Source organism: Pyrus communis, chromosome 1, assembly GCF_963583255.1.
Source record: "Pyrus communis chromosome 1, drPyrComm1.1, whole genome shotgun sequence".
Lineage (NCBI taxonomy): Eukaryota > Viridiplantae > Streptophyta > Magnoliopsida > Rosales > Rosaceae > Pyrus > Pyrus communis.
In genome coordinates this window covers 6,623,812-6,735,370 of record NC_084803.1, presented here as the reverse complement: position 1 = coordinate 6,735,370, position 111,559 = coordinate 6,623,812, and the positions used below count along the sequence as shown (strand labels likewise).

The window sequence follows — 111,559 nt, the reverse complement described above, 5'->3', positions numbered from 1 at the left end:
AAGATAAACTGATGCCATTGCATCAACGACCCAACTGCTTTACCAACAGAAAGGAAGAAAAATAAGAACTGATCCAACAGATAAACTGATGCCATTGCATCAACGACCCAACTGCTTTACCAACAGAAAGAAAGAAAAATAAGAACTGATCCAACAGCAGCAAAAAAAAAAAAAAAAAACTAATGAAAAAGACTTGAAAAACTTTGAGTTTTAACAATAAGGACAAAATAAAGGGTAAAGTGAGTAATATCATGATTGACTTTTTAGTGTAAAAATGAGATTTTTCACTAAAGTGAACAGTACCAGAAGCTTTTCATTAAAGTCCAAAAAAAAAAAGAGGCAAGTTTTGCTGTAGCCAAGAAGAGACAAAGAGGAATAGGATAATAATTCAATCTATTGTTCAATTGATTGGAAATGGTAAGGTTTTTTTTAATTGTTATTCTTTTTCATAAAGATTTAATTAAATCAAATGCATCTAAAAGCGAATTTGAACCGTATTATTATTAATTTTTTATGAGGTTAAGCCCACCACCTCACATTATTGTTATTTTTTAATCCTTTATTAGATTAAGTCTACCTTCTTTTTTAGCAATGTTTACATTTTTAGCGAGAATATTAAAAAAGAAATCGGAACCAATAGCGTCTCATAAATAAGAACCACCATGCAAAGTAGCAAATAAACACGTCGCATGATTTTAAAGGAGAGGTAAATAAATTTAGCCATGGTGGTGTCGTCACTTACGTGGTTACACCACATAACATAAGGTATATGGTAATTTTCTCTTAATAACTATATGAATGAAATTTAGGGCTTACGTACTCATCTTGCATTGAGAATTTGAATTGTGCGAATTTGATAATATATTAAAAAGACTCCATGGAGAATTTGAGGGTGCAAGTGCATGTATGGCAAAAGAAAATGAGTTAAAAATAAAAAACTAATGACAGAGCTATAGAGTACTTGAAGAGTCATCTCGCAAAACAAGAAACCCTATTTCGCCTTTGCATTTGACTTGGTAAAAAATATATATAAATAAGTTCTTATGAATAAGTATACATTTTTTCATGCGATTTTTTTAAAGCTCGGTTTCGGCATCACCAGGGGCGGAGCACACAAACTCGGTCTCCCATTCAATTTGGCCGCTCGCTCTCTCCCTCCTCGATGTTGCACCGCTCTGAAGCCAGCAACAAGATTAAAAGGTTGGAGAACGGTGAAAGGATCGATGTCTCAAGGTGAAACCTTCATAATATCCAAATTATCATTTTCTCATTAGGATTTAAAAAAAAAAAAAATAGATTCACACAAAAAAATAAAAACCACGAGACTATGAGTGGTTAGTAAGTTCATTATTTTCAAAATATAATTTAATAAAAAACAATAACAAATAAATAAATAAAATAAAAACAGTAAATAATATATTAAAAAAAATGAAAAATATAAAAGAGTTAATTGCTGCACACGTGTGGCAAGTGGCTGCTATTTTGGTAAAGCAATTTAAGTTCTATACTCATAAACTAGTACCTCAACATCTAATACTATACTTTAAGTTTTAATTTCTTGTACTCTAGCTCTACAACATGTAGATCACTAACATCATATAATAATGTTACACGTGGAAACAAAATTTACTGGTCATCAGAAGAAAAGAAGTCAAAACTACGACTATAAATCGATGTAGACTCGTTGAGGGAAATGCACTATACCATTTAGAGCCACGAGCCCGGACATTACGAGAGTATGTTGAAGTGTATTAAGAATAATGCAATGTTATGCCCTAAATTTGGATTGCTTCTCGTGAGTAAATAAAAAAAAGTTGAGCAAATTTTTTAGGTGCGACTTAGAACTAATCCAAAACGTAATTCGGGTAAATGAGAAATTCACTCCCAACCTTTTGAGTTCTAACATCCTACTTTGTTGTTTGTCTAATTATAGCAATCAAACTCTGTCCCCATATAAATCCCACAAACTCCCTCCCCACAACAAACCAAGCTTTCAACTGAAGCATCGAAGAGAGAAAGAAAAGCAAAGAAGAAAGATGGAACATGGCATCCTCTTCTCCTCCTTCTTCCTTGCCCTCTTCCTCCTCTTCTCCACCTCGTCAGCCTTCAACATCACCAAGATCTTAGAGAAGCAGTCGGACTTCTCCAACTTCAACAGCCTCCTCTCCGAGACAAAGCTAGCTAACGAGATCAACAAACGTAAAACCATCACCGTCCTTGCCGTGGACAATGGCGGCGTTGGAGGCCTCTCCGGAGGATCCTCTGACCTAACCAAGAAAATCCTGAGCGTCCACGTTGTCTTGGATTACTACGACACGGACAAGCTTAAAAAGCTCTTCAAATCAAACAAGTCTGTAACTCTCACCACAATGTTCCAATCAACCGGTCAGGCTCGCCACCAACAAGGTTTCATCACCGTTTCCGTGAAAGACAACCATATCTCATTTGCATCCGCATACAAGGGCAACAATAATGGCGGCAATCACGTCAACCTTGTTAAGTCGGTTGTTTCCCAACCCTACAACATTTCAGTTCTCCAAGTCGGGTCCATCATCGACGTGCCTGACATCGAGAACACCGACTCTTCCCCCGCCCAATCACCAAAGTCTGCCAAGGCTCCCAGCCCCTCGAAGTCCAAGAAAGGAGGTGATGACGGGGCTCCCAGTCCGTCGGAAGACGATGAGTCATCATCTGACAAGGCTCCAGCCCCATCAAAGAAAAAGCATGACAAAGACGACAAAGGCGAAAAATCCTCGCCACCAAAGCCATCTGATGATGACTCGTCGTCAGATAGTGCTCCAGCGCCTGCGCCCTCGTCACCTGCTCCATCTGCTGCCTCACGCACTCGTGGGATCGTGGCTGTTGGTGCCGCGGTTCTGTTCATGGGTTTGGCTTCACTTTTGGCAGCTTAAATTTAAAGGTTGTTGAGAGATAAGCGCTTATTTCTTTGACAAAAATTCATCTCGTTTTAAACATCCAAATCAAATTCAAATTTCAAATAGACGGTCAAAATCCAAATGTTTACAATTGTGACATAACACCTAGTTATGTTAATGAATTTAATTACCCACCATAATTCTGGCAAATAAATGCCTTATTATTACAAAAGTATTCACTTTATACCTCTCTTATGATCACTGTTCTATTTCTTTTATTTGTTTGACAATCATTGTAAGTAAATTATTTTGCATGTATGTATAAGATATATTTTGTTATTACTATACATACGTGTGCGAATAATTTACCTATATTTTTATGTAAAATATAGGTAATTAATTAATTTTGAATCAAATGGCAACATTCCTTTAGTTTGTAGGTAACTTATTATTATATATGTGTGTGTGCATGTAGTTTACTTATATTTTCTTTTTGCAAAATATAGATAATTAATTAATTTTGAACAAACAATATATTTTTTATTGTGTATGTATGTATTATTACATATATTTACTAGGAAATTTTATTGTTATTATATATATGTTGTGCAAAATAATTTACTTATATTTATAGGTAAAATATTTGAAATTTTGAATGAAATAAATTTTTTTATATTTGTAGGATATACTAATTTATTTTTTTTCATCGTTTGAAAAGAAACCAAAAAAATGCTCAATTTTACACAAATATGAAAACAAATATATAAGGAATTAAAACTCTAATATCATGTAATTTTTGTTATTAGTATGCATTGGAATCATGACCTTTAAATATTTTCTTTTGCAAATCCACATAAGCTATTTGAAAACATTTAATTGAATGAAATAATTAAAATAAATGTAGATAACAAGTAACAGACTACCACTTAGTACTACGGTCTAGTGGTATTCATCTTCACAAGTAACAGAGTAAAGCCAATGTTATTAGGGTAATTTAGGCATTCAAAAATATAATTTTGTAAACTTGAACTCAATTACGGGTATTTTAGTTGGAGCCTAGTCATTGAGCTTTTGTTAACTATTGATGATGAGGTACCAATCACAATTCACTAAGCTGTCTACAACGGGAGGATGGGAAAAAACAAAACAAAAAAAAAAAAAAAAAAAAAAAAAAACCCAAATTTTGGGTCCAAATCCTCTCTAAGGATGTATTTTGGGGGTGGGAAAAATAGAATTTCGAGTTTGGGGTGGATATTTGGATAGGAATGGGTTCAGTTCCATTCAATTCGGTTTTTTGCCAAAAACTGAAAACCGAATCGAAATTATTGTTCGGTTTGGTTCGATTCAATTTTCTATTGGTTTATGTTTGGTTCAATTTTTTCCGGTTCAGTTCCGGTCCGGTTCGGTTAAATTCAAAGTCCTATTTCAATATAATCGATAAAATAAGCATTCCAATAGAATTAAAGACAATGAAAATAAAAATTTAAAGTCCCATTTCAAATAAAATAAGCATTCCAAATTTCCAATAGAATCAAGGACAAGGAAAATAAACATTCAAAGTTCAATTACAATCAAGTCTTCTAAAGTCCAAAGTTAAATAAACATAAAGTTCAAATCTTCCAAAAGTCCAAAGTTAAATAAACATCAAAGTTCAAATCTTCGAAAAGTCCAAACTTAAAATAAACATCAAAGTTCAAGTCTTCCACACCCAAAATAAACATTCCAAAGTCCAAACTTTAAATAAATATTCGAATTAAAATAAACATTACAACTAAGATCATAAATTCAAGTAAACATTCAAAGTTCCATGCCTTGCACATACTTCTTCAAGTTCTCAAGATCAATGCTCAACCATTTCAAGTTTTGAATGACAATTTGCTCGCTAATGCATGAGCAAAATACTAAAACCCTCCCAAAAAAATCTAAAATTAGAATATATTGAAATATCTCAAATCTTTCTCTAATTTGTAAAGGGCACTATTTGTTGCAGAAAGAAACCCAAAAAATCATATTAATAGAAAATGCAAAGTATGAATCATTCTCTAATCTTTATTGACAGAAAATGCAAATTAATAATTGAAAATCTGTAAATGCACTATTTGTTCAATCATAACCAATTTGAACAGAACATAAAATAAAGCATAAAGAAGTGAGAGTGTGAGACTAACCTTTTGCTGCCGAGACTTGAAACAGCAAGAAGAAGTTGACAGCAAGATGAGAGACTGACGGTAAGGTGTGAGATATTAAGAGTGAGAAGGGTCGCGGGTCGCCGTTGGGAATGAGAGGCAGAGAGTTTGAGAGAGTGATTGAAAACCGAGAGAAAGAGGAGGCTCAGGCTGTGAGAACTGGGAAAATGTGAGAGAGGCATACGCGTGGAGGCCTTAGGGTTACACTTGGGGTAGAACGATGTCGTTTCTAGAATAGGATTATTAATTAATACAATACTTACAAAACCATGTCGTTTTGAAAAACTTCGATTTAGTTTGGTTTGGTTCAGTTTTTGAACTCCAAAAATCAAAATCGACCTAACTAAATTTGATTCGGTTCGGTTTGATTTTTTAGGCCTCGGTTCGATTTTTGGTCCCTTTTTTTTTGGATTTTTTATTTTTTCAATCCACCCTTATATTTGGATGTCTTATCCCCCCTAGATGGATAAGGTTTCTAGTGGGTCGAGCGCTCCGCACAATTATGCTCCATCACGTGAAACAAGGCTCTACGCAACAGCAACTAGGGGTGGGCATAAAAACCGCCAAACCGCAAAACCGCATCGAACCGTAAGAAAAAAAACCGAAAAAAACCGTGTTGACCGGAAAAGTCAACTTTAAGTGAAAAACCGAACCGAACCGTTCAAACCGGTTCCGGTTCCGGTTTTGAATGACCAAGAACCGGCCGAACCGAACCGAACCGTTTTATTAATAATAAATAAATAAATTATATATACACACACATGTCATGGTATAATAGGTAAATTGTGTACAGGAGCTGCTGCTTCTTGCTTGCTCTCTGAAGTCTGAAAACTTGCAATTTGTTTCATCATTTTTTTGTTTGTTGACTGATTGACCCGTGCATATGTATTTTAGTTGTCTCTTTTTGTTGACTTGGTGCCACTACCAAAGACATTTGCATTAAAAAAGATGTGTTGTATGCAACTTTATGTAATCAGTTTTAGAAGATGTATTTGAATGCATAATGATTTGGTGTTCAAATAATTTATTATTAGGAACCGTAAACCGGCAAGAACCGAATCGAAACCGGTGTAGACCGAACCGTAATGTTCTAGTCATAAATTTAAGTGGAACCGCACCGAATTGAACCGTTAATATATTTCGGTTCCGGTTCCAATTTAGGGGTGGAACCGCACCGTGCCCACCCCTAACAGCAACAAAATGACAAAGGAATTCTCTGCAAGCGAGTGCACGGCAAGCAAGGGTTCTACGACCTAGATTGTCATGCCGTTGAGATCCAATGGCTGTAGTACCTTATGGGGTTTTGATTCGGATGGCGTGCTAGTCATTTCTTTTAAACTCCAACCATTCAAATTCAATTTAATCAATTTTAACGGTAATAACTTTATATGTATAGGTGACAAGTTGAAAATACAGGACTAAAGTTTAGGATCTCCCACATTTGGGCTGGAGATAGCCTTCAATTTAATCAAGTTGGGGGCAGGAATTATAGGTCTCTTACAGTTGAAGCAAAAAATTGCCTAACCCATAACCTTATACGTATAGGTGAAAAGTTGAAAATACAGGACTAAAGTTTGGGATCTCGCACATTTGGGCTGGAGATAGCCTTCAAGGAAAATTATGGGAATAGGGACATTGGGAGGGCACAAATTTTGCAAGAAGTTTTGTTTTGGAAAAGCTGGAAAAACAAAAATGCTATTCTTATTACATTTTCGATACCATAATTGTACCACTTTTCTATTAAAGATGTAACTCACATGTTTTTGGTAGACCCTACCTCTATTAGAGAGGTGGTACAAATGTAGTATAAAAATGTGGTAAGAGTAGCATTACTTTAGAAACAAACACAAAAAGATGCTTCATATATATTTTTTTCATAAATTTTTTTTTTTTTCAAAGAGGGACTTTGTTTCTTAAATGGGAGAGATTTTCAATGCGTTCGGAATATGGGGTAGTACGCCTAGGTTACTATACAATCGGAGGAAAGTTTTTTTTTTTTCAAATGTCCCTTCACTATTATAATGACATATATGGCGTATGTGCCCGTGTTCCAAACACACGTAAAAATCTCTACTTAAATTGGTTGAAGTTGTAAATTAACCCCTATGATGCTGGATTTTTTTTTATTAATCGATCCTTCTTTTAATTAATAACTGTTTCACATATATTGTCATGGTTAATTTCTCACAAGTCGTAAGTCATCACAAAGACATGGTAAATAACTTTCATGACTAGCCACTCGGTACTACGATCTGGTGATATTCCTCTTTGCTTAGAAGTGAGAGGTCTTAGGTTCGAATTTCATGGATGGAGAATTTGCAACCAAATTAAGATGCCCAATGTGTATCATAGCCGAACTCCCCCTCCTCTAGTGTAAAAATATTGATGTATTCAAAAAGAAAACTTTCATGACTCCATATTACTGACTACTCTGGGGTAACTAGGTGGAAGATGTTAAGAATTTGGCTTTTCGAGTGATTTCACTTCATATTCAACACAACGTCATAACCCTAATTTCAGCATGTTAAACACTTTTACATATTATACATTACAAGGCAAAATCAAAGTTAATAAATCCTCACTATATACACATTGGATCATTAGATATTGATTTTTTTTTCCTGATCCGTTTTTGTTCTACACGTTCTTCATGACTAGATTCGTGGTTATAATTATGATTTAGGTTTGTGAATTAAATCTAGGGTTATGGTTATATTGGGCCATTTGGGCCATGTGGATTAATTTAGGGTTATGGACAAAACAACGACCCTTGAGTTTATCGTAGAATTAAACTTGCTAATCCACCAGCATGCATGGAATTGCAAAAGGTACTTGCCATCGTAAGTTCTTGTAAAACAGTTATATACACTCATATACATACGTATGTATGTTAAATTTCTTATATTATACAGTCGATATAATTGCTTTTAATTAAGCATCAACTTAAAGTGATTGGCTATAAATTGAATAAGGATGTTAGTAACTTAGCAACTTTCTCACTCATATCTTCTTGTTTTACCTCTCGACTATCATTTTTATCATGTAATGTTTGATGATGGAACTGTATAATTTCAAGGCCACCCTTTAAAGATCAGCTTTGCCAAAAAGTAACCAAATTAGAAATCGTTTTACCATTTGATTAGCATCAATGTCAAATTTTAATCTTTTTTTTTTTTTTTTTTACAAACAGTAGCGTTAGTGTGTTAGAGTTATGGGAGATAGGTATCGATAGGGATCGAACATGCACCAGAGTGTATAGACATGATTGCTTTTCGCCATTACGGTAAAGCGTCTCAAATCATTAGGTAACATTGTATGATAGAAAAGGGTCAAAGAAGTAGAATAAGAAAATATAAGTGAGAATTAAGTTGCCAGCATTGTTACAAAAATAAAAGTTGCTAGCATTACCCATGTTAAATTAAGGGTGGTGCTACATACACCAAATTTATGTACTAAATGATGTGGTACATTATATACTATAAATTTTTTTTATTACCAAAAAAATCCAACTTGAATTAAAACACAAATTTGATTGGTGCCAAATCGATCATTTGATGTACAAATTTGATACCTAAGTGCCTAGTATTTTCCTTAAATTAGATAATGATCTTGATACGTTCACTTTGGTGACATCGCACTAAATTATCCTCTTCACGTTGGGTTAGTAGGTGCCCTATCCACTATACGAAGTTTTGGCTCATATTCGATTCAATGCGTACCATACACTGTTTCTCTTAAATATTATCATTGGAAGTTTAATTATTATAAATTAAATGCTCTATTACTGTTGAATTAGTATCTAATTTATTCTCATTGCAATCTATTTGCTCTTTTAGATGGGAATTAGTATCTGATTTCTAGAAAAAGACAAGCTTTATTTGAAGATCGCAAACTCGATTATCCTCCTAATTATAATAAGTTTAGCTTTCGAGGTGTGTGTGTGTGTGTCTATATATATATATATATATATATATGTATGTATGTATGTATTATATCACCATTAGGAATATAAGTTCTGCCATTAGGGTTGTGTAAAGTTAGTACTGCTTCGTCAAATATTATTCTAGTTCATGAATTATGTTATAAGCTTGTGGAGTTCAAATCCCGCAAGAAAGGACGAACCAATAAATCCCCATAAGGCAACAAAAATAAAAAATCTTGCGCAACTCATAAATGGTTGATGACAGAAAAAGCAGAACAAAATGGTTATATATAATGAGAGTATTAATTTTACATTAGAGAAAGAACGGACCTTGCATGTGCCTATACATAATTAGACTACTTTCTATATTGTCAATTAGTTTTATAGAGGAACCTTAACATTTTCATGAAATCAGAGCAAGTTGTCCCATATGTGAAGCCCAACATTCACACGTGCTCTACGTCACCCGATTTGTATAGTGTTCACGTGCCAGGCTTGAAAATTTAACAGATGACATGTTGAGAGTATTAAACTCATAATGGGAAAAGAGGAGACTTTACATGTGATAATAAGTAATTGGGTCACTCCCCATACATATTACGAATTAACTTTTATGGTAAAACCTCAACTTTTTTCATTATCAAACATGCCTCGACAAGTTTCTGTTAAGCTAATTAAACCAAACGTCATTCAACACTGTTCTATAGCTTGAACGATTAGACTTTGGCCAATTAAATGTAGATATGGTTTTAAGATTATTACAATCCACAAAATTATTTTGGAGTACTAATTATTCTTGAGTGCATGTATCTTTCTGAATATATTAGCATCCTCCTTTCATAGAAGCAGTATACAAATCTCATCCCTAGCAAACAATGTATTTTCACCATAGAACTTTTATAATCAAAGTTGTTCAATTTTTTAATCATTATTTGAAAATCATCCCAACAACAACAATCATTTGAATTAGAGATCGTTTAGTTTTCAAATAGATCAAACAGATCGACAATTTATCATGAATGTGTTACCTAGTACTCACACCGTCCATTTATTTCATACATTTAGTTGACTAGATGATCTTTGGTTCAAATGATTTTGGTAGGAATGATCTTCAAATGAACATTATGAAATTCAAAGGTTCAGATTATAAAAGTTGTACGGTGAGTATATAAGTAGGATATGTGCATTCCCCTCTCACGGATGCAAGTGTTATCCTATTTTTCTCTTTTATTTGGATATAAAAAGGTAGTGACGAGTGTGGAAGCTACCTTTCCCTTGATTCTCACTTCAAATGAGATATGTATGAAAAGCTAAGCATGTTGCATAAAGTTTGTGGTGTACATATGTTATGGAATCTTCGGCGCCCCCACCAAAAACCTAATATTTGTGCGCAAAGAAATGTGAAAAAATATTATGTATGGAAAAGTCGAAAGAATGACAAAAAGAATATGGAATATATGGAAAATCATGGTGTGCTACTGCTACAGTTGTTCTCCAAGAGCCAAACACTTCTTTGCCAAATCGCTAATGTATGAAAATGACCACTAATTGGCATCCAAAACACCTTTCATATACACGTAGGGCAAGGATTCTCTTTTCTGGTTCCAAATCACTTATTAAAAAGACCTTGAGGTGTCCAAGTGCCATTGGGTTCTTAATTATACTCATGTCCTCATGTATTAGGTAGGCTACCAACTTTGCAATCACATCATTTTATACTGTTACAAAACTATGAAAGAGGTGATTGTCGTTTTTTTATCACCAATTCTTTGTGTTTTTTTTTTCTTTTTTTTTTTTTTTTTTTTTCCGTTAGAATGAGGCAAAGCCAAAAAGAAAACTACACAAGAATCCTCCGGTTTATCATAAAACCAATTGGTAATATGAGGAGTAATTCAACTTCTTATAAGCCCTTGCAAGATTTCACCTTTCACCGATGTGAGACTCATGTGAACAAAACAAGTGGGGAGTGGGGTGAGATGGAGTATGCGTGGTCGTTGGGCTTCACAATTGGGCAAACATACTTTGATTTCATAAAGAAAGTTGAGATTTCACCATAAAGCTAATTGGTGATATGGGAAGTAACCCAACCTCTTATAAGTTCTTGCAAAGTTTCTCGTTTCACTGATGTGAGATTCTTTTACCTTCACATCCTCACTGTGACATCTCACATCGCCCAGGGGAGTGATCCTTATATGTATATTCCCATCCCTACATAGCACGAGGCCTTTTGAAAGCTCACTGGCTTCGAGTTCCATGAGAACTCCGAAGTTAAGCGAGTAGCGCTCGAGAGCAGGTGACCCATCGGGAAGTTCTCGTGTGAGTTCTCAGAAACAAAACCGTGAGGGTGTGGTCGGGGCCCAAAGCGAACAATATCCTGCTACGGTGGTGGAGCGGGCCCGAGAAGTGGTCCCCCCCCCGGGCGGGGATGTGACAATTGGTATCAGAGCCTAACCCTGGCCGTGGTGTGTTGACGAGGACGTCGGGCCCCTAAGGGGGGTGGATTGTGACATCCCACATCGCCCAGAGAAGTGATCCTTATATGTATATTCCCATCCCTACCTAGCACGAGGCCTTTTGGGAGTTCACTGGCTTCGGGTTCCATGGGAACTCCGAAGTTAAGCGAGTAGCACGCGAGAGCACTCCCAAGATGGGTGACCCATTGGGAAGTTCTCGTGTGAGTTCCCAAAAACAAAACCGTGAGGGTGTGGTCGGGGCCCAAAGCGGACAATATTGTGCTACGGTGGTGGAGCGGGCCCGGGAAGTGGTCCCCCCCCCCCCCCCCGCGCCGGGATGTGACACTCACAACTAGAGAATATGTATATAATAAGAGATACCAAAGGTTGAAATTCTACAGACTTTGATATATAACAAATTAGTAAATTCTTGGTTGTATTTTTAGTAATTAAGTTTTAATTGAACACAATTAAACAAGATATAGGGCAGCCTCGTTGAAATGTACATGAAGATTTCCTCAACTTACACATTTTTCACTACTATTTATTGTACGTAGGAGCTAGGATAAAATGAAGTTTAAGGTTGATAATTCAAAGTGTATATATATTATAGAGTGTGGTGACACCAAACAATATAGTTTTGAACTTTTGACAAAAAGCACAACACAAATATTATCTTTGGACAAATGGAAAAAAAATAACTATAATTTTCGGAGCTTAAAATTAATTTCAATATCATTTCATTAATTATGTCCTTTCGTGACTGCATGCCTTTGAAAGAAATAGTAACTGTCGGAGCTTGAAACAAAGAAATTGAAGTAATTAGCAAATACATTATAAAGTCTGCAGGTCGTGCGATACAGCTTAAAGCCCGGATGCAATCCACTTGACATGGGGACGAAATTTCTAGACAAACAAAATTCTGTGTTGAGACCCTGATTTTCGAATAAAAAAAAACAAAAAGAATACATACATATATATATATATATGTATGTATGTATGTATGTATATATTATAAATAGGTCAGGGGAAACTTCAGTGTATCGATAATACGAAAAATGAAATGGTAACAAAGATGTAAATGACCGGAATCGAAAGAATTGGGTACCACTTGAGATTTTTCAGAAGTATTGGGGTTAGGAGGGGTCTATATCACTAGGACCTTGGGGAATGTAAAAAGTGGAACAAAACAGAAGCAAAGGTGACATTGCGCTTGAGGGGCTTGGAGGCCTAAAGGCATGCAAAGGTGACATTGCGCTTGAGGGGCTTGGAGGCCTAAAGGCATACAAAAATCCAGCATGCAATGCTCTCTACATGCACGAGGGGGAACATGAGAATATAAACTTTCAGACTCAAAAGTTGATCGAGGACCACTGTTAATTTGACTTTTGTGATCTAATTATGTGGATGAGTTACATTAAATTTGACATCTTATTAAATATGTTACCGATCAACTGTTAAATAACTTTTTTTTTTAATTTAAAAATTGTCGCTTATGAATGAACTTAATACATACTCCTACAAAATAAAAATTAAGTGTCACTAGATTAAAATTGATCAACTGTTGAATTAAATATACATGCATCTTTAACCAAATGCACACACATAAATTAGGATTGTTTGTGTGTGTATATATAGTAGATCGAGTTTGTCAGATTCGCCATGTATCACGTAATCACGTGAAGTTTTGATCCTAGATTCTTCCTAGATTCAACATCAACCACTTGACAAAGATTTTTGGTTAATTTCAAAGAAAGAAAACAGAATAAGGAAGGAAGCAATAGACAATGACAGCCCTATTCTATGTCTTTTAAGTTACCTAATGAACAAGGAACTCGATATTGACTAATCAAACAAAATTTTCCTTTTTTGCCAATTCGCAAACAGTAAGAAACAGATAACATAAAGTCCATCATTATGATAGCAGATGCCAACATTCGCACTGAAATTGATTTCTTGTCGCCTGGTTCTTGACTTGTTATTGTTAAGTTCACATTGAAGAAGATCAAATTTACTGTGTGGTCGTATTTTTCGCAGGTCCTTTTGAACGTGTCAAGAAAGGAGGTAGATTGTCTGCCCACCCGTGCCCTTCCTATCCCCTCCTATTTGTGCGGTTACGGTTAAGTCACGTTAATATTTTATATTAATTTTTTAATAGAGATAATAAGACAAAAAATAATAGAAAAATAAAATATTGACGTGGCTTAACCGTGATCGCATAAATAAAAAAAGATGAGAAAGATCACGGTAACAGAAGTACAGACAATCTACCTCTGTCAAGAAACTCTACCTCCAAAATATCCTACATATAACAGTAAGCATGGATTTGACAAGACGGCAGCTCAAAGGCCCTCCTTTCTCCTCTCCGGCTACAGGACCATGTAAGCCCATGTGATGACATGTGGGCAACATGGGGGCATTTTTTTTAAGTGTTTGATCATTCAGACATTCTGGAAAAACGATGAATTTTTTACGATGATAATTGAGACTTGGTGAAGTAGTGGTCCTTTTGAATGACAAAGTACATCACCTTAGGGCTCAATTATACATGAATTGACTTCGACGGACATATGTATCTCGAGTCCGTGATTAGATTTGAGTGGTATTTAGAATTTGGGAGAAATCTTAACAATAAAAATGATTAGGGAAAATAATCAACTGTCTAATCTCAATAATAAAAGTACTTAGTATCTCATCATTTGCTTTCGCTTAATGTATGAATAAACCTAAACCTAGTTGGATCGAACTTTGATGTTTTCAGTTACTTATTAACCATTAAGGAATGTTTTTGGATTATGCATTCAAGCTCAGCCTTGGTCCTTTACTTTTGTTTTTAAAATATAGGTCATATCAACAGACTACTAATTTAGAAATTCGGATCCTCTCTATGAGAATTCTGGAGATTCGTAAATTGTATTTGTTCATCATACATCGTGCAGTCAGAAATCATTTAAAATTTTTTTTATTTAAAATTGAACACAAACAGTACCTGACAAAAACTGACTACACGATGTACGATAAATGGACACGATTCACAGATCTCCAGAATCCTCACAAAGAGGATCCGAAGAAGATCCTATTGGCAAATTTAGTACATAATTTTTTAGTACATGAACTCTTTGGTACAAAAGAAGCCAAAGATTGGGGAGGGGGTAGTAAGAGTCAAACCCTAGTGTGAAAGTAAAGGGATATCAGGGAGACTAACTATTTAGATCAAATTTTGTAAACTATATGACGTGGTGGTTGATGATTGGATTATTAAGTGTTGATTAAAATGTTAATTTCCTATTGGTGACACATCACATAATTTGCAAATTTGATCTACCTAGCATTACCAGAAATACATATATATAGGGAATTGTTATTAGCTCTCCAAAAATCTCATTCTACACTCCTCACAACTGTATTTTTCTTTCTAATTATAGAAAGTTTGTAGTACCAAATGAGATTTTTGGAGTGCTAATAACAACTCCCTACATATATATATATATATATGTGTGTGTGTGTGTACACTCTACCAATGTAGTTTCAAGCACCACATGAAGACGCATTTAATAAAATATGCAAGCAATTAGATGTGTGTTTGATCCGTTTAAGAAGAACTCAAGGCGTGCACCTCTACCATCTATAGTCATACCATAAAACAAATAGAAAAAAAAAAATATTTTGATTAAAATTGAAACAGTATTGAGGAAGACCAAATCACATTTGAATTATCATGCACTTCTGGGACCCAATACTCTTGAAGAATCTTTTTCATTCTTCGGTTATGTATAGAAAGATAGAAATAAAATGACTACAATTTTGGGTATTCACTTAATCTATTCAGAGGCTCATTAAAATTGAATATTGATTATATCAACTAATACAGTATACAAACCTCGAGTTGGTGGTCCAGTGGTAAAAGACGAATTGCAAGGCTTCCTTTAAACTAAAAACTGGAGGTTTCAGATTCGAAACCCATTGTTGGTGTGGAAGTCAGACTTGTGATTAGAGGGAGGTTGAAATGCCTCTGTGAGTCTTCCCGACCCCCGGAAGGTGTGGATAACTGTGAGATGTGGATAACCGTGACTTGCCACCAGTTATCTCCCTTAAAAAAAAATTAAAAAAAAAAAAAAAAAACTAATACAGAATACAAAAGACAGTTTCTCACGTAAAAGTTAAAAGGATGACAATGGTAACATTGGTTAACTAATTTCTAATTTGTATCAAACTGTTCAATGATCAATAATTTAATTGTACATCAAAATAAAAACGTAGCTTTTAAGGTTAAAAGCAATTATAAATGACTACGTTTTTCCAACAACAATAATCCCAAACAGGAGCTTTCAGTCGGAAAACCCCCCAACATCCCAAGATCCACACAAGAAATAACAGCCCCTAGTCACTCCCACCCCCTTCACGTGGACATCTCGTGATACAAGTGAGTGCAGCTTCTTTCCATCATTGACTTTCCTTTTTGAATCTTTTCTTAATTAATGAACAGTGGCATGTATTTGTATACAAAGATTCCCCATCACCAAAAAATAAAAAGAGAAAAAGGAGAACAAAAGAAGATATTATTTGCAATTAAGCTACACAAAGATTCTTCCAAACCCCAACCCCACGGAATTGGATGTTGATGGTGATGATTTGTGCCCTAAATCAAAAAACCCTACGCGCATCCATGCACCCTCTTGTTTTTAATCCCATTAGGTCCCACAATCACCATCCTTTTCAGTTTCTCACTCCCACTCATAGAGTATTCCCTCTTGTTTTTATTTGTCCCTTTGACACACATATATATATACCCCCTCCGACCACCTGTTTTCTCACAGCAACCCACTCCATTTCCTTCTCCTCCTCTTTCTCCAAAGAAACAGCAACACATTACAACCAATACTGCCCACCAGAGAAAACCTAGTTCTAGCAACCAGAAAGAAAAAATGTCTGGGGTTTGGGTTTTCAAGAATAATGGGGTGATTCGCCTTGTGGAAAATCCGCAGGCCGAGACATCTTCGAGGAGGAAGGCTTTGGTGCACTTGCCGAGTGGGCAGGTGGTGTCGTCCTACTCGATGCTCGAGCAAATATTGACGGGGTTAGGCTGGGAGAGGTACTATGAAGGTGATCCCGATCTCTTCCAATTCCACAAGCGATCTTCGATCGATCTAATCTCTCTCCCCAGGGACTTCTCCAAGTTCAACTCTGTTTACATGTATGATATTGTCATTAAAAACCCCAACGTCTTCCACGTTCGGGACGTGTAGACATCTGTATGACATCAGTTGGTACCTAACGTTGTGTGTTAGTCTCGTTGATATATTGTTGATTTCTTTTTCTTTTTTCTTCATATCACTAGCTTACTTTGTTCTTTTAGTGATTGATATGCTTTTGGGTTTGCTGGTATACATCGGGTGTAATAAAGAGTACATCTACATGCATGGTGATTGTGTTATTTGGGATATATTGGGTTGCTTTGTAAAATATTTTGGCTTTGTATCATCTGATAATAATAGTATATATCATTGAAAGAAGAAAATGGATGGACTCTATTTACTTTTTGTTAACTACAATACTTAAGCACAGCTCGCAGGTATATATGATCGATGGCAGTTTGGTAACTACGACACTTATATGATTGTGTGAAAAAGAAGGGAATTGAGCTAAATATATAAACGCTGAATTTATAAAAGATGACCGAGTGGTAGTTACTTAAATCAAATCTGAATTCAAGATTAAAGTTCTAGGAAGTTAATTGGTTACAAAGCATGTCACATCTCGCTTCAACGTTTGCTCATCTTCATGCCGACAAAAAGCCCAGGAAAGTTCTAACACCTCTTTCTTTCATTGTTCTTGATTACTTTTGTTTTCTTTGTTTTCAACATCGCAGACAATGTTTGTTTCAAGTTTTGGGACGGGATTATTATTTTGAATGATCAAAAGCTCGGAAAATCAATTAAAAGCAGATATACACAATTTTCTTCATAACATGCAATTATGTTAAGTAAATAACAGGCTAATTGATACTCTAATCCAACCACACAAAGTTGTACTCTAAAAGAAAAGCTATATTTTATTTTCACATTATCCAAAATCCAATCCAATCATAAAACACGAGCACTTTTACAATATTTGTTGATTGGGTTTTGATTGGGATTCTATAAAAGTGACTTGGTGAGGTCCCCAACGTGGAGGAAGATCAAAATCTCAACATGTGACGGGCGTCACGTGAACATGGCACAGTAAGATATCACGAGCCAGGTGTCACGTGCCACGTGTCATAACGAGATTGTGGGTTCACTTGAGCTTTTCGTTTGACAGACTGTGTGTGCACGTGGCACAGCCTTTTAATCAAAGAAAACGAAGTTGATGTTTGTGTTGTTTTCTGGGAAATTAAAAGAAAAGAGAATTAAAACCGGTCCAAAGATTTAGCAGCGTGACCACACCGCCTTTTTCAGAGACTATGACTGTAACCAAATAAATTTAAAGAAACAAGATACGACGTTTTCCCAGCACTGTGCACGCAACAACTGATGAGATCAAACTTACTATGTATAGTAAGGTTATTAATTTGTTGAAAAATTATAAAGTAAGATGGATAATGTTTAGGAGATTAAAATTTTAAATCAGATATGCAAATCAAAAGTGTTACTAATAAAAAAATAAGCACGTTAATTAATATTACCATATCATTTAGTTTCCAGATTTTGGTTTAAAAATTGATCTTCCGCATTACTCATTAATTTTCCCAACACAATTTCCTTACAAGGAGGTATTACCAGATACTGAAGTGAATTCTCTTATTTAATTAAGTTAAATATCGGTTGTTAATCAACTAAGTCACAAGCATGGCTAGCTACAAATTAAGCATAATGGATTAACAAAAAACACTAACAAAGTGAAATGCTTACAATTAATTACCAGTGTGTCAGTAAGTATGATATTAATTTAGGAGAGGGGGTGTTTTGTACCCAAGACGCATGGTTAGAAACCTAATATTCTATCTACTAGAATATTAGATCACATGCATAATATTAAGATCATTCCTAGCTTTGGACCCAAAATCAAATTGGCCACCATATTCACTTCCACATTGGTTATTTTCCATCTGCTTTGGCAACACTAAAATATGACCCATTTTATCATAATCCTCAGTATCTATGGCATTGTTCGAACTGTTTACATCAACCCCACTCAGCTTTGCAAAGTCACAGTCCAGAATTTTGCAAAAATCTTCATCGTTGTTAAAATCCCTCGTAAAATGTTGGGAATTTCCTACCTCTTCTGTTTTTGTTGTTGATGGTGAGTCAACTGAAATTAACAGTGTTGACAAAGCTGACATATATGGGCTGTACTCCTACCCCACATTAGGGTTAGGGTTTTGGTCTTTTGCTGTTATAGAGTGACAGTTATGCCCCCGTTGTCCCTTATGCCTGGCCAGAAGTCTGGGGCCTGATCAGGGGTTTTGAGATTGTTGCCATTTGATCTGGAATTATTGAATGGTGGCAGAACTTGCTCGCAGATGTGATATTACTTTTGACACTCTCCTCCCATTACAAAGTGAATGGGATTTTAAAGTTTCTAAAGTATTGAGTTTAATGTTTTTATTTTATTTTAATTTTTACAAACGATAGAAATAAATATTAAATTCTTCTAAACTACCTATAAATTTGTGTGTAAAAGAAACAACAGATTGCTTTAATCAACATTTCTTTCCTCCAATCAGATTGTCATATTTGATTGGGTTTGTTATTGGCTTCTGCACTTTATTTGTTTTTGTATGGATTTTTACATCTGCTTCTGCAGTTGTACTTTCTTTGTTTTTGTAGAACGTCTGAGCGATCGAATTAAGCTTTTCAACCACATTCATTCAAAAGATAATAGTGTTAGTCACCAATTTTTTCATCAAATTTATTCAGTGTGAGCTCAGACTTACAGAAAATGTAAAAAAAGGCCATATTTAATTTTGAAATAGTCTAAACTTCATACGTTAAATTCAAACTTGGGTGCATCTGTGTCGGATGCCAATATATGTTCTAACCAATGTGGCCATCTGCAGATATTGATCCTTTGGCTAGTGATTAAAATTTGTTTTCAACAAACTTGAGAAATCTGATAAAATGGGGATTTTACGACTCTTAATTACTCAAATGATCGATCAAATATTGAGAAAATTCTTCCATGCTATGAGTATTCGATGACCTAAATTGGTTTGAATTATTGCTCCAATCTAGCAATCATTTTCAGCAGAAACAACACATGATTAAGTCACTTTCTTCCTGCTATTTTGCTAATTAGATATAAGATTAATATTGAAAAGAAAGACCTGTCCATTTATATCATGTAGTGCAATCTGCCTCGTAATTTTTCAGCAGCAACAGATGATAAAGGAAAGGAATGAGAGGTAGAAATGGAGAGGGAGAGTGACGAAAACCAAACTACAAGAGAGGAAAAGGAAACATAATATAAAATGACTTTTTTCTTCGGATTTGGGGATGCTCGTTGTTAAAGAGGGATAATGATTGTATGCCCTCTCACTTCTCGTGCCCTCATATTTTGTGTGGTTACGGTTAAACCACGTCAACATTTTATATTATTTTTTTATAAAGATAATAAGACAAAAATGAATAGTTATATAAAATGTTGACGTGACTTAACCGTGACCACACAAACAAAAAGACACGAGAGGGCATCGAAAGTGAGAGGACAGACAATCCTTATCCGTTAAAGAGTGTCATCACGTTAGGTGTCAATTCACGAAGCGCTTGATTTTTTAATCAAGAATGGAGTTCATTTGGCTATAGTATCATCTCAATCTTCAAAGTTTAGGCACGGATGATTTCAATACTTAGATGTGTTCCCTTTAAGAGTGCAAATGGAATGGAGTGTCTGGTAGCCGTATCTGATATGCTACAAACTCAGGAGTGACTCGCCACATCTTGATTGTATGCATGACTTATCACATAAGATGGTATAAGAATGTGGCATCACTGAGCCGCCTCTGCTTCCTCTGCTTCCTGAGGTAGTAGGATTTTGGGACAAGCCCATATTTCGTGCAACTGTATTGGAAGAAAACATGGGTGTATGGTGACCTTTACTTTTCCATGTTTTCCTCACCTTTACTTTTCCATGTTTTATGCTCCATGTTTTCTGCTTGTCCTCCCTTTCTTTCGGCTTCTGTTTTTCTTTTCCTTTCTTCCAAAGCTCATTTATAAGAGCTTCCCTTGTACATTGTTTTTACATAATACAAAATATAGACATTCAAAATTCAATATGGTATCAGAGCAGTGACCCTAACCGGCCTGTCTCTGTGATGTTCTCTTGAGAGATTTGTGAGCTTCTTGTCCTTCAATCATGGCTGAAGAAAGCTTAGTAAATTTGGAAGGAGACGGCTTTCATGCTACTCCACCATCACCACACTCAGATATTGATATCAACCCAAATCAACGTCTTAGTTCTGTCTTGTTAAATGAGTTTAACTATCTTCCATGGGAGAGAGCAGTTTCTCTTGCTCTGGGAGGACGATCAAAGCTTGGTTATGTTAATGGTGCTATTCCAATGCCTGAGACTACCTCACCGGAGTATGATGCTTGGCTATGCAAAGACCAGTTGGTCATGTCGTGGCTACTCAATTCCATGGATCGTAAGATTGCAGAAATTTTTAGCTATGCTGAATCCTCCATGACTCTTTGGAAAAATCTCAAGGAAATGTATGGAAATCAGAACAATGCGGCTAGAGTGTTTCAGTTAAAGAAGGACATTGCTGGTTTGCAACAGGAAGGGAAGCCATTTGTGCAACATCTTGGAAAGCTGACCACTATGTGGAACGAGCTGAATGTGTATCGACCACACACCATCGACGCTGCTGTGCTAACTAAAAGAGCCGAGGAAGACAAAATATTCCAACTCCTAGCAAGTCTGAGTCCTGAATTCGAAGATCTTCGAAGTCATATCTTCATGAATCCCGACCTGCCTTCTTTTTCAAGTGTGTGTGCCACAATTCAAAGAGAAGAGGTTCGAAGGAAAGTCATGACCTTGGACATGAAGGCAAATATACCAGAAGCTAGGGCTTACTTCTCTAACCAAAAACTTGGTGAGGAGAGAGGCTACAAAGGAAAGAAAACTGGCTTAAAATGTAGCCATTGTGATGCTGGTGGGCACTCAAGAGATGGATGCTGGATTCTTCATCCAGAGTTAAAACCAAAGTTTCCTAGGGATAACAAAGGTGTCTCGAAAGGCTCGTGCAACTCTTCTTACAAGGCAAATCATGTTGCCACAACTTCTTCTGATGGAGCACTGAAGTTCACCACTAATCCAGCTGCACTGATCAACGAGTTTGCTATGTTTCTTCACAAGAAACAAGGTCTTGGAGATAGTGAAGGACCACTAAATCAGTGTGACAACAATCAAACTGCACTACTAGGACAGTTTGCTGGCTTCCTGGCTGGAAATGAAGGCGTGGTACAAAGGGACATCTCAGGTATCTTACACTCCTTCTCAACTGCTCTCAACATTGGTAATGTGCATGATTATTGGATTATAGATTCTGGAGCCACTGATCATATGACTAACAAGTCTACAAACTTGCATAAATTTGAAAAATTTTCTATTCCATCCCAAGTGTCAGTTGCCAATGGAAAAAATGCTATGGTTGTGGGAAAAGGAAAAATACATTTGATCTCAAGTGATGTCGAGTCTGAGGCTCTTTATGTTCCCTCATTCCCTTTTCAACTTTTATCTGTTAGCAAGATCACAAACTCATTAAATTGTCTTGCCATTTTCTCTCCCAAAAATGTGATCTTTCTGGATGTAGTCACCAAGAAGACGATTGGTGAAGGATTTTTCTTAAATGGTCTCTACTATCTTTCCAAGCATATTCAAGTTCCCAAGGTTTTTCAAGTCACTTCAAGCTTAGCTCAAGAACAACAACTTTGGCACCAACGCCTAGCACATCCTTCTGAAAAAGTTCTATCCACCTTGTTCCCAAATATGTGCAAAGTTACAAGTCCTTGTGATGTTTGTCATTTTTCTAAGTTTACTAGATTACCATTTACTTCCTCTTTGTCTAGGGCTAGTAAACCTTTTGAAATTGTGCATTCCGATGTTTGGGGACCAACTATAGAGTCTTTTGATGGATACAAATATTTTGTAACTTTTGTGGATGATTTCACAAGGATTACTTGGTTGTATCTTTTGAAATTTAAAAGTGAAGTGATGGAAGTTTTTCAAGATTTTCATAGACTTGTGGCCACCCAATTTGCTTCAAAAATTCATATTTTACGATCAGATAACGGCACAGAATATATGTCTCATAACATCTCACACTACTTGAGCACGCATGGTATATTACACCAAACAAGCTGTGTTGGAACACCTCAACAAAATGGGGTGGCCGAGAGGAAGAATAGAGATCTACTTGAGAAGACTAGAGCTCTTATGTTTCACATGAATGTGCCTAAAAAGTTTTGGTCTCAAGGAGTCCTTACTGCGGCATATCTCATCAATAGATTGCCTAGTAAAGTGTTGAATTTTAAATCACCTTATGAGGTCTTGAAAAATAGAAAGATCAACTTTTCCCATTTGAGAGTCTTTGGGTGTACATGCTTTGTTCACATTCAAACTCAAAATCGTGACAAGCTAGACCCAAGGGCTGCCAAATGTGTCTTTCTAGGTTATTCATCTACCCAAAAAGGTTACAAGTGCTATAATTCAACAACTAGAAAAATGGTTGTTTCAAGGGATGTTAAATTTGAAGAACATGTTCCTTACTTCTCACAATCACTGGATTACTCTAGACAGGGGGAGCATTTGATGGACTTATTTCCTTTTCCATATCCAAACGGAGAAGATGCAACATGCATTCCTAGTGATCATGTGCCGGATGATGTTAACCTTCACTCGGTGGAACATCTTGAAGATGAAAACCCTTCCTCATCAGAGATTCACACTGCACCCTCCAGTGATCCTTCCAACCATGATGTTGTTCAAATACCTGTAGTTCAATCTCCTACAGTTCGTCGCAATCCTGCACAAGAGAGGAAACTTCCATCCAAGTTGCATGATTATGTGACCTACACTGCCAGGTATCCCGTGACTGATGTTATTGATTATAGCAAAGTCTCATCTTCTTTTGCTACATTCTTAAGTGCCATTAATGAAGCTCGAGAACCTCAAAGTTTTCAAGAAGCCAATCTTCACAGTGAGTGGAGAAATGCTATGGCAGAGGAGCTTCAAGCCCTCCATGAAAATAACACATGGACTATAGTGAAACTTCCAAAAGGAAAGAAGGCAGTGGGGAGTCGTTGGGTGTACAAAACTAAGTTTCATTCAGATGGCACAATCGAAAGGAATAAGGCTCGCTTGGTTGCTCGAGGTTTTACACAAACCTATGGCGTCGATTATAAAGAGACATTTGCTCCAGTGGCAAAAATGAACACTGTTAGAGTATTGTTGTCGGTTGCAATTAACAATGCATGGCCTCTCTTTCAAATGGATGTTAAAAATGCTTTCCTGCATGGTGAACTTGAATAAGAGGTTTACATGAAGCTACCCCCAGGTCATCCTCAATCAAACAATCCAGAAATGATGTGCAAACTCCATAAATCCATTTATGGTCTCAAGCAAAGTCCACGTGCATGGTATGCCAAGCTCAGTCATGTTCTGGAAAGGGTTGGTTTTTGTCGAAGTATTGCGAATTCTTCCCTATTTGTTCGTTCCAGCTTAGTGGGTAAACTAGTTGTGCTCATTTATGTTGATGATCTAATTGTGACAGGTGATAATATGTCAGAGATTATTGCTCTTAAACAGTATCTCAACAACAAGTTTGCTATCAAGGATCTTGGCACTCTCAAATACTTTCTGGGCATCGAGATGGCACACTCTCACAAGGGTTTCTTCCTCAACCAACGCAAGTATGTCATGGATCTTCTTCACGAAGCAAAAATGACAGATTGCAAGCCTGCTCGTACCCCCTTGGATAGCAACTTGAAGCTAAAAACTCACGGTGATCCAGTTCCCAATTTAAGTTACTATCAAAGAATGGTTGGCAAACTCATTTATCTGACTATCACACGTCCTGATATATCATATGCTGTCAGCATTGTTAGCCAGTTTATGCACTCTCCAAGCATGGATCATTTGAAGATTGTTCATCGTGTGCTACGTTATCTTAAGGGTTCCATTGGTAGAGGAATTCTTATGCGCAACAATAGTCACACTCAGATCTCAGGCTATACCGATGCTGACTGGGCAGGCAATTCTCTCGATCGCAAGTCTACCACTGGGTTTTGTACGTTTGTGGGAGGCAACCTAGTTACCTGGAAAAGCAAGAAACAAAGTGTTGTTGCACGCTCTAGTGCAGAGGCAGAGTATCGTGCTATGGCGTCCACTGCTTGTGAACTTATTTGGCTCAAAAACCTTCTGTTGACTTTAGGTTTTCCTCATCAACAACCTATGTCCCTACACTGTGATAATCAGGCCGCGATGCACATTGCATCGAATCCTGTATTCCATGAGTGAACTAAACATATTGAAGTTGATTGTCACTACGTCAGAAATCAAGTTCAGTCCAAGGTGATCGACACTCACTACACGCGCAGTCATGATCAACTTGCGGATATTTTCACAAAAGGATTACCCTCTGCTGATTTTCAACGTCTTTTGTTCAAGCTTGGATCAATTAATCCCTTTGATCCAGCTTGAGGGGGAGTATTGGAAGAAAACATGGTGTATGGTGACCTTTACTTTTCCATGTTTTCCTCACCTTTACTTTTCCATGTTTTATGCTCCATGTTTTCTGCTTGTCCTCCCTTTCTTTCGGCTTCTGTTTTTCTTTTCCTTTCTTCCAAAGCTCATTTATAAGAGCTTCCCTTGTACATTGTTTTTACATAATACAAAATATAGACATTCAAAATTCAATAAACTGGTTCATCCATTTAGGCTTTGAAGAGTGTGAAAGACAACAGTCGGATAGAAAGTATTGCTACAGAGTCCACGTCCTGTTTGATTTCAAGACCTTTATCACTATAGTGAACGACTGAACTTGTTATCAGGACAGCTATTTGAAATCAGTGAACGACTGAACTTGTTATCTCACAAGTAACATTTTATGATCAACCAAAATAGCAAGGGCGGTTAATTGAGCTTTAATACTGAGCCCATCCACAAGATCCTGGGATAAATATTAGATATGGAAAGAGAAGTGTACATTACAGCACTCATATATAAGTACTTGCAATCCTAAAGATGGTTAAATTTGTGACGAATATTAACCATATGCTGCTGACTTGTAGTGAAACTCATCGATCGTGGAATATATTAAGCCTTCCTCCTCAAGAGACCTGATAGCTTCCCTGGAATAGCAAAGCGAAATTCAGTGTAAGAACAAAAAGATAAAAGTAAATCCGGGAGAGAGAGAGAGAGAGAGAGAGAGAGAGAGAGAGAGAGTACAAGATCTTTCCCACAGGAACTTTCAGGTGCTGGGAAAGTTCATCTCTGTGTATCCCCTTTTCTTTTCCGCTGCAATAAAAAATTAAGTCCCAAAATTGAACAGAGTAAAAAGTTGAAATTAAGCACCCGCAGCCAATGCATCTTACACGAAAAGAGGTGACACTAAGAAAACCAAAATGAGTAAAGAAGTTCCTAGTGAAATTGTGACTTACATGCTTGAAGGCTGCTGCAGATAATCAAGAACCAACTGATCACAGCTCTTTAGTCCATCAACACTAACTTGCCCGGAGAACTACAAAATTGAACATTAATTGCTTGCTAAACAAGTGAAGACAGTTTGAGATGTAATTGTTCATAATCAGAGACAATACTTGGTTTGATGGGGCTGTCTGATATCCAGTTGACCCACTCCGCACAGGAGTGTTCAGAGATGAGTCCATAGGCTGCGCTTGAGTGGCAGCATTCCCTTGCAGCTTTAATGAATGTAAATACACCGTAAGTAAATTAACAAATTATGAGGTACAGTCTATCCAAATTCCTCTTCAAGCTAATGAATGCACAAAACCAAGTAATTCTTCCATCAATTCAAAATAGTAATGATACCTGTAACTTGGATGTCAGCAGGTGGGTATGTATGCACTCAATGAAGTGGAAAGCAACTTCATCAAAGTTTCTCACAGGCCTGGAACAAATTCAAGGCATATACTATTGATTTTAGTATGAGTGGTCATTAGGCAGTATGAACAAAGCATCATACACAACAATCATACATTCATCAAAAAAATGATAAACAAAAGCATCCAAAAAGAGTACTACTAGTCTGCATCAATCATGCAGTAAATCAACAATAACAGAATGCTTGCCTTACAGAAAAATTACAACCAAAACTGATGAATGAAAAAACATTTGACAAAAACTTTTACTCAGTTATCCAAAATTAAATTCAATACATTTTCCTGGAACAGTTGTCCAAAATCTAGCATCTTTGATTACGCACAAAGGCCTCGTGTGTTAAATTGGGCATGGATAGGACTATTCACTACATTGAAGGCATTATGAAGGAAGAAATGGATGACAACTTCCATATTTTGTTCAAGTTACACATGAAGAAAAGTTCTCCCTTTTAATCCCACCATTTTTGTGGGAATAAGTAGGGATATCTTTTCTTCATGAGTAACCTTCAACTTAGATAAAAATATGAAAGTTGTCATCCATTTCTTCCTTCAGATTAGTGAACCTCACTTACAAACGCGGCCAAAGACTTCAACATAACTTAGAGGACAAGGGGAATCTCCCAAAAAGTTAAGAAATTTTAGAGCCAGATCAAAATCTCTGTAGTTACAAGACATCTCCACTATTACAAATCCATCATTATCTTGCTTCAAACATATAAGATGCAATGTTTGTGTGTGTTCACATGCACAGTGCACCTGTGTGTATACGATGTACAAATACTAATATGTGACAAGTCCTCCCGTCATCATACTACTACAATTGAAAATCCAAAATTAGCCATATGATGCATTAGCGCAATGAGATCTACATGCACTCAGAGTTACACAAAAAAGAAAGTTTTCTATAACCATACCTCACAGAGAAGGCAACTATCTGTCGAACACCTTGAAAGACTTTCAAGTGTCCATTAACACGAACATACATTCCATCTCTGTTGCAAAATAAATCAAGACATAATATTATAAGAACGTCACACTGTTTTGGTCACTCAACAATCCCGATATCTATATAAGGTGTCAAAATTTCAATTAAGAACTCACTGATGATAGGGAGAGAAACTTACTCTATTTCCTGCATTTCTCTGGAGTCAAAATTCTCATTCACCCTGTTAAGAAACAGAGAGATCCAAAACTTAAAACATTTCGGGTCTATCTATATATTCATTTTTAGCTTAAGTTGCCAGATTGTGCATTGCATTGAACGCCAAAACGCAATAATCTCTTCAAAACAGCTAACAATGTGATAATATAAACTCAATCAAACAGGGCAACGCAAAAATTACCATCTTCGGCACTTGATTCGCCCTGTTCCGTCATCCACAGTGAAATCAACATCAGTGTTCCTTTCGGCTTTGTCAAAAACCATCCCAACCACCGACACCTAAACCAACCAAATATCATATTAACTGAAACATTCCGAAAATCTCTCCTTTTCCATTCAATTGATTGCTATGAGCAACAAACAATAAAATCCTGATAAAACTAAAAAAGGTGCGTACATACGTTAGCAACATCTGCACCGCTGATCACAAAGTTCGATTTTTCATCACCGGACTGATGGGCTTCGCTGATCTGCTTCACCGTAACCGGAACCAATCCGTGAGTTTCGCGTCTCTGAAACAACAAATACAACAAAAATACTTCCAAAATCAATCAAACAACAAAAATCAACGGGCGACAATTGAGAGGAAAGTGAGCAAACACCTACCTTGCCGAAACCCTAAATCGGATTTTAACAAAAATCAAGCAAAATAACCTACAAACATCAAATTAATTAAATATATATTCTTATTTTTTCATTTTTTCACAGTTACTGAAGGGAAGCGTTACCTTGGCCGGAGAGGGAGTGGAATCGCCGAATTGAGTGGACTGAGAAGCCATGAAACCGCCGCCGGAGAAGGCGTTCGTGGCATCGAATTGGGAGCCTGAGAACATCTTTGAAACCTTTGGAGAGAGAAACCGATCAGGGAAATGAAAGAGAGAGGAAGTGGAAGTGGGCGGTATGAGATGAACTGATGCTTTTATATGAGAACTTTAGGAAGGCAAGTATTCTTCCCGCCAATCTTGTTTAACTTTTTTATTTTCCCGCTAAATCTTCATCTTCTTCGTATGGGAAAAAAGACCCAGCTTTCACGGGCCAAATCGAATCTGTCTTTATTCAATGATAGGTAACACTGAAAAAATTGATTATTTACATATAGTATGTCATTATACACTCATCAATTGTTTATATTCTACCCTAGCAAAAAATGTATAAAATTTTCTCCAAAGCCATATAATCGATTTTTAAGATAATTATCAACGCTATTGTTTGTCAAAAAGTAAAAAAATCATCCATAAGTGTAAATTTATACAAAAAAAAATCAGTCAATCTAAAAAAAAATGCTAATAAAATGTAACCCTATGTCATGTGAAATGGAGAAACAAATTCATGCGGATATCTGTTATTCAGATTGGTCATGGTAAGTGGTAGGAAATCCTAATAAACATCTCATTTCTTCAACTTTCAAGTCTTTCATGTAATTTGTTGTTTGTCATTTAGATTTAGAAGAAATGGTATATGAATTAGAAATTTGAGTTTCACATGGAGAAATGTCCTTACTTAGACATGTCACTCACTCAGAGTTCGAAAACATGATTCCATGCCCATAGTTGCGTGAAGTCGTTAGTCTCTAATTAATCCACATAATTTTGATAAGCAATCGTCTTATTTATCAGAAAAACCAAGAAACATGTCATAAAGATGATTGACGTAACATACTTACAATCAGAGTTCACATGAAGCTAAGAACGAATCGCGCCTATTCAACAAAGTGAACACATCAACTCATTAGAGCGAGACAAACCTGATAAACGGATAATACACATTGTATATATTTTCTAACAAAGCGAAAATGTTAGTGGGTTAGATAGTTAGTTGTTGGAGAAGAGAATCAATGAAAATTGTATAAAAAATGCACAAATATAATTATTTTCTGCAGCTATAGTAAAAAAGTATTTTCCATTAAAGTGCTAAGATAATTCCCCTTATGGTGTAATTACTGAAAATATATAAGATAATTATAAAAGGGAAGAAAGAAAAATGACCACAAGTTCATAACCGATGGAAGAAGAGAGGATTTGCAGAGTTGCCTATCACTTTCAGAGAGCCACTTTCCCACACGTTTGCACTTAATCCATAACATTTCCTGTACAAAATTGTATGTGGATTCCCATCCATCACACAAAAGATAAATATGTTAATATCTTTTCAGTTTTCCAACTAATTTTTGAATTCGTTATTACTCGCTCTCTTCTTCCTCCTCCCCATAACCATCGAAGTTCATCCCATTCCCATTTCACTCTCTGAATCTCTCAGCCTCCACTCCCAGAGTAGAATCCATGAATTTGCTCTGCGTAAATTGCGTAACCGCAGCTCCGTTCCCTGCCAATCAGCATCTGAGCTCGCGAGCTTACACTGTGCCGAGCCGTAGAAATGCGCCGTCCAAGGCTCCGGCGTCGTTTGATTACAGGCTCCGAATGCGAGGAGGCAAGAAACCGTTGCGATTCCGAGTTTCTAATGCCGCAATCGAAACGCGGAGGAGCTTGGCGGCGTCTGCGGGCGAAGGGCAATTGACCAAACCTAGCGCCGCCATGGAGCAGCTCGACTTCGAACGCGGCGTTTGCGTGCCGTTTCGCAAGTACAGTCCAGAAACTGTATGAAACTGAACTCTAGCTCAGTGAACTTATCTCTCATATTTTATTAATTTCTTGTAAATTTTAGTGAAGTTTTATGTTAATCTTGTGATAATATGCAAATGATCAAGCCGGGTTGGAATTCAATTTATCCGTTAGGTTTCTGAACTGAATTCGAGTTTGATTTCGGATGATCCTCTAGTTAAAAATTGGATGTGTGAATTTGTTAGGCACCTGTACTCAATTTGGCATGAATTTCTTGATGTTATTTATAATTAGGTGAGAAATACGGTGTTGAAATCCAGAGGAGCAATTGTGTCGTTACTTTCGAGGGGTGTGGAGATTGTGTGGAGTTTGGGATTGTACTGGTCTACCTTGGCGTATGACTACTTCGTAGGAAGGGACGAAGAAGTTGTTTCAGATCGTGCTCGGCAGCTTAGAAACCTCCTATGTGATTTGGGGCCTTCTTTCATTAAAGCCGGCCAGGTTTGAACCTCACTCATATGAGTTATATCCTTCTGTCTTTGCTTAAATATGTCAGTTTACTTTCATTGGATTAACTGCAAAACTGAACTTTGTCATAGCAAAGCAAAATAACAGAAAATAATGCATCAACTGTAGGTTTACTATCAAGTTTTAATAAGAATAAGATGGATTATGCAATGAAGATGTACTATGTTGAGATCTAAAAATTTAGATGTAACGCTACATATATTAAAAAGATTGAAAGACTAGAATTCATTGTGGTCGATTTTATGCATTTGGGATTACGATTTTTAGGTTAATTCTAATATTTAGGTAATAATTCTTGATGAACAGATCTTTAAATTCAAATTCTTGTGCAATTAAACACATGCCTGATTTCACCCATGTATTGAAAGGTTCTTGCAAACAGACCTGATATTATCAGAGAAGATTATATGAACGAACTGTGCATTCTTCAAGATGACGTTCCTCCCTTCCCCAATCAGGTAAAATCTCAATTTACCAAAAAGTTATTGGTTCCAGTTGCTTGCATTTGTGATGAGACACTTCTACTGTGTGGGGTTTGCTTAACTTATTCTAGCATATGGCATGCATTGCTTCAGGTTGCCTTCAACATAATAGAAGAAGAAATGGGGCGACCCCTTGAAGCTGTTTTCAGTAAAATTTCTTCTCAGACGATAGCAGCTGCTAGTTTAGGTCAAGTATACCGAGCTACGTTACGTGACTCTGGCAAGGAAGTTGCTATTAAGGTTTACCAAGGGGCCTTTTCTTAGGTCATTAACAGCTCTACAGTTAATGTGTTGTGACAATGCTGAAAACATTACTGCGGCAAAAATGTTGAAAAAAAAAAATCTAATTTATGTTTTTTTCACTTACAGGTTCAAAGGCCGCAGATAGAACCTATAATATATCGGGATCTTTTTCTGTTCCGAACTCTTGCTTCATTCTTAAATGGCATCAGTCTGCAGAAACTGGGGTGCAATGCTGAGCTGATTGTTGATGAATTTGGTGAGAAGCTTTTGGAGGAGCTTGATTACACTTTGGTACCTTTCAGACCTGTGCTATAGGAGGACAAAAATTAGACTTTGGCGCCATTATATTATGCCTATGGCCTCATTAACATTGTCATTTCAATGCAATTTAAACCGCTTTTTTTCTTTCGACCTTTCTAATTAGTACTCCAACCCTCTTTCCTCTAAACAGGAAGCCCGTAATATTGAAGATTTTCTTCTGAACTTTGAAGGTGATCCTACTGTCAAAATTCCTCTAGTTTACAAAGAGCTTTGTAGTTCACGTGTTCTAGTGATGGAGTGGATTGATGGCATTCGGTGCACTAACCCACGGGTATGATTGTCAAGATAAAAGACGGTATTTTAGAGCAATGAGATATCATATCTATATCAATAATAACCTGCCCTGCATTTCAGGCTGTTAAAGAAGCTGGTATTGATGTGAATGGGTTCTTAACGGTTGGAGTCAGTGCTGCATTGCGGCAATTACTGGAATTTGGGTTGTTCCATGGGGATCCACATCCTGGAAATGTTTTTGCCATGCGTGATGGGCGTATTGCATATGTGGACTTTGGGAATGTTGCTGTGCTTAGTCAGGTGAAATATGCACTTCCATGGTATTCAGTAATTAATGAATGAGAGAGTAGTAAAGCCCCTTTTTTTTTTTTTATCTTTAGTACATCGGCATCTGACACTTTGTTGATTATTGAGGTCAATGAGAGAAATCAATGTAAAAGGGTATCTCTTTCCATCGCATCCACGGCCAAGATGCAAAGATGTATCACTTTCCCTTAGTTCAGAGTCTTGTAATATACTCTTTTAAAATTTGAAATCTTCAATTCTCCTTATGGCCACGAGGGTTAACATAACATTTTAACTATGCATACATGGACCATGACAGCCCAGCCACCAAAACTATTGCATTTCTATTGTCTTTATGAAAATAGAATGTTTTATATTTGCTATTTTTTTATTATGGGTTAGTAACGTTAGTTTATTTTAATTTACATGTCCTACATGTTGATCTATATTTTAATTTTTTTCAGCAAAATAAACAAATTTTGATTGACGCTGTTGTCCATGCTGTAAACGAGGACTATGTTGAGATGGCAAATGATTTCACCAGACTTGGCTTCTTGGCTCCTGGGACCGATGTCTCTCCTATTGTTCCAGCTTTAGAATCGATATGGCAGAACTCTGTTGGAAAAGGACTGTCTGACTTTAATTTTCGAAGCGTTACCGGTAATTTCATGTCCTAAAGTCTTTACTTTTACTTCCGTTTTTTGTTTTCTTTCCATGGAAAATCTACGTTGTTTTAGAACTCTTGGAACTTGGGAATGCATCTCCCTTGTCTACATTATATAATATACATTGTGGTTTAGAATCATTAGATGTTCATTTGGGACACTCATAATATTTGAAGCACATTTGCTCGGGGATGTAAGAATTATAACTGTATAAAGATGACATTTAGCATAATTTGTAAAGTTCCTTGGCATTATACTACATCAGTCCGGCTTCACCACGATTAAGGGTTTATAGATTTACAGAGAGCTACCTCTTACTATGTTTTGTAATAAAAGAATACAAAGTATTATTGCTGTTATAATATTTTCACTGTCAAAAAATTGACAAGAGTATCCTATAGAACACCTCACTGTTGTCAGCTAACAGTAAGTGTGTCTACTGAAAGCGAGAGTTAGGCAAGGTTGATTTTAGTTCTCTAATATTAAGATTTTAACTGGAAATTGTATGATGCCTTCGCTCTAGCTTACTTGTCAAATTTATAAATTTTATGTCGGGGTACCTGGTAATGTTGGGAGTTACCTCATTCTTATAATAGAACATTACATTCAAATTCATTGTGCATGTGTGTGCATGTGCGTGTGCGTATGCAGACTGCTGATATGTTTTCTATTACGATTTAGTTGCCTGCAGGGTTTTCTGATGCTTTGAGGGAAATGAATAATTGTGTTTTGTTAGTTCCTTTTATTTATCTTTTCTAGTGTAGTTTTTGACATGCACTATGCTTTTTGCTGGCTCTGCTGCAGGGAAGTTTAACCAATTAGTCTACAACTATCCCATCCGTATCCCGGAGAGGTTTTCCCTTGTCATCCGTTCTTTATTGACTCAAGAGGGCATCTGTTTTACTTTGCAGCCAGACTTCAAGTTTCTTGAGGTAAGGGCAGATCTTTTTTGGTACTTTTTGTGGGTATCATATCTTTTAATTGATGTTATTCGGCATGTAAAAGTTTTCTGTAATGGATTCAACCCAGTGGTATATGTTGTTGAATTTTTTATTTAAACATTACTTTGAGTTATTTATATGCTATTTATATGCTACGACAGAGTGCCTGCCATGTTTTACATTTAGAAACCTCATATCTCATATGCAAATTTTGTTATTGCGATGATAGCCATCTGTGTTGTACATGCTTTCCTTCCCCATACTATTATTGACATTATTCAGTCAAACAGGTTGCCTATCCATATGTGGCAAAGCGCCTCCTGACAGATCCAAACCCAGCTCTCCGTGAACGCCTCATACAGGTGTGTTTAAAGCTAGCTATTATGTATGTGATGTACTTGGAAGCCTGTTAGTTGAATAACTTGAATTTAAATCACATCCAATCCAAATACATTCAAGAACCCTTTGTACTCCTTAACTTGCTCTGCAGTTGAAAAAATGAAGAAAAATAAAAAGTTGCTGCGAATGAAACATGCAGTATTGCCCACAGGAACAGCTATATTGATTTAGAGGAATTTTCTGATTAACTAGTTTAAAGCTATTTTTGCTGAAATAGAGATCCTTTGACAATAATCTGCTTCTGGTTTTAGGTACTTTTTAAAGATGGTGTTTTCCAATGGAAGCGGCTAGAAAACCTTATTGTTCTGGCCAAAGAAAACGTAACCAAGATGAACAGCAATCCTGCATTTCAAGCTGTAGACACGTCAGTATCTGCTCATGGGCATGCTTGCCTATTTGTTTGTTCTTCTGCTTAGGAGTTTAAAACCCTATATTTTCTTGGGCTGTTTTTTGCAGGCAACGGTCAAGAGAATTGCAAGTTAGTAGGAAACTGGACCTCACTGACACCATCAAAGATGGAGCTCGCCTTTTCATTTTTGATGAAGGAATTCGTAGAAAGCTTATTCTTGCTTTGACGGAAGATTCAAGGCTTCACATTGAAGAGGTACGAAAATCTGACAAAACTATTATTTTCATAAAAAATAAAAGATAACGACCCAAGAATTGAGTTTTGATAAGATATGTTGTCAATGTGTCTTCTCTCTAGCTTGTGGATGTGTATAGACTCGTTGAAGATCAGATAGACATACCGTCAGTCGCTATGGAAGTAGCACGAGGTAAAAAACTTCATCTTGCCCTTTGTAAACTCAAGTTTTAGTCTACGAATTAGAGTATTTGCAACCGTATGTTTTACAAAAGCCGAATCCCAAGTAGATTCACTTATATCAATGGGTTCCATTTTTGCGAGAGATGCGGTAAGCAATGTGGTACAAACCTACAAGTAGCATTACTTGCCAGATTGTTTATAACGTGACGCAAGGAAACCGGTTATTTATTTTCCGAACTTTTGTGTTTATATCTCAAAATCCTGTGCTCGGACTTGCAGATTTCCCAACCGTTATACGAGATCTGATGCTTTCGTGGAGTGATTCGGTGTTATCTGATAGATAGACCAAGTTTTGGAGTTGAGCTTCAAAAACGTAATCCAACTTACGAGTATTATACGACACAGAATGTTTACACTCTTATCGGATGAGAACCTGCTACCTCAAAGTTGTAAATTGCCTTGCAAATGTTGTAAATGATAAACCTTCACTGTATATGTATACGAAGGGTCATATGGTATATAGCAAAAAGTATCTGCAAACCAATTGCAGTTTTTGGGGCAAATCACAAAATATTATCCCTTTTGGGGCAAATTGAAGTAGTAGTGATATTATTACCAAATATTTGTAATTAATTCTTGTTTAATTCTAGAACCAATGAGAGAGATACTTATAGAGTCGTTGAAGGTCAAGGTAATCTTGTGGGTGCTATTTATTACTTGGACCTTTTTTTTGGGTTATAAGTTATAACATCATTCATATCATCCTTGAAAAAAATTAGACAAATCCAAAATCATTAAGAGATTCATTTGTAGTGAAGAAAATTGACGAATATGTTTTTACAAAGAAACCATAAACTCTTAATCTAACAGTCATATGATTTCAGATTTGGATGATTTTTTATAGACATGACCTTTGAGAGAAGGCATAAAAGATAAAAAGTTCGGATCATTGAATTATATTATGAAGTGAACGCCATAATTTCCAAGTTTTTTCTTTCTCTCCCTCTCTTTCCTTCTCATTTTAAAAATAAGAAGAAAAAAAATTAGGCACATACACAAGAGTGCATTTTTGCTCACCAAAGTGGCAATAATATTCACCATCTTATTTATTACCGTTAAATGAGTTTGAATTTAAAGCAAAATATGTGGACATATGCTAGTTACATTGAATACATGTAGGTATTATATCCAATTTCAATTTCTTTTCCCCAAAATTCCGGTTTTCTCAATTCATCCAACCAAAAGAAAAGAAAAAAGGTTTTTTATTTTATTGGAAAGATTTTTATTTATTTTTGGTCGAAAATTTTAGTAGTAGGAGCCTAGAAGGTGTTCGGGAAACCTCTTTCCTTCAGTTTCCTCCATAATATCCAGTCCCAGTATTAACCCCACAGGAAACGAACAAGAAGAAGAAGAAAGGGAACAAGAAGAAGAAGAAGAAAAGGAAAAAGTACCATCTTCTCCCTTTGCTCCTCACTACTCCTGCTGCACCAGGTAAACCCTAATTCTCCTCTTCAAGCATTCCAATTCATCCAATTTCAATGTGCGCCACTGCGTCTCTTGGAATTTCTTCATCGGATTTTACTTTTCATCGAATTTTACTGAATTTTCCCCCAAATTTCTCATTCGGCATAAATGCGTAATTAACAAGCTGTTCTAAACTTGTTTGGTTGCTGAGAAAGCTGTTGATTTGAATTTGCTTTTCTATTTTCTCCCAGTTGCTTCAAGTTTTGATTTTTCAGATCTTCTTCTTTTTAGAAAGCAGAGCATTTCAATTTTGTAATAGGCAACTGATTGTTTTCGGGTTTTCGTGTGATTGGGTGCAGCTTCATTCATGTGGCAGAGAGATAGAGCAATTCATTGCGCAGCTGGAATTCAAACTCTTACGATAGTTTTCGGCATTGAATAAGCATTGTTCTGGTTTTGATTAAGTCACGCTTAGTAAATCAACCCGTCTTAAGGGCTGCGGCGGTGTATGCACTGGGTATGTTGCTCATTTTGTTTTGTGGTTACTGACTTTTTATATGTATGTATATTTGTATCTAATTGAGCCAGTTCTTTCCATAGGACCATGCCTCATAAAGTAAACTACGGAATTGATTATGATGATGAGTACGATGCTTACGAAGATTATGATTATGATTATGATGATGATGATGATGAGTCTGGAATAGAAAAGAATGGTTAGTGATCGTTTTACTTGAATTTATTTTCATTCTTCACCCAAAGTTGTCCTTGAATCTGCATGGTCGTTTACAGCTTTGAAGTAATTCTTAGTTTGCTTCCTTCCATTTTTGGTAGTGTATATTTGGTTTGATGGATCTATTTTGTTGGTTCACTCTTCAAAAATGCAAAGATTTAATTCACTTTCATCTTGGAATATACTTTTGCAATCTAGAAGTAGAAAATGTTTGTTTGTCCAGTATTTGAGATTTCACATAATGACATACTACCTTGCAATCTGAAAAATGCTAAGTTTGTCAATGCCAAGTCTTTGTCAAAAAATTCCTTATTTATCTCTTTACCTTGTTCATCTACTAATTACAGCCATTACATATATACATCTTAACTGTTGTATCTGCTGCTGAATGTGTAATAGCAGTAACAGGCAAAGCAGTTGAGTCAAAGCGGGAAACTGAAAGGCCTAAGGTCTGGAGTTGTTCCATTTGCACGTATGATAATGAAGAGAATATGTCTGCATGTGACATTTGTGGGGTTCTTCGCAACCCTTTGTCTAAAAGCATTAGAGATAATAAAACAGGTATTGAGTGTATCCTAAACCTTTGTGAGCTACTCTGTGAGTTTCTTACTTTTTATTTCCTGGGAGTTCTGTGTGGCAAGGACATTCCATTGCCTAAACCCTCCTCTTGTATTTTTTTATATAAGAAGATTTTGCATGTATTTGTTGGTTTGGGAAAGGATACCGTGCTTAATCTTATATTATATGACATCGCCCTTTGGGTAGATCTCATCTTTTTTAAGGAACAGTTTGTATGTTAGTCTTTGTTACTCAGGTTTCATTTCAATTTAATGCCTTTTAAAAAACAAAATAAAAGTCAAGTTCATTGCCCTTTTTAGAAATCTCTTTCATGCAGTTGAAGGCAGATGCAAAGATTCTGGAGTATCTATAATGGCCAAGTCTATTTTTGCATCATTGCCGCACCAGAAGCCAAAACAGGCTGTACTATTTCATCAGCAGAAAGATGATTCTATGATAGAAGAGGGCAATAACTTCCACAGGCTTGGGGATTTCAAAGGACCTATTCATGAATTCCATAACACTTTTAATGTTCATAACAAACACCGTATTGATATAGGTCTGCACTCTTTTTCCTAAAGATGATTTAGAGTAGAGTTAGAACATCACCATTTTCACAGTTGAGAGATACTTTTTAATCCAAGCATCTACCATCTTTTACCACTTAAAGAATGTCATTATATATATTTGTGGCATATATGTTCTGAGTTCTAACTTTGCTTGCTTTGATGATACAGCTCCTTTCAAGTTTGATGTTCCATCCCCAGATGACGTGGTTTCTAATGGATTGTGGTCCTCCAAAACAGGTTCAAAAGGTATGCTTTTCTTATATTATTAAAATTCCATTGTGGGTATTGTTTTGTCACAACTTACAGTCCACACAGAAAGGTTCCCGTATTATTATATAGTAACCTATGGACTAGAAGAAAGCTATCTTAATATTTGAGATTTTTGATAGCATAATATATGTAATCCAGACTTTCAATATAAGTGATCTAAAAGTCCTTGCCAAAACCTGGACAGAACTTTTCATTGTTTGAATTTGTTTGGGGGTCTTCAACAATGGGTTTCCTTCAGACTCTTAATGTTTTTTTCTTTGATTGGTTTTGGACTGAGAAGAAGTCTGCTACGGTAACTGACATATAATGCCTTCCTAGTGCATTAAGTGATTAGAAGTATCTATTTTTCAGAAAACAAGCTATATTGGTGAGTTTTCTAAATATACTTTTATTAGTCTTTTTGTGAGATAAAATTGTTTGATATGGTTCTCTAATATGTTTTATTTGCAGCTGGTGTTATTGACTTGAAATCTTCAAAAGCTTACTCAAATGTTGCGAAGAAGAGTAGTGTAGTTAGCACACAATCAAGTGCTGAATGGTCAGGTAGCTCATCTACAATGGCACAAAAAAGAGAACAAGGTAGATTAGATAAGCAAAATAAGTTGGAGAATCGGACAGTTAGTTATCACCATGGAAGTAGTGGTGCGATTACTATACAAGAAAATGGTAAATTTTCAGAGAGTTCATCTGCTTCGCAGCCAACAAGCAGACGTGACAGTGGGGTTGAGAGCACTTCTGAAATTAGGGGCAAGTCACAGAGTGTTACCAGTGGCTTGAAAAACATGACTTTGGATGCTCGATCTGGATATTCTAATAGTGTTAGTGTTGGAGAATCTCGTTCACAAGCGGACTATAAACCCGAGAAGTGGATGCTTCCTGACCAAGCTGTAGATACACTGACTCAACTGAATCTTGCAATAGTAAGCCCCACTAGATTATGGTCTTACAATCCTACTCGTTGTCCTCCTCCTACTGTCAGTTGATAGGAAATGGAGCCAATTTTTGTTTCACTTGTTATTGTAGGTTGGTCATGTTGATTCTGGAAAATCAACACTCTCAGGTAGGTTGCTTCACCTTTTGGGAAGGATATCTCAGAAAGAAATGCACAAATATGAGAAAGAGGCAAACTTGCAGGTAATCTAATTGCGATTTTTTATTTGAGTACTTTTGAAGCTTGAATCTCGTGTTCAAGTTGGGTTCATGATTTAATCAGGGAAAGGGGTCCTTCGCGTATGCTTGGGCATTGGATGAGAGTACCGAAGAGAGGGAAAGAGGAATAACTATGACAGTGGCTGTTGCATACTTTGATTCCAGAAAATATCATGTTGTTGTGCTTGACTCACCTGGCCATAAAGATTTTGTTCCTAACATGATATCTGGGGCAACACAAGCTGATGCTGCGATACTTCTCATAGATGCGTCTGTTGGTGCATTCGAAGCTGGTATGGATGTTGGCAAGGGACAGACAAGGGAGCATGCACAACTTATTAGAAGTTTTGGTGTTGATCAAATTATAGTTGCTATTAACAAGATGGATATTGTTGAGTATTCCAAGGATCGATTTGATTTGATCAGACAGACACTTGGAACATTTCTCCGTTCCTGTGGTTTCAGAGATTCTTGGGTGTCTTGGATTCCATTGAGTGCCATGGAAAATCAGAATTTGGTGGCAGCTCCTTCTGATGTCCGTTTATTGTCTTGGTGAGTGCACTTGTTTTTCATCTCTTTAAAATCACTGCTGATGATGGATAAAAGATGAAATGTTGTCTTTATTCGAAATGTAGGTGCGAACTCATTTTTATTTTACATATTAGGATTAGAATTTTGTGTATTAGCTAAATTCTGGGCTTCATTAAGAAGTTTTTGGTCTACTTGTTTCTCTTCATGTTACTCACCCTCCTCCCTCACTCTCCTATTCTATCTCAAACTCCGCCTCTCAAAGCAAGCTTTGCTCTGCATCAAATACATTTTCACCCTCTTGAAGGATCTTCATCTTTTTATTTATGAAAACTTTTCATATCATTCAGAAGCCACTGTAAGGAGAATACCGGGATAGTAACTTGTTTTATGTGAGGTTCATTTTCAGTAGGGCCTCATGTAATAAAATCAAAAGTTCATGTTGATAGTAGCTCGCCTTAAGAAGTAGACAATCGTGGCATTCTTAATGAAAACTTTGGAGAACTTTTCCTTATTGCTGCTGATATTGTGAGTGAAAATAGTTTGAGGTAACTGAATTGCAGGTACCGTGGACCTTACCTGTTGGATGCAATTGATTCCCTCAAACCTCCTACAAGAGAGTTTTCAAAGCCATTGCTGATGCCTATATGTGATGTCATCAAATCTTCTTCACAAGGACAGGTGTCTGCTTGTGGTAAATTGGAAGCAGGAGCTCTTCGAAGTGGATTCAAGGTATGTTGGTGGATAGTATTAGAAGTTTCCATAAGTAATCTGACTACACGTCTGTCATTTCTCATATGAAAAGTTCATTGAATCGGTTAAGATCATAGATATTTCCTCTGTTCGAGAATTTTCACACACATGTACAGCTCACATGCATGCATATGGAAAATTGTCCTTTTATCAGACTGGTCTATATTAGTATTCTGAAAAGTGACATTGTCATACAACTTTTACACGTGAACACAGTTAACGAAAGTCTTGATGTAGTTCAAGATTAAGTGATACATTCACACGATTGGATTGCTTTGGAATTTTTATACTTATATACCACAATTTGTAGTTCAAGATTAAGTGATACATTCACGCAATTGGTTGCATCGGAATTTATTGTATTTATATACCACAGTTTGTTGCTCATTGGGTTTGGTGGACATGAGCTATTGAACTGGCTGTCTGTTTCTCTTTTAATGTTACCTGGAGAAAGTTGTCCTTATGATTAGATGGCAGGCTCATGCATATTCTAATGCAAGTAATCACTTTAATTAAATTCAAGTACATCTAATATGAGTCAGCAGTTCGTTTGCTTTACCACTCCTGTATCTTTCCTTGTACCATAGCCATAATCTGGTGAATTGTGTAGGTTCTGGTTATGCCTTCGGGAGAATCAGGGACTGTACGCTCGTTAGAACGTGACTCTCAGGCTTGTGCAATTGCAAGGGCTGGAGACAATGTGGCTGTTACTCTGCAAGGCATTGATGGAGGTCGTGTGATGGCAGGAGGTGTGCTCTGTCACCCAAGTTTTCCAGTTGCAGTTGCAAAACATTTGGAATTGAAGGTGCTTGTTTTGGATGTTACAACCCCGATTTTAATTGGCTCTCAGGTGTGTATTTCATTTGCATGAAAATTTTACTTTTCTTTTTGCGCCACTCTTTTTGTGGAAATCAAATATATAATACATCTGGAATGAGCAGTTGGAATTCCACATACACCACGCGAAGGAGGCTGCGAGAGTGGTAAAGATTTCATCATTGCTTGATCCAAAGACTGGAAAAGTGACAAGAAAGGCTCCTCGCTGTCTTACTGCAAAGCAGAGCGCGGTCATAGAGGTGAATAAAATCAAAACCATTGCTGCTCTTTCAGTTTACAGTTTACAGGTTAACCTCACTGTACTTTTGGTAGTAACAGTAACATTATTCCGATCCTTTCCTGCCCGTATTTCAGGTAATTCTTCATGCACCGGTTTGTGTTGAAGAGTTCTCCAACTCCAGAGCCCTTGGGAGGGCCTTTTTGAGGGCGTCAGGAAGCACTATTGCTGTCGGTGTTGTAACCCGGATTATAGAGGAGCAGAAGTAGTTCGCGCGCAGTTACGATTGTGTGCTACGAGAATTGGATCGACTGGTCATACACTCTACCAACCCGCAATGGGGTTCCGGGGATTAGGTCAGTTTTTGGTAGTGGCGGATAATTTTGGGGTTTGATAGGAATTTCGAGGTTCGGTTGTTGTATGTGCATTCAGTAGTCTCGGCTCATAAACTATATATACACATGCACGCACCAAGTGGTTTGTACCTTGTTGAGGACCTATATAGGTAATTTGCAAAATTTTTTGGTTCTTTCAAATATTTACGTGAAATGAAAATTAATCAGGGTTTCGTGTATAATTTTTTTCTTAACTGCATTTATCCCTGCATCCGACGTCATTTCAAATCCTCCGTTCTTACAGTAATTTTTCTTAACTGCAGTCGTAGGAGGATTGGTTTCTGGATTTTGGCCTAATTATTGGTCTCCGAGTTAGAAGTCCGGGAGTATTGGTTCTTAATCTTGTCACAGCCTAAACTTAGTTAAAAGAATCATTTCTCTACATTGCGATAAATTAATTAATAATATCTGCTAATTATCGTTTGCTCCTCGTAAAACATTTTTAATTAATTGATTATATAAATTTTCTCAACTCTTTCGTTTGCACGAGATGAAATCCATGATACCGTAGGATCTTCTATAAAATTCTTCTGATGTCATATTAATGAAAAAGAAAATTAAATAATTGAGCAAATAAATAAATAAAATCGACTTGGTTTCTTCTTTCACATTCGTTTATTGTAATTAAAATATTAGATATTGGAACCAGCCACTTGCCGTGTTATTTGAATTGATCTCTAATTAAACAATGGGACTAAAATCATGAAAATCATTATCATGTAACACTTGCACGTCTAATTCCGCCAAACATGACTAAAAACCAGCAATCTCACTTTCTTATATGCATATTTTTTTGAGGTTGTTGTGGGTATGAACAATTCTCACACAATAACTTAACACTAAGAGCTGACAAGAGTACACTGTCATTGTGACTGAACTGTAAAAGAGGTTTATCACATCTGATTCGACAGTATTTGTCCGCTATTAAGACGCCACGTGTTCTCATATAATGTCATGTGAATAAAGTTTACACATGCGTCTCATTGATATACGATATCAAGATTGTGTGCACGTATTGTGAAAGTTTTTTTTATATCCTTCATGTCACGCACGTAAATTTTCTCGACCTAAAATTTAAATTTAAAAGTCATATCCTGCATTTTTTAATTTTTCTTTCGCGATGAGTGATCTATAAAATTAATAATTAGGTTTTACATTTGAAAATTTAATAAATTTTTATAACAGTTAAATCTTGTATAATACTCGTACTATTAAATGTTACGCACCATCATGAGAGTGTCATTTTAACGTAAATATTTTAGTCGTTCTTTTACGCCAAAGAAATGAAGGACAAAATAGTAGCTTTTGACTTTGGGGAAGCTGCGACTGTGCGAGGAGGAGGCTTGACTTTCCAGGCATGCAATGCAAATGCAGTACCGCCAACCGTGTGGGCACAACCCGTCGCCTCACAAATCACAATTTCACACGCCAACCTTTTGAAAGTCAAATCCATTCTTTTCGTTTTTTGTCAACTTCAGTTAATGTTTTTTCTTTTTGAGTATATTGATATAGTTTTACATTAAAAAGAGTGAGAATTGGACTAAACCATATATAATGGAAAATTTAATTTGGTATTAAATTCGTGATTCACGAAATTCGAACCTAAAACCTCTTATTTTCAAATAAAGAAGAATATCACCAGATTATAGCGCTGTGTGATAGCTCCAATTCATGTTTGATCAACCATATAAAATAATTTTATTTTTTCAAAATACGATCTTTTACGTTTCTTTTTAACCTGAAAAAGAAAAACGTTATTAAAACAAATCATGTCGTATATTAAATTCACACATACCAAATTGTAATAAAGAATAACAAAAAGAAAAAAAAATTAAAATAAATGCAAAACTGATTATAAGTATGTCTCAGTCCAAAATAAAACTATCTTTTACTTAGTCGTCGAGGACTGTTAACTCCTTCTGCTCTCCTCTCTTCGTGCTTCTTCTCGTAACCTTGAAAAAAATATATATAAACCACCATACTATGGAGGTGTCGGCGTCGACATATCCATATTAAACTACTGTGAAATTCTAGTAACAAATTGTCCATAATTTTGCTGAATTAAGTACAACTCCCCACTGTCCACTCCACTCCCCACATCACAAAGTGTGAACGCTAATGGATTCTGTCACTCTTACATGAGCTTTGGTCAAAGAAAAAGGGCACAACAGTCATTTACTCGAAAAATTGATGTGTGACTTTACCTTGTATATATGAATATTTATGATATACGTAAACGTTTTCTTGATCACCTGATTAATTAAAAATGTGTGGTCACTCATTGTTAAATTGATATCAAAAGTGGAGTGAACGTCTTTTGAATGTTTGTATCTTACCACCTAACAAATTTAAGAAGGAATGATCATGAATTTTTTGACAACCAGGTGATAAAAAGAATGGAACTCATGCAATAGTGGTATATATATCCATCTTTTGGAAAAGATGAAAACCGAGAAAAAAAAGTAGAAAAGAGAAAGAGAGACCCTACCAACCTACTCCTCCCAAAGCTGACCTCTCCCAATCACACACAAAACATAAACAAAAGAGAGAGACCAAGAAAGAATGCTCTCTTTACTCTCATAGAACTTTGAACAAAGACCAAAAAAATAAAATAAAATCTCTCTCATTCCTGAGGCCCTCTGTCTCCTCCTCTTTGGTCTCCATCGCCACTTTGGGTTTTCCCCCATTTTTCAATCGAAGATTCTCATATAATAGGTGAGACCCAGGTTCCCAATTCTCTCTCTATTTTCTGGGTTTCTTTTGCCCTTTCAGATTGATACTTTGGTTGTGAATTTGGGTTGATTTTATTGGTTTTTGTTGATTTTACTGGATACCCATTAGAGTAAAGTTTTCATCTTTTAACTTTTCACCAACGATTTTGCTGCCTTGGGTTGTTGGGATCATTTCTCAGTTGACTGATTAACCCATGTTTTGGTTTGATCAGTTTTTGTGATTACTTGCCGGTTCTGATTCATATTTTGTCAGAACAACTGTGATTCTTTGTTGTTTATGCTGGATGTTAATCAATTTGTTTAATTTGAATGATTTTGAGCTGATTAATTTATTTTTAATATCCATACAGCTTAATCGATGTTTTCTAATTCGACATAGTTACTTGGGTTTGCCTGTTCTAATGTGTCAAGATATTTGGTTGTTGAATTTGATTGGATGATATATATTGACTGAGTAGGCTGAAGGAATCGCTTGTGGAAATTGATTTTCTGCGATGGCTGTTTGCTTCTGTTGACTTTTCTTAAGGGTTGAACTAATCAACATTCAACCCGGAGAATTTGACAAGCAGACAGTGTAACCTAATGGCTACTGAAACCAACTCAGAAGAAGGAAACAAACGAATTGAGATTATATATATTGTTTTCTATGTTGTTTGGTTACTGTGCTTGGCTAAATCCATACAGTTGACCTGGTTCCTTTCGATTCAAAGGATACTGAACATACTTTACTTTCCTTAGTGACCTTGCTGCGCATTTGGATCATAATTTTTTTTGGTAATATGCTAATTTAACAGAAAGTGTTTTTGATGGGTTGTACTGGTTTCAGTATATTTGTTTGAAAACTGGTCTTACTTGGCTCATTACAACTGATCCTTGTTAGAGTAATGTCTACAAACTCATCCTTCTCATAACCCCCCGTGCGTGGTCCCTCTTTCTCAATATATGTCATTTATATGGTTCCTCTAATGTGCTTTAATAGCCATAGTCATTGGAAATTTTGTTTTTAATTCTAGGTTATTGAAGGTTTTTTTTTTTCCAAAGAGTGTAGAATATGGTGAACAATTTTGCATTTCTTCATCTTCCTAGCTTTGCCGTACTCTATTCATTCATACTTATGTGATCCTTTACTGTGCAGAGCCTCATGTAGGATGCTATCATATTGGATCAGTGGCTTTTAACCTGGAAGATTGGTTAGTCTATGCTCAGAGTTTCCATTGTTTAAGTGGTGCTTCTGATCCGGCGCATGCCATGTGCTTGTGTTAATTCTAAGCAATATCCCCTGTCATGGCCCTTGAAGCTAATCAAAGAGGGCTTCAACCCTGTTTAATCAATATGGATGATATTGAGTTAAATGTAAACTGGGAAGACGTGAATTGTCCTATATGTTTGGACTTTCCTCACAACGGTGTACTACTTCAGTGCTCATCTTATGAGAAAGGGTGCCGTCCTTTTGTTTGTGACACAGACCACTTACACTCCAATTGTTTAGACCGCTTCAAAAGTGCATATGGTATGTCATCTCCTTCAAAACCAGTTGTGAATCCTGTGGAAAATACTGAGCCAAAGGCATCAGAAGACGATTGCAAGCCTACTTGTCCTTTGTGTAGGGGGGAAGTTACTGGGTGGGTTGTTGTTGATAAGGCTCGTGCACATCTCGATGTGAAGAAGCGTTGTTGTGAGGAGCATCGATGTACATTTATGGGTTCGTATTTGGAATTACAAAAACATGCTCAGCTGGAGCACCCTCATTCTCGTCCTTCAAAGATTGATCCTGCTCGGCAGCTTGATTGGGAAAATTTCCAGCAGTCCTCCGAGATCATAGATGTTTTGAGCACTATACATTCAGAAGTCCCTCGTGGGGTGGTTTTAGGAGACTATGTGATTGAATATGGTGATGATGAGACTGGAGATGAATTTGAGGACTTCCATGGGGATGAACGCAACTGGTGGACCTCCTGCATCTTATATCAGGTTTTCGATAACTTAAGGAATTCTAGAAACAGAAGAAGGTCAAGAGTTGGTGACACAAGAAGAGGAAGTCGCCGAGCAAGCTCTGATAATTCAAATTCTGATGAAGGTTCTGTGACATCTGTTGAATTCCCTGAGTATAGGGCAGATGAGATGGATGATGAGTTTATGAGTACAACTGGCCCCTCCAGAGGTGGCTCTAGTTATCGCAGGTCTGTAATGTTTCTTTTTCATTTCCTGTATGGCATTTCTTTAGATTTTAATTGTTGACATCATTTATCTGTATGATGGTATCTTTTTGTTTCGACATCATTTTTTAAAAATCAAAACGGAATCTGTAACTTATCATGTTATGCTATGTATCCCCGAGCAATCATCGTTAATGACTATTACACGAGTGCGAGATATCTAATCCACCATCTTTTCTGAAATTCCCTTAAACAAATGCACCATTTGATTCATTTCCTTGTTGGACTGATTGTGCCAGTAGGAATCTCTTTAAGTGCAGCTTTTGGAGAGCTCAATACTGGCACATACATGTACATACCGCTGAGCATACGGCTCTTGTTTAACTTCCGTATAAGATTGTAGAATTCATTTGTTTCATGTCTTTTCCTAACATTTATGCATATTTCTCTTTTATTTGCAGTTCCCGTAGACGTCGTTCTCGCTTCTATGACAATTAGGTAAGCTTATACATTCGTTCGCTCTCAAGTTTTCACAGAATTAGAAAGTTGTTTAACAAACTAATCTGGGCCTTAATATCTAAAAGACCGACTCATTTTCTGTGTGGCGTTAGGTTTCGTAGCCCTCAAGCTCTCGTCTTTCATATAATAAACCGAAGTTACGGTACATCTATCAATTTCATACGACGTATTGTATCCTCTGGCAGGGCGTAACTAGAATAGAAGAAGTGAAGGAAGGAAGGAAAGAAAGAACGAGATCCATGGGAAGACAGAGGAAGTGGATTGGCACTGGGATGGGATGCTAGCTGTGGATCTCATCTCTTGAGTGGTTTTACATGTAAAAGAAAAGCTACATCTGGATTGTACATTGTTGAATCTGTTATGAGATGTGCTGATTGCTTCAAATCTTATTAGTTTTTCATTCGACCTTCGCTACATAATCCCCATGGCCTTCATTCTTTCTTGCCTAGGTAGACGAGGACATGATTATTATTTTTCCCTCTATGTTCCTTGTTTGCAATCTTGATCAATTTCTCACTAATGATGTTTGTGGACAGTAATTTAGTATGTAATTACTTTTTGTTTTTTGGCAACTTGGTGCAAAGGCACAACGTACTTACCAAACAAAGACACTGTTTGACTCCTTACATATGAAGAACTGCTTCGTCTGCAAAGAAATGAAACACTAGTAGAAGTCTCGTGATAAATGTAATCCGATAAAAGATTCATAAGCGGTTGTTAATGGAGTTGAAACTACCAAATTTTGAGGAGTCGGTATCAGTTTATGCTTAATTTACAAATCATTTTTCAAATGATTAATATCATCGCGGTAGCCATTCCAAATTTTATTCCGATCAAAACAGGAGGTTCTCCAATCGGAGATCTCTGGATCGCTGGCCGTTCGCCTCCGAAAGCAGGCGAGGAGAGTCGATATTTGAGTCACATCTTCGAATTCGAGATGTGGCCTTTTCTCATCTCTCAAATTAGACATTGAATTTCAACTACACATCAAATTTAAAAGAAATGAATGCTGCAAAGGGAAGCAGCAGGAGGACTTCCAATAAAATACGCATATCCATTTCTCACGCCATAATAAATTGCATAACATTGCTATTTGGTAAAATTGTAGTTATGCAAACAAAATATTGCCACTTGCTAGCTATGAATACTCAAACGAATACCCATGATACTACTTCATCAAAAACTTACAGGCTCACATATCGATACCTGTTCAACTCCAGAGATATGAGGTGTTGAGGACTAATATGTGCAGTTCTTGGGTAGGTTCCGGATGACGTTGCTTTTCATTCCCATCTTACTGCGCATTGCCTCCACTCCCGATCTTCTCATTTCCTTCAGTACCTTCATCCTGACCATTCGTTCTTTTGACTGCACCGTTGCCAACCCCATGCTCCTGTACCTGAAAATAAGAAAACAATTCTGCTGTCAAATGATTTGTTCTCTTTGTATATTGTTTATGCTGAATACAGGGGAAGCATCAATCGACTCAAAATTCTTTTGTAAAAACAACAGACAAGACCCACAAACCTGGAGGCTAATGCAGCCGTAATAGCGGCACCATTCGCAAGTGATGGGCGCAGTTTTTGGCGATAATAGCGCAAATACTCCCGGGAACCAAGTGTTTTGGATGATATACCATCATTGGATCTTCTAGTAATGATGAGCTCAGAGCCACCGCTCCCAAGTTCTACGCTGTTGGCCATATCACCGGATACAACCAGTTGTTTGCCAGCATCATCCACATAACTGAAAACCGAGAGAGAAGCAGTTCAGCTAAGACATACCAACATGTATAGAGCAAAGTAATACCTAGAACAAATTAACGTGACCAAATAACCATAAACAGAATTAAATAAACGCAACATATGGGGAAGGAAAAAACCTGCTGCTGTAATCATAGAACTCTTCCAACTCAGCTTCTTCTTCATCGTCGTCATCGCCATAATGTACCTTGCAGTGGCTTTTGGCCACCATATGCTTCCTAACTGCTTCCAAACTGTTGAAAGGATGGCGCCTATCATTGCAGTACAGACACATGAAATCCCTTTTAACCTGAAATGTAAGACAGGAACAGCCAACGAATTACCAAAGAGTCCAAAACAGGAAAACGTTTATCCAGGAAAGGAATGTTTTCGGTACCTTAAGACCAAGATAAGTAAGGAGGCCTTTTGGATCCTTTAGATACTCAATATCAGGAATGAAGAATCCATGGTGTTTGTGCATGTGAACCATGCAGCTCTCTAGGGTATCGTGCTTTAGATCACACATAAAGCAACAAGTTGGATCCAACTCCTCAAAGTCATCATCTTCATCCATATCCTCTTCAGATGCATGCTCATCCACATTCATACCAGTCAAAGATTTTGCCAAATCTTCGTCAGGATCAACCTCCACCCACTCATCTTCGCTTTCATCAGTTTCCTCATCATTTGCCTCTGTTTTCAGGGGAGCTTTGTTAACAACACGAGGCGGAAGCGGCCTAATTATTGCCTTCTCTTCTTGTTCGCTGGCCCCCTGGGAGGCCCGCAGAATGTGACTTCGTGACTTGAGATGCTCAGCATGAGCCTTAGAACTTCTATACCCTTTGCCACAAAGACCACAACTGTAGAGCATCGGGGTTTCACTCAAATTGTTTTTCTCCTGAGCAAGTGCAGCTTGTCTCGCTATAAATAACGCTTCTGTCACTCCAGGAACCCCGGCTACCTGATTGTTTTCAAGAAAATTTCATAACGTATTAAAGCTCATCAAAACATGTCCGTCATTGAATAGGACGGTAAACCACAAAGCAACAACAACACGTCACAACATATCAAGCGAAAACATTTCGTCAACCGAGTACCGCCAAGACAGCATAATGCATAGGCATTTAAAATTTAACTCAATAAAAACTCAAAATACAAGCATATTGGTACAAACTTAGTGGCAAGAATCGAGACCAAGAAACGACTAATTACGCAGAATCTCTCATCCTATATGAACATGATAATAACAGCTCAGTTTCATCAGAAATGCATACATAAACTAATAACTGCTCATAAAACAACATATTACAACATCAGCAGGTCTAAAATTCAATCAGCAATCAAAATTTTCAAACATCTGTTTGGAATCAAGGATACAAACAAACAAACACGAACTTTATATTTGTCCAGAAGATTGGATTCGTTTCCTCAATCCAGCGCTGGGGAATTTCCAATCCTTCGGATTTCCCATCTCAAAAAGGCAATAAATCGAATAAAAAACATCAAAAGCAAAGAAAAACCCTAGAAAAAACATCAAAAGCAAAGCAAAACCCTAGAAATTAAGCTGTAAGGAGAGAATAAAAAGAGAGGGGACCTTGCGCTTGAGATTGTAGCGGTGCCATTCTGACTTGTAATGGAGCTTCTGCTCTGAGTCGTCCAGAAACTCCTTGTTGCAAGAGTTGCATGTTAGCCCTGACATTCTCTCTCTCTCTCTCTCTCTCTCTCTCTCTCTCTCTGGTTTGGGATACCACGGGGGAGGAAGGAGGCGGCGGGTGGGTTTTATGGGATCAAAGAAAAACGTGCGACGGCTCGCAGTTGGTGAAAATTGAAACGGTGTATGAAAGAGAAGAGCGTCGTCTGCCAGCCACCAGGTGTTCGATTGCGCAAGCTTCAGGGAAAGCGTATCCCAAACCCAATCCCCATGGGCCTGAGTTTTGGCCCATTAGTCATATTTGGGCTCATGTGTTTGGGGATCAATATCTTAAATGCGATAAATGTTTCTTTTCGTTATTTTTCTAATAATGAAAATAAAAAATTCGAACTTGAGAAATTTTTCAATGTGAAACGGAGTATCTAGTCACTCAATAACTAGTTCATAGCTGGATTCCCGTTATTCAAGAATACACTTGTAGATGCTGGAGGGAGGAGTTGAGTTTCATATAACATTAAACACAACCTGAGTTGCACTTGAGTTTCAGATAACATTAAACATAATCTGAAACAGTCTTATCTTATTGAATATTGTTGCTTTAATAAGAACAATTTGGACATTTGAATCATAGAATGTCTAAAGCATGACTAGATTTGTATGTCACACTCATGCAGCACAAATTCTCCAAACTATCAAGATTACTCATTTTATAAATTTCAAGTCGAACTCGTTTTCAGATTCTCCAAACCATCAAGACTACTCATTTTATGAATTTCAAGTCGAACTCGCTTCCGGCTGAATGATACACTGTTATGACCAATTAACCTAATTTGTATATATCGTATGTCATTTTAACTCAAAATCCAAAATGATACCCGAATTTATATTTATTGTTCTTTAAAAATTCTTCAATAATCTAAAAAACTTCACATTTACAAATCACTGACAGACCAACTTGCAGAACAGTCATTACCCCACATGTCATAACGAAAACGACGTCTCCAACTCCTCTATGTAACAACCAAATTCCCCCAATTCTTTGCCCAAAAAACAAAAACAAAAAAATCTCCGAATTCAAATGAAAAACGACACGGGAATCCAAAGAACGACGACATTCATCATCACGAATCTATCCGAGAAGCACTCCTCCAAAATCCGGCACCGTGAAACCGGTCCCATATCTCCTTCTCCAACAAATCAGCGGCATCCGATTCATCCTCGCTCCCCTTCCCGTCGTCAACGTCGCTGCAACTGCTCGCTCTCCTGAAGAATTCGTCGTCGTCGCTATAAAGCCCGCCGCCGGCGAGCCCATTGGGCCTGGGCTGCAACAATGCCTTCTTCTGGGCCACCAAGCACCGCCGCTTATTCTTCCTGTGGGCCAAGGCCTTCCTGCAAATCCCTTTCGGGACCTTGTACACCGTCAGTATCAGCAAATTCATGACGCTGCATGGGCAACAGCAGCACACCGCCGCACACTCAGCCGCGGCGCCGCCTGCTACCTCGCCGACCCTGCGCCTCTCGCGAGGTGGAGGCCGGGTTAGAGGTGGCGATTGAAGCAAAGCATCCCGCGTCATCCCCGAGTCGAATCGAAGAGGATGTTCTAGATTGATCGGGAATTGAATGGAAGAAGGGGTCAATGGAGAAGTGGAGGCGACTGGGAATTTTGCGGATTCATTGAGGGAAAGATAAATTTCCCCAGAAAGCTAGAGAATCCAAAACCCAAAATTCAGAGAGAGAGAGGGGACGACAAATGCGAATGGATGGAGAGAGAGGGAGAGAGCGAAACGGACGGGAGACAGATCAGGAGAAGAGAGCGAAACGAATGGGATCCAGGGAGCGAATCTTTAGGCAAAATCGTAATTTTCTTGAAGAATCACTAGTATAACTTTTATTTTTAATTTAATTTTTTCACCCTTTTATTGATGGAAAAAATGTTACCTTTTAAAAACTTATCCTAACATTTTAAAAACTTATCCGAAACCAATAAAAAAACTGAAACCCATCAAAGTGTTATAATATATCTAAACTACATATTAATATAATTTTTGTTATTTAATTTTTTATCACACAAAAAAAATGATAGATAATAATGTAATTTCATAAATCTAAATTTTATTATTTTTAATAACATTAGCCACTCAAGCTTTTGATGTTAATATATATTTAATATTAAAAAAATACACACACGAAAAGAAAAAAAAAAGACAAAGGCCTCCGACTCTCACCACAAAAATATAAAATGTTCATACATACAAAATAGGTAGGCATATGCTAATGTGGTCTTAGTTAAAGTGTTAGGCTGTTTTTATAAAAAAAATAAAGTTAAAGTGCTAGACTAATATACTTTTTTTTTACAGTCAAGTTTGAATTTTAATAAATAGATAAAAAAAACTGATATGGTTGATATATTCTATTAGACTATAGTACCTATAGTACATATTATAATTTGAGTTAATTAATAAACACATATCTTTCAAAAATCGAAGAACAACACCTAGGTACACCCCCTTATCCACGTCAATTATGATTAATAAATCTTGACCATATACATGCCATAATCATTATTGAGGTATACCTCCCTCCTTATCCACCTCAATTGTTATTATATGCCGATGATGTTTTACCACAATGCTAGAAAGTGGTGTATTGGTGCTAAAACACAAGTCTTTTATTATTCAAATATCAATCTCCTATAATAACTAAAAACTAAAAACATGAAGGTATTGGATTCGAAACACGCTGCTGATGTGGAAGCTAGATTTGTGGGCAGGAAAAAGTTGAAATGCCTCTGTGAATCTTCTCACCCTCCGAAATGAATGGATAATTATAGTTTGTCACCAATTATCCTCATTTTTAAAAAAATATAATAATAATAATAATAATAACTAACTAATCCGCTAATACTATTCTTTTGCTTAAAGACAAATGATTTATTTGAGATATATGAATGAGCAAACAAAGTAAAAAAATAAACGGTTCTGATTGGTTAATTGGTTGATTGGTTGAGTACACCAACAATTACCTCAAGTAAAGGGTTCGAAATTGAAAATCCAAAAGAATAAAAAAAGTAGGTCCGAATAAAAAAATAGTAACAACGGTCACAAACCTCAACGAATAGAATTTTCTGAAGAGACAGGGATTTTGCCAAAAACGCACACAAACTCCCAACTCCCATTTTTAACCTCACAAGTCACAACGGACTTCTATCTATTTTCCATTCCCTCCCTTTTTGCCTCCCCGCACATCAGAGAGCGACAATGGACGCCACCGCTACCACTTCCAGATCTCGCCGAGCCCTAGACTCCCGATCTGGCGGGAAAATTGTCCGTCCTCGACGGTCCGCCGGTGCCAGGACTCCCTACGACCGCCCTAGGTTGGTCAATCCCGCACCACCCGAAAACCCTAATTGGTTCTCCAGGCTCATCTACTCGCCTACTCGTAAGATTGCCAGCGGTGCCGGGAAGATTATTTCCTCCGTCTTTGGTCCTGACTCTTCCTCATCTTCTTCTTCCTCCTCAGGTAATCTAATTTTGCATTTGTATGTGTTTACAGTGATTGCATGAAGCTTAATTTGTTTATGTTTTCGTAATTTCAGAGTAGGAATGTCTGAAATCGATAGTGTACTCAGTTCCGATAGTTACAATGTGGCAGGTGTAGGTGTATTAGGTTTTGGTGCTAAGAAAATTAGAGATTGTTTACTGCTCCAATTGTGTGCTACGTGCTTCGAATTTTGGAGCACATTAAAATACAGTGGCAATTTTTTTTTCGAATTCATAATCATTATAATTTGTACATAGCAAAGTTTTTGCAGATTTCGGTTTATTTTATATATGAAGTGTATGGAAGTTTTGTGCTTTATTGAAGAAAAAAGAATGCTGGACTGTTTTTTGTGCTTTATTGAAGAAAAAAGAATGCTGGACTGTTGGTTTCGTGGCCTTTTACAAGAGTTCTTGTCTATTTTCAGAGGATGGGGCTGATGATGATGATGAAGATATCTCAACTAAGGAAGATGATGGATTGAATAAGGTAATGGTTCTACATGTTGTATTGTTCTGTTGTGTTGAAGGCATCATTATGCTTATAATTGTGCAATTCTTTTCAGCACTTGAAAGAACTTGTACGGTTGTACTAGATGTTTTAAACAGTAAATTCATGCCCATGGATAAATGCATGAATTTAGGAAGCATGCGAATTGAGTACTTGGGAATTAGTGTACTTTCACTCGTTTAGTGGGATCTAGGTGACTAGATCATGAATTATTCAAAACAGAGGTTGTAGAAAATTGGTTTAGGATTTGGATACTTGGGGTGCAAAAGTTTAGGGTTGTGGGGCAGATAAAGAATATAAAGGTGGTTGTGGTAATTTCTTATAGCAGTGCAGGCGGAACTTTAAGGATGCTTCCAATAGGTTAATTAAAGTTATGGAAAAGATTGTGGTAAGCACTTTAGTTGTGTAAGAAAAGGGTATGATAATGATATGGGCCTACCAAGAATTTTGAGAGGGATAAATTTCAGGGCTGTCCTGGGACTATGAACTGTAACAAAGTACCTGTAGTTAAACCGCTTTTTCTTAGATTTGGGAGTTTCATTTTGTTGTATTAGACACGCAATATTGATTTTTGTTGTTGAATTAGAGGAATGGGACATCAGAAGAGATCAAGTTCCTTGGAAAGGAGCCCCCATCAACACTAGGGAAGAGCGACAACAAGCATGTAATTGAACAACTGCTTATCCGGGAGACCTTCTCGAGGTAATGCTGCAGCTCCTTGATATTCAAGATGAAACGTTATACTTTTATATTTCACATTTGGATTTTCCTTGGTTATTGCTCGCTTCATTCTTCTTCCACTTCTTATACTAGACTTGTAATGTTTGTTAGACATTTGTTTGTGTCTTTATAATATCCTAATTTATTTACTGCATTGAGCTCTATAAGTTCTTATTCTACTTCAATGAATCTCAGGTTATTGAACCTTGATGTCTAGAATATTTTCTTAAGGATTTATGCTTAGCTGTGGTTGTTCACACTTTAAGTGTAGGACTTGCATTGAGTCATTGACCTTGTCATCAATTTAAGCACCTTACCTATAATGTTTGTAGGAGTAATGTACTGTTTTGGTTTGAAATCTGTGTACAAGAGAGGTTTCCATAAAATGTTGTGTATCATGCAACCTTTCTGCTGATTATTCTTTATTCTTATTAATCAGTTATTTGACTTCAATGTTGCCTTTGACCAGGGAAGAATGTGATAGATTAATAAAGATTATTAAATCAAGAGTCGTAGGTTTTACAAATGCTGAAGATGCAGAGAATACGAGACCAGGTGAGACACCTAACAAAACAGTTGCCAGTGAAAGTGGTTACAGTTACAGGTCTAGAAATTTTAGCAATTTTTGACATTTGAATTTTGGTGTTAATTGCATTGCAGATGTAGAGCCTCCTGCTATGGAGGCAAAAAAATGGTTGAGCGAGAAGAGATTGGGATCAACTTCAAAGCCAGTTTTGGATCATGGGACCCACACCTTGAGCTCTCTCATGTTTCCTCAAGTTAGTGCTCCTTCCTCTGGTATTAAATCATGGCTATCAGTGCTCCTTCCTCTGGTATTATATCATGGTTGTCATGAGTCTCTTCCTCATGTCTGGCATTTTGTTTTTGGGATGAAATCTTCTATAAGTTGTCGTTTTATGTCAAATAAGAAATTGTAAGCTTTCTAATCTTTTGATGAAAGAAAACTACACCGAAGATATATGATATACCTTCTCCTTGAGCTTATGTTAGCAATTTGTTGAGATACCAAAGTCTGATGTATTACAATTTAGTACTTTCAGTATACCAGTATGTTTTCTAAGAAAGAAAAGGATAATACTACCTTGTTCACATTTTCAATTTGTTTCTGTTGGTGCAGGGTGGTGAACACAAAGGTGGTTCACCAGTGGATGTGGCCAAAGTGTATATGCGGGCACGTCCTTCATGGGCATCTCCTTCTATTAAGCATGGAGAACTGAGATCTCCGTCATCAATAGGGATGCAACATTTCGACGAAGAAACCCCGTATTCAACTGGTGGCAATTCTGCGCCTACATCCAAGGTACCATTTGGAAATTTTCTCGGCATATCTGTTTCGCTTTTGGGTTTGTGACAGGTAGGATTTAGATTCTAGACTCGGAACATTATTGAAAAAGTTAAAATAACTTGTTTTGTAATTAAGGATAGCTTGTAAAGTTGTAAAATGCAGAGAAACCCTTGAAAAAATTAGTGATTTAATATTTTGGCAAACAAGCCAAACATTAACCTTGAAAGATGGAGTAGAGTGGGTATCCACATGTCAAGACAACTGGTTGGGTCCAATGACGGCATTGTCACTCAAATCTGGGAACATGTTGAAGCATGACAGAATTTTTTTCTCATTTATTTTTTTAAGAAACTACAGAATTTTACTAAAACAATAGAAGGAATTACAACAAGTGATAAGAAATCCACCAACTAAAAAAACTAGCTAAGACCTTTCAAGTAGGACCACTTTACTACTAACTAAGCTGAACCAAATTCATTTTACGGCTGCTAACACATCCATCACTATATAAGAAAGAGAATAATCCCTGAAATCATTTGAAACTGATGCCCAGTATCTAACTCTACCCCATAGTTCCTCTACTTCCACTCCCTTATAATCCTTAAAAATTCTTCTATTACTCTCTCTCCAACCAAATGTTCCAAAAAACTGCCAACGCCAAACAGCTCCACAAAGCTTTAGCGGTCTTCCCTTTTCCTAAAAGCCTCGAACTTGGTGTTTAGAAGCTCAAAACATCCCCTTGGAATAACCCTCTTGCTCTAACTTCCTTGAACAATTTCCACCACAGCTGTATCGAGTGAGAACATTGGAGAAAAACATGATTAACACTCTTCTCCTCTGATTTAACAAACTGCACCGCTGAGGAGAAATGCAAATGAAATGCCTTCGCTTTTGAACTTGTTCACAGGTGTTGACCTTCCCAATAGCCACTAACCACGCAAGCACTTTGACTTTTGGAGGGGCTTTTGATTTCCAAATCTGAGTAGGGTGGAAAATGTTGAACAGTTCCATGTTGTACAATAGGGAGCTATAGGATTTGCATGTGAACGATCCTGACCCGTAAATGTGTAGTGGCCATTTATTAAGAAAAATGCAACTTAAATAAGTAAAACCTTGGATGTTGATGTTGAACCTCACATGTTGAACTTTAAGTGAGTGAAACAGAAATTAGGGAATGCCTCTGGTTATTGATATGATTGTGCTAATTGATTTTAATGCACAGCTGAAAAGGGACGCCCCGGCTAGTGGGTCGTGGAATATTCAGGAGGAAATACGAAGAGTGCGATCTAAGGCAACTGAAGAATTGCTGAGGTCCCTACCTTCTACCAGAATTGATTGGTCCGCATCTGCTTTAGAAAAAAGAAGTGTCTTGGGCTCTTTGCCAGGTGGCCAACGAGAAGATGATGTGGGAGATGAACTTCACATTTGTAAAAATGCCGTAGGTTCGAATTTGAACTTGTCCTTAGGAATAACTGCATCCAATGGCTCTGACGGTATCTTTTCTTTACTGGCATAAAGTAAATTTGTTGGTTTAGTCCAATAATCTTGTCCTCAGTAGATGAATAAATTGCATCATTCTATAGTTTATGGGAGCCTTTATTGGCTTTCCAAAATAGTCTTCATACGCTTCTCCCTTATATGTTCTTTAATTATTTTAATCTCAAAATTTATTGATACAATTATTAGTAACACTTCTATGAAACTGATATTATCAAGAAAGGAGAAAAATTGTGGAGAACAGTTGTGCAAAATGAATATTTTGGAGTGCCAATAACACTCTCCTGTAACTTTTCGAATATAAGGAAATTAACATTTAGGAATCTAACATGTGGGACCTCTGTTTCATTTTTGGCGAAGACACTAGGGGTTCTCATTCTCTTAGGTCAACCAATAAAAAAGTTGTCTTAACAATTTCCAAATACACTTTAACCAAAATGAGTTTAGAGAAAAATGAACAAAAAAGTAGTGCAAGGTGACCATTTTGGAGAGCCAATAACATCCCCTTTAATTTTTAGAGTATAAGGAAATTAAATGATTGGAAATCTAAAATGCAGAACTCATCTTCTGCTCTTTCAGTTTCGGAGAAGACACAGTATGGATTGCAGAAAGAAGATTTGCCACTTCCGGTAATTATCAGTTCTGAAGAAATTCACCAGAACTGTTTATGCATATATATCATTTTGTTGCAATTTGACTACTAACATATGGTTTGTTTAATTTTCTTTAAACTCAATTTAAGTCTGATGAAGATTGAGCTAGTAGATATCTTTTTATAACCTTCTCTTTTCTTTTTGTGAAGGATTCAGATGCCGCTTCTATGGATGGCAAGGGTGATGCTTCTTGTAATTTTCACTTTTATCTTCTTCCGATGGATAACGATCATGCTTATTGTGCATATTACTGCATATGTATGGGTATTTTATACCATCTAATTCATCTTTTACTCACTAAGTTTATCCATCGAATAGGTACTCAGAATGCCTTAGAGGAGATGTTTAGCTCTGGACAACGACTCGAGGCATCTGAATATATCAAGACTGCTCCATGGTTAGCTTCTTCACACAATTGTAGCTTAATTAGCCAAGTAAAACTTCCGTCAACTAATTCTTATAACTTCTTCACAAATCATTTAATGCATACAAAAATCGTTATTAGAATACAGGTTCCATTTTAAACATAAGCTTGTAGTTAACCTAAAGTTGTTGGTTATGCATGTCAACTTGTAGTTTAATTAAAGGTGTCATCTGAACAAAACATGATAAGACATGGCAATACTTATCGGGTAACATCTACTCTGTCTCCAAATAACACGACTTCTGTGTTTGAGGAGCAGTTCTAAATAAAACTTAAAAATGAGCAAGTAATAGTTGATATTTCATTTTCTAGTGTCCACATATATTTGTAGTAACTCAGTAACTACTATTATTGAGCATGTCTCATACAAGGGCCAAGCTGTGCCTAACTCCCATTCTGTACTGTGACTAGTTTGGGTTGGTTATTTTGATCTTTCCCTGGGGCCCCCTCCTCTTTTATTTTGCCTTTTTGTACCCGATAAGGCCGATAGTTGTTTTGGCTTATAATATTCAAATCCCCTTATCCGTCACAGTGATGCTGGTGGTGGTGATTTTGATGGACACAAGGACACAAGTTGGTCTGAACAACAAAATCCAGTGGTCGGAGGAACCATACAAGGTGAACTTTTTCGACCCTGTAGTTGTTTGGGTTATCTAAGCACTAGACACATTTGTGTTGTTATTGTACAGGTTATACGTTTCATGCTGTGCTGGCCATTTGGGCATTCACATGTATTGTATTAATATGTTATGCTGCAAAGGAATTTCGTTTGTCTGGCTAAATAACTAGCGTGAACTGTGTATTTACTGTTCGGTGGTATATCATCGCTAAATATGTGCTTTAAAATCAGAATGTAAACACTTTATTCAAGTAGGACTTATTCAAAAAACTTGATACTATGGGAGGACAAGTTAAAGTACTGGTTTGGTACTGAGGTGCTTTTATAAAAAGTGACTACAAAAAAAACTGAGCTCAAAAAGGTGTTTGGTAAACACTTAAAAACAGCTTATTTTCACAGTTTTGGATGGAAAAAAGCTGAAAACGTGAAGCTACAAAAATGAGCTTATTCTCACAGCACAGCAGAAGCAGTTTTTTTTTCAAAGCACAACAATACCAAACGGTCTTCATTTCCAAAGGAATAATATGAGCTATTACCTAAAACTATTTTACTTGACGTGCCATGCATGATATTCTCACCATTTTGTGTCAGCAAGTAATATAATTCCAGATTGTCATTGTTTTATTGGGATGGAGGACTATGTATGTAGCTTGGGTGACGTAGTTCTATTTTGTACTGAATAATTTATCCTGTCTGAAAGTTGGCATTCATAAATCTTTGAACTTCGGTTGTTAAATAGTAGTTGATATTTGACTAGGCATTTGGTTGTGCATCAGGCGTTTGTATTTATATTCAATTTACTTTTCAGTTCCAGATTCAAAATTACACAATGCAACATGCTCGATGACAGAAGTGACTGCATCAAGAAGTGCTTATACCGCAAATGGTTTCCCTTCTTCAGTAGCTGGGTAAGCAGTCGTTGACGTCATTGTTTTGGTGCTGCATTATCTGTGTAATCTTATTGCATTGGCTTTTCCTTGTTTCAGTTTGTCTGCACAGTTGAATACAGCAGAAAACTCCGTGCTCAACGGGGAAAGTAATCCAGTCAGCTCAAGTCATGAGATCGCTGCTACAGATCTCACTTTAGATGACATCCGTGAGTTTTTGAATGAACCTACTGTCGAGGTCACCAACAAAAACGAAAATGATATTGGTGGCACAAAGGAAAACGATGGCGCGTATTTGAATGAAGCTACTGTTGAGGTCCATGAACTGATTGAAAATTATATCGATGTCACAAAGGACAATGATTTTGTTGCCAGTGGCTCCCAAAACAGCTATAGCATGCCCGATGACTTATCACAGGAGCTGACCCAGCCAAGCCCGGTAGCCAAGACTGATGCTGTTGTGGAGAAGCAGAAGGGAAAGAGACTGACCAGATACAACAGGAGAGGCCGGTCGCGGGGCAAATAACACTGAATTGTGGCTTCTGTACCTTACAGTGTAATTTATTTTGTACTAACCCATGTAATTTTGCAAGTGTGTTTCGTTTTGTTCGGGTTCCAGGTCAATAGGGTAGGAATCACGCCACGGGTTTTAGCCCACGTTTAGCTAGACTTAAGAGTTAGAGTGTTCCTGGTTGATTGTAAGTGTGAAAACCACCTGTTTGAGTATGCAAAATGTGTTGTAACAGCTCTCCTAATTTTTTCATGTCGGCTGAACCTTGCAATTGTAATGATTTTCCTGTTTATGAACTGACTAATTCGAGCTTATTGTTCGATCTCGGTTGGATCTCTTCCGAGCATCATCCTCCTTGTAGGCAATTGTTAAGTGTCTGAAACTGCTGGGACCTCTCGACGTTCGTATGATTTACACTAATTGGCTTTGAGCCCCTTTGTTAACCAAAAAGGCGATTGCAAGTGCAAAGAATTAATTAAAAGTTCTAGGCTAGTATTCTACATTGAATTGTAATAAACAAAACAACTCATAACAATCGTTTGCTCCAACAAACATAGGCGTAGCTGCATTGGTTGGAACGGAAGTGCAACTCCTTGAACACCCAAGTCCAAATCTCTACTTTGTAAATTAGTATAAACTTTTAAAGTAACATATCATTCTTTAGAAGTAATATATATATATATATATATATATATATATATTTTTATCACAAATAGTTTGAAAGTGGTCTAATAAATCACTTTATGATGCGGATTCGATTCCACCGATCCCTTCTCTTTAACAATTTTTTTTTTTTTTAACAAATACAAAAAATATTATCTCAACTAAAGGACGTGACGTATTTCTCTTTAGCAATTTGAACCCTTTTGTTAAAAAAAAAACAAAAAAATTTAAACCCTTCAAACTTGCCCAAAAAATTACAGAGTCACTGTCGTATACACATCAAAGATCAAAGAGAGAAACGCGGTAGAGTCTCTCAGATACATTTTCACAAACACCGTGGATGCGCAATTAGCCCAGCAGACATGGGAGCTCGAGAACAACATAAACCCCATGGACACGCCGCCGAGCGTTGCGAAGCCGAAGGTGGACACGACGGCCGACGCCGTATTCTACTACGACGAGGCAGCGCAGGCCAAGTTCCAACAGGAGAAGCCCTGGGCCAACGACCCCCACTACTTCAAGCGCGTTAAGATCTCCGCCCTTGCGCTCTTGAAGATGGTGGTGCACGCCCGTTCTGGCGGGACCATCGAGGTCATGGGCCTCATGCAGGGCAAGACCGACGGCGACGCCATTATCGTCATGGATGCTTTTGCTTTGCCGGTTGAAGGGACTGAGACTAGGGTTAATGCTCAGGCCGATGCGTATGAGTATATGGTGGAGTTCTCCCAGACCAACAAGCAGGTCTGTGATTTTTTTAGATTATTTTTTCGAATTTATTAGTATTTTTCAATGTTTAGAGCTTGAACTTTTGGGCTTTCAGAAACCCTAGTTGCTGTTTTTGTTGGGCTATTGCGTCATTGAATTGCTGCTTTGGTGGAAATTGTTCAATGTGGTATCGAAAAACCCTAGTGCCACTCTAAAACCCTAAATTCTAGGGCTGGCTTGCTGAGCGTTTTATTGTGTAGGCAGGGCGGTTGGAGAATGTGGTTGGGTGGTACCATTCTCATCCGGGTTATGGATGCTGGCTTTCGGGTATTGATGTTTCAACACAGATGCTGAGCCAGCAATATCAGGAGCCCTTTTTGGCCGTTGTTATTGATCCAACTCGGACAGTGTCTGCTGGAAAGGTTGACATTGGTGCATTCAGGACATACCCAAAAGGATATATCCCTCCAGATGAACCCGTCTGAGTATCAGACCATTCCACTGAACAAAATTGAGGACTTTGGTGTTCACTGTAAACAGGTTATAATGTTATTATTCTACAGTTCTTATGCGGAACTTTGGTTTGTAGTGGGTCTAAAACTTAATTTGTATTATTCTCTGGATATCACTTATTTCAAGTCTTCTCTTGACACCCACCTCTTGGACCTGCTTTGGAACAAGTATTGGGTGAATACTCTTTCTTCCTCACCTTTATTGGGTAATGGAGACTATGTCGCTGGACAAATTTCTGATCTAGGTACTTTCTTACCCGTCTCAGATTACCTATTCAAGTATTTTCCATACATGTTTGATAGATTATTTACTGAATATTAAGTTGTGTCCTTTGCATCATGCCAGCTGAAAAGCTAGAGCAAGCAGAGAATCATTTGGCTCATTCTCGCTTAGGGCCATTAATTACACCCCCACAAAGAAAGAGAGAGGTAACTATCTCTTCCCATTTCCTTGTATCTCGCTCATTTGATTTAGAAGAACCGTCTTTTATATGGATTTTGACCGATACAGCTATAACTGTTACTCACACGCGCACACACACTCTTACTTAGAAGGTTAGGGAAGGAAGATGGTCTGGATTCAGCGCCACTCCTTATATTCATGTAGTCCATACAAATACACACCTTTACTATTTGCATCATTTTATATGACTATGCTTGTAGATGTACATGCAAATGTGATGTGCGAACATGATGTCATTATCCCGTTTAGTAAGTTTTATTTATTTATTATATTTCAAAAAGAAACCAGGAAACAGAAATACAGCTCTTTTGAATCTTCTCTGCAACATTGATTTCTGTTTTAAAACTTAGCAGCCATGGATTTCTGTTTGCTTCCCACTCACTAAAAAGGAAAACTTTTTTGTTCAACAAATTCAACTGTTTAGAATTATAGCATCCATAGTTCTTCTGCTATCCTCTTTATGTGGGTCCCGCTTGCCCCCATATAGAGGCCTTTTGGATCCAGATAATGTAACAATGCATGCCTGGGTGACTTCATTCCTGTGCAGGACAGATTTGGGATTGAGAGAAGAATGTTACATAATGAGAATCTTGTTACTGTTTAACCACCATTCGAGTTGCAGATTACCTATGTAGCCGGTAATTGAATTTGAATGGCTTCATGAATTTGCAGGAAGAATCCAACTTGCCAAAATTACTCGTGACAGCGCAAAGATAACTGTCGAGCAGGTGCATGGTCTGATGTCACAGGTAACCCCTGGCCGTGCCAATCTTCATATATCCTCTGTTTGCTTTGTGCAGTGGGTAGCGTTCATTTTGTCCTTAATTAACAGAGTTGCTCTTATGTCTTTTTGCTCAGGTTATCAAGGACATTCTATTCAATTCTGTACGTCAATCCAACAGATCTCTCCTATTCACAGAACCATCATCCAACCCCGAACCAATGGTTGAAAGTTGATTTTGGCATTCGGGCGGCAAAACTGATGGCGGAGATGCTTCACTGCCTGAAGGAAAACTCGATGGAGTCCGGATCACTGTTTATGATCCCGATATTTTGAGTCCATTGTCGCTGAAATTCTTTTCCTTGCTACACAATTGTAAATCCTCGAGGGGTTGACGCGTAATTTTTTAAATTTTTTCCTCCGGAATTCCCATTTTGCTAATCCTAGTATCTATATTCTGTATTTCGTGGATGGTTTGACAGAATTAATCATTATACTGGAAGTAGCCTTTGGGGCTCAAATGGTGAATCATGTTACCTTTAGTATTTGCTTTGGTTTTGTTCAACTCTTACTCGGGCAACAAGTCAATAACCGACAGCTAGTCTTGCAATTTGAAATTGCCAACATTTTTCTGAGCCCCCAACTGCCTCGTGGAAATATATGAATTTAAGAAATGGTTTGGTGTTGTAAGCTCAATTTTTATTCAAAATCTTTGCATAACCAAAATTTCCCCCTTTTTTTTCGGGTTAGATTAACTCATATAACATAGCTTGGCGGCGTTTTCCTTTTTAACATTGTTTGACTCCTTACATGTAATGAGTCGCTCAAACTCTGAAGTCTGTAAGGAAGAATGATTACTTACATTTTTTAACACTGTTTGACTTCTTACATGCAACGAGTCACTCAAATTCTGATTTCCTACAATTTCAAACTAATACGCCATATTCTAACTTGGTCACAAATCATCAAACAAAAACAAAACTAGGTCACAAACAAAAAAAGTTATAAAACTCTTATTGGGTTAAATTGGGTATCATCTTTTGACATCAACGTACACAAAAAATGCCCCTCGCGTACAAATTTTGACCTGAGATGGTCAAGTGCATCACTATTTGGTCTGGTCCACCGCTAATTGTGAAGGAAATTCCGAAATTCGAACAGATGGAGCACCATAACATCAGCATGCATGCTACAAAAGATTTAAGGAAGAAAGTTCCAAAAAATACCAAAAATTATAGGTACAAAAGAAATGGGCGGTGGGCAAGAAAATAGGAAGGATGAGGAAGGCAAAGGCAAATGCAATTGCTATTTATACAAGTATCAAATAAGATTGGAGGAAATAAATTAAACGACTCTTGAGGGAAATAACAGACACCCCTCTTTATGTATATATACATATGCACACACACACAATTATATATATATATATATATATATATATATATATATATATATATATATGAATATGTATACACTAGTGGCTTTCACATGCAAAGAAAACAGAAGGCTCGTGGGTCTTTTTCCCACTTTGTATAGGTTTAGTTGCAGGAGATTATAATTATGCAGACGATGCTGCTGCTGCAAAGTTGGGACCTCAAAACCATCTTATTCACAATCACCATTCCACTATGGAGAGAGAGAGAAAAGCTCCAAGAGCTAAAAGCCTAAACAAATCCTCTACTTTTTATCTCTTTAGTGGGTTTCTTTTGTGGACTCTCCCCAAGCAAATCATGGATTTCATGACTTTCCCCCCACCTTCCCTCTCTCTCTCTCTCTCTCTCTCTCTCTCTCTCTCTCTCTCCCCACCATTTTTTGGGTAGGATTAGATTCTTACAAGATAACAAAAAGGTCGGTTCACAGGCAATGGTCCTAAATCTTTCGATGTAGCCAGCCTTGTGTTTTGTGTACAACTTTCTCTGCACTTGTGACAACTTCACATGCCAAAAACCCTCCACCACTAACTTGCTAGGGTTAGGTGTATGCCCTTGTGTGCTCTAATCTTTGTACCCTAATAGTTGGAAACTTTTCATGAGCTTAGGCCTTTTCCAAATACAAAAATCTAATGTTTTACAATTGTACACTTTCCCACCACCAAGTGTGGTTTGCTACCTACATTAGGCTAAGGACATCTTTCACTGGTGTCTCACATTCATCCATGTGATCCCATCAAATATTTGCCCAACTTCTTATCATCTGTACATCTCCTTTCATGTCCCATGATTGAATTGTTCATCTCTCTAGCTACATTCAATTTTCATGGTGTGCAATGTTTTCCATAACCCATATAATAGCATATAGATAGGGAGATGCTTCGGGACCAATCCATTCATTTTCTTGTCCTCTTTTGGCTCCTAGATAAAAAAGTAGCAATGGTTTAATCAAGTGATCTTTTGAAAGTGAAATCTAACATGTTTCAACATCTATATGCACTATATGATTAGGATTTAAGAACATAATTATTAACAAGTGGTCGATTGTCTTGGTGATTAGGAGCTTCTTCTTCAACGCAATGCGTTCCTAATTAATTCTCCTTCCTTTCCTTTAGTGTAGATTAGCGCTGAATATATCGTTTTTACTTTTTAAAAAAATAATTTTAATATAGTTTTAGCAAGTGGTGGATTACCTTAGTGGTTATGACCCTCTTTTTCAACACAGTGCGTTTCAGATTAATTATCCTCTATTCCCCTTAGTGTAGGTTAGTGCTGAATATGGTATGTAATCATGGCAGTTGTGTAAAATTCTCAATTAGATCAAGATCCTATTAGAAAGTCAACTTCAAGAGGGTCACTAAGTCTTCAAAAGAGGACCCCAATTTGGAATTTGCTACATCTTACTCTTCACGTGTCCTAGGAAGAGGGTCACTAAGTCTTCATTGGAACATAAGTTTCCAACCAGACAACCACAGAAAAATTATAATAACCAATGATTAAGCTCAAAATCTATTAGTTTTATACAAAATTTTGAATCACGATAATGTTAGTCATTAGCTATGCTCACTAAATAATATGCTAGTATACGTGTTCAGTATATTATTCATTTGATACAAATAAAGTTTTGAAAACATCAGTTTATTAAAGGTTAGGAACACTAATAAGTCTTAATAACTTAAGTTTGAATCGACCAAAAACATCATTTGATGAATAAATTTAGTGTTTGCTAACCGTACTCATTTCAACTTCATGTGAATTTCCAGGGGAGGGTTGTAACCAAGGAAGCTCCAAATAACTTCTTAAAAGTGGAGGTAGCTAGGGGGAGGTAGTCAGAAGGAATACTCATGAAATGCTAATCCCACTTTGTGAGTGGGTTGCCCAATCCCTATCAACTCCGCAAAATAGTTAATTACACGTAGGGACTTCACAGTTGTCGCACCAAGAACATTTCTGATTTCCTGGTAAAACATTTTGCAGTTTAGGGTAAATTAAAGAGTTTTTACCGAGAGCAACTTACATGGTACATTTACACTTTTATTGTAATGTTCCGTATTAATGGTATACGCTATGTATGAAGAAAAACTCATACATACAATTTTATTATTAATACGGAACGTTACAGTAATAGTGTATTCATATTATAAAAGTTGTTATCTATATGAGCACTTCTGAGAATCATCTTCCTAGTGATGCGGAAAAAAGCACTGTGAAGCCTTCATATCTTGAGCAGGAGCAGCAGAGCCAATTATTCTCATGGCATCTTCGCTCTCTACCTTTCTTTTCTCCAGTGTCGTCTGCTTTTGCATTTACATGTCAATAATCTCTTGTTATTTGGTCGTAAAGGTTTCCATTTGGAGGGACGTAAACGAAGTAGGTGGTGGGCCCTGCAGGAATCAAAACCCTGGACCAGTGTACTACGTTACGTTGATATGCATTTTGCAGAATAATATTGAACTATATATAGAGGTATAGCTAGCTAGGGTTTGAACTTTTGAGTGGCAAAGCAAAGATGCTGCTTAGTAATTATCATTCAATAAAAAACCATGTGTATGTATAGTTTTTCTTGGCATGTGACAGTAGAGAGTGACAAATAACTCCGTAAATTATAAATAAAAAACAAATCATAAACTTTGAACGCATTATGTTTTAGATTTTCAACAATTACCTTTACCATCTGACAAAAACAATTCTACGTTATTTTTTTTTCTCTACAAGACAAGGATGGTTTGAATCATGTGAGTTTTTAGGGCTACAGTAATTTGTAGGTGGTACATATGGCTGGCAACGGGGCTGGGCGGACTGGGGTTGGCAGTAATCGCATCCATTTGTAAACGGGGATTCTCCGCCGTTAAAGACCAAAACCCTATACTTAAAGTGAAACCGCATACCTTTCTGTGTTTATTAATACTAATTCGTAAAATTATATAAATATACATATATAATCAGGTCAGGTTTGAGTTTAAGAATAAAAAAACCATCATCGTTCCATATCTGGTTCAGATTTAAACCAAAAAACTCTAAACCCACCTCATGCTCATTTAATGTATTCCATACCGAACTCCGTGGAGTCTTTTGTCATCTGTCGTGGTACGGACTGCAACTAAATATCCATATATACAATCAAATTAGAGAATTAAAAAAACTAATTAGTCATAATCAATTGACCTGTAAACTGACTTTTGCTGGTGGAAAGTTCATTGCTTTACAGTCCACGTTCTTTCGATGCATCGTACAGCCTTCAAGTACAATGTTCCAATGAATTCTTTTTATTTATTATTATTTTTTGCTTGATTTACGCTCTAATGAAATGACTAATGGCTGGATTGAAAATTAAGCAACGCTAATTGCTAAGATAAATAAGTAAAAATATATTCCATCGATCCAATTGTCCGCAACCACATGTACATTGGGGGATAAAGATTTTGCCAATTAGATACCAACGGAAAAGCAGGTGATGAAAGTCATTTGGAGGCTTCTTCTTGACGAAAAATCAGAGGTTGTTTTTCTTTGTTTTAATAAAGTAAGTCACTCTCAGTTAGCATCATCCATCATCATTTTAAGAGAGATCGCCCCTTTGATTATGGGGTACGGAGGTATCGTACTATTCGAGTCTCTTGTTTTCATGCTTTTCTTGAAAGTTTCAAAGAAGTTGTAATTAATGGGATTTTTTTAAATCTCTGTTCTCGAAGATGGATCAAGAGATTGGATCTAGTCGTAAGAATAATGTTTTGACTAATAAACAACCCACTCATTGGTCTTTGACCCCCTCAATCACTATGAACGTTCCGATCAGTGCGATGTAATGTGTTTATTTAAACTCTCAATTAATCAAGTCAATCAATGAGTTTATAATATTAACCATTTAGCGAGTTTTTAAATTATGAAGATATATAAGTGAAGGAGTATACTTCCTTAAAAAACTTAGCTACACCAAGATCCGCTTAATTTCTTGTTATTAGTGTGAGTGTAAAGTGTTATGTCACTGAACATAAACATATAGAAGCCCTCCCGATAAAATTAAGAGTAATGCTAGAAAAACTAAATTTGTAGACTAAATTTTGTGAACTAAATGATATGAAAGTTGGTGATTGGATTATTACTTAATCATTGATAAACGTGCTCATTTTTTATTGATGATACCTCATTTGATTTGCTAATTTAGTCTCCCTATCATTACTCTAAAATTAAAGTGTTACACTAATTCTTTTTTCAATTAAGTTTGAAGGATTCAACAAGTCCAAAAGCAAAAGAGTTTTCAAGGATGCTTCTCTATGATTAATGTCCGAAGTGTGTGAAATCTATATAGTCAAAACCTCCACAAGTACGGTGGTTGTACAATTTTGACCAAACCCAATATTCTTTGTGCTACTAAATCTAAACCGTTGGATATTACATAAGATCTAATACCCTCTTTCTTCTTTTAAGTATGCTTTTCTTTTTATTATGTTACTGGAAGTGTTCGATTTCATATTGTTTAGACCAATGATTTGTTTTTGGCCATACAAATAGTCGGACAACAAAACCATCACGCCTAGGGATTGTAGACATACGGAACCTTTTATACATCTCTCTTAATTTTTGACTTGCAAATCAAATAATTAATTGAAGAATATCAATGAACAAAAATTAACAAACGTATGGTGGAAGTAAAAAAAGAATGTGTGAATAACACTATTCATATGGAATATGGCTATAAAGTCCGTGATTTTAAAGAAGAACAATTAAATATCAATATCTTTCTTTTGGGTGATAAAATTTTAGGACCCATTTGCTAAGTATTTTGTTTTTAATTTTTACTTCTTTGTGCTTGAGATATGATGAAAATGTATGTGAGAATTGGAGGCTGAAAATGGTGGTGTAGAGAGTAGAAGAACTATAGAAGAATTAATAAAACAAAATCATGAAAGTAAAAAATTTAGTTTTTATTTGTGTCTTGTGTTATACATTTCTTATACATATATCTCACAATTCTTCTATGACCCTCATTTATTTGATGTATTTTTCCTCTATTTTTGACACAAAAATAAAAAGTAAAAATAAAAATGGTTATCCATGTCCACTACAAAAAAAAAAAAGTTGCTTTGCGGAAAAAATTCTGAAAACTAAAATGCCGAAATGATTACCCACTACGAAATTTGACATTTCTCAACGAAAATTTTTACCAGCATTGTCGTCGGGAAAATTTTCGTCAGGAAAGCATGGAGAGGCAATTTTTTTTTTTTGTAGTGAAGCATCATCTGCTATATTTGCGTTTGTTTTAGTGGCACCGAGTTATTACATGTTTTAAGTACCTGAGTTTAAAATTTAAATCCCAATCCAATAGAGTCTTCTTCTATCTGACTATTAACATCAGTAATCACAAATGTTTTTAACAACCCTAAGCACTAAACAGATATGCTAAAGACTAAGACTTTTCAGCTCCCTAAGTTTTCAACCCCCTCCCCAAATAAGAGGAAACTGGTGTAGGGCCCTTGTCCGTAAAAAATTAAGGGGTCAATTAGCCTTTGAAATCTTTGATCACCACACAAAAACAAATTAATTTAAATAAGAAAATGCACACCAATTACTCGAGAAAAATTCCACTTAGGGCAATATTATATTATGGTCCTGCCTCGTACAATTAATTAATTCTGCAATTTCAATTCAAAAACCATCACATTTTCTTCTTCCCAACTCCAATTTCTCCATCAGTTATGGTCATTTTCTAGTGTGGAGGCTTTATTAGTTACTACTAATTTGACTTTCAAAAAGATTAATTAAACACAAACATGAGTGGGTTAGAAGAAACAAAGATAATAATTGCATCTTAAAAAACCATTGAAACTAATCCATTTGCAGCCAAGCTTTGTTTAGGAGCAAGAGAGGAATTTGGCTTTCTTGTTCACAATAATAGTAGAAGCATATCAAAGGAACCTTATTAGTTTGGGGTCGCCTTATTCACAACAGGTCTCCTTGACCCTCGGAAACCGAAGAGGAATTTGACCCCGACCCTCGCAAAGCAGGAAGCTTTGTTAGGTTGGGGTTGCCTTTTTATAGTAGAAGCATATCTATGCAAAGAAAAACCAAACAGATGTTTCATAGTTGGTATTAAACCATAATAAATTGGAAAAAAAACTACAATGACGATAATCCGGCCCTTTAGGATACATAATTTTGTGAATTAACCTTCAAATAATGCTCAAAGTTTTGTATGGTCAAATTGGCTAAAGTATTATTTTTATCTAGAAAATAGCCGAATAATTCTGAAACCCCTATTTTGTAACGCACATAATGCAAGGGTATTCGCACACCATTTTTACACTCCACACACCCTTATTAATTTTTTTTTATTAATCTTCTTCAATCAATTCGATCTGAAGAAAATTTTTTGAGAGGGGATGTGTGAAAGATAAAAATGAGTGTTTGGATAGTACTACCCAGAATTAAATTGTTAAAAAAAATACACATATAAATTAATAAACTAATATGAAAAATCTTTTGTGATTGTCTTTGGAGGATTGGGAGGATATATTTTTCATTGTGATCGGAACACGACACGAGTGGTACACTACTACACCATGTGTTTTTATATAAGTGGTAGAAAATTTTATATTTAAAGTTATTAATTTTTTAACATACATATCCCACAATTTGTATAATGACACGATGTATCCCGTGTCTCTCGGTCGGTTAAAAAATATGTCGACTGGGAGGGCTTGGAAGCTTCCAGCCTTGAGCAACCGTTTGACACGTAATCCCCACTAAAAAGGCCGGATTAGAGGATTAATTGACGGATTACGATCGAGATAGATTTCTGTTAGGCGCAACATATGTCAGCCACGCGGGCAGGTTGGGCGCGTCCTAGTCACGATCCAGTCCGAGTCAAACATTAAGGTGTGCAGGTCCTAATTTCTTTTATGACAAATAAAATAACAGTACATTGCCCAAATACTTCCTGAATTTGGTATTTAAACTTGGGATCTTTTGATATAGGCGCCTCAGTTTTGAATTTTCTAGATCAAACATACATAGCCTTTAGTAATTTGATTAAACTTTTTTTTGTCATACTTTTGGTGCTATATGCATATTATATTGTAACAAATTTCCTATAATCTAGCATTTTGATTACACTCTCCTCTATTAGAGATAATTATAAAAATAAAAAATAAAAAATAAAAGTTGGTTAGATTCAATTTATTTTCAGAATAATACTACAATTTAGCAATAATTATCTATGATTGAAGATATTTTCTTTCCAAAATAGTTTAAAATGGTTTAAAACCCCCAAAATCAAACGTACCGAAATGAGTTTTTCTTTTAGTATGTTAAGACAAAATAGGATTGAGAATTGTGACATCCCACATCGCCCAGGGGAGTGATTCTTAAATGTATATTCTCATCCTTACCTAGCACGAGGCCTTTTGGGAGCTCACTGGCTTCGGGTTCCGTAGGAACTCCGAAGTTAAGCGAGAAGGGGGCTAGAGCAATCCCATGATGGGTGACCCACTGGGAAATTGCTCGTGAGTTCCCAAAAACAAAACCGTGAGGGAATGGTAAGCCCAAAGCGGACAATATCGTGTTACGGTGGTGGAGCGGGCCCGGGAAGTGATCCGCCTCGGGCCGGGATGTGACAAATTGGTATCAGAGCCTAACCCTGGTCGTGGTGTGCCGACGAGGATGTCGGGCCCCTAAGGGGGGTGGATTATGACATCCCACATCGCCCAGGGGAGTGATCCTTAAATGTTTATTCTCATCCTTACCTAGCACGAGGCCTTTTGGGAGCTCACTGGCTTCGGGTTCCGTAGGAACTCCGAAGTTAAGCGAGAAAGAGGCTTGAGCAATCCCATGATGGGTGACCTACTGGGAAGTTGCTCGTGAGTTCCCAAAAACAAAACCGTGAGGGAATGGTAAGCCCAAAGCGGACAATATCGTGCTACGGTGATGGAGTGGGCCCGGGAAGTGATCCGCCCCGGGCCGGGATGTGACAATAAAGAGGCTTGAGCAATCCCCCCGGGCGGGGATGTGACAATAAAGAGGTTTGAGCAATCCCATGATGGGTGACCTACTGGGAAGTTGCTCGTGAGTTCCCAAAAACAAAATCGTGAGGGAATGGTAAGCCCAAAGCGAACAATATCGTGCTACGGTGGTGGAGTGGGCCCGGGAAGTGATCCACCCCGGGCGGGGATGTGACAAGAATAATATAAATGTACCAATACACAATGTGTACAAAATAAAACATACCAAAATAAAAATAATGTATCAATATTAACAATATGTATCAAATCAAACGTACCAAAATTGCAAATAAACGTACCCCTTAATTATTTTTGTAAATTCAAACGTAATATATTGTACCTAATAATAATTCATCAACAACTATATTAAAAATATATATAATTTCACAAAAAAAAAAGTGAAAAAGTTACACGGAGCTTTTATGTTGATCACCAACTATTTGAAAAAGAAAAAACCATTTGGAAAAATAAATAATATCAAATGTTTGCATAACAAAAGAAAAAAAAAATGTGATCGAAAAACATATTTGGAAGAAAAGAAAATATAGTTTAATTACTAACATGTCCACTAAATAAGGAAAAGTGTATCCTGTAGATAAAAGGATAAATTCAAAAAATATTTTACTTTTAAAAAAATACAGATGACTATTGGTCAAATCACTTTAATCAAATTTTAAAAAGGCACAAATGTTTAATCTATTAAATATAAAAAAACTGTAAGAGATTCTAATTTTCCCTTTAAACTTCCCAATTCTTATTGTAAATTAATGATTCAAACTATTTTTTTTAGCAAATTTCTATTTAACTGTCCATTATTTTATATTTCTGTCCAATATAGTTACGTGCATAACATCATTTTTTTTTTATATAATTAATCATTAATATACGTGTTTTCATAATATAAGTGTAGTTGTAACACTTTTATGTATTTTTAAAAAAGTGTACTTGTAACACCTATTAATATTCTACATATGTACACCTATATTATGATAACACATATACTGTCACATCCCAATCTCGACTCCGCTGTAGCACGATATTGTCCGCTTTGGACCCTCGCCACGCCCTCACGGTTTTGTTTCTGGAAACTAACATGAGAACTATCCAGTGGGTCACCCATCCTAGGAATGCTCTCGCCCGAACTTGCTTAACTTTGGAGTTCCGATGAAACCCAAAGCCAGTGAGTTCCCAAAAGGCCTCTGAAGTCAGTGAGTTCCCAAAATGCCTCATGCTATATGGAGGTGGGCATGTACATATAAGGCACATCACCCCTTCTCTGTTGGTCGATGTGAGATGTTACAATTCACTCCCCTTAAGGGCCCGACATCCCTATCGGCACACTCGCACCACACGACAAAGTGGCTCTGATACCATTCTGTTACATCCAAGTCTCGATTCCGCCGTAGCACGATATTGTCTTCTTTGGGCCCCGGCCACGCCCTCACAGGTTTGTTTATAGGAACTCACACGAGAACTTCTCAGTGGATCACCCATCCTATAAATGCTCTCGCCCGAACTCGCTTAACTTCGGAGTTCCGATGGAACACGAAATCAGTGAGTTCCTAAAAGGCCTCGTGATATATGGAGGTGGGCATGTACATATAAGGCACATCACCCCTTCTCCATTGGCCGATGTGGGATGTTATATATACTATATAGGCACATCACCCCCTCTCCGTTGGTCGATGTGAGATGTTACTTATACTATATATTACTCGTATTTCGTTGATGGATTCTTTAAATAAATTTATTTGAGAGACACCAAGTGATGCTCAGTCTATAATTCTAATAATTTGATCGTTGAACATTCATTTCTGATGCATAAATCACCTTGTAAAAATTCATCAAAATCGAAAAACATTTTGACAACTCAAAATGAACTCCTTGATCTGACTAATGTTGATGGCACGAGGTATTTTATGTTGATAGATGATGATATTTCTCTAGTTTAACTTTAGAAGTATCTTTCGCTTAACATTAGTTGATGTCTGAAATGTACGCTCGTTAACAAATATTTTTTAGTACATCAATAACATTAGTTTGTTAGATATTTAATTGTTAGAAAGAAGAAGAATCGGTGAGGATTGAATCAATATAAAGTCGCATATTTCGTCAGTGCAAAAAGATTCATCTGTCTCATTAACTAATATTATTCTCCAAATAATATATATGTTAAATTTGACCTTTATTCTTCGATTTTAAAACCTGCCACCATCTTTTTGGGAAGAATAATGCATAAAGAAACTCTCTTCAAGATGAAGAGGAAAAGAAAAGAAATATGGTAAAGTACAAAAAATTACCTCATCAACTATTGATGTCACGACACTTATCTTTTAAAATTGACAATGTCATACCTCATCTTTAAAATTTGTGTTCAATGTTATACCTTTTGTTAGCTTGACTCTTTATTTCTCAGTTAAATGCTGACGTGGCTTGATCCGGAACCCATTTTTTATTAAAAAATTAATAAAATATTATTAAAAAAAAAAAAAATCATTTAATATTATTAAAATATTAAAATAATAATAAAAAGTACATAAAAAATAAACAAAAAACTTCTCCTTTCGTCCCTCCCTCCTCTCTCTCTCTCTCTTCCCCATCTTCCTGCAACCCTGAAAGAAGAAGGAGGAAGAAGAGGAAGAAGAAGAAGAGAGAGAAAAAAAAAAAAAAAAAAAAAAAACCCCAAACCAAACCCAGTTCGTCCCCCCTCCCCCCCCCCCACCACAAACCCAACCTCGGGCAACCCAGAAAGAAGGAGGAGGAAGAAGAAGAAGGAAAAAAAAAAAAAAAAAAAAAAAACCCAGTTCGTCTGTCCCCCCTGCACCCACCCTTTTGCCTCCACACCCATTCCCCCCCCCCCCATTTTCTCTGCGCCTAAGTTCTCAACCTTCGGAATCGGCCTAGCGAAGGTTTCCCGATTCCACCTCAACGGAATCTGGGTATTTTTTTTTTTTTTTTTTTGGGTTGCAGGTAGTGGGTGCGAGGTTGGGTGCAGAGGGTGGGTGCGAAGGTGGGGATGTTAGGTGCGGAAAGTGGGTGCAGGGAGAAGAGGGGGTGGGGAGCGGGGAAAACAAATTGGTTTTTTTTTTTTTTTTTTTTTTTTTTTTTCTAGGTTGCAGTTGCAGAAAGGGGGAAGAAGATGAAGATGGGGAGAAGAGAGAGGAGGGGGGGAAGGGGACGAACTGATGTTGTGATGTTAGTTTTTTTTTTTTTTTTTTTTTTTTAATAACTTTTCTTTATTATTTTAATATTTAAAAAAAATATTAAATGATTTTTTTTTTAGTTTTTAATAATTTTTTAATAAAAAATGGATCTCGGATCAAGACACATCAGCATTTAACTGAGAAATAAACAGCCAAGCTAACGGAAGGTATAACATTGACACAAATTCATAAAATGAGGTATGATATTGTCAATTTTAAAAGATGAGGTATGAAAGTGTCATGACACCTTGAGGTAGTTTTTTATAATTTATCCAAAGAAATATATATTTCTGAAAATTGTCGGCCACTTTCCAATTCCCATGCTTCTTGCATACGTTAGTGATTAAATTATATGTTTATTTGTTTTGGAAAACAAATTTTATTCCTTTTTTTTTTTGTTGAGCACTACTGTTTTTGAGGTGTGATTTCTGCATGTTTTTTCATTTTATTTGCTCTTCTATTCAATGTAGTTGGTAATTAGAAGCCAAAAAAAAGTGTGGAAGGCGGAAAGAGAGTTAAAATCACTTGTTTTTAGACAATGCTGATACATTCTAAGCTTCATTAAGAAGAGGGTTTCAATCCGAGACGAATGAGATCAGGAAGATAGTTCTCCCCACCAAGAGAATGCATCACTTACAGAAGAGTAGCATCATAGAAAAAAGTTTGGATGTCAATTTTCACACTTTTTTCGTTTTCTCTACTCACTCTTGTATTTTTAAATTTCGGCAGTTGAACGGGTCAAATGAGCATGAAGACATAAAAACAATGTAAATACACAATATAAGAGTATGAAAATAACTTTCCAATTAATTTTGGTAAGCAAAGAAATAAATGTTCAGAAGCTTCCTAACATGATTGCAATTAGATCTCTATATAGCTTGGTTTAATTAGAAGAAAAGTAAATTGTATAAGAGTTTTGTGATGACTGTGTCACCTAATTAACGCTCGGAAGCTGCGCCTTTCATAGTGGAACACTAGAACCACAAATGGATGATGATGCGGTTTTTCGATTTGGATTTTGTGATATTTTAATTGTCCATTGGTAGTACATATGAGTCAATTTCTAAATGAAAGACCAAATTATTTTGTGATAGCAATTTATAATATATTGGATGACCTAAAAAATGAAAAATTATTTTGTGGTACTGGAATATTATTTTGTTTTTGTGTATAGTTCATTCATGTTATAAACTATCATCTGCCGCATCATGCGGTCTACAAAAAATGATTTAAAAAGTTAGTCTCCCCAACTTATCTTAAAAATAAAAATAAAAGTTGGGTTGAAAAAACCAGAACAAAAATTGGGACATGTTTATGCTTGACTATTTTCAGCATAGAGACGGCATGCAATAAGCTCGTAACGAGCACCATATGCTGACATGATGGAAAACCTTCAACATGTTGGCATTATGTTTGCAAATTAACTTTGAGCATATTATCACCACAAATTATTGGCATCCATCGATCAATGTTTGTTCCCCCAATGCATGGGGAAAAAACTCAAAACCCCTTTTAACTTTAGGATTAAGCAGTGAACTTTTTTTTGGCAAACATCAACGTTGACACCAGGGGCGGAGCCGCATGAACGCCACAATAGCCATGGCTCATATGGAATTTCACCCATTTACGTATATTGTACGCTAATTTTTACAATAAATAGTATATGGTATCAACAGTCATGTGAAGGCAATTAAATCTCTTAGATCGTGTGAGTTCCATCTTTAATAAAGAGCATAGATAACAATTTACCACTCACTGATAAGGTTAGAGAGATTAAATTTTTTTAAATTAAATTTACAAATCAAATGATATAGTTGTAGGTAATTGAATTATTATTTAAGTATCAATTAATATATTTGTTTCTTATGATAAGGCATCATTTAATTTAAAATTTTGATATCTCTAACATTATTACGACTCAGAAAATAAAAAGATAACAAAACAAAAACAGAAGAAAAATGACCGTCACGGACTCCCCACACTATTCCTCCACGCGCCGCATTGCGCAAAGGGGTGGCAGGTCAAAGACGCTCGAATATGGGCCCACTCGTGGATCCCCACCTACAACCAAACTCAGATGTATATAAATCAAGCCAGTGCGGATTCCCTAGCTCTCCTTCATTCATTCATTCACTCCCACCATTTCACCCGCCCCAGCCGCGGGCTTCGAGACCCGAAAACCCTCCTCGCCTCATCCTCTGTAAACTTTTCATGGTAGGTGGCCTTACGTCTTCTCTCACTAGGACTCTCTCTCTTTCTCTCTCTAAGACTCTAGGGCTTTATATTTTTCAGACTACATATAATCCGCCTCCTTTCTCCGATTTTTGCTCAAAAACTAATCAAGTCCTCTCTCACTGCAGCTCTGACCTCCTCCGAGCTCCCCAGCGACTCCTCCACCATGGGCAGCGATAAGGCCATCAGCCTCGAAGAGATCAAAAACGAGTCCGTCGATCTGGTATATACATATATCCATATCTATATCCTGTCCTTTTCTCTCTTGAACTCTGCTGCATGTGTTTGGTTTCCGGGGAAAAAAGCTAAAAGGAAAGCAAAATTCCGATCTAATAGAATTTTTGGGGAATTTTGTTCTCTGTAACAGTATAGTGAGTTCATCTCACTCGCTTCGAAGATTTTTTTTATTTTTTCCGCTTTCTTTCTCAATTTTTCTCGGCATTTTGCTTTTATTTATTTATTTCGCTAATTTTCTCGCCTGCCAAACGGTTGTTGATATTTTACGATCAGAGTTTGGGTAGCAGGAGATTTCGCATCGTCCTTTCAATTCTTCGAAAATAAAATATTTATATTATAAAAATTTATAAATTATCTCTTATTTTTCGTGGTTAAATCGGCGGCGTGACTTATCTGGTTTTTTTAGTCTGTCATTCCGGCGATGATCTTGGAGAGACGACACACCATACTTTCAACCCATCTGAATCGTTGGGGCCGTTTGGTCTCCCCTTCCGGTGGGACCCGACCAGAGCCCAGAACGAACGGCTCAGATGTTTCCCTACCATATCTCAAGCACTTTTTATTTGTTTATAATTTTTGAAAAGAATTATTATTAATACTTCCAAAATCTTATTCTATAATCCTAATTTTTTATATTAAAAAAAAAATATGAGATGAATTTTTTAAAATGCAAATAACACTTTTTTTTTTTTTAAGACTTTTTCCGTTTTTGCTTTCGGAGAATGTTGTTAAAAAATTTATATGGTCTGCGCTTTTTGGGGAGTGTGTGTGAGATACGCACCCGAAAATCACATGAAATCAGCGGCTTGACAACGCAACGCTGATGTACCAGAGAACATGGCTGGCAACCGAATATTAAATTACCCTCACGGGCCCTATTTGACGCGTGTTTGATACGCACCTCTTTTTTTGGTGATGCTTAAATAGTTTTATATAAAGAAAAGAATAATTTTTGATTTATCAGATTGAACAATTCCATATGAAGACCTGTGTTGATTTTATTCTATACTTGGGGCGTATTTTATTTGCTTTTTTGATTTGGGATTTGGGCGTTTTGACTGCATTCCTTGTACTACATATTTGATATTTGCTTGGATCTCTCATTTATAATTTAATATATTTCTTTAATTTTTGTTTTTGTTTGGTCAAACGTTAAATGTCTATTGAGTAATAGCTAAATTGTTTAGTAAATGATAATCTCACATTATTTTTTTCTGGTCGGTGAATAAATAAAGTATATTGTTATCTGTCACTTAGTATTACGATCTAGTGATATTCCTCTTCACTTATAAGTTAGAGGTCTTATATTCGATTATTGCCACATGCCAATTTGAACCGCAATAAGGCTAAGCTCATCCCTTACTTCTTAGTGTAGATCATTAAATTAAATGAACTGAAGAAGATTAATAATAAAAAAATTAACACAAAGATGTGTGAGAAGTAAAAATGAATGTATGAATAACACTATCATAAATATAAAAACAAGTGACATAAACATGGGTGCGTGTGCATAGGGTAAAAAGAGCGTGTTTTTATTATTCATGATTGTATTTGTACCTGTGTTCTGGTTTGGTTTAAGCTGCATAAGGTCAAAAGTGTGTTCATAAGCAGTCGAAATATCATTGTTAACTGTTTTAATTATTTTAATTTACTATTTCTCGAAGTCAACAAGGGAGACAGAAGTGTTTGACTTTTTGTCCTTGAAACAATTGTCTTTTTTTGTCTTTTCATTTTTTCCTTCGGGGAACCTGCGTGTTTTTTATGGTTCACATGAGACAGTGAGCTAAAGCGGATCCCATCTGTCCACACTTGTATTTCGTGAATCTATTGACTATTAATCCGTGAAGCCTAACTGTTGAGGATTTTGTTGACTGAAGAAAAATCTTAAAATATCATCAACTGTTTTTTTTGCTAATTACAAGTAAACTATGGTGCATTGGTGAATTCTTACAGTAAGTTTTTAGTTTGAAATAATTGTATGTGTGTAGCACCGAACGTATCATGACAGATGCGATTTAAATATCGGAGCTGCATTCAAACGATTCAGATAAATTTTGAAATGGAAATGTTTCTGTTATAGGAATCATCTAAAAATTTCATGAAAAGAAAATAGGCATTGTTTGAGTTTCATATTGTAGAAAACAGTTGGTTGCGTGCAGTTACCCCTAAGAAGTGAGCTTTTTTTTCATGTGTATTTGTTCACTTTGTTCACAGGAACGGATTCCAATAGAGGAAGTCTTTGAGCAGCTGAAATGTACAAGAGAAGGTCTGACTGCAGACGAAGGTGCCAACAGGCTTCAAGTCTTTGGACCAAACAAATTAGAAGAGAAAAAGGTTTGTTACAGTTTCTGACATATTGAAATCTTTTGTTCCAAGTTTTTTTTTGGTATGACATGTGATGATTTTGTCTTCTGTAAACAGGAGAGCAAACTGCTCAAGTTCTTGGGATTTATGTGGAATCCTTTGTCATGGGTTATGGAAGCTGCTGCTTTGATGGCTATTGTCTTGGCAAATGGTGATGGAAGGCCTCCTGATTGGCAGGACTTTGTTGGCATTGTTGTTCTTTTGGTCATTAACTCTACTATCAGTTTCATCGAAGAAAACAATGCGGGTAATGCTGCCGCAGCCCTTATGGCCGGTCTAGCTCCCAAGACTAAGGTGAAGAAGTAAAATTGTTGAACAATGCTTATATTGGTACTGCCAATATTCTTATGAATAGTTTCCTGATTTTTTATGGTCACCTGATGTAGGTTCTTAGAGATGGTCGATGGACTGAGCAAGATGCTTCAATTTTGGTGCCTGGAGACATAATCAGTATCAAATTGGGAGATATTGTTCCTGCTGATGCCCGCCTTCTCGAGGGTGATCCTCTGAAAATTGATCAATCTGCCCTTACTGGCGAGTCCCTTCCTGTTACTAAGAATCCTTCAGATGAAGTCTTTTCTGGCTCAACATGTAAACAGGGTGAAATTGAAGCAGTTGTTATTGCTACTGGTGTGCACACCTTCTTCGGTAAGGCCGCACATCTGGTGGACAGCACCAATCAAGTTGGGCACTTCCAGAAAGTTCTCACTGCCATTGGGAACTTCTGCATTTGTTCAATTGCCCTGGGGATATTAATTGAGATAATAGTAATGTACCCAATACAGAGGCGCAAGTACAGGCAAGGGATTGATAATTTGCTGGTTCTCTTGATTGGAGGAATCCCAATTGCCATGCCAACTGTTTTATCTGTCACTATGGCTATTGGCTCCCACAGGCTTTCTCAGCAAGGAGCTATCACCAAGAGAATGACTGCCATTGAGGAAATGGCTGGCATGGACGTCCTCTGCAGTGATAAGACTGGGACTTTGACCCTGAACAAGCTCACAGTTGATAGAAATCTGATTGAAGTGTTTGCCAAGGGTGTGGAGAAAGAGCATGTTATGCTTCTTGCAGCAAGGGCTTCTAGGACTGAAAATCAGGATGCTATTGATGCTGCAATTGTAGGAATGCTTGCTGATCCTAAGGAGGTAATTGGTTTCTCGCTTTTCTTTACTTTATCATTACTTTATGGTCCAAGCTTTCATAATCTAATCTTCTGTGTCGTATAATAAATTGGGTAGGCACGAGCCGGTATAAGAGAAATCCATTTCCTACCATTCAACCCCGTAGACAAGAGAACTGCTCTGACCTACATCGATTCTGATGGAAATTGGCATCGGGCTAGCAAAGGTGCCCCCGAGCAGGTAACCTTGTCTTAGCTCAATTCTAGCCATTAATTTGGGGAAGAATGTCCCTCTCCGGACATAACAAATGCAGATATTTCTTATCCTCAGATATTAACCCTTTGCAACTGCAAGGAAGATTTCAAGAAAAGGGTGCATGCGGTGATTGATAAGTTTGCTGAACGTGGACTTCGTTCTCTAGCTGTTGCAAGACAGGTTTGAAAGGCAACATTTATCATATGCTTATTGTTGTGTCAACTGAATTCTTGATATCATTTCTGTCATTAATTTATCTCCAGCAAGTACCAGAGAAAACAAAAGAGAGTCAAGGGGCACCATGGCAGTTTGTTGGTTTATTGCCGTTATTTGATCCTCCTAGGCATGACAGTGCGGAAACAATTCGCAGAGCTCTCAATCTCGGTGTGAATGTGAAAATGATTACAGGTAAGCTTCATTGCCCCTTTAAACTGTGTATTAAACTATGACTACATGTAGTCCCTCCTCCCTTTTTTCTCCTGCCTGGGGAATTTCAATGCTTTATTCATTCTGTATAATTTGTCTCCCTATTGTGTAGGGGACCAGCTTGCCATTGGCAAGGAAACTGGAAGGAGGCTTGGTATGGGAACAAACATGTACCCGTCTTCCGCATTACTTGGCCAAGACAAGGATGCAGCAATAGCTTCCCTCCCTGTGGACGAGTTGATTGAGAAGGCTGATGGATTTGCTGGAGTGTTTCCTGGTGGGTTCTACCGGAACTTCTTTGTTCTCTCTGCTTTCTAATTAAGCAAGCAATCTGTTTAATGAGAAGCTTTCTTGGTAGTAGTTTGCATTTCCAAAGCACTTGTTATTGGTTTAAATTCAGCCTAGACTCATGATGGTTCATAGCATTCATAATGATTTATAATTTAAACCAATACCAAGTACTTTGGAAATACTCCAGTACCGAGGATAATTGTGAGTGCCGCCAACAAGTAATGAGGACAGAGCAACATTTAATTCAGTACTTGTTGGCGACACAGACACAATTGTCCACTATTTTTTTCATTATTAATTAAATGTGCACAGTATATGAATGTTCTGAACTTGATATTGACCCTTGTTCTAAAACATCTTTTTAATATTATAGAACACAAATACGAAATTGTAAAGAGGCTGCAAGAGAGGAAGCACATCTGTGGAATGACTGGAGATGGTGTCAATGATGCTCCTGCTTTGAAAAAAGCAGATATTGGTATTGCCGTAGCTGATGCTACTGATGCTGCAAGAGGTGCTTCAGATATTGTTCTCACTGAACCAGGATTAAGTGTGATCATAAGCGCAGTACTGACAAGCAGAGCAATATTCCAGAGGATGAAGAACTATACTGTAAGTTACATTTATGTTTATTGAGTGGATATAGTGGTAAATCTTCATGAATATACGTATAGTTGTAAATCTTCATGAATATATGTATAGTGCTAAATCTAGTGTTTTATAAATCTTCCCAGGCCATTCTAATTATTTTGTTCCATTTGCAGATCTATGCTGTTTCAATTACCATACGTATAGTGGTAAGTGAAGCAATGATCGGTATTTAGATGCTAGTGTTTTCCTATTTTAGGCTGTGTGTTGGTTCTCACGTTGCTAAGATTTGTGCAGTTTGGATTTATGTTCATTGCTTTGATATGGAAGTTTGACTTTGCACCCTTCATGGTATTGATCATTGCCATCCTAAATGACGGTAAGATCATCCGCCTATCTGTTTGTATAGGTTACCATTAGAACACTATAGCTCTAAATGAGTCTGATTTTGTTTCTGATAGGAACTATCATGACAATATCAAAGGATCGAGTGAAGCCATCTCCACAGCCAGACAGCTGGAAACTGAGGGAGATCTTTGCTACTGGCATTGTCCTCGGAGGTTACATGGCACTAATGACTGTAGTCTTCTTCTGGCTTATGAGAGATACCGACTTCTTTTCGGTAGGAATATAATCTTTCTATTTTCCATTAATATATAAGGTATTCAGGTCACAGTTGTTTTGGCAAGTGTGTTCATTCTTCTGATTTTATTTACTTTTTTTTCATAATGCAGGATAAGTTTCATGTGAGATCTTTGAGTAATAGGCCTGAGCAAATGATGGCAGCGTTGTACTTACAAGTGAGTATTGTGAGCCAAGCCCTTATTTTCGTCACAAGGTCTCGCAGCTGGTCGTTTGTTGAACGCCCTGGACTTCTCTTACTTGGAGCTTTCATGATTGCTCAACTGGTAAGCATTTGTGCCAACCGATTACCTTGATAATGTTACCTAATTGCGCTACTGGATGCAAAGGTTTTATAATTCGTAGTAATTTCCAATAATGTTAAGAAATTTGTGCCTTTTCAAAGTAAAAGTTCCTCTGTTAGCAAGCTTAATACCTGTATGATGTTTCACTTGGTCGCAGCTTTACGCATAGGACCAAAAAGAATTTTACCTTTTCTTATAATAGCTCATTCTGCAAAATGGCAGGTTGCAACTCTCATAGCAGTGTATGCAAACTGGGGTTTTGCACGGATAGAGGGAGCTGGCTGGGGGTGGGCTGGTGTCATCTGGCTTTACAGTATAGTGACATATGTCCCTCTTGACTTGCTTAAATTTGCAATCCGATACATTCAAAGCGGGAAAGCGTGGAATAATCTTTTGGAGAACAAGGTATGTTGCATTCCACTACATTGTAAGCGCTACTCTACATTATATAAGTTAGATTCATGTTTCTTGCCACAATTTACCTTATTGTGCCTTCCCAACAGACTGCCTTCACTACAAAGAAAGATTATGGAAAAGAGGAAAGAGAAGCACAGTGGGCTGCAGCACAGAGGACCCTTCATGGTCTTCAGCCACCTGAGACGAACAACCTTTTCAATGAGAAGAACAGTTACAGGGAACTTTCCGAGATTGCAGAACAAGCCAAGCGGAGGGCTGAGGTTGCAAGGTAAGGACCAGTTGTACTCGTACATAGATAAAGAAGCGCACGTGCCTGGATAATGATATCTGCCGATTCTGTGTCTTGTTCCCGTGAAAATGCTTCATCTTGCATCATTTCCCTTTGCTGGTTTGACTTGTTATTAATTGAAAACAAGTTCTAAGAGAGTTTTCCATTTTTCCTGCAGGCTTCGGGAGTTGCATACTCTGAAGGGTCACGTCGAGTCAGTTGTGAAGCTGAAAGGACTCGACATCGATACAATCCAACAACATTATACGGTTTGATGAGCCTTCCAAAAGGGAAACACAGAGAGGCTTAAGCTTCTACCTTGGAAGAGCGAGAAGCGAAAATTAATGACGATGATGATGAAGCGTATATCAATAACCTTGTGTCTATAGATTAGGTTGCAACTAGTTTACTTGATGTTAAATATTGGGCAGAGGATTCTCCTCTTTCGTAGCCTAAAAACATGAATTTTACAGCTTCGTTGCTTTTAATCAAATATCGCCCTTTTTTTATGACTGCTGCTTGCTTTTGCATTATTACTGCACAGGGTAGGAGCCTACAAAGCAAGTAATACGGAAGGATCCAATATTTTATGGGTAGGCCATAAATCTTTGCTTTCACTTTTTTGATGGTCGATATGAAATTTGCAAAATCCGTGTTGGAATTTTACGAGTTTGATACTAAATTATTACAGCATTGTGAGTTACCCAAAAATTGCATATTTCATCTCTTGGAAGCTTTTCTCAAAGCTGTAGAAGAAAATTGTGTTTTAGAGTCGGTATTAATTATCTTATTGGGCAAAGCATGATTTTGGTTCATGTAGTTTAGTGAAATTTTACTTTGTTCAATTGTTGCAGCTTAATTCATGTTGTTTACTAAATTTTGCAATCCAAGGACAATAATTTCAATTTCACAACGTTTGTAATGGAATTAGCAAGTGAGGGGCATGCACGTAACACTATACCTTATAAAATTTGTGGTTTATTAACGTAATAATTATGTTATAAATAAGACGATGGTATACAAAGATGAACATTAGAGGTCTCAAGTTCAAATACTCTGTCCTCGCTATTGCTTGGATTAAAGAAAACAAAAACAAGGGAATGCTATAGTTTATGACAGCCAATGAAAGGGTGCAGGTTTTTCATGGGTTTTACTAATTTATTTATATTGTTTTTTTCGTGGCAAGGGAAGGGACACAAAAAGGGGAGAGAAATTTGAACCTAGTAGTCGTCGGATAAATGCTCTCTCCCACTAGAGCTACAATCACGGGTAAACCTATAACAATGATTATTATGATAAGCAACTAGTACTTATGGAACTCAGTAGATTAGCCTAGCAAACAAATTTTTTGCAAACAAAACTATAAATATACGGAATAATCTAGTTCACAGCAGCGCAATTATGCCTAATCTCACCCTGCTTTCCAGTCTTGATCCCTACTCGTCCAAGCTTTGTCATAGCTGCCACAAAAGCTCGTTCAAAGGCGGCGGCATCCGCTGCGAATTTGTTGACAATTTTTCTTGATTTGGTGTCAGTGAACAAGGACTGATCAGAAGTGAACAACCCTTTCCCTTGCTGAAGGTTCTTGTAGTACACATTGTCGAATCTCTGCGGTGTGGTTGGGTCCATAGTAACTGCAATTCTCGGGTCTACATTTTTGGGACACTCTTTTCTGAGCTCCCTTGCATATGCGATGTTCATCGTTGGATCGATTCTGTTCTTGCTCTTGAAGTTGTAGATCCGGTGAGTGAATCTGTTGCAATGTGAGAATCCAATTGTATGTGCTCCTGTTACACATAGATGTTTTATTTTAACTACGCTCTGGACACGAAAAAATGAAGTGAAAATATTTTTTTCGGATTCAGGGCGTGACAACTTTTCTTTATGTACCTGAGAGCGCGACGAGGTCAGTTAGAGAGAGACCGTGTTTGGCGAACAATGAATCAAGCTCTTCTACCTTAAAATCAGGATGGGGAAGATGTTGTCTCACGCTTGCTTTTGTAGAAGTCCTCCCATCAAGTCTTCCCAATTCAACTTTGTAGAATGGTCCCCCAGTCTGCACCCAAAGAATATATGCTAACCTTTCTCTAATTCTCTACTTAGTATTATTTTATTAGTAAAAACACGCATAACTTTTGACTTAATCAGTGACTTACAGGAAAAAGATATTCCTTTTTTCAAGCAGTAAAAAGGAACAAATTGCTTTTGAACTTGATTAGGATAGAGGTTAAACGTTCATAAAAAAGAGGCGACTCTAGACCAACAAGGCTCTCCGCTTTGCAAGAGTCGGGAGGGGGAGTGTGGGAAAGAATATCTATCGTACGCAACCTTACCCTTGCTTTGCAAAGAGATTGTTTCCACAATTCAAACATGTGACCTTTTAGTCACAAATGAACAACCTTTGCGTTGCGGCAAGGTTCAACCTCTGAGGTTAAAAGTTCATAATCCACAAAAACAAACCCCATATTGAAGTGAAAATGGATTGTGCACTGAACAGCAATAGTTGTGGACTATTACAGTGTATGAAAAGTTATCATTTTTCTCAGTAAAACTGTAAAATTGTGAGAGAGAAAAAACCCCACATTGAGGTGAAAATGGATTATGCACTGAACAGCAGTAGTTGTGGATTTTTACAGTGTATGAACAGTTCTCATTTTTCTCAGTAAAACTGTAAAATTGTGAAGCTTTAAAGCGTTGAAGGGACAATATTGTGCTTATTTTACCAGTCTTATGACATCCCTTGTGGCCAAGGCCAGAATGTCAGCACAAGAAACCTTGTTCCTGCAATTAGGCACTCTATCAACAGCAGCCTTGGCTTTGATCACCGTGTCAAACCCGTCTCCGGCGAGTGAAAGGTTATCCGAATTATCCTTCTCCGCTGAGTTGTTCCGAAACGCTAGCATGATTGAAGCATCACATCCCTATCCAAAAAACAAAATACTTCACACACATTGCACATACATCTTTGATAGCACAAAAGAACTTCGAAGCAACGAAAAAATGTAAGTTTTATGTATGAAAGATCAAAGTTACCTGAACAAAACAATCGTGGAAGAAGAGCCGGAGAGTGGCTGGGGCTGTCACAAAAGTCTGCTCAAACTTCTGCCTGACTGCAGCATGAACAATTGATTCAACATTAGGGCATGATTTTCTGTAGTGCTCTACATGAAGTTGAGCAAAAGTGCTTTTGAGGAGGAGGGGGAGAAGAAAGAGTAAAGGAAGATAGAAGGTGCTTTTAGAATTCATTTGAAATTTTGAATACAGTAGGTTCTTGATTGTGTTAGTGTTATGCATGTGAAGCATGTCTATATAAAGGTTAATTAACGTGAGGTGGCTTTGTCTGTGAAGAATATTCAAAGAAAATAATGAGAAATTAAGTTTAAATAAGATAAAAAATTTAAATAAGTAAATAAATAAAAACTCATAAAGGAGTTGGATTTAAAAAAAAAATGATGTGACAAAATGGCAAGCACGCTAGCATGCTGATAAAGATGTTTGGATTTTTGGATGTTTAGGGTTTTCAATTTTAGATTCTTCCATACAATCGTACATATTGTTCTATATTATAATTTGTCCTCATGAAGATCAAGAGGTGATGAGTGCTATAAGTTTATAGGATGATCATGTAACTGAGTGCTATAGTAAAAGAGAAAATATTTCTTAGAATAACTGTCTTTCTCGTTTCATAAAATCTTTAATGGTGGGATAATAAGTATGACAGTTACTTTTACAAATAAAAAAGTTCATGCATATTGAAAGTTGTACTTACGTGTGCTAGGATGGTACCCAAATAAAGTAAAACCCGTTCTTTTGTAAGATTATATGACCATTTAAATAATCAAACTGCCTTATTAAAGTTTTTATTTCAGAATTATGAAAGATTAAAGTAAAGTAATTGGGTTCTGTGGGAGTGTCATTGTCCAATCTATGTGCTATTTGGCACATGAAGCAGACAGTACTCAGAAAAATGCATATAAGGCCATAACTGCTGTAGAGAATATGTGCTAAATCCAAATTTGCTGTCTTTCATTCCTGTTGCCATATGGCCTTTGAGGAACAACAAATGATGTGTATAAAGATTATAAAAATAAAGCTTTAAAGTAAGTTATAAAGAATGGTTTATAATTGGTGTAATTGTATAAAGTAGAAGGAATTCTATCGGATTTAGAAGATTTTTTTTTTTTTTTTTTTGTATTATTTGAATAATACAACAAGATTTACCCATCAAATCTCTCTTCTATAGCCGGCCCCTCTCTCTCTCTCTCTCCCCCCCCCCCCCCAATAGTTAGTTTTACAACAAGATTTACCCAACAATTAAAATCGTAGTGAGAAATGTTGTGGTGCTTTTTTTAGAGTGAGATTGTTTATGGGTATAAGAATATAAGTCACATAATATATTATTTCATGTGTTATAATAAAAATAAACGACACTGTTGATATATCATACTTTTGAAGTATATTAATAAAAAAATAAATTTATATGTTATAATTTAAGTGAAACAATAAAACTACGTGATAATATGAATACAACAAAAATTACTCGTTTCTACAATACCAACCTTCAAACATTGCCACATGGATAACCCAGAAAATAAAATATTAGTTACAATGGAATATTATCTTTGTTTGAATATAGGGCAGCCCACGTGGTTCAATAAGTAATATTGTTGAATCAAAGTAAAAAAGCAACCTTCTATGTCTTGCCAAATACTATTTGCTAGCAATTGCGTCATGGGCATATCATATGTAATAAATTTCTCATATTTCTTACATAGAAAGGGCAAAAAAACTTGTCATAGTTTCAAAAAGAGGAGAGGAGATGCCAAAACAAATATAGACAAAGTTTTAATAGGTATATCGAAGCAATTTATTTCTTATTTATATGTTAATGTCTGATATTTGGATTGATACTGATTTCTCATTTAGATTTAAAGATACAATCATCCAACACTTTTGAGAGTTCAAACATGAAACATAAGCTTGTAGAATCTCTTAATACCCTAAACGAAGCAATCATGTCTAGTATTAGGTCAAAAATTGGAAAAGAAAATTTATGAAAATAGGAGTCGAGCGAAAATAAAACGCAACTTTGACCTTAAAATATAACGAGTCAGTTGATCGGCCATGGAAGTTAGATGAAATTCAAAACATTAACGTTCAGATAAAGAAAATTCTTGTATATCAAGAGTTATCTTAACAGTTTAGATGTGAAATTTAAATTCGATAATTTAGAGGTGAGACCACTGTGAGGCTGTGGGCTGAGCTATACCCATATAGATTCGGGCTCATTCATAATTTTTTAATCACCCATCTACTTTTAGCCCTAATCTGACTTTGGGATCCTCAAAGCGGCGTGTCGTATATCAGTCAAGACAACGACAACCAGTGAGAGTGAGTCAGTTTCCCTCGGTCAGCACACAGCCTAGAAAGCGAGGGAAAAATGGCAGCGGCGTCGTTTAGGTGGCTACTGCAGCTGCACAAGGACGTGCCAAAAGCCGCTCGGTTCTACGCCGAAGGGTTGGACTTCACCGTCAATGTCTGCACTCTTCGATGGGCGGAGCTCCAGTCCGGCCCGCTCAAGCTTTCCCTCATGCAATCCCCCAAGTAAATTCTCTCTCTCCCTTCTCTGAGACTCGGTGCTCGATGCACACCAGGTGTTTGATGATTTGTCTAAACCAACTGCTTACACGTTCTTTGCCGCAAATGTTACAGTTCGTTCGTGTTTTTCGTAAAAACGGTATAGTTGAAAGAGACCCAACTCAAGTTTGTGTCGATTGAAAGCGTAAAACATCAAAATTTCTTGGTTTTTTTGTTTTATTTATTTATTTTATGGTTCTTGCAAGTTTTGGTAATGTGGCACAGTAATTGGATTTGAGCTTTGCGTTTGGAATGAAATGGCATCTGCTAATGATGAATGTTTGACAGGGATCATGTCATGCAGAGCGGAAACTCTTCGCTGTTGTCCTTCACAGTGCCAGACATTAATCAAACGGTGACCAAGTTGATGGCGTTGGGAGCTGAACTCGATGGCCCTATCAAATATGAAGTTCACGGCAAGGTGATGACTAAATTTCTGAACGAAACCATTGCGATCATTTATTCATCTATCATCGCTAGTCGGGTACTCTGGATGCAGAGATTTTAATACGATTACATTACAGGTTGCAGCCATGCGATGTATTGACGGGCACATGCTAGGCCTCTATGAACCTGCTTAGGAGTTTCAGAAGCAAACCCCTTGAAAAAGTGCCACAAGCTGAAGACCAAAAATAGGGTGCTTGGAGCTTTCGTTAGTGAATCATGAAAATTTTACCCCATTGAGAAGATTTGAGAAATTGCCAATTCTCTCGGATTCCCTTCAACGATTGTTTTTGTTTGATCATCCAGATATTGTGCATAGCGTGTGAATTATTGTGGGACTTGGAAAGAAAGCAAACAGTGTAACCAAACCTGCATCAGGTTCGCCACTATGACACTATCGCAGACCAGTAATGCAATGTCATCCGGAGAGACACTTACACATTGTGTAATTGGTCTAGAACGTCATTGTGGCATCTGAAAGTGTGCATGTAAATCCTTCCCCAAGATGAAAACAAGCGACTGCAGGAATTGCTGTTCCTTTTTCTGTCACTCTTTATGGTAGAAATCTAAGAATATGAAAGATGCTATCAATTGATTCAAATAAAATAAATAGCCTTCGATTAAACAAGCTGCCTGAAGGGGATGCGAGAAGTCTCTGGCCAATCTTCCCCTCTCTGTAATCGTCCTTCTGGCAGAGGAGATTGCTCCAACTCTACGATGCTTCTCTTAAATTTTTGTAAACTCCTATCATTTGTGTAAACCCGGTGTCTCAGGACTGGCACTGTTCAGCAGTTCATGAGAATGCGACGGGTGGTGAGATGACGAGGATATTATAGGGAAAACGAAAGTCAATTAGAACGTAAGAAGCTATCAAAGTCTAAATGGCCTCAATTAAAATGATGACACAATTTAGATAGATCAAGGCAGCAAGATACAGAATTCCAGTGGGAATGAGCAGGTGAAACTCAGATATACAAATTACCGAAATTGAATCTGTTCCTATGGTACTCTACTGCTAAACAACCAGAGCTATTCCTGCACCACTTTTGGCTATGGCTTTGTACAAAACCAGATGTTCCGACTGGTGTAGCATTACGAAGAGTTCCCCTCGCATATTTCCCGAAGAGTTTGGGGCAAATTCAGCACTATGTCAGCGTATGCTGGAGTGGGATCACAAAACAAATACAAAAAAGTAACAATCAGAAAATGTAGATGCTCACAAAGCATACACATGAACTGTTCAGTAAACTGTCCACGATCCATAAATCTTGTTTATAAGTTTCCATAGAAAATTAGCACCTTACTGACATTAGCAATAAAGTTGCAGCGGTTTTTTTTTTTTATTTTTTATTTTTTATATTTCAAATGTAATCCTAGACCAAAAACTTTATCAGAGCTTGCCAAATATCATCAGGTAGGGTTGAGAAAAATGTTCATCGAAATTTGAGATGTCATTTATATTGGCAGAGCAGTAAGCGAGTGAAAAAGTCATCAACCAGAAAGAATACCTTCTGGTAAGCTCTTAGTTCGCAAGGCATCCTCTGCATAGAAGAGGGTGGTTGGACCTTCCAATGTTCCATTTTCCTTTTTGTTCATGGATGATATATTTAGACTGCTTTTTCTGGGTTGACACACTGGCCACGCTACCACACTGACATGAGTTGGAAGCACAGAAACAAGCTCTGCATATTTAAGCTTCACAACCACCTTGCTGCAAACAGAAAATCACATTCTTCAGGATGATGGAAACACATTTACTCGTGATGATGTATACATAACCACGCCTGCTACCAAGATGGCACTCAACCACACGTAAACTAATAATTGATTTGATTATATGATTGGATAATGGATATAAAAAGCAAATGCTATCATCACCTACTTGTCTTGTCAAAAGAATACATAGAAGTGAACAAATTTATCATTGTCCTACTCAAGACAAAGCTATATTAAGTGCCAGATAGATCAAGATATGTTAACTCAGATGCGTTAGTAACAAATTACCGAGCTCATACAAGTACTCTAAAAGGGACTGGCAAGGAATATGAATACGCTGACATATAATTACAAATGTGTTTAGCACATCAAGATATTATTCTATTGATGCTTAAAAATCCAAATACACAGTATAATGCAGGGAACAAAGCACCAACCAATCAAAATCAAGTATTGAAAAGACGATTAAGCTGTAGGGAAGGGTAAAATGAATTTCTTTGATCTGATTCCCATATAACTCCTTGACAAGCCTGACCTGCATGATAATCAGTGAACTTAGAGTAGTAAACAATTAAATAAATAGGTGTAATGGAACAAAGCTATAGTATCCAACCCACCCACCCCTCAATCCCACGTCTCTAATTTGCACATCTCATCCAGCATATGTTTATCTCTTCAATATTTGGCAACAAGGCAGGTAACCCACCCTTCACCCTCCTCTAACTAACCATTTTTGCATATTCTAATAATTACAAATTCGTTTTAGCTTACATAAGCCAACAGCATACCTGTTCCCTTCTGTCCACATAAGCCTGTAACATCTCTCCAATGTAATCTATAAATTTCTGAAAGCACATCATAAACGACAAATAATCAGACCAGGGGCACAATATTGAGTCAGCATGGCTAATGCACAAACCCAATCATACCATAGCATTGGAGGAAAGAAGATCATTTTCTGCTTCTCGTATTGGCAAGAAGTACGGAATGGTGTGTTCAAGGACTGTCATTTTCTCAAGAAATGACTTGCTCTCAAGCACACAATGGTATAGGTCACAAGGTTCTCCTGCGTCATTGCAGATACATATGAGTCAGCATCCCCACCGCTAAAGGCCAAAGTGATGAATGTGTTACAACCTTATAGCACATTTTTTTTTTCTTCCCAAAAGTAAAGTATTTTTCTATAACCTATCTTGATGAATGTGTTACAACCTTATTGGAGACTGATCCAACCGTTACACCAATCTTGATAAATAGAATTATCAACGATTACCTTCAGTTCACTTATGGAATATTTTACACCACAGAACAATGATCTCAGATGGGAAAATGATGTTTTTTGTGCATAGATAGAAAAATGACATGATACCGTACTAGACACTTAAAATACTAACTAATTGAAAACAAATTAATTACTTCGCAGCACACCTGCATAAGATGTCTCATACAGTATGCCAATTCTTGCCCCTTCCAAACAGCAAATCACCTGTCCACAGATTAAACCAATATTCAGGAAACTTCTCACAAAAACAATACTCAATAAGTTTATGAAATAAAGATTACCATATGCATATGCTATATCTAACATATAAACTCTACAATTAGATTATAACCAAATAACCTTGAGTCCTGGCATTATTGTTTGTATTTATATTCACTCTTAATTAGAAATTACATCTACAAGAAATTATTAAATTATCAGGAACCGATTGACAACAATGCACAATTATTCTACTACCAGAGAAGCTTCTTTGCTGGCAAAAGGACAATCCTCCTGTTACTGATTGAAACAAACTTCTCAAAATTACCTTATTTCCGGTTTTATACGTAATTTTTTCTTGACCAGGCAACATGTTTATGTCTCCCGCCATTGCCTTTCTTTCAGCCTCCATGTGAACCTGATTAAAATCTAGACCACTTAGATAACGCAATTTTTCACCTATATTATGAAAAAATGAAACACAGGAAAATGAGATATCAATTCCATCACCAAATTCTAACATCAAAGCTTAAGGAAGCCACAGTAAATCTCAATCACTTTAAAGTATTGAATGGAACCGTACCCGCTCTCTTATTGTTGCTAGTAGTCCATCATTCCATTGTTCACCATCCAAATAAGTCTCTGCAACAAAGAGTATATTTCAAGTCTTACTCAAACCAAAAGATAAACCAAAGTTTTTGCACAAGTCAACCCAACCAACACACAACTCCTTAATGAATAGGAAAACTTGGTAAAAAAAAATTCAGAATATTCAACTATATTGCTTAAATCAAGCTTATTATCACATTGGTTATTTATACATTCTGCTTAAGTTACCTATAATAACCATAACTTTGAGCAATATAATAATTCCAAGACGGGTGAGCCATCAAGATAGCACACTAATTTGTCCCTTGTAGGACTGGGGCCATAAAAGTCTTCCCCTTCAGTCACTGGTATCCCCATCAGGAGAAGGTTCAATCACACACTTTGCCACAACAAGCTTTTGGTCAACTAAAATACCACAACCTGATAGTGGTTGGGTTCCTTAGGACTGTGTATACTAAAGATGACTACAGTGCACAGATGATGTAGGACTTGAGGTATCACACCACATATGTGCTCTCCTCCAACAGCATTGAGGAGCACAAGAAGAAAAGAAATAGTAACTTGACATAATGCGAAGCTAGATTCTACTGATTCCAATTACATTTGAAATGAAACATTAAACATAACACTTTTTAAAAGATACCTTGAGTTTGTGAAGCCCGTGCAGCTTCAAATTCCTTCTGTAGACGCTCATAAATTATCTTGTCAGCATCCCTGTTAAAACAATAGAATCATGAATAAATTAGTAGTAGTAATGTACAAGTCCACCAATAATGTACTATTTCTAACTGGAGTAATGATGAACAAGGGCTCCTTTTTCTTTGGAGGCAGTCAGGCAGACACACAGAATCGCCTTCGAATTCTTAGCCTATTTTATTAAGGCATATATCCACACCTCATAGAAAAATAAACAAAGACAGGTGCATGTGCCAAGTATTTTTTTTCACTGGCGTATTTAATAAGTAAGCATGTATGTACACATGCGTGTGTCTGCAATATATGTATGCACAATTGCGCATATATGCTTACACATACAAGATAAATAATACTAAAGTTACTTGCAAACGGATTAGACAACTCTTTACTATAAAGTCAGTTAAGACATCTTTAACATTTAATCACAAGAAGCCCGACAACCGTAGTGTGGTTTTTTATATTGAAATTTCATGTGGATATTTCAAGAACATAAAATTGCATTACCGATTCCAGAATCCAGAAGTAGCTTGTTGTCCCAAATTCACAAAAATCACAGGAGACCATCAGGTTATTCAGAAAACTTGTTAGTCTTTTTAGAAAAGATACTTGGAATTTCAGTGACCTACGAATCATAATCAAATTCATACTCAAAATAGAAATATATGAAGAAACAATGCTACCCACATTTTTTAGATAATCAAAGGAACAACTGGACTTCATTTCGGGTGAGGCCAAAAGATATAAAATGCCTGCAGTTATAAACATAGACATACAATAAGAATTCTTAGTAGATTTGTTACTTCCTTCTTCCACTCTTCGGTGATATTCTTTTCTCCTATTTCGTTGCACATGTAATCTCTAAATACGATTTAGTAAGTGAAACTCTACAAAAACATGTACCAGAAAGAAAAGGAAAACAAAGAAACAAAGTTTACAAAAAGCATATATCATTGAGCCTCGAGGAAGCATCGCCAGAAGGGCCTTGAGTATTTGAAGTCACTCAAAAATAAATTCTCAAAATACAAGCACTCCATAATCTTTGAAAGCAACGGCAGTTCCATAATATAACATGATCTCACAATAACCAAAAACGGCATGGTGAATAAAGACCTAACAATTGCTCCACGAATACTTTACCTAGAAAGACGCTCCGCTAACTCACTATGCCTTTTGAGAACATTTGTCCCTGTCAAATACAAGAAAAGCTTCAATGGCCTTCACAACAAGCAAGAATTCTTGTAAACGTTTGTGATAAAGAACAAAGACAATAAAATACGAATACAAAAAGGGTTGCTCACATCTAGCTCGTATGGCGTCTAAAGAAATATCTTCCTCTTGCATATAACCCTGTTACAAAACAACACAAAAGTATAATCTTTGTGACAAAAACATACAGAGTTCCGGAGCACTAATAAGTAACAACAATTTGACTGTGACCATCACCAAAAACACACTTCAACTAACACAAAATTTAAAACTTGAAAATTGAAAATTCTACACCGCAAAATAACATAAATTGAGTAATAAATGATAATTAATACCATTTCTCCTAGGGCATAGGAACGTCCGCTCAGCGATTCAAGCTGCTGCAGTATTTAACAGAAATTGCGAAGCAATTCGTATAAAATATGAAGAAAAAATTCGAAAAATCCAATCAATTTCTCAGCAAAAATAACAATTTAAAGTAAAAATAAACGAAGAATTGCAAACGAAAGAAAAAACTGACCCTGCGAGATGGGTCTCCGAGATACGCCATCTTCCTCGGTCTCCGCCTGAAATGCTCTTCTGCGTCGTCGCTGTAATCCATTCCTCACAGGAAAGAGAGAGATGAGAGAGAGAGAAGAAGAAGAAGAAGATGCTCAGAATGGGTCGGACTAACCCGGAATCACAAAAATTAGGGATTTTGTAGAAAGTCGGGTAAAATTACTTGACCCGAACCCGAGAATAAAGTCAGGTAACGAACTGGGCCGCCAGGTTAAAACTTCCATGTCCTTCGCTCGCAGACGGGCCGCCAAGAAATTCACCTTATTTTCTTACCTCCGTTATAAATATATTTTTTTGTTGAAAAATGAGTTTTCTTTTCTAAAAAAAATAAACATATTTTGTTGACCTAACCAAGAAAAACAGAGTATTCAGTGTTTTTAGACAACAAAAAGAAATAGGTACAAGATTTGGACAAATTCACAAATATTGTAAGATTAAGGTTTCGAATAACATCATATAATTTAGATAATTTTGGTTGAATTCTAATTTTTATTTATTTTTTGATCAGATAATACATTTAAATTTGAATTTGAAAAAGTTGTTAAAAAAAGTGAGGTGCTAAATATGCATTAGTAGTAAGTCACATAAATAATGAAATTCATGGTTAAAGAAGGTTTATTCATATTTGGACGTCATTGTTGCTCGTCATCTTGACATTTCTTGTCGCTAAATTGATCAAATATTTGTTTTTCAAATTATATTGTTTTGAGCATTGTAATTATTTTTGTTTCAAAAATTATATGTCACTCATTTTAAAATATAAGTAACGATCATCAATTTACGTTCCTAAATTACAAATAGTTCATATCGTATGTACATTTTCTTAAATAATTATTTCGTTTTCAAATTTTTTAAGAATTAAAATTTTAAATTTATACTAAAAATAAAATTATTATCAAACAGATCTTTTTGTAACTAAGAGTGATACGTGGACCTAATTTTTCTGTTAATACAAACGAGAATGCTACTCTAAGCTACGCTAAAGAGAGAGAATGATTTGAACTCGAGATGCAATGATTTTTGTTTTGACAAACGATAGCATTAGTGGGTTAAATAATTAATTATTAGAATAAGGGAATTGGTGAATATTGACACTGCATCATAGTGCATAAGCATAGTTACTTTCCGTTATTACAGCAAAACGTCATTGCCACCAAAGCAATTTACCACTCCATAGATAATTACTTTTCGCTACTAAGGCAAAACGTCATTGCCACCAAAGCAATTTACCATTGTAACATCCTACATCGGCCATGGAAGTGGATCATGTAAGCCTTATATGTATATTCTCATCTCTACCTAGCACGAGGCCTTTTGGGAGCTCACTGGCTTCGGATTCCCGTAGGAACTCAAAAGTTAAGCAAGTTCGCGCAAGAGCATTCCCAGGATGGGTGACCCACTAGAAAGTTCTGCTTGCGTGTGTTTCCAGAAACAAAAACGATGAGGGCGTGATTGGGACCCAAAGTGGATCAGTAGGAACTCTGAAGTTAAGCGAGTTCGTGCGAGAGCATTCCCATGATGGGTGACCCACTAGGAAGTTCTGCTCGTGTGAGTTCCCATAAACAAAACCGTGAGGGCATGGTCGAGGCCCAAAACGAACAATATCGTGCTATGATGGAGTCGAGCTCGGAATGTGGTAAGGGCCGGACCAGAATGTGACAACCACTCCATAGACTTAATTCTTAAAAAATAAGATTTCAAATTTAATGTAATAAAACCTCCTAAAACACAACAAATATGGCAATTATTTTTTTTTAAATAAAACTAAAAATCCAGAAATGAGAAGAAAACAACACCGAGAAAGAAGAGAAGGAAGAGAGAGAAAATCAAAAGAAGGAAAGAGAGAAAGAGAGAGAGTATCAGCAGAAGCGATCGAGCTACACAGAGCGGAAGTTCGAATATAAATCAGCAAACACCAAAAAAATACAAAAAAAATACAAAAAAAAAAAAGCAGTGAAGAAATTTCAAAAATAAAAAAGCCCAAGAGAGATAGAAAGCGAAAGGCAAAGTTCCGAAGTTACTGAGGTTCGATTTTTCTCTGCAATTCGTCGAAGCTCGATAAGGTCAGAGTTCAATCAATCTCCCAAAACCCCTCGCTCACAAACACTCTTCCAGCTTTTCACTATTTGATTTGTCTGTTTTTTATTTTGGCGCTTCATTGCGCTTTCTCCTTTTGTTCGAATTCGATTTTCCTGCAATTCGAGCTCTGTTTCTTCACTTCAATACGCCGAAGTCACTGATCTCGCTCCCCCGACTTCAAATTTCGCGTCTTGAAGTTGAAAGCTTGCGAATTGGGGGAAATTAAATTCTGGGTTCGGATTGGCGGGGTGGTGTAATTCAAGTTTGCGAGGAGTTCGAACCCGAATTTTTGGTGATTCCAAGTTAGGGTTTTTTATTTGTAATGGTTATTTTTATTAATTAAGCTTGATTGTGTATAGTTTTGTTGGGATTTAGCTAGCTTTGTTACTTGGGTTGATCTCTAGGGTTTTGGGATTGAGAAGATGGGATTTGGGTTTGCATTGTATGGCTCGTGGGTGGGGCAATTTTGGGTCTTTTGGATACAGGGTTAACCGAAGTCCGGTTCGAGATTGGGGGTTCTGGGTTTTTTTTTATATGGTAGATGGTTTGCCTCTGTTTGTGGGGATATGCAGAGTTTTGAGGATTGATTTGCAATGAAGGATATGGAGGAGTGCAAATTCTGGGTTTTCTGGAAACAGTAATAACGGTAATTTTGGCTTCTGGTGCGGTTTCGGGGGGATTAGTTGTTTCTTGTGGATGGTGTATGAATCTGTTTCTTGAGAAATGCAACCTCAGCAGTTCTCTAGAATTGATTTGGGTGATCTGAAAGCACAGATAGTGAAAAGGATTGGGGCCGAGAGGTCAAAGCGGTATTTTTATTACTTGAACAGGTTGTTGAGTCAGAAGCTGAGCAAGAAAGAATTTGACAAGTTGTGTCACCGGGTGCTCGGGATTGAGAACTTGCCACTGCACAATCATTTCATACAGTCAGTCTTGAAGAATGCATGCCAAGCCGAGACCCCACCACCAGTCCATTCACCAGTTCCTGCGAAACCTGGGATACAAGCTGCAAACAGTTCTCCAAGTAGAGAAGATGGGCAGGAACAAAGCCTCTTTTCGCATCAAAATCAAAATGTACCCACTTGGTCGAATGGGGCGTTGCCAGTGTCCCCACGAAAGGGTAGGTCTGGGATACGCGAATGGAAGCTAAGGGATAGGCCAAGCCCACTTGGACCAAATGGGAAGGTAGATACTGTATCACTTCATCCGACTGGTGCCGATGATAATGGCGGTAAGTTTATTGTCGAAAACGGGGATGTGCATGCATTTGATTATCAGAGACCAATGCAACGTTTCCAACCAGTTGCTGAGCTACCTGGCAGTGAAAGAGATGGTGCAGTTCGGCGGCCCATAGAAAAACTGCGGATACACAGCAAAGACCAGACTGACTTAGCTGTTATTGATCAAGAGGAAGAGGGAGAACAATCAAACTGCATGAGTTTCTCAAGAAGTCCTCTACTTGCGCCACTGGGGATCCCACTCTACCCAGCCAGCGTAGGTGGGGCCCGCAAAGCTTTTCCGGTTGGGAGCAGCTGTGATTTTGTTAGTTATTATGACAGTGGGGGATTGTCCAATACGGAGACACTTAGAAGACGCATGGAGCAGATTGCTGCAGCACAGGGTCTTGGAGGTGTTTCTACAGAATGTGCCAATATGCTGAATAATGTGTTGGATGTGTACTTAAAGCGATTGATTAGATCCTGCGTTGAGTTGGTGGGAGGAAGGTCTACATCAGAGCCAAAAAAGAATGCTGCACCAAAGCAGCAGCAGCAGATTCAAGGAAAGATTATCAATGGCATGTGGCCAAGCAATCACATGCATATGCAGAGCAGCAGTGGGCCCGTGGAAGAGCAAAGATCTCGGTGCTCAATATCTTTGCTTGATTTTAAGGTTGCAATGGAGCTAAATCCACAGCAACTTGGAGAGGATTGGCCATTGCTGCTGGAGAAGATTTGTATGCAAGCATTTGAGGAATGAAAGATCCTTATGACGATAAGTTCATCCCAAACACAACTTTGGGTCGGTCCGTTCTGGTTCAAAGGTCCTGAGAACACCAGTTGTTGGAGATCATTGGTTCAAATAATTATAATCCCATTGCCAGGATGCACCAGATGGTTCCTGAGTGGGTAAAGTTCCGGGTATTGCACGGTGAAATCATCTGTTTGAGCATCAAATGTCTGTAATTTCTTGCCACTGAGCCAGGATCCATCCAGAATTATCTAACTGCAGCCATTCAGGGGTGTTTTCAAACTGAATCCCCATGTTTGGTTGTTCTGTTGTATGTTTAACATAGATGCTGCTGTATTTGCTGCCGCTCCAGATCGCACGCTTTCGTGTAATTGCAGCCAATGGAAGAAATATAAGAAAATTTTGCAGGGACTGTGTTCTGTAGCTCGGTGAGAGGTACAATTGCTTGTGTAAGAGCTGCAGTATGCTCTGTATGTATTTTAGAATCTTAGATTGATTTAAATTTCAATATCAATAACACATCGACATCAATTGAGCTGTCCTTGACGGCATTAGTTTAACTTCCGTGTTCATAAATGACACTCAAAATATTTAACTGCCAAATTATCGTTCACTGCTCATGTGTTCCGGTTGACATCTGTGAATGTATATTTAACCTTTGATCAAGCAAAATAGTTGTGGATATATTTCTGCAGGTGCACACAGAAACACAATCATTCACATTTTTAAATCTTAATTACTGTCAATTTGATTTTAATTAGTAAGCTGTTTTATATTTCCTGCTGATGAAACGAAACATGTTTACATATGTCCCATGCGTTCTCTTTCATTTCCATTTCATCTGTAATCCTTGCTTATCAACACGCACTGTTTCTGTCTTCTTTTCTCCTACTCTTCTTTTTCAAGCTTCAACTTCGATCATTCTTTTTGTGTTAATTTCTCGTGGTAATTCTGATCGATCGCTGTAAATTAATTTTGTTATTTCCATTTTTATCTTTTATTTCATTTGCATCTATTGTTTTCTGTAATCATCTTGTAATAAAACTTTGTAATCATCTTGTAATAAAACTTACTGACCAATAACAGGACGTTTGAGGCATAGTTTTCTGCATCTTCATTGTTCTGCAATTTCTGGGAAGCTTCAGATTCATAAGTAGCACAACCTTGGTATTAACCATTAAATCTTGGTTATTGTATTTTTGACCAATGACTTGACGGTTGAACCGTTTTCACTTTTCTGTTACAAACAATGAAGCAAAAGTAGAATTTCAGGAAAAAAAAAAAAGAAAAAAAAAAAGGGTTTCTTCAACATATTTGATGTGGCTGTTGGGATCATTTTTCATAGGTTTCACTTGTCTTTGGAACTGTTGTCATTGGTTGTTTTTGATGGGTCCCGGCACATCCTAGGACTTACGTCCCTGCTGCTGTTAGGTTTGCAGTGGAAAGAAAAAGACCAGTCTGAGATACATGTGGCTTCATTTGACGACACCCATGTTTACCTGAGAAAGTAGAAGCTTATGGAAACCCCTCAGTTATTGCAGTTCCACAGTGGATAAAAGGGCTCTGGATATTTTCCTGAAATAGCATCGCAGGATTTTGCAAACTGCTTTCGACTTTTGGGATGTTTCCTGGTTTTGCACCATATTTGCATTATTCTTCTTATGTTGCTTTCTCTTATGTATCGTGTGTCGCACGATCTCTTTGTTTCTCTCGTCACATGACTATAAATAGTATAAGGTGCTCCGGAGAAATGGACACTTCGAGTTTTTTGAACTGTTAGATTTTAGTTTTTGTGTTTTTAAATGAAGATCTAACAGTTAAAAATCCAAAGTATATAATACTCCGGAGCATCGTAGAAAATCCCCACTTGACTGACCATGAGATGAAAGAGACTTAAGAGTATACAACTGCGAATTGAGTTTTCTTTTCCTTTTTATTTATTGGTTACAAGTTACTTATGTGGGTCTCAGGGTAAAAATTCGAAAATTCTAAAGTATAATGTACTTTCAAGTTCTACTATTGGACGCGTACTCAAGAATTCGAGACAACGGAACAGGTGGATATGAGCCGCTTAAAAGGACAAGCTCATGAGCATGTGATTGAACATACAAACGCACAAGTACAGTGGAGGACCAGATAACCGTTGGCATCTCTTGTAGTTTGGAAGATCAAATGTTGGCCTTACATGTGACCTTTCTGGGCGGTACCAAAGTTGCCTGATGGAGACCGAATCGTAGGATCTAACTTTTTCCCATGTCACTTGAACAAGCACATGACCGCATCAAAATTGTTCTGTCGGACAATCTCATCAAATTACTTACTCGAATCGGAATTTTCAGTCACTTTACAACCCCTTTTCAAAATTTGTCCAAAATCAGATTCCGGTGACATTCGAATGCCATGACTAACAGACGGCAGCCATCTCATCCGATAATACCCATCGGTTTAGTAGAATGAAGTTTGAAAAACGAATGGTAAATTATCAAACTGTACTGAAAAAATCAGCTCTGTTGTAGATTATGGAGAAGTCTACAACGATAATTGCCAAAAATGGTTGGGATAACTAAAACCCGACATCTTGAGCATCAAAACGATGCCTTCTAAACTGAAAACCGAAAAAGAAACACGTTTGAAGAAACAGCACCACTTTGTATAATTGTATGTATTCACAGTTCCACAAGTGAATGCGGATTCCGGCTGTAAGCCCGACAGCTTGGATTTATTAGTTGAATGAGACGAGACGGAAGAGAATCAATATGTACATGGAAAGGGTAAACTTTATAAAGAAGAAAGATACAATGAGGAAGTCTTTCCTCCAAATGATTTAATGACTTAATTATGTGGAGGGTGGCGAAGGCGAGGGTGCTGTTGCTGGTGCTGCCGCTGCCTTGCATATTGGGCACCAATTCTTAAGCCGCAGCCACTGGTTTACGCATACAATGTGAAAGCTATGCTCGCAGCGCAATCTTCCAACTTCATCTTCAGCCACATACTCTTCCTATGAAAAGATAGACTGATAAGTATTACTCTATATATAGAGAATTAAATTCAACTAGTACAACCCGAAACAAATCTAAACTATATCTGATTAGATCCACACTGAATTTTATGACATGTTAAACAATATTTGGAAGCATTTCTAACTTATGCGAGGAACTGCCTTGCACCAGTGTAGGTTCAGGGTGAAAACTTCGGGAGGCAACCCCTCTATGATAGCATTAAATAATCATCAGGTGCCCAATTTTCTTAAACTTAGAGGTGCTGCTACATAATTACACTTGGTTTTAAAAGAAAAAAAGATCAGAACTATTGGAAAAGGACCTGGCAGATACTGCATTTGACATCCTCCTTCCCATCGCAGCTTACGGATGCATCTTCTTGGGGTGTGGACTGATAGATACTTTTCTTAAGGCAATCGGACAATGCTTCTTCTGGCAATGCTGTGCTGACAGTACCCATCCTCTCTTCTAGAGCTAATAATTCCTGACATCCAAGTAGGTGAATACCGTATATGAAACAGATCAAGATAAAAAAGTTACGCCTATTATAGTATTTTAAACCGAGCATTAGTTGATTATTCGAATTGATTCATTACAGAGGAACTGATCATAACAAAAGGTTCAGATGCACCCTGACCAGGTCAGAATATTATTCAAACATAAATGAACAATGAGACATACTACGGATTATTTCTCTGTGAAATGAATCGCAGTGCACAACAATAGCAAACCTCATATGTCATGTTGTCGATATCCAATCTCATGTCTCTGTGATGATCGTAGATGTTTAGGCTATTCAGGAACAAATTGGTCTCGAGAACAAGTATTTGCTGAAATATGAAAAAAGATCAGTTAAAGAACAAAAATTCAATCATGCGAACACAAAAATCTACAATAAGTTAATAACTACCTCAAATGATAGCTCTTCATCGTGTTCAATTCTCTCGAGTGCTAGCAATACCTGCACAATTGTTTGAAATAAACAGATTAAGAAATGAAGGCACAACTACGTAAATTCTTTAGTGCTCCTTCCTATACAAGGCAACACATTGTAAGACCACAAAAATGTTCATCAAAATTTCATATAATACCTCCGCTATCCCATCCATGTTGTAGCGTCGCAGTCCATCCTGATTCATTAGAGAGCGGGAAAACCCAACATCTGAAGCACCAGCTCGCAGAATGCCATGTAAAGTACCACTGCTACTACCTGGCCGGCTATAAGAATTCTGCCGAATTAAAGGAACTTCAGCAGATAACTGTTGTGATGAAGTAGAAGCATTTGAGTTGATAGACATTTCAGGTTGAGATGTATGTGGGCCAACTGCAGAGAATCCATTGGATGACGAGTTGTTTCCACTTCCTTGATGAGGAAGCAGCCTTCCCCTCGAGTGACCAGTGACAGTTCTCCGAGTCCTAACTGATGCAACACCATTGTTATCCCTGTTAGAAGGCATATTTCTAGCTCCTCTTGAATCAGAAATTGAGATGCCATGGCTAGAATTGGAATTTTGTGCTGACGATGACCCATTCATCTTCTTCCCCTTAGCAGCAGAACTACTTTCTCCTTCGGAAGTTCTTTTCTTTATGGTCTCTCTCCGACCAAGGTTTGAATCTGATGATGAACAACTGGATGGGACAACGTCAGATACTGAACTGCATCTTAGACTTCTTAAACCATTCCTGGCAGTGCTAGCCCGTGTCTGGATGGTGCTTTTAGGTCCCGTAGAAACACTGGAACCCACTATGGAATCTGGGCTGCGCAATCCAGATCTCTGATTAAAACTCCTTCGAGGCCTTGTATTTGATGCTACACCGGAGCTTCCAACTTCCATCAAGGTGATTTCACTAGACACAGAATTTTTAGATTCAAGGTGCAACCCTCTTTGAATTTTTCCCGGTGGCGGAGCGATTTCTGAAACTTCTGGATCATCCTGAACACTACTGGTTTCAGATGAATCAGTATCCAAATTAGAAGATAGCTTTTTATAAGGTTCTGCAATGGAGTTTCTTGTGTTGCCAACACCAACACAAGACCTCGAGGAACTTCCAATTATCTCTTTCCCACTTGACGAAGAGCGAAATGTTGGCCTTGAAGGTTTGGCCTTTTCAACTTGAGCACTTTTCACAGAGTTCAATCTTCCACTGCATCCCAGTCGGCTACAGAGCTGAGCATTGCGGTCTCTATTGGGGGTTTCCCTCAAAACAAGACCAGATCCCTTTTTAGAGATGAGCCCATTCTCAGCTCTTTTACCCGAAAACTCATCCATGTATGTTGGTCGTATGTTTCAATTCTGTAACAACAGTAACAAAAAAATTTATGATCATTGATGCCATTTTACAAGTAAAATTACATCAATTTCCAAGTTCCATGAAGAATGTTAGTGATAGACAATCTAGATCTAGATGGTGAAGTATCATATGGTAGTCAAAGAAACTTTGGTGCTCAAAATTGGCAATTTTTTTGGTAGGGGGAAAAACAAGGAAACAAAATTGCAGACATTTCAAAACTAATAATCATAATAAAACTGTAATGGACAGGTATAAACAAAACAAAATATGTTTCATATGTTACATATACAAATACTATGTCACATATGTAGGCAAAACTACACACAAAAATGTTAACGGAGAAATGAGTCGCTCATTCGTTGCGGAAAGTAACAAGAATCCAATGTAAACCAAAAAGTTCCGAAGAATCCAACGAACCTTCGTGGCTCCAAAACTTGGAATCTGATTAAGGTTCTAACTTCAACTATCTCATTAAAGTTTAAATTTCCAGATCTTTTGATGACAAAGTAAGCTGGAGGCCAGAAATACTGATGCATTTCCTCTGCTGGAAGTAATAGTCCCCACAAACAAGTTTCCTAGTCAGAGGCATGGAATCCTTATTCTACTATAAAGGATAAGCCTTTCTTTCACCTTTAAAAATTCGACAGCGGCTGAGATGTCATTGACATTATAAGAGAATTTTCTTACTTTACCATAACCGTTTCGTTGATTATTCCATCATACACGAATTAAACTGTCCTCGACAAACTATTTTGGAATTCATTATCTGTACTCATGTCTACTCTATAAAAATGCATAAACGTCATGACCATTATCAACAATTTTGTATCCTAACTCCAAACTACATCACAACAATTCCAGAACTCAGAGCACTAGCAATACATGAAACATCGAAACAACTATGATTTATATGCAGAGAACAGAATAATAATTAGACAAAGAAAATACATATAACATGCACCAAAACAGATGATTAGAAGCCCAAACACGCAGGATTAAGCATTAAAAAGCAACAATAAGCAAATTAAGACCTCTGTTGGGATTAGCTATGTCATTGATGATACAAAGAGAAACCCAATATTTTTTGTTTTCCTGTGAAAGAGAACCCAAAAACCCAGAATTCTGATTGTGTCAAAACATAAAAAGGAAGAAAAGCAAGGAGTAAAAAAAGGACTCCAGATGGCCACATGCCCCATAATATCATCCCAAAAAAGTGGCCACAAACCCCTTTTTTTCTTGAATTATTCTCCACACAATGATCCTATTTTCTATTTTGATCAAAGACTCCCTCCCCGTGTTTTCAGGACTTGAAAAAAGAGAGGAAAAAGCTGAATATTTTAGAAAATAAAAACCAGTAAAAGGGAGGAGAAAGTTTATCATCATTTCTCCTCCATATATATTCCAACAAACCCAACAGAAATTTTCACTTTTGGACTTGAAAAGTGCTTATTTTTATTGGTAAGGAAGATAACCCAGCTGAAAAAAATGATCAGAATTCAGAATTCCTCACCAGAAATTATATATTTTAAAAAAAATGAAAAATTTTGGAGTAAAAAGGAAGAAGATGATGATGAAGAAGCAAACGCAGCAGCTACCCAAACCAGAAACGATAACCAGAGATAAAACCCAGATGGAATTTAAAAAAAAAAAGTTGAAGAAAACCCAATACAATTCAACAATCATAGAGTTTAGATAGGAGTTAAAAAAATAAAATTGGTTATCCTTTGTTCTAATTTACCTATTTCCTTCTCCTCCTTGTTCTCCTTCTTCTTCTTCCTTCCAATGCCCAGAAGCAAAAGGTTGAAGCTTTTAAAACTCTAGAGAGAGAAAGAAAAGAAGGCTTTTCCTTTTAGAGAGAAGAGAGAGAGAGAGAGAGGCAAAAAGGCCCGTGTGAATTGAATGATTCAAGGCTTAGAGAGAAGTCCCTTGAAATATTGGACTTTCGTTTTTATTTATTTATTTATTTAATTTTTAACAATTTTGGAGTTTATTTCTTTCCTCCTTTGGAAGCTTAATTCGAACAAACAAACAACAGCCAAAGTGCTGTGCCGTCCGAATGAGAAAATGAGTTCGGAGAATTATGAGCCTTTGGATCAGATAAAGAGTCGACGATCGACGGCTGTGGAGGCGTGTGACGACATGGTCCAATATTGGTTTACCATGTCACCCCTCACCGGCCCCCGCACCAACTTCGCCACCTCAGCCGCCGTCCAACGTCAAATTTTTTTTTTTTTTGTAAATAATTAAAATTAGGATTTTTTATTTAATTAAATTTTTTTTAGGTCCAAGTAAATTACAATCCGCCTTGAGATTGAAGACTTGAAGTGGGTCTTTTTCACTTTGCTTATCGGATTCAGATAGATGGATTTTGATGTGTGTGAATAAGTGCGTGAACTTATGTGGATGAAAACTACATATTCATAGAAAAATACACTATTTATCCATACATATCTAATACGCATTCATAAGTCTATATTCTAATAGTAAAGAATACTAACTCGTCAGCGATTGAACAGTAGTGTACATATAGCTTCATGTTATGTCAAAACAAACCAAATACAAATTTATATGTTGAAAGTTATTTCAAAGTCTAATCTTTCTTTTTGCATAAAAAGTATCATTGTGGATCGAAGTAAGAGCGTAATAAAAAATAAGTATAAGTGGTTTAGATTCAAATTGCACTAAGAATAGAAACACCATAAACGAACCATTGAGAACAAGTTTTAAGTCTTAGTTAGAACTCGTTTGGAACTACTTTTAAAATGATTGAAATTGTTTTTTTGTGATAATATTTTTGGAAATAATCCTTAGTAAAAATGCAAAAGTGAATTCTGGAAAAGCACTTGAAATGATTCCTGTAAAAAACACATAACTAGTGCTTATTGCAGGAAGCACTTTAAGTGCTTTTGGAACATATAAACATTTTTATCAAAAATACATAATAATCAAAGAAATTAAACATTTTTCCTAATAAATAAAATATTTGAACTTAGAGTA

The 111,559-nt window shown here is 37.0% G+C and overlaps 15 protein-coding genes and 1 pseudogene across 27 annotated transcripts; 10 read left to right on the top strand and 6 right to left on the bottom strand.

The window, feature by feature from the left end:
- Positions 1 to 2,003: 2,003 nt before the first annotated feature.
- LOC137718084 (fasciclin-like arabinogalactan protein 14) lies at positions 2,004 to 3,131 on the top strand. The gene has a single exon (XM_068457598.1). It carries the CDS (start codon positions 2,037 to 2,039, stop codon positions 2,910 to 2,912), a length of 876 nt encoding a protein of 291 aa, XP_068313699.1. The 5' UTR covers positions 2,004 to 2,036; the 3' UTR covers positions 2,913 to 3,131.
- A 13,231-nt stretch (positions 3,132 to 16,362) lies between these two features.
- Positions 16,363 to 16,683, top strand: LOC137729750 (flowering-promoting factor 1). The gene has a single exon (XM_068468772.1). It carries the CDS (start codon positions 16,363 to 16,365, stop codon positions 16,681 to 16,683), a length of 321 nt encoding a protein of 106 aa, XP_068324873.1.
- Positions 16,684 to 25,495: 8,812 nt separating this feature from the next.
- LOC137712718 (replication protein A 32 kDa subunit A) lies at positions 25,496 to 28,666 on the bottom strand. The gene is made up of 10 exons (XM_068451863.1): positions 28,429 to 28,666; positions 28,102 to 28,212; positions 27,882 to 27,979; positions 27,663 to 27,704; positions 27,453 to 27,530; positions 26,468 to 26,546; positions 26,236 to 26,337; positions 26,077 to 26,156; positions 25,865 to 25,933; positions 25,496 to 25,767 (listed from the first exon to the last, which is right to left on the bottom strand). Exons 1-10 carry the CDS (start codon positions 28,531 to 28,533, stop codon positions 25,683 to 25,685), a joined length of 849 nt encoding a protein of 282 aa, XP_068307964.1. The 5' UTR covers positions 28,534 to 28,666; the 3' UTR covers positions 25,496 to 25,682.
- A 1,105-nt stretch (positions 28,667 to 29,771) lies between these two features.
- Positions 29,772 to 35,812, top strand: LOC137714678 (protein ACTIVITY OF BC1 COMPLEX KINASE 1, chloroplastic-like). Its single transcript, XM_068453829.1, has 14 exons — positions 29,772 to 30,294; positions 30,553 to 30,759; positions 31,155 to 31,244; positions 31,362 to 31,508; positions 31,638 to 31,802; positions 31,963 to 32,103; positions 32,187 to 32,366; positions 32,816 to 33,011; positions 33,821 to 33,948; positions 34,248 to 34,319; positions 34,608 to 34,720; positions 34,813 to 34,960; positions 35,063 to 35,132; positions 35,402 to 35,812. The coding sequence occupies exons 1-14, from the start codon at positions 29,980 to 29,982 to the stop codon at positions 35,464 to 35,466; spliced, it is 2,037 nt and encodes a 678-aa protein (XP_068309930.1). The 5' UTR covers positions 29,772 to 29,979; the 3' UTR covers positions 35,467 to 35,812.
- Positions 35,813 to 36,427: 615 nt separating this feature from the next.
- Positions 36,428 to 43,007, top strand: LOC137736306 (uncharacterized). Of its 5 annotated transcripts, XR_011068745.1 has the most exons (14): positions 36,429 to 36,613; positions 36,946 to 37,103; positions 37,187 to 37,302; positions 37,722 to 37,880; positions 38,215 to 38,436; positions 38,615 to 38,692; positions 39,167 to 39,636; positions 39,740 to 39,850; positions 39,930 to 40,417; positions 40,957 to 41,125; positions 41,757 to 41,996; positions 42,088 to 42,222; positions 42,338 to 42,705; positions 42,859 to 43,007. XR_011068745.1 is itself a non-coding variant. In XM_068475603.1 (13 exons), the coding sequence occupies exons 3-13, from the start codon at positions 37,191 to 37,193 to the stop codon at positions 42,467 to 42,469; spliced, it is 2,307 nt and encodes a 768-aa protein (XP_068331704.1). In that variant the 5' UTR covers positions 36,428 to 36,613; positions 36,946 to 37,103; positions 37,187 to 37,190; the 3' UTR covers positions 42,470 to 42,783. The 5 variants fall into 5 exon arrangements, 4 of the variants coding, with proteins under 4 accessions (XP_068331704.1, XP_068331699.1, XP_068331716.1 ...); XM_068475603.1 differs by lacking the exon at positions 42,859 to 43,007 and having other exon boundaries at positions 36,428 to 36,613; positions 38,615 to 38,683; positions 42,338 to 42,783; XM_068475598.1 differs by lacking the exon at positions 42,859 to 43,007 and having other exon boundaries at positions 42,338 to 42,783.
- A 2,077-nt stretch (positions 43,008 to 45,084) lies between these two features.
- Positions 45,085 to 48,402, top strand: LOC137738896 (uncharacterized). 2 transcript variants are annotated; one of them, XM_068478378.1, is made up of 4 exons: positions 45,085 to 45,310; positions 46,463 to 47,507; positions 47,945 to 47,981; positions 48,095 to 48,402. In XM_068478378.1, exons 2-3 carry the CDS (start codon positions 46,612 to 46,614, stop codon positions 47,979 to 47,981), a joined length of 933 nt encoding a protein of 310 aa, XP_068334479.1. In that variant the 5' UTR covers positions 45,085 to 45,310; positions 46,463 to 46,611; the 3' UTR covers positions 48,095 to 48,402. The 2 variants fall into 2 exon arrangements, with proteins under 2 accessions (XP_068334479.1, XP_068334472.1); XM_068478371.1 differs by having other exon boundaries at positions 45,086 to 45,310; positions 48,188 to 48,402.
- A 607-nt stretch (positions 48,403 to 49,009) lies between these two features.
- On the bottom strand, positions 49,010 to 51,620 carry LOC137738886 (cytoplasmic 60S subunit biogenesis factor REI1 homolog 1-like). Its single transcript, XM_068478361.1, has 5 exons — positions 51,339 to 51,620; positions 50,142 to 50,705; positions 49,885 to 50,054; positions 49,530 to 49,748; positions 49,010 to 49,401 (listed from the first exon to the last, which is right to left on the bottom strand). The coding sequence occupies exons 1-5, from the start codon at positions 51,441 to 51,443 to the stop codon at positions 49,242 to 49,244; spliced, it is 1,218 nt and encodes a 405-aa protein (XP_068334462.1). The 5' UTR covers positions 51,444 to 51,620; the 3' UTR covers positions 49,010 to 49,241.
- Positions 51,621 to 52,516: 896 nt separating this feature from the next.
- Positions 52,517 to 52,969, bottom strand: LOC137732283 (uncharacterized). Its single transcript, XM_068471622.1, has one exon. The coding sequence runs from the start codon at positions 52,967 to 52,969 to the stop codon at positions 52,517 to 52,519; it is 453 nt and encodes a 150-aa protein (XP_068327723.1).
- A 1,622-nt stretch (positions 52,970 to 54,591) lies between these two features.
- Positions 54,592 to 62,373, top strand: LOC137742125 (protein KAKU4-like). 7 transcript variants are annotated; one of them, XM_068481932.1, is made up of 13 exons: positions 54,592 to 54,914; positions 55,360 to 55,421; positions 56,029 to 56,144; positions 56,632 to 56,717; positions 56,823 to 56,941; positions 57,301 to 57,483; positions 58,691 to 58,910; positions 59,545 to 59,594; positions 59,775 to 59,798; positions 59,945 to 60,015; positions 60,575 to 60,660; positions 61,470 to 61,569; positions 61,648 to 62,373. In XM_068481932.1, the coding sequence occupies exons 1-13, from the start codon at positions 54,653 to 54,655 to the stop codon at positions 62,072 to 62,074; spliced, it is 1,806 nt and encodes a 601-aa protein (XP_068338033.1). In that variant the 5' UTR covers positions 54,592 to 54,652; the 3' UTR covers positions 62,075 to 62,373. The 7 variants fall into 7 exon arrangements, with proteins under 7 accessions (XP_068338033.1, XP_068338024.1, XP_068338017.1 ...); XM_068481923.1 differs by having other exon boundaries at positions 59,768 to 59,798; positions 59,937 to 60,015; XM_068481916.1 differs by having other exon boundaries at positions 59,768 to 59,810; positions 59,937 to 60,015.
- On the top strand, positions 62,281 to 65,694 carry LOC137732186 (COP9 signalosome complex subunit 5b-like; annotated as a pseudogene).
- A 14,171-nt stretch (positions 65,695 to 79,865) lies between these two features.
- LOC137735999 (plasma membrane ATPase 4) lies at positions 79,866 to 87,390 on the top strand. The gene is made up of 17 exons (XM_068475351.1): positions 79,866 to 79,964; positions 80,111 to 80,205; positions 82,434 to 82,553; positions 82,641 to 82,877; positions 82,970 to 83,731; positions 83,825 to 83,947; positions 84,038 to 84,142; positions 84,226 to 84,370; positions 84,501 to 84,665; positions 85,053 to 85,291; positions 85,444 to 85,476; positions 85,565 to 85,646; positions 85,729 to 85,889; positions 86,002 to 86,175; positions 86,416 to 86,598; positions 86,697 to 86,878; positions 87,057 to 87,390. The coding sequence occupies exons 2-17, from the start codon at positions 80,149 to 80,151 to the stop codon at positions 87,151 to 87,153; spliced, it is 2,865 nt and encodes a 954-aa protein (XP_068331452.1). The 5' UTR covers positions 79,866 to 79,964; positions 80,111 to 80,148; the 3' UTR covers positions 87,154 to 87,390.
- Positions 87,391 to 88,086: 696 nt separating this feature from the next.
- Positions 88,087 to 90,181, bottom strand: LOC137736005 (peroxidase 16-like). The gene is made up of 4 exons (XM_068475357.1): positions 89,912 to 90,181; positions 89,602 to 89,799; positions 88,769 to 88,934; positions 88,087 to 88,665 (listed from the first exon to the last, which is right to left on the bottom strand). The coding sequence occupies exons 1-4, from the start codon at positions 90,179 to 90,181 to the stop codon at positions 88,259 to 88,261; spliced, it is 1,041 nt and encodes a 346-aa protein (XP_068331458.1). The 3' UTR covers positions 88,087 to 88,258.
- Positions 90,182 to 92,293: 2,112 nt separating this feature from the next.
- Positions 92,294 to 93,682, top strand: LOC137715600 (uncharacterized). Its single transcript, XM_068454943.1, has 3 exons — positions 92,294 to 92,482; positions 92,804 to 92,936; positions 93,040 to 93,682. Exons 1-3 carry the CDS (start codon positions 92,319 to 92,321, stop codon positions 93,094 to 93,096), a joined length of 354 nt encoding a protein of 117 aa, XP_068311044.1. The 5' UTR covers positions 92,294 to 92,318; the 3' UTR covers positions 93,097 to 93,682.
- A 168-nt stretch (positions 93,683 to 93,850) lies between these two features.
- Positions 93,851 to 99,343, bottom strand: LOC137715585 (uncharacterized). 2 transcript variants are annotated; one of them, XM_068454928.1, is made up of 13 exons: positions 99,187 to 99,343; positions 99,002 to 99,046; positions 98,759 to 98,807; positions 98,598 to 98,646; positions 97,408 to 97,478; positions 96,739 to 96,797; positions 96,484 to 96,573; positions 96,104 to 96,161; positions 95,605 to 95,741; positions 95,464 to 95,520; positions 95,113 to 95,210; positions 94,468 to 94,670; positions 93,851 to 94,119 (listed from the first exon to the last, which is right to left on the bottom strand). In XM_068454928.1, the coding sequence occupies exons 1-13, from the start codon at positions 99,265 to 99,267 to the stop codon at positions 94,052 to 94,054; spliced, it is 1,065 nt and encodes a 354-aa protein (XP_068311029.1). In that variant the 5' UTR covers positions 99,268 to 99,343; the 3' UTR covers positions 93,851 to 94,051. The 2 variants fall into 2 exon arrangements, with proteins under 2 accessions (XP_068311029.1, XP_068311034.1); XM_068454933.1 differs by having other exon boundaries at positions 99,002 to 99,043; positions 99,187 to 99,333.
- A 1,672-nt stretch (positions 99,344 to 101,015) lies between these two features.
- LOC137744992 (uncharacterized) lies at positions 101,016 to 103,909 on the top strand. The gene has a single exon (XM_068484836.1). It carries the CDS (start codon positions 102,027 to 102,029, stop codon positions 103,278 to 103,280), a length of 1,254 nt encoding a protein of 417 aa, XP_068340937.1. The 5' UTR covers positions 101,016 to 102,026; the 3' UTR covers positions 103,281 to 103,909.
- Positions 103,910 to 105,904: 1,995 nt separating this feature from the next.
- Positions 105,905 to 110,420, bottom strand: LOC137741572 (E3 ubiquitin-protein ligase MBR2-like). The gene is made up of 6 exons (XM_068481269.1): positions 110,301 to 110,420; positions 107,362 to 108,564; positions 107,181 to 107,231; positions 107,002 to 107,100; positions 106,593 to 106,754; positions 105,905 to 106,269 (listed from the first exon to the last, which is right to left on the bottom strand). Exons 2-6 carry the CDS (start codon positions 108,538 to 108,540, stop codon positions 106,108 to 106,110), a joined length of 1,653 nt encoding a protein of 550 aa, XP_068337370.1. The 5' UTR covers positions 108,541 to 108,564; positions 110,301 to 110,420; the 3' UTR covers positions 105,905 to 106,107.
- Positions 110,421 to 111,559: the final 1,139 nt, after the last annotated feature.

Excerpts from the sequence above, each read along its gene's own strand:
- LOC137714678 (XM_068453829.1), top strand. The coding sequence starts at position 29,980 with ATGAATTTGCTCTGCGTAAATTGCGTAACCGCAGCTCCGTTCCCTGCC. Across the intron at positions 32,367-32,815 it reads ATGTTGCTGTGCTTAGTCAG|CAAAATAAACAAATTTTGAT; the intron begins GTGAAATATGCA and ends AATTTTTTTCAG. Across the intron at positions 34,721-34,812 it reads GCATTTCAAGCTGTAGACAC|GCAACGGTCAAGAGAATTGC; the intron begins GTCAGTATCTGC and ends TGTTTTTTGCAG.
- LOC137738896 (XM_068478378.1), top strand. The coding sequence starts at position 46,612 with ATGGCCCTTGAAGCTAATCAAAGAGGGCTTCAACCCTGTTTAATCAAT. Across the intron at positions 47,508-47,944 it reads GGTGGCTCTAGTTATCGCAG|TTCCCGTAGACGTCGTTCTC; the intron begins GTCTGTAATGTT and ends TTTTATTTGCAG.
- LOC137715585 (XM_068454928.1), bottom strand. The coding sequence starts at position 99,267 with ATGGATTACAGCGACGACGCAGAAGAGCATTTCAGGCGGAGACCGAGG. Across the intron at positions 96,798-97,407 it reads ACGGGCTTCACAAACTCAAG|AGACTTATTTGGATGGTGAA; the intron begins GTATCTTTTAAA and ends TCTTTGTTGCAG. Across the intron at positions 95,211-95,463 it reads ATGTGGACAGAAGGGAACAG|GTCAGGCTTGTCAAGGAGTT; the intron begins GTATGCTGTTGG and ends ATTATCATGCAG.
- LOC137729750 (XM_068468772.1), top strand. The coding sequence starts at position 16,363 with ATGTCTGGGGTTTGGGTTTTCAAGAATAATGGGGTGATTCGCCTTGTG.
- LOC137718084 (XM_068457598.1), top strand. The coding sequence starts at position 2,037 with ATGGAACATGGCATCCTCTTCTCCTCCTTCTTCCTTGCCCTCTTCCTC.
- LOC137742125 (XM_068481885.1), top strand. The coding sequence starts at position 54,653 with ATGGACGCCACCGCTACCACTTCCAGATCTCGCCGAGCCCTAGACTCC. Across the intron at positions 55,422-56,028 it reads AAGATGATGGATTGAATAAG|AGGAATGGGACATCAGAAGA; the intron begins GTAATGGTTCTA and ends TTGTTGAATTAG. Across the intron at positions 56,942-57,300 it reads GCTCTCTCATGTTTCCTCAA|GGTGGTGAACACAAAGGTGG; the intron begins GTTAGTGCTCCT and ends CTGTTGGTGCAG.
- LOC137736005 (XM_068475357.1), bottom strand. The coding sequence starts at position 90,181 with ATGCTTCACATGCATAACACTAACACAATCAAGAACCTACTGTATTCA. Across the intron at positions 88,935-89,601 it reads CAAGGGATGTCATAAGACTG|ACTGGGGGACCATTCTACAA; the intron begins GTAAAATAAGCA and ends CTTTGGGTGCAG. Across the intron at positions 88,666-88,768 it reads TGACCTCGTCGCGCTCTCAG|GAGCACATACAATTGGATTC; the intron begins GTACATAAAGAA and ends TATGTGTAACAG.
- LOC137741572 (XM_068481269.1), bottom strand. The coding sequence starts at position 108,540 with ATGGATGAGTTTTCGGGTAAAAGAGCTGAGAATGGGCTCATCTCTAAA. Across the intron at positions 107,232-107,361 it reads ACATGGATGGGATAGCGGAG|GTATTGCTAGCACTCGAGAG; the intron begins GTATTATATGAA and ends ACAATTGTGCAG. Across the intron at positions 107,101-107,180 it reads ATGAAGAGCTATCATTTGAG|CAAATACTTGTTCTCGAGAC; the intron begins GTAGTTATTAAC and ends TTCATATTTCAG.
- LOC137744992 (XM_068484836.1), top strand. The coding sequence starts at position 102,027 with ATGCAACCTCAGCAGTTCTCTAGAATTGATTTGGGTGATCTGAAAGCA.
- LOC137736306 (XM_068475598.1), top strand. The coding sequence starts at position 37,191 with ATGCCTCATAAAGTAAACTACGGAATTGATTATGATGATGAGTACGAT. Across the intron at positions 37,881-38,214 it reads CATTAGAGATAATAAAACAG|TTGAAGGCAGATGCAAAGAT; the intron begins GTATTGAGTGTA and ends TCTTTCATGCAG. Across the intron at positions 41,997-42,087 it reads CGATTTTAATTGGCTCTCAG|TTGGAATTCCACATACACCA; the intron begins GTGTGTATTTCA and ends TGGAATGAGCAG.
- LOC137732283 (XM_068471622.1), bottom strand. The coding sequence starts at position 52,969 with ATGACGCGGGATGCTTTGCTTCAATCGCCACCTCTAACCCGGCCTCCA.
- LOC137712718 (XM_068451863.1), bottom strand. The coding sequence starts at position 28,533 with ATGTTCTCAGGCTCCCAATTCGATGCCACGAACGCCTTCTCCGGCGGC. Across the intron at positions 27,980-28,101 it reads GCGGTGCAGATGTTGCTAAC|GTGTCGGTGGTTGGGATGGT; the intron begins GTATGTACGCAC and ends TGGTTGGTTTAG. Across the intron at positions 26,547-27,452 it reads ATAGTTGCCTTCTCTGTGAG|GCCTGTGAGAAACTTTGATG; the intron begins GTATGGTTATAG and ends AATTTGTTCCAG.
- LOC137735999 (XM_068475351.1), top strand. The coding sequence starts at position 80,149 with ATGGGCAGCGATAAGGCCATCAGCCTCGAAGAGATCAAAAACGAGTCC. Across the intron at positions 85,890-86,001 it reads GAGATACCGACTTCTTTTCG|GATAAGTTTCATGTGAGATC; the intron begins GTAGGAATATAA and ends TTCATAATGCAG. Across the intron at positions 86,599-86,696 it reads ATAATCTTTTGGAGAACAAG|ACTGCCTTCACTACAAAGAA; the intron begins GTATGTTGCATT and ends CCTTCCCAACAG.
- LOC137715600 (XM_068454943.1), top strand. The coding sequence starts at position 92,319 with ATGGCAGCGGCGTCGTTTAGGTGGCTACTGCAGCTGCACAAGGACGTG. Across the intron at positions 92,483-92,803 it reads TCCCTCATGCAATCCCCCAA|GGATCATGTCATGCAGAGCG; the intron begins GTAAATTCTCTC and ends AATGTTTGACAG. Across the intron at positions 92,937-93,039 it reads AATATGAAGTTCACGGCAAG|GTTGCAGCCATGCGATGTAT; the intron begins GTGATGACTAAA and ends ATTACATTACAG.
- LOC137738886 (XM_068478361.1), bottom strand. The coding sequence starts at position 51,443 with ATGTCAGGGCTAACATGCAACTCTTGCAACAAGGAGTTTCTGGACGAC. Across the intron at positions 50,055-50,141 it reads TTACTTATCTTGGTCTTAAG|GTTAAAAGGGATTTCATGTG; the intron begins GTACCGAAAACA and ends CTTACATTTCAG. Across the intron at positions 49,749-49,884 it reads TTCTATGATTACAGCAGCAG|TTATGTGGATGATGCTGGCA; the intron begins GTTTTTTCCTTC and ends CTCGGTTTTCAG.